This window comes from Hyperolius riggenbachi, chromosome 9 (genome assembly GCF_040937935.1).
Source record: "Hyperolius riggenbachi isolate aHypRig1 chromosome 9, aHypRig1.pri, whole genome shotgun sequence".
In the NCBI taxonomy this organism is placed as follows: Eukaryota; Metazoa; Chordata; class Amphibia; order Anura; family Hyperoliidae; genus Hyperolius; species Hyperolius riggenbachi.
The window spans coordinates 38,606,238-38,719,883 of NC_090654.1; the positions used below are offsets into that span (position 1 = coordinate 38,606,238).

The following is a 113,646-nucleotide window of genomic DNA, read 5'->3' on the forward strand; positions in this document are numbered from 1 at the left end:
CTCAATGGGCTGCGGTAATTTACCGACCTCCAAGGGCAGCTGGGGAAATCTTTATGAATTAGCACACAGACCGGGAAAATACCGAGTGCGGTATTTTCCCGACAAGATTTTTGTTATCGCACTGCTGTTTATGAATCGAGGCCTATGTGTTGAACTGACCCAGAGATATAACTTCAGATATTTCATATCTCAAATGATGGGGGTGGAACTGGATCATGTGGCAGAGACTGCCCATCTCTGATTACCATCTCCACCCTCCAGGGGAGAAAGGGTTACATTGCTGGACACACAGGCTGTAGAGACTCCTTCCATTGCCTAGCCATATACCATCAAGGACCTGGGCTTTTATCTTTGGACTAGTACTCGCAGAACTTTCTAACTTCTGTTTGGACTTACAATTCCAAAGGACATGGTAATTTTAGACTTCAACTAGTTATCATTTTCACTTTTGATCACTATTATTTTACTATATCAATCTGTTCATTGTTACTCTTTTAACATGTTCTGTACTCACTTTATGCATTATTTTATTATAAAATAAACAATTAAAAATTGTTTGTCTAAATGCTTGTTCTAAATATCTCTGCTAAGACTTTTTTGAGAGAATGGTATCATAACCATTTTTATTGATTTTGTTATACTTTGCTATCTCTAGAAAGGTTGATGAAATAAACCTCTTTCCAACAGGACTAGTTAGAGTTAAGGTCCGTGCTCACGCCGGACTGCAGGCAACGACGGGTCCGTCGTCACCTCCCGCTGGGTGGGCGTTCCAGCGACAGTCCGGCGTGTGTACAGTCTGTCTGCAGACTGATACGGCTGTTTCTGAGCGATCCGCCCGGCGGACAGACTGTACACACGCCGGACTGTCGCTGGAACGCCCACCCAGCGGGAGGTGACGACGGACCCGTCGTTGCCTGCAGTCCGGCGTGTGTACGGACCTTTAGATTTGCGTATTCGCACGCTAATGAAAATTGGTGGCAGCTACCTGATCTCTAAAGATCGCAGATTATATCCATTGTACATACAATGGAAATTGTATTGTATGTGTACTCATCAACCAATCCAAAAGGTTACTTTGCTTGCAGTGCTGACTGCCTTCAGGATTCCCTCAGGGTCTGAGGCTGAATGATAAACTGCGGCAAAGGGAACAGGAATTGGAGGGTGACGTCACAGTACGTGCCTTTCAATTATGGTTGGCCAATCACTGACCAATTTTACCACCTCCATGTAGTATGAATGTTTCCCTACACCAGTGCGTTCCAAGTTCATCGGCATGGAGGCCCACATTTTTTTCAGACTAGATGGTGGAGGGCCGACTTCAGTAAATAGGGTTCCCGTGGTATCAATAGTGGGATAAAATACACAATTTAATAGCATTTCCCCCTAAAAAATACACATAATCTGGCAGCATTTCCCCCCAAAGTAAACATCATCTGGCAGTATTTTTACACAAAATAAATAATCTGGCAGCGTTTTCTTCACAAAATACACATAATCTGGCATTTTCCACAAAATACACATGATCTGGCAGCATTTAAATACCAATCAAACACACCAGGCAGCGTTTTACCCCTAAAAAGCACATTAGGCAGAGTTCCCCTTTAATAAGGAGAGTATTGCTGTGCCCCTCACCTGGGTGGTGACTCTTCTAGCACCGATCTCCACACTTCAGAGTCCTGGGTGATGCGTGCGCACGCCTGGTGCATCATCACACCAGTCACCATAAACGTCCTGCGCATGCGTGGTTCTCTAAAGACCCTTACAGCGACCAGTGTGATGACGCACCGGGTGTGCGCATGCATGACTTCAGCTGAAGTCGTCGGATTACCGGAGACGCCAGCGGGGCCACGGAAGGGACCAAGAGGATGCCAGGGGACCTCGTAGGTTACGGGGGGTTGGAGGAAGCCCCAGGTAAGTCCAGATTTCATTTTTTTTTGGCACTACTCAGGGTCCCTTTAATTGCTGTGCCTGGACAAGCATATATAGGAAAGGAAAAAGGGCAGTTAAATATGCCCATGTTATAAAAATAACAAAAAAAGAAGAAAAAGAAGTCTAATAATTGGTGACAGCATGGTATGCCTCACTCGCTCATGCACAGTGCTGGCTTTGAGGAACAGTTTTGGCAAAAGTACTTTGAGCCCTTCCTCCTCTTGTGTTTGGCACACACTGCATTTTCTCTGGGGTTCTAGTTTTACATCATTTGGGGGGATTAGGGCAGAAAAATGTTTCTTTTAACCAAATTGCGTTTTCAAAATGAATAGCATCCATTTGTTGTTCAGTTTGGACAATGTTAAAAATGAGGGACTTGAGGACTTCTTCCTGGAACTGCAAGTAGGTGTCCTGTTGGTGTGATTTGTAAATAATAAATGCATTATGTATTGTCATTTGGAACAGGTAAAACAATACCTTTTTATACCACACACTTTTTTTCCTCTTAACCACTTAACGACCGCCTAACGTCGATAGGCGTCGGCAGGTCGAAGTGGTGTTACCATGGAAATGTTCCACGTCAGTTCACAGAGGGTGTCTCAGTGAACAGCCTGCGAATCTCCGATCGTGGCTCGCAGGCTAAATGTAAAAACGTGGGGGAAGAAATCCCCGCTGTTTACATCATATGGCGCAGTGTTCTCCCCAGGATCAATCAAGTGGGCGGGCCGCCCGGGTAAAATCAATTACCGCCCGGCTGGCTGCGTTCCCAGCTGCCATCACCACGTGGCCAGCTATCGCACTGGGTTACTTAGCAAAAACCAGCGCTGCTCCCGAATCTGCACAGAGCAGCGCTGCAGAGTAGCAAAGTAGGTGTTACCCATAGCGTGTCCGTCCCTTTCCTGCACATACAGGCTCTATTAGAGTGTACGGCGGAAGCTTTCACTCACCGCTCCTCGCCGTTCGGGAATCCCTTGCTTGCCTGTCACCGGCTCATACCTATGATGCCCTCTAGTGGCGAGGCGCCACTGCATTGCGACATAGATGTGAGCCGGTGATAGGCAAAGCAGGGGAACCCGAACGGCGAGGAGCGGTGAGTGAAAACTTCTCTGCTAATAGAGCCTGTATGTGCAAGCGGGGGATGGACACGCTGCTGGTAAACGACCACTTTGCTACTCTGCTCTGCTAGGGGATGTTTGAAAACCCGGGGTGGGGGGTGGGGGAGGGTCGGGAGATTAACACATCAGCTCACTGAGCTGAGATTTTTGCAGCACGGAGAGCCGGTGACAGGCAAAGCAGGGGAACCCGAACGGCGAGGAGCGGTGAGTGAAAGCTTCCGCCTTACACTCTGCTAATAGAGCCTGTATGTGCAGGAGGGGGACGGACACGCTGCTGTTAGCCGACTACTCTGCTCTGCCGGGGATTGTTTAAAAACTCAGACGAGTAGAGGGGGCGGGACATAACACATCAGCTCACTGAGCTGAGATTCTGCAGCACGGATTCTGCCCGGCATTTGGCAGAGGGGGCAATCGGGGGTCAGGGTTACACTCGAAATATGGCTGGGTCACTGGGGGGAGGGGGGGGGAGGTCCAGGCTGCTATGGATCTCATGGCTGGAGCAGCAGATGAATCAGTGGAGCTGTGAGAATCTACATGCACAACTTGATGATACTGATGTGCTGTCGTAGCAATGTATTCAAAATAAGATGTCATCAATGTTGTGTGCATACCTGAACCACAGATATGCCAATGCAGTGTTCTCCCCAGGATCAAACAGGTGGGCGGCCCTGGTAAAATCAATTACCTCCCGGCTGGCTGCGTTAACAGCTGCCATCACAGTGTGGCCGGCTATCGTGCACGCTGCTCCCGAATCTGCACAGCTCTGTGCATGAGATCTCGCGCTTCCCGGTGAGCTTGTGCAGTAATTTGCTCAGCGGTAGTAAGAGGCGAGACCAGCGCCCAAGGCTAAGCCGACAGTCTGCAGAGGCATGCATAGAGGCTGTCATCGTGCACGGACACTACTGTCAAGCCTGTAAGTATCCGCATCCGCCATCCCCCTAATATGCAGTGTGCCCCCGCACATATACTTTATCTGTCCGTGTGCACCGCTAGCTCTGGGCTGCGTCCATCATCCATACACATGCCCCACGTGGTTGCCAGCGTACACATGGGCGCATGTATAGGACATAATTAGTGCATTTTTTATTTTCTACACCGCCAAAATTTCCCCATGCCACCCCACCCGGCAACTTTTTCATGCCACCCGGCTGGAACAAAATCCTGGGGAGAACACTGGGCGCTGTAAAGGAGATCGGCGATCCCTGGCCTCTGATTGGCCAGGGATCGCCGGCATCTGATAGGCTGAAGCCTATCCTAGGCGGCGCAGGACGGATCGCCGTCCTGTGCCGCCCGCAGCGCGAGGGAGGGAAGGAGAGGGAGGGCGGAAATCGATGCGGAGGGGGGCTTTGAGGAACCCCCCCGCTCGGCAACACAGAGCGGCGGCGATCAGAACCCCCCTAGTGGGAAAAAGGGGGGGGGGGGGGGGAAGTCTGGTCGCCCTGCAGCAAACCTGATCTGTGCTGTAGGCTGGAGAGCCCACGCAGCACAGATCAGGGAAAAAGAGCGTGGTCCTTAAGTGGTGAACCTGTAGTGAAAAAAAAGTGCCTATGGGGTACTTATCTTGGGAGGAGGAGGCCTCCCTTGTCCTCCCGTTCAGGCCCATTCCTGCACTGGGACCCCCTGTAAGTATGCTGACAAGGGCTTGTCGGCACGCAGGCGGAGACTACCATTCGGGCTCCTGAATCAGAACAAGCCTGTGACGTGTTTTGTGCAGGTGCACTAGCGGTGGAAATAGCCAAGCCTGATCGGGTTCCCTCTACTGCATAGGCCTGAGCCATCTGGGCCTGCGCAGTAGAGCAGACCAATTGGGCTCAGCTATTTCCTCCAGAGCCCAAGCTGCTAGTGCGCCTGCATGAGGCACATCACAGCTCACAGGCTTATTATGATTCTGAAGAGTTCGGGGATTCCCAGCGCAGAAACCGGGCTGAGCGGGAGAAAGAGGGAAGCCGCTTTAGGATCCAGAGGCTTCCCCCTTCCAAGGTACGTACACCCTTCGGGACACTTTTTTCCTTTTTCTTTAAGCAAATAAGGAGCCGGCGTCTGATCTGCAAAGTCCACTTCTCCGATCTTCTTATTATAGCCCACTATTGCCTCTGGCTTTTCAGTGGGTTCTCTTCTTGCGGGGACAAGAACTGCGGCCTCAGTGTGGATTGATGTCAAGATCGAGACCTCCCTCTTGTCCTGTTACTTGAGTGCAAGCAGTTCGTTGCATCTAGGCCGTATGACTTCCCTCTATTCAATCTTTTGTTACTAAAAGCCTCCGATTGGCTTAGAGAACACATTTTCCCTTTCACCAATCTCTGCACTGAAATTCCGGGCGTGAACGAGCAGCGGGAGCACGAGCACTCTCCACTGAACAGGAAGCGCTGGTACAGCCTGTTAGCAATAGCGGTGCTCAAACTGGATGCTAAAACCTTCAGCTTGAGACTAGGTACACAGCGGTCAGTTGCAGGACGCATGCAGTATGAGTGTGAACTGCAATGGAGACTGGACTTAGACATGAATACAAAGCCTGCATGCAGCGATTTAGAATAACGCGATCAGTTACAACGCAGTACCGTGCACAGCTATATATATATATATATATATATATATATATATATATATATATATATATACACACACACACTGTATATGAATGAGGGACAGTTGGTTATAAACACAAAGAATTTAATCTCAGTGACTAATGCTCCACATTGCCACAGGCTGAATAACCGGTTTTGCTGGTGGGAGCCAGTTTCCTGAGGACTAGAGATAACCAGATGCTAAGAATTCCAGCTTGCATGTTAATTGCATATTAAATTGGAATTCAGCCAATCTAAATTGCCAGGACTCGCAAATTTAATGCAATTTTTTTAAAGGCATACAAGCCAGAATTATTTGCATCTTATTGACCATCTCTACTCAGGACCTCCACAACTGTGAATGTCAGATAATATTGGACCATATGGTACTAATCTCAGGAAATAGTTATGACAAACACTACACTGTATCTGTATTTAGGCCTAGTGCACACCAGAGCGGTCCAGCAGAGTTTTCAGATCCGATTGCGGATGTGGAAACGCTTGAGTAATGTATTTCAATGGAGTGGTGCACACCAGAGCGGGAGGTGTTTTGCTGAAACGCATACTCCCGGGCTGCTGTAGATTTTGGATTGCGGAGGAGTTTCTGCCTCAATGTAAAGTATAAGAAAAACGCAAACCGCTCTGAAAAATGGCAGTTCAGAGCAGTTTTGCCGGCGTTTTTGTTACAGAAGCTGTTCAGTAACAGCTTTACTGTAACAATATCAGAAAGCTACTACACCAAAAATGCTTCCCAAAACCGTAAAATGCTAGGAGACCCGCTACAGAAAAATAAGAAAAAGCGTTTCAAAATCTGCTAGCATTTTGCGGATCTGCTAGCGGTGTTTGGTGTGCACCAGGCCTTAAAGCAAATCTGAAGTGAAATTAATGATAATATTTAAAAAAAACAAAACACATTGGTAGGTACAGTATACAAAATAGAACTAGTTTCTGCAATTGTCGTCACCACCTCCCCTTCACAGATAATTTGTGCTCCAAAAATCTGTGACTTCCCGGTTCAAGATGGCCCACGACCATAGAAAAACTTCCAGGATCATGGCTTTCCTGCTTTGTCACGCACACAGAATTCCCGAGCACGCCACCCTGCTGCAAGACTCAACTGTGCACAAAGCTTGGGCAGGCTGGGTGTGCGTGTGCATGCTTAGATCAATGCGCCATTTTGGGGGGGGGGGTTTGTTAATCCTCGATCTGCCGCTAGAAAGTGTATAATACAATTTGTAATGTATATGTGGAAAATGACACTTGGTGGAAAAAAAAAAAAAAATCAATTTCCGCTAACTTGTGACAAAAAAAATAAAATCTTCTATGAACTCACCGTACTCCTAACGGAACACCTTGGGGTGTCTTCTTTCTAAAATGGGGTCACTTGTGGGGTTCCTATACTGCCCTGGCATTTTAGGGGCCCTAAACCATGAGGAGAAGTCTAGAAACCGAATGCCTCAAAATGACCTGTAAAATCCTAAAGGTAGTCATAGGACTTTGGGCCTCTTAGCGCAGTTAGGGTGCAAAAAAGTGCCACACAAGTGGTACCGCCGTACTCAGGAGAAGTATTATGTGTTTTGGGGTGTATTTTTACACATACCCATGCTGGGTGGGAGAAATCTCTGTAAATGGACAATTGTGTGTAAAAAAAATAAATACAAAAATCTCATTTAGAGATATTTCTCCCACCCAGCATGGGTATGTGTAAAAATACACCCCAAAATACATTATACTACTTCTCCTGAGTACAGCAATACCACATGTGTGGCACTTTTTTGCAGCCTAACTGCGCTAAGGGGTCCAAAGTCCAATGAGCACCTTTAGGCTTTACAGGGGTGCTTACAATTAGGCACCCCCAAAATGCCAGGGCAGTAAACACACCCCACAAGTGACCCCATTTTGGAAAGTAGACACCCCAAAGTATTCAGAGAGGGGAATGGTGAGTCCGTGGCAGATTTCATTTTTTTTTGTCACAAGTTAGAAGAAATGGAAACTTTTTAATTTATTTTTTGTCACAAAGTGTCATTTTCCGCTAACTTGTGACAAAAAAATAAAATCTTCTATGAACTCACCATGTCTCTCAGTGACTACTTTGGGATGTCTTCTTTCCAAATTTGGGTCATTTGGGGGTATTTATACTATCTTGGAATTCTAGCACCTCATGAAACATGACAGGTGCTCAGGAAAGTCAGAGAAGCTTCAAACTGGGGAAATTCACTTTTTTGCACCATAGGTTGTAAACGCTATAACTTTTACCCAAACAAAAAAAAAAATCCAATAAGTGTCTATTTATTGATGAGACATGTAGCACAATAAATTTAGACAAAAATGTATATAGAAATGTTACTTTATTTGAAAAATGTCAGCACATGAATATAATAAAAACTAAAAATCACAGCAGCAATCAAATAGCACCAAAAGAAAGCTGTATTAGTGACAAGAAAAGGAGGTAAAATTCATTTAGATAGTAGGTTGTATGACCGAGCAATAAACCGTTAAAACTGCAGTGGTCTGAATGGAATAAAAGTATCTGGTCCTTAAAGAGAACCCGAGGTGGGGGTCTGACAATGCTATCGGCATACAGAGTCTGGGTCTGCCTATACTGCCCAACTCTGTTGCTATCCAGATCCCCCCTAAGCCCCCCTGCACTCTGCTATCCCCCATAAATCACAGCCACGCTGTCGACAGGCAGCGGGCTGTGTTTACCTATGTACTGTCAGTCTTGGCGCTCCCCCCCGCCTCCTGCATAGCTCCGGTCCCCGCACGCGTCCCTTCCCTCCCCGCTGATTGGAGGGAAGGGACACGGGCAGGGACCGGAGCTATGCAGGGGGGACCACCGAGACTGACACTACAGAGGTAAACAGATTTATGGGGGATAGCAGAGCGCAGGGAGGCTTGGGGGGGAGGGGGGATCTGGATAGCAACAGAGGCTGGACAGTATAGGCAGACCCAGCCTCTGTATGCAGATAGCATTGTCAGAACCCCACCTCGGGTTGTCTTTAAGAGGTTTTAAGGCTGCAGTTCTTAAGTGGTTAATGATCGACGCAAAATGGAAAAAATACACCTTTATTTCCAAATACAATATTGTCGCCTTACATTGTACTAGGGAAATATTTTAAAGAGACTCTGTAACAAATTGTTTATCTTTATTTCTTCTATGCTATAAGTTCCTATGCCTTTTCTAATGTGGTCTGGCTTACTGCAGCTTTTCCTAATTGCACAGTAGCTGTGTTATCTCTGTTATATGATCTAATCTTCTCTCTATAGTCGGCACAGTCAGGCTGAGGCAGTCAGACTGGAATGTGCAGGGCTGCTTGTGATTAGCTAGAAGCTGTACACACCCCCTGCAGGCTCTGTGTGACTAACACACTCTGCTTAGCTGAGCCTATTAGAAGCTGGTTAGTTTGTTTGTAAACACTGCCTAAAACTGGCAATTACAAGCCAGGTTTGCAGCAGAGAATGGCAGAAACAGCACAGAGGGGACCAGGAGCACATAATGAATAGAATGGTATGCTTTTTATTGTAAGAATTTCAGAGTACAGATTCTCTTTAAAGGTTGTAATAACCGGGACAAATTGGCAAATAAAATAGGTGGGTTTTAATTACAGCAGCATGCATTATTTTAAGACTAAGATGATTGTTTTTCCATTTTTTTCTTATTCCCTTTAAAATGCAAATAAAAGAATTCTTAGAAAAACATACCACCCAAAGAAAGCCTAATTGGTGGTGAAAAAACAAACAAACCAAGATGTAGATTAAAAGTACAGAGGGTGGTATGCAGTAACCCAAAAGGTAACCCAAGGTCAGGGTTGACACAGAAGCTGAGTGCTGTACATACAGTGCGATAAATACCCAGTGTGGTGGATTTATGTTGCGGTTTTGGACATTGATTGACAATAAAAGCTGTACTGTTTTATTTTAACCCTAAGCAGACTCACTGTCTGGTATGTTGTGACCCTTGATACTGCTGACCTACTCTACCAATGAGCTAAAACCCCCAGAATATCAAAACAGATACTGGTGCTGTACTGTATGTGTTACCCAGTCTATAACAGTCAATAGGGATTGACTGGTTGGATTGGTCAACTCTCCCTAAACAGATCAATCAGCTCTCCATGTGTCCCTGTTTATCAGAGCAGTATGGAAGAATAGATCACGCTGTGCCCATAAAACACGCCTCTATCACCCGTCTGGCCCACCTTGTATCCCATTTACCTCCTTCTCTGCCTCTCAGATCTCACACATGTGCGCCTGCGCCGCTTCACTACAGTCCTCAGCAGCGAGATCTTAGAGGCGGTAACAGGATAGGGCGTATCACCTGGCATATAAGACGACCCCTGACTTTTCAGAAGATTTTCAAGAGTTAAAAAGTAGTCTTATATGCCGGAATATACAGTAATTGAAAGGACCAATCAAAATGAAAACTACTAACCGCAAATAGATATCACAATCGCTGCCAAAAAGCTTACACTTGTTAAAAGTTTTTACAATGGACAAACACTGACTAAGGAAAAAAATGCATAAATGAGTATAAAAAAAAAAAAAAAAAAGCAATTTTATTAATTACGTTATTTTGACTTTAGTTCCTCTTCAAAGGAATACAATATACATGAAGCCTACAGTCAAATATTTTTAATTCATGCCTTACACTTTGGTGATAGAATACACAGAGGATTCTGGTTGGTGTCCCGTAGAGACATTTCATAGAAGCTGGACAACAATGCTGTGGTGGAGTTTCTGCAGGGAGGACATAGGGGGATCCTTCCGTCAATCCTGGAGAGTGTGGACCAATGGCAGATCGGATCTTACCCCACTCTCTGGTATTATTCAGCAGGGTCATAGGTGACTGGGAGTTGAGACCGATGTCTGGCCATTGCCTCAATGTTGTTCATCCAGGCGCACTATCATTGGACAGAAAGGGGGAAAATCTCAGACAACGTGGTCCAGGTTAACATCCACACACATTACCATCACTTTTCAAACTAATTTTCTGGGTCAGAGTTCCCTGAAGGATGGGGCTAGATTCTTAGTGCAATACTGCAGGGAATGACTGCTATAGGCATGTGTACTGCCCAAAAGCCACACCAAGTCGTGCTTCATTGCTAATGCACGGCCTGGCGCACTCCCATCCCTGGGAGTGTTCTGCACATGTGCAGTAGTACTGCGCAAGCCCAGAACGCCCCCAGCCGCGGGAGCGCGCCTGGCCAGGCATACGCAACAAAGTGCAACTCGGCCAAACTTTCAGGAACTACTGTGGGTGACAGAAGCCATCTGGGGAGGTGGCAAGAGACGAGCCTCAAGGAAGCCCCAGGTATAAGCCCCCAGGTAAGTATGGTTCCTTGAGATGCTTTTCGCCTCAGGTACACTTTGTGTTAGTGAGACACAAACTGGACGTTTGAGTTAACTAGCTAATCAGTGTGGCTAACAGTACAACACTCTATTGCCAACACAATCAGGACGCACCGGTACATCCTGTCAATCATGCCGCCTGTTCATGGTGGGACTTACACTTTGGATATTGGTGAACAGGAACATGTGTTCCCTGAGCCAATTGAAGTCCCTGTATATGAATGAACATGACTCAAATCAGAAGCCATGTTCATTTATAATAATAAAAGGATTGAACACTTCCTTTTTTCGCTTCAGTGTCTCTTTAAAATAAAAATACATATAAAATGATATTTAACCTCCCTGGCAGTAAGCCCGACCTACGTTCAGGCTAGCCGCCGGAGGGGATCGCATGGCCCCTGGAGTTTTTTAAAATAAAATTTGTTTTAAAAAGGTTAAGCTAGCACTTCGCTAGCTAAATATCCATCCCAAGTGCCTCCGGTCCCCCGTGATCGCCCCCGATCACCGCCGGTATACTTACCCCCCAGGGATCCCGCGATGGCGCAGCCTCCCAATCCTTCACTATCGGGAGGATTGGGACTGTGCATGACATCATGACCCGCTCGTCGCCATAGTGACGAGTGACGCTGATTGCTGAAGATGCGGCTCTCCCGGGATCGCGGACGGGTAAATATTACCGGCGGCGATCAGAGGGGAGCCGGGGGGCTTGGGGGGAATATTTAGCTAGCGAAGTGCTAGCTTAGGGGTTAAAAAAAATATATCCTCCCGCGGACGCAGCATCGGAAACTGCACACCGCCAGGGAGGTTAATATAGTTATTACCTCCTTCTAAAATGAATGGAAGGTGCGCAGAAAGGTGAAAAGGGCTCTTAGCGGTAAGGTAAAATAGCCTGTGGGATTAAGTGGTTAAAGTCAAAGGAGGTGATCCAACAGTAGTGATTACAATTACTCAAATTTGCAATCACAATGCCTACAGCATTTTTGGAGCGTTTACACAACCAAGTATAGGATCGCTGCAAAATCGCTTTTCAATGGAGGGAATTTGGTGCACTTTTACCACCCCCAAAAATCACAAATCGTTATACAAAACCCTTCAAAATCGCCAGAAGATACTACAAAAACGCTTATGCAATTACAATTTATAGTGGGCCCCAGTTGGCCCTATCCTGTTTACACCTTTCTGGTACCTAGAGTGCTATCCAGAGATAGAAAGATAGGCAGGGTGAGGCCGAGAGAACAATCCTCATACACGAACGCTGTAATTACAGCGCAGGAGATGTGGGCGCAGCCAACGCCACCATAGACCATATATAGGAATTACAGCTATAGCAGCGCACAGTGAGTAACTTCTGCGCTGTCAGAAGACAGAGCTGAAGTTACTTTTAAAACACTAATTCGGCCGCCAGCAATTGCTGGAAGCCAAATTACATCATTCCCCCACTATCCATGGCGACCTAGAGGGAATAGTAATTAACGCCGCCAGGAACTTGTGCAGCAGCAGGATAAGCCATATCAGCTGTATCCTGCGCCCAAGTCTCCTGGCGGCGAATTCATATGTATACATCATACAGCACAAAACAAACAGCAGTCAGATTAGAGCAGGGGACAGGAACCTTTTTGGCAGAGAGAGCCATAAACGCAACATATTTTAAAATGTAATTCCATGAGAGCCATTCAATATGTTGCAAATTGGGACATGCGCAGCAGAGGGCTCACGTCCCTGTTGCCATGGTGATGTGTTTACAGTTGATCCGCAGCAGAAGTGTCAGATAAGTCTTCAGCTTCTCTTGGGTTTCAGCAACATCAGCAATTTCTCCGAGAGCCAGACAGGAGAAATAACGACTAACAGCTTGTACAATTAGCTAGCTGACTTGCGGGTCGATTCACTTTGTAGGACGAGATCCCCGCACTTTGGCCCAATAGGCTGCCTGTCAAGTGACAGGCAGCCTATTGGGCCAAAGTGCAGGGATTTCATCCTACAAAGTCACCAGACCTGACAGGATCCAGAGTGGACAATTTGAGTAGCTGTTCATTTTGGGGGGAGCGTGAGTAAGTTAGTGTATGCTACAGCAGTAGGGTGCCAGTTTTGAAAGTTTTACTTGCACTACCACACTAAGCTGCGTTGCTTGAGCAGTGTAGCTTAGTGAATCAACCCCTACTGATTTGTCTGTGTGCCAGATGTAGTCATCAAAAGAGCCACATCTGGCTCCCGAGCCGTGGTTTCCCAACCCCTGGATTAGAGGAAGGAATCTGCAAGCCTCTCTGCCAAACCCCTATTCTGTAGGCAGTTTGTGGGGAAAGGGGGGGGGGGGAGAGATAGCTCTAATGGGATCACCACCGTAGGATTACATTAAAGGGAACCTGAAGTGAGAAGAATATGGAGGCTGCCATATTTATTTCCTGTTTAAAGTGAACCAGAGACGAAGCACCCTCATGTATTTGACCATATACTGTATATCAGAGGGAACATTGGATAAAACACCTACCCTGCTCTCCATTTCATTCTGCACTGCTCAGCTTGCTTCTTATCAGCCCTGATAAAATCCCTGACTGCGCATTCAGTCTAGCTTTGCTCAGGAATCATTATAGCTAAGTCTGTCTTCTGCGATGTCTTTTCAAGCCCAAGCCTGCCCCCTTCTGGCTCAGCTCAGGAATCATTATAGCTGAGTCATAGCACAGCCAGACTGAATGCTCAGTCGGGGATTTTATCAGGGCCGATTAGAAGCAGGCTGAACAGTGAAGAATGAAACAGAGAGCAGGGTAGGTGTTTTCTCTAATGTTCCCACTGATATATATATATATATATATATATATATATATATATATATATATATGGTAAAATACATGAGGGTGCTTCGTCACTGGTTCCCTTTAACAATACCAGTTGCCTGGCAGCCCTGCAGATCTATTTGGCTGCAGTAGTGTCTGAATCACACCAAACACAAGCATGCAGTTAATCTTGTCAGATCTGACAAAAATGTCAGAAACGTCTGATCCGCTGCATGCTTGTTCAGGGGCTATGGCTAATAGTATTAGAGGCAGTGGAGCCAGGCAACTGGTATTGTATAAATGGAAATACATATGGCAGTCTCCACATCTCTCTCACTTCAGGTCTCCTTTAACCTACCAAATTATTTCCAGATTTTAGGGTCTAAAAGAGGTACTTTTTTTTTAAATTAGATTTTAGACCCTAACATTTTTTTTTTTTTACAGAATAACACAGCAGAGTTCTGCAGCAGCTCTGCACATTACTCACCTTCCCAGGATCCAGCGCTGCAATTTTCCCTCTTGCCCCCCAGGTGGTGCTCCACCCCTATGGTGAGATCACCGTCTGTCATCACGTGCAAAGCAGCAATCTCAGCCGAGAGCCTTCGACGCCCAGTAGAAGATGGGCTGTAAGCACCTGGATTCCGTGGGGAGAGGAGTTCTAACTGTCCCCATACTTCTTTGCCGGCTACCCCGAGCCAGGCTTGGGATTACCGCTTCTGGCTTTTTTCCACCCCGAGCCTCGGTTACTGCCAAGGAGGTTAAAGGGACCTCTCATGGGTATGCCTTTAAAGAGACTCCGACCAGTACTGCAAAGTACTTAAAGGGACACTGAAGTGAAAAAAAAATTATGATATGATTTGTATATGTAGTACAGATAAGAAATAAAACATTAAGATCAGATACATCAGTCTAATTGTTTCCAGTACAGGAAGAGTTAAGAAACTCCAGTTGTTATCTCTATGCAAAAAAAGCCATTAAGCTCTACGGCTTTCAAAGTCGTGGAGAGGGCTGTTATCTGACTTTTATTATCTCAACTGTTAGTGAACAAATTTCTTTTTCTCTGCCAGAGGAGAGGTCATTAGTTCGCAGACTGCTCTGAAAGAATCATTTTGAATGCTCAGTGTTGTGTAATCTGCACATATTATAGAATGATGCAATGTTAGAAAAAAAACACTATATACCTGAAAATAAAAATATGAGAATATATTCTTTGCTGCTAATCTTCTAGTAATTATCCGTACTACACAACCAATTCATTATATCATATATTTTTTTTCGCTTCAGGGTCTCTTTAAATATACATACCTTGCTGTAGCTTGTGCTCTCATCTTTCATTTTATGCCTGAATCACCGTTCTACACCAAATAGTTTTCATTCGATTTCAATTTAAAAATCACGGCTGCCATCTTGGCTATGTTATAACTTCTGGGTCACCCCTGTCTTCTCTGTTAGAGAAGTGCATCACTGAATGAAGCAGGAAGAGGAAGGGACACGCATGGCCATTGCAAGAGGCTCCTTCAGAGAGGTCATAGCACGACTTCGTTGGAAGTCGCCTGGCTTAAAGGCATACCCATAAAAGGTGCTCTGAGTCCCTTTAATAAAGAACTTTTGGAATCCCCAACAAATCGCAGTCAATGAGAAAAATGCTGAAAAGTACTTGTAGTAGTGTGACTCAGTCCTTACTGTAGTTGTTGTGCTCTGTAACTTACCAATACTTTGGTGACCTCAAACACAGATTTCTGATATTCTGCCAGCCCCTGGACATTGTGGTTCAGTCTGCCCAGCTCAGAGCTCAGCTCCTCCATGGCTGCTTCGAACTCTACATAAACAAAAAAGAAAGTCAATCTATAAGCAGTCACTTGACCAGCATAACCATCAACCCATCCATCAGTCACATGACCAGCTAACCTCAATCCTCAGCAGTTACCACAACCTCCCATGCCATGCTCCCCAGTTACCACAACATCCCACGCCGTGCTCCCAGTTACCACAACATCCCACGCCGTGCTCCCAGTTACCACATCCTCCCACGCCGTGCTCCCCAGTTACCACAACATCCCACGCCGTGCTCCCAGTTACCACAACATCCCACGCCGTGCTCCCAGTTACCACAACATCCCACGCCGTGCTCCCAGTTACCACAACATCCCACGCCGTGCTCCCAGTTACCACATCCTCCCACGCCGTGCTCCCCAGTTACCCCAACATCCCGCGCCGTGCTCCCCAGTTACCACAACATCCCGCGCCGTGCTCCCAGTTACCACATCCTCCCACGCCGTGCTCCCCAGTTACCCCAACATCCCACGCCGTGCTCCCCAGTTACCCCAACATCCCACGCCGTGCTCCCAGTTACCACATCCTCCCACGCCGTGCTCCCCAGTTACCACATCCTCCCACGCCGTGCTCCCCAGTTACCCCAACATCCCACGCCATGCTCCCAGTTACCACATCCTCCCACGCCGTGCTCCCAGTTACCACAACCTCCCACGCCATGCTCCCAGTTACCACAACCTCCCACGCCGTGCTCCCAGTTACCACATCCTCCCACGCCGTGCTCCCAGTTACCACATCCTCCCACGCCGTGCTCCCAGTTACCACATCCTCCCACGCCGTGCTCCCCAGTTACCACATCCTCCCACGCCGTGCTCCCCAGTTACCACATCCTCCCACGCCGTGCTCCCCAGTTACCACATCCTCCCACGCCGTGCTCCCCAGTTACCACATCCTCCCACGCCGTGCTCCCAGTTACCACATCCTCCCACGCCGTGCTCCCAGTTACCACATCCTCCCACGCCGTGCTCCCAGTTACCACATCCTCCCACGCCGTGCTCCCAGTTACCACATCCTCCCACGCCGTGCACCAAGTTACCACATCCTCCCACGCCGTGCTCCCAGTTACCACATCCTCCCACGCCGTGCTCCCAGTTACCACATCCTCCCACGCCGTGCTCCCAGTTACCACATCCTCCCACGCCGTGCTCCCCAGTTACCACATCCTCCCACGCCGTGCTCCCCAGTTACCACATCCTCCCACGCCGTGCTCCCCAGTTACCACATCCTCCCACGCCGTGCTCCCGTTACCACATCCTCCCACGCCGTGCTCCCCAGTTACCACATCCTCCCACGCCGTGCTCCCAGTTACCACATCCTCCCACGCCGTGCTCCCCAGTTACCACATCCTCCCACGCCGTGCTCCCCAGTTACCACATCGTCCCATGCCGTGCTCCCCAGTTACCACATCCTCCCACGCCCTGCTCCCCGTTACCACAACCTCCCACGCCGTGCTCCCAGTTACCACAACATCCCACGCCATGCTCCCAGTTACCACAACATCCCACGCCGTGCTCCCAGTTACCACAACCTCCCACGCCATGCTCCCAGTTACCACATCCTCCCAAGCTGTGCTCCCATTTACTTCAAATTCCCACACTGCACTCCTTAATTACCATAACCTACCATGCCGTGCTGCCAAGTTACCACAACGTCCCACGCTGTGCTCCCCAGCCAGCGCTAGTCTAGTTTAGGGGACCGAGCAGGCAACCTCATAGTGGCATTACATTAACGTGATTGAGTGGACAGCACCCTTTTGAAGGCCTCTTGCACACTGCATGCATTTCCGCTTTTTAATCGGTTTTTACATCCGATTCAGATTTTCAATCTTTACTGCATACTGCGTTTTGAATGTATTCAGGGAAAATTGGAATTTAAGATCGGAAACGGAAATCAGAAACGCAAAAAGGGATTTGCAGTGTGCAGGGAGCCGAACTGCTAGGCTTCAGATAGGTTGTATCAAACTTCACCCACACTATTTGGTCAATCACATAGCTTCATGTTGAAGAGAGTGCTGTGATTGGGGGACTGTTCCCCATGAGGTTTTCTGCTTGGTTCCCTAAACTAGACTAGTGCCTCACAACCTCCCATGCCATACACCCAGTACTGCAACCTCTCACGTTGTTCTGCCCACTTTCTGCAACCTCCCACACCATGCTGCCCAGTTACCACAACCTCTCATGTCATACACTTGGTACTGCAACCTCTCAGTTACAACCTCCCACGTTGTTCTGCACACTTTCCACAACCTCCCATGCCGTGCTACCCAGTTACAACAACATCCCATGCCATACACCTGGTACTGCAACCTCTCATGTTGTTCTGCTCACGTTCCGCAATCTCCCATGCTATGCTTCCCAGTTACCGTAACCTCCCATGCCATGCTCCCCAGTTACCGTAACCTCCCATGCTATGCTCCCCAGTTACCACAACCTCTCATGCCATGCTACCCAGTTACCACAACCTCCCATGCCATACACCCAGTACTGCAAACCTCTCATGTTGTTCTGCTCACTTTCCGCAACCTCCCATGCTATGCCGTAACCTCCCATGCCATGCTCCCCAGTTACCACAACCTCTCATGCCATGCTTCCCAATTACCCCCCACGCCATGCTCCCCAGTTACCATAACTTCCCACACCATGTCACCAAGTTACCACAACCTGCAACGCCCCACACCATGACCCCCAGTTACCACAACCCACCATGCCCCCCAGTTACCAGAACCTCCCACACCAAACTCCCCAGTTACTGCAACCTCCCACACTGTGTTCCTGTATAACCTCCCAGGCTGTGCATAGGTGTCACTACTGCTAAACATTCCTCAAACTTGTGCACACTAAGGATGGACAATGTGGGGGTACAAATAATTCCAAGCTGATGCATAAATAACTAATAATGGATTATGAAAGTGTATGCAGCTTGACAATATGACTAACCAGATCCTGCCAAGGTGGCATGCATACATTTGCATAATTGCATGGGATTGACCATCACTAGCACACACCAGTCCGAGGATCTTGTTTCCGCCTTCTAGTCCTGGCCCCGCCTCCCGCACACCTGAGCCGCATCTCTTCTTCTAATCCCCCAATACCCGCACCTCGCAAAGCTCTGCTAGAATCCATCGTGAATATTTTCCCGCCTGAAACCGACCAATCAGCAGAGCGAGGTATGTAATGAGCGCTTCAGCCATTTATGGTGAGAGGGCGTGGCTACTGGCGCAGCGGCAGCCATCTTTAGTGAGGGCGCAGTTAGCGGAGCAGCAATTAGCCATCATTAGCAAGGGCGTGGCTAGTGGCACAAAGGGAGCCCTCATATGTGAAGGCGTGGCTAGCGGGAGCCATCATTACTGAGGGTGTGGCGCAGTGAGGGCCGTCATCATTCAGGGCGTGGCTGGTGACGCATCGGGAGCCATCTTTAGTGAAGGCGCAGCTAATGGATATGCCAATATGACGTGAGGTCTCGGACGCTCTGTCCCTCCTATATTACAAATGAGACCACCGTGCACCTCCATATATTCAATCGTTGGGGTGATCCTGCTGGTGTCCCTTTGGGCGCCCTGATGCATCTGTATCATGATAGTTCATCTGTGAGGTCACTTCGTATCCCTAAGGGTACGTTTCCACTTGTCCGTTGCGTGTCCGACGCGAAAATCGTAGCAACGAATGCGGGTGCGGATTCCTTCGTGTTTCCATGCGGATTTTCACTCGGAATCGATCGCGGGTTGCGCGATGCTATTTTAACCATGTCAATGCCGGTAAGCATTGACATGGGTTTTTATGCAACGACGCACGTGAAAACGCATGGAAAACCGCAAGACAAACGCTTGCGGTTTTCCTATTAAATTACATTACCGGCGATTCGCGTGCGTGTGTGCGGCATGCAAATTCTGACGGTATGCCGGTATGGAAAACAGCCCATCCACTTGTATTGGTTATGCGAATTTGCATGCGTTAGTGGAAACGTACCCTAAATCTAGATTTTCTACCAGAAGGATAAGCTATGCTCCAGCATGCAGGGCTGGGAATCGCCTGATTTTTCTGTACCCCAATTATCTGGGGGTGTGCCTAGTCTCTGTTAACTCAGTATTAACTAGGAAAAGCCTGCTGCTTGTGTACCTTTCAGTAACTGGAATCACTGACCCCTCACTACCTCTGCATGCCTTGACTGGTGTTCACCCTAATGTACTATCATTTAATATTCCATCACTAGTTACACCCAGTGCCACACTATTGTATACTTGACATCACCCAATTACTCCTGCACTGTGATAGTGGCTGCAGCGTGCTTTGAGTCCGCCAGGACAAAAGCGCAATGTGTCTTGTCTAATGTGATACTCCATAGCTGGAGATACCCTTAGGGCCCCTTTCCACTTGTGCCGCACGCGTCAGCGAGACGCGCGGCGGCACTGCCGGGTATGCAGACGAATCCCATCACCCGTACCATGCACGGCTATGGAATTTGCACCATTTCGAATGGAGATGCCAGCAGGGCTGTGGAGTCGGAGTCGTGGAGTCGGGGAATTTTGGGTGCCTGGAGTCGGAGTCAGGAAAAAATGCACCGACTCCGACTCCTAATGAATTTGTAACTGTAATTAAAATAGAAAATATGATAAAATGTTCTATTTCTCAGATAATAGTCATGAAAAATAATGTATATATACACAGTATATATACAGTAATAGCTGTGCTTAGTCCACAAAAATGAAATAAACCAATCAAAATTAGTTACTTGTGCTGCTTCAAAAAAAGCAGTCCCCGTATTTTTAAGGTCGGATATACATATCTGATTGTGACTGTATATATGATGTGTACACAGGAACCTCTTATATATAGTAAATAACATCTATGCTGTAAGAATAAAGCCTGATGTGTAGCTGTGTCACTAATAGAGATGGTCAACGAGATGGAAATAATTCTGCATTGATGCTGATTTATGCAAATGTATGCACTCCCTTTGCTGATGAAATCAAATAATTTGATATGTTATTAAAATTTTGGTTTGGTGACTACAAATTAAAGGGTAACTGAGACGGATGAAAAGTAAAGTTTTATACATACCTGGGGCTTCCTCCAGCCCCCTTCAGGCTAATCAGTCCCTCACTGTCCTCCACCACCCGGATCTTCTGCTATGAGTCCTGGTAATTCAGCGAGTCAGCGCTGTCCGGCCGCATGCCGCTCCCACGGCCAGGAACATTCTGCACCTGCGCAATACTGCTGCACAGGTGTAGTATGCTCCTGGCGGCGGAGTGTGTGCATGCGCACTACGCCTGACTGGCTCAAGTACCTGGACTCATAGCAGAAGATCCAGGTGGTGGAGGAGGACAACGAGGGACTGATTATCCTGAAGGCGGCTGGAGGAAGCCCCAGGTATGTATAAAACTTTAATTTCATCTGTCTCAGGTTTACTTTGTTACACAGTAGTACTATACTCTACATATGCACTCCCCACAGAGCTGCAGGGAATCCACTGAGAATGCTGTGCACATTGAACACAGAGGTGTTGTCTGTTTACAATCTCCTCATTCCCCTGCAGAGTACCTGCACATCATTCTTACATGTACCCACACTTACATTGCCTAGGGCCTGATAGATGTTCTTTGTTCCGGTTTGTACCTTTTACAAGTACTCTTGCCAAGGACTAGTTTTAGTCTAAAGGGAATAAATATAGTAGTCTACATATCCTAATCACTTCAGTTGTCTTGTAAAATTCCTAAGCGTTGGCAGTTAAGAGACGAATTTCATGTTACATACTTTTAATCAACAAAATTGTAATATGCAAATTAGAGGAGTCGGAGTCGTGGAGTCGGAGGAATCCTAAACTGAGGAGTCGGAGTCGGTGGATTTTTGGACCGACTCCACAGCCCTGGATGCCAGCCAAATCGCTAGCGCAAGCATTTCGGCCGGCGGCGCTATTCATCCTTATGGCAGAGTTTCCCTGCGCGATTTGCCTGCGGGGAAACTGCGGATTCGGTGTGGGCCCTAAAAGACACTGAAGCGAAAAAAAAATTATGATCTAATGATTTGTATGTGTAGTACAGCTTAAGAAATAAAACATTAGGAGCAGAGACATAGTCTAATATTGTTTCCAGTACAGGAAGAGTTAAGACACTCCAGTTATCTATGTAAAAGAGCCATTGAGCTCCACCACTTTCAAAGTCGCAGAGAGCTCTGTCTTCTGAAGCTTGTTATATCAACTGTCAGTCTGTAACGATCTTACCTTTCAGCGGCAGGTCCTGCGAGACTTCCGCTCCGTCGTCTTCTGATGGCATCCTCGGCATCCCTCCGGCGGTGGCACGCGTGTGCAGACCCTCCAGTCGGACGCGCGTGGAGCAGAGCAGCCTTTATAGGCTGAGGAGGCGTGTGTCTGACGGAGGGGCTGTCATCCTGGGGGCGGGATCCTGCTCTAACTTGTGGGTATATTAGGCCAAGTGAGTCAGTTGCTCACTGGCCTTGATAGTAATCAGTTCGCTGGTTCTTGGCCTTCGCTAGTGTCAGTTTAAGAGCTACATTAACCCTCCTGGCGGTTCATTTTTTTTCTGCCAAATAGGCAGAAATCCATTTATTTTTGTTTGTTTGTTTGTTTCATGTAAAGCTACCAGAGTGGTAGCTACATGAAACACCACTAGAGGGCGCATGTATCCCTCTAGTGCGATCGTCGCCGGCATCCATAGCAAACAGGGGAACGCGTATATAACGCGTTCCCCTGTTTGGCTTCTCCTGTTGCCATGGCATGCCATGGCGATGATCGGAATGACGTCATAGACGTCAGCTGACGTCAGACATCTCCGATCCAGCCCATAGCGCTGCCTGGAACTCATTGGTCCGGGCAGCGCAGGGCTCTGGCGGAGGGGGGGCCTCTTCCGCCACTGTGTGCGGGCGATCGCCGCAGAGTGGCGGCGATCAAGCTGTGCGCGCGGCTAGCAAAGTGCTAGCTGCGCGTACAGCACTTTAAATGGGGTGAATCGCCCCACCAGGGGCTGAGATATCCTCCTGCGCGCCATAGCCCGAGCTCAGCTCGGGCTTACCGCCAGGAAGGTTAATATATTGCTCATCTGCGTGATATATATGTAATCTAGTCAGTCAGTATTATATATTTTAATATCGTAATATTATCTATTGTAAAATTGTAATAAAGTAATATTGTATATTATTTGTATATTGTATATAATTTGTGTACCGACCTTTGCCTGCCTCTTAACTAACTGCCTGCCTGTTTGTACTATAGCCTTCTGATCTCTGTGTTCGACTTCGGCCTGTTCTGACTACGCTTTCTCGCTAATTTGTGACCTACACACATACGCTAGTACTCTGCACGCACCAGCGTGATAAAGTCACTGTATCTTCTTTGTCTCTCCAGAGAACAGGTCAATAGTTCACTGGCCTGCTCTGTAAAATCATTTAGAATGCTGAGTAGTATCTAAACTAACATATTAGAGAATGATGCAATGTTATAAAAAACACTATATAACTGAAAATATGAGAATATTTTCTTTGCTACTAATGTTCTAGTAATTACTTGTACTGCATAACCAATTCATTATATCTTTTTTTTTTTTTTGCTTCAGTGTCTCTTTAAACTGCGCTGTATCTCCCTTATGTCATTGGTAAGTGTTCTACTACTTATCTATGGGTATGGGTGTACCTGCTTCAGGATTTCCTGTGTATGAAGCAGAGCAGTGGAGTCGGAGCAATTTTTGAGTACCTGGAGTCAGTCTGTGGTTTCATAAATGTCGGAGATGGAGTCGGATTTGGTGGTGGTAATTATTATTATTATTTATTGTATTTATAAAGCGCCAGCATATTACGCAGCGCTGAACATTAATTTAGGTTACAGACAATATTTAGGGGTGACATACAGCAATATAATAATACAGGAATACAAGAAAACCAGATCACACAGCACAATTATTATTATTATTTAGTATTTATATAGCGCCGACATATTACGCAGCGCTGTACAATGTATATATATATATCTTGTCACTAACTGTCCCTCAAAGGAGCTCACAATCTAATCCCTACCATTGCCAAATGTCTATATTATGTAGTGTAAGTACTGTAATCTAGGGCCAATTTTAGGGGGAGCCAATTAACTTATCCATATGTTTTTGGAATGTGGGAGGAAACCGGAGTGCCCTGAGGAAACCCACGCAGACACGGAGAGAACATACAAACTCTTTGCAGATAGTGCCCCGGCTGGGATTCGAACCAGGGACCCAGCGCTGCAAGGCGAGAGAGCTAACCACTACGCCGCCGTGCTGCCCCCAAATGGCGAGATTTGGTGGATGGACCAGATTGGTAGTTTCAGTAGGGGGATTTAGCAACAGACAGACGGATTGGTTGACGTTAGCTGCAAGGGGTATGTTAGTGTTAGGTAGGTGGGTGTTGTGTTAAGCTTTGCTGAAGGGGGGCGGGGTGTTAATGTGAGAGTCAGGTTCCCATAGGCAATAGTAGGTTATTGGTAACATTATATTCATCTATCAGTATATTAGCATGCCAAAATTTCCAAGTGCTGTTGTTACGGTTGCCACTCCTACGCCCCCTATCATTGTGGCCACCTTAACCATTGTACCCCTACATTCCATCATTGGGGTTATTCCAGGGGCATAACTACAAATCATGGCACCCCCAGCAAAGTGTTGATGGGGCATCCCTAATGTCCACCCCCTTGCCTACCCTTGGTGACCCTCACAGCCTGGGGGCTCTTTCACCCGAGGATCTGATCCATGCGTTTTGTCCGATCGCTCCTAGGATGCGGTTAGAAAGGTAACATGAAAGTCTATTTGACTTTTATGTTACCTTTCACATTAGACAAAGCGTGTTCCGTGATAACGCATCTGGGAGCTTTGAATTGTCCAGCCGCTGCGTTTTCCCATCGTGGGAATTAGAACTTCCGCCGCTAATCGGCGTCGCACTGCAGGTTCCTGACGTCGCGCCGCAGGCCATAACGATTGCAGGAAATCGGGTTCATGCACGCATTATGTAATGTGAAAGCACCCTTGCGCCCATCTTGTAAGAGTCATGAAAAAGTGTGGCCAGGATAATATTTACAACCAGAACTGGTGTAGCCACAAAAACACCCGATCTGGAGGATGGACCCCTTTATTGGAGGAAGGGTAGGTTAGCAGTTGGGGCCCCTTACACCCCTCCCCCCCCCCCCCCCCCGTGTGGTCTCTGGGGCTGGTCCCCTGTAGTTAAGCCCCTGGGTTATTCTGACACCCCCATACTTTGTATGGGATCTCCCTAACACTCCTGTACCCCAGATATTCCATGACTTGGCTCACTTGCCAGGCGATTCCCACAATGGCCATAACTGGGCTCACGAACACCAATATTCCATAGCTGGAAATACCTATTACATTCGCCATATGATGTGCAATTAGTGTAAAGGGGCCCATACATTGGTCAATTTTAGCCATCGATAGATTCTATAGAATCTATCGATCAGAAGTCGATTCTTTCAAATCAATCTATGCATTTGTGACCGATTTTGATGGATTTGATCTATCTGACAGGATGGAAGATCTAGGTCGATCTGCTGCTGGCAGCAGATCCATGGCCCTTAAGGCCATACACTTTATTATTATTATTTAGTATTTATATAGCGCCGACATCTTCGCAGCGCTGTACATAGTATAGTCACTAACTGTCCCTCAAAGGAGCTCACAATCTAATCCCTACCAGAGTCCTATGTCTATGTATGTATCGTGTAGTGTGTGTATTGTAGTCTAGGGTCAATTTTAGGGGGGAGCCAATTAACTTAGATGTTGGGAGAACAGGTAGGCACTCGGGGTTCACTGTGTTGGTATATGCTGTGCTTCACCATCCAGGTATAATGACTATGTGCTCAAGACTATAGCAATGCGTTACATCAATGTCCATGGAAGAAGAAGAAAATCTGGCACTATAGTTTATATTAGCAAATTAAAAATGCAGAGGTTTGTACAAAACGTTGCTGTGCAAAAATACAATGTACAATGCAAACTGCCGTGCAGTGCTTTTAGACATGCATTGAAAGAATCAAGGAAAACAAGATCCAATTGCTGTACCTGGGTGGTAGGAGGTGGCAGCTGTGGGCGCCGCTGGTGCACGGCCTTACGACCGTTTCGCTAGGCTGAACGCCAAGCTTCTTCTGAGGTGGAGTGTGCACATTGTGGCTAGAACGGCGGCGAGTTTAAATGCAGAATTGTGGCTGCACTTCCGGGTCGCCGTGAAAGAGAGACGCCCTTCCTAAATGATTGGCCCAAAGTATCAAGCCCTGTAATGGGGGTGGAGAGGGGCGCGGCCAGCCAGGGCAGTCATCCGAGCGCGTCATCAATGACGCTGCGATCAGATGATCCCCGGCTGGGCTTCCGCCCTCAACACCTTTGTAGTAGGTTCTTTTGTAGGGTTCCCATGGCAACCCAAGGAAGCTCTGTGCTGCGGAGTCATCGCGCACGCACAGAGCAAAGAGAACCTTTTAAACGTGGAGATATTCTCTCACGTATTGGCGTATTCGCCTATAGTTAACGTATTAATGATACGGGGGCAATGGCACAAGAAAGGGAAGGGCGAGGGGGAGGTGTTAGAGTCACCCAAGTGAGAGAAAAAGAAAAAAGGGGTGGAGCAAGAATGGCAAGAAAAGTGAACAAGCCAAAGAAAAAGAGAATAGAGATGGATGCACTAACCAAGAAATTGCGGAAAAGAAAAGTGGATAAAGTCTGAGAGGAGAACTTACACCATATCAAAAGAGAGGTGTTGGAAGAAAAATATATTCTATCTGGTTATCCTTATGGCAGGAGTAAAAACGTCTTAAACAGACGTAAAAATGATAGTTATGTAGTAACTTTATTAGGAAAATATACATAAAAATGGTTCCTGGAGAAAGAAACTTGTCTCCTAAGGAAAGAAAGAGGCCTTAATAAAGGACAAAAAAATCCTGCCAAGGTGAGGACCAGAAACAGAGGGGCAACAACCGGTAGCCATAGGGAGAGAGAAGAAAGAAACCGGGAGTCATTAAGGGTCTAAGAAACAAGCAAGATCGATATAATCGTTAAGACCCAAAGCGCCCATCGCATTGGTGCGTAAAATCCAGTGTGCTTCCTGTCTGAGTAGGAGTTTCTTTCTGTCACCCCCACGTCGGGGGGTGTTGCAGATATCTATGCATGCAAATGAGAACAGGTTGGGATCACTTTGATGGACTGTAGACATGTGCTCGACTAACCGTGGGCATCCTTTGCCCTTGGGTAGCAGTCGTACATGCTCAAGGATACGTTCTTTAATCATTCTTGTCGTCTTACCGATGTAGAATCTTTGGCAGGGGCACCAGAGCGCGTACACAACGTACTTAGTTCTGCAAGTCGCAAAAAACGCTGTGTTACGCGATATGGGGCCAAGTTTTCATTAGATGACAGGCCTTGCAAAAGCCACAGCGATGATTGCCAGTAGAGGCAAACTCGTTCAACCAAGTACGCTGTGGACTTTCGCGAAAATCACTGTGTACTAAGGAGTCACCAATAGTGGGTGCTCTTTTAAACGCCACTAGTGGTTGAGCTGGTAAACTGCTCTTGAGGACTGGGTCCTCAAGTAATAATGACCAATTCTTACTAAAGGTCCATTTTATTTGTTTGGCCATAGGTGAAAAGTCAAACGTAAAAACGCCTGATCCTTTGGTGGATTGTTGATATTCCCTTCTCTTGACCAATGCTGACCTATCTTTTGTCATAGCTTTCTTGATCGCCTGGTCCAGGACACTCCCGCTGTACCCTCGAACCAGGAGTCTTTGTTTAAGATCCTCCGCCTGTGACAGAAAGTCTCCCAGATTAGTATTGTTTCTGCGTAAACGCAGAAACTGACCAAAAGGGAGAGATTCTGTGACATGTTTGGGGTGATAACTATTGGAATGCAAAATAGTGTTGGAAGCTGTGGGTTTACGATAACCTCTCGTGAGGATTCTTTCTTGTGAAACAAACAACTCAAGGTCCAGAAAGTAAATCCTTTCTGTTGACCATTCCATCGTAAAGTGCATGTTAACATTATTACAATTCAAATAGTTCAGAAAACAATTAAGAAGTGGCAAGCCACCTGACCAAAATGTCAGGACGTCGTCCACATATCTAGACCACATCCTCAGAGCCGAACGGTAGGGATTGTTGGGCGAGTGTATGTATATTTCTTCCCAAGCACCCAAAAAAAGGTTGGCGTAGGTACATGCGACCGGGGTCCCCATCGCAGTACCCGAGACCTGCTGGTACCAAGTATCCCCAAAAAGGAAGGCATTATGCGTGAGAACAAACTCCAGACATTCACACACATAATCATTGTAAAGTGCATCCTTCCTGTTTCTATCGAGATACATTCTTACAGCACTTAGGCCGTCAGCACGTGGAATCCTGCTGTAAAGACTAGTGACATCAATGGTCACCAACAGGTCTCCCCTGCACCACGACGAGGACCCCAAGCCTTCAAGAACGTCTATGGTGTCACCAAGGTGGGAGGGGATACGGGACAGCAAGGGTCGAAGGATGTGGTCCAGATACCTGGAGAGTCTCTCCGTTACCGACCCCAAACCCGACACAATGGGCCGGCCTGGAGTGTCGGCCACAGATTTGTGGATTTTTGGTAAGCAGTACCAGACAGGTTTGACTGGAAAAGAGGGCAGCAGATTATTCGCCAAGACAGGTGAAAGAAAACCATTTTCTACCCCTCTTCTGAGGAGTGACCTCAGGGCAGATTGATATCCCACCGTGGGGTCTCCCCTGAGGGGTTTATAGTTGGTGATATCTGGTAGTTGTCTTAGAGCCTCGGCTTAGTACTTCACAGTGGAGAGTAGAACAACTGAGCCGCCCTTGTCTGCTTTGCGTATTGTTAGATCTGGGCGATTTTTAAGCCAGGCGAGGGCCCTGCTCTCAACTGGTGTTAAATTAGGGGGTTCGGTGGGATAGACTAGGGCCTTAATCTCACTGTCCACTTGTTTTTCAAAAAGATCAATGCAGGAACCCGCTGTAGTGGGGAAGGGCACAGTAGAGCTACATGGTTTGAACCTAACAGGTTCTTGCGATGGTTCTTCAACCAGGGCTGAGTCTGCTAAAAGTTCATTTCAAGGCGGAAATCTCCCCAAGTTCCTTGTCATTCCAAGACCCAGTCGGGCAAAAGCCCAATTGGCCTATGAATGTTTGCTCGGTGGTCTGGGGGCCCATTAAAGATGCAGTTTTCTCCTTCTTCATTTTCCCGAAATGATGTTGTATGTTTAACCACCTTAGCGGTATGGACGAGCTCAGCTCGTCCATTACCGCCAGAGGGTGCCGCTCAGGCCCTGCTGGGCCGATTTACATGAAATAAAGAGCAGCACACGCAGCCGGCACTTTGCCAGCCGCGTGTGCTGCCCGATCGCCGCCGCTCTGCGGCGATCCGCCGCGAGCAGCGGCGAAAGAGGGTCCCCCCAGCCGCCTGAGCCCTGCGCAGCCGGAACAAATAGTTCCGGCCAGCGCTAAGGGCTGGATCGGAGGCGGCAGACGTCAGGACGTCGGCTGACGTCCATGACGTCACTCCGCTCGTCGCTATGGCGACGATCTAAGCAAAACAAGGAAGGCCGCTCATTGCGGCCTTCCTTGTTTATTCCGGGCGCCGGAGGCGATCAGAAGAACGCCTCCGGAGCGCCATCTAGTGGGCTTTCATGCAGCCAACTTTCAGTTGGCTGCATGAAATTTTTTTTTTTTTATTTAAAAAAAACCCTCATGCAGCTGCCCTGGCGATCTTAATAGAACGCCAGGGTGGTTAACTTCCTAATTCCTTTGTACAGATCTACTTTAAATTGTGAATAATTAAACTGTTGGGTTAAAGAGAAGTTCAGTCCCTTATTAAGAAGGCTCTCTACTCCCTCCGGTAGCTCCACTGTGGTTAAGTTCACCAAATTGGTTGTGATGTTAGAAGGCATCTTAGTCAACGAATTATCTTCCTCTTTTTGCCTTTCCCACGTGGCTTGTCCTCCCAGGTTACTCTTCTGTCTTTTCCCTCTCCCTCTCCCCCGCCTGATGCGCCGCCTAAAGGGGCGTCAGCTGGATTGGAGGTTGGTTTCTTTGGGTTTCGCTTAGGGTGGGGTTTCGGAGTGTCTTCGCTACTAGATTCTAAGTCAGTGGTCCAATAGCCTCTAGGTTTTCTAGGGATGTTAGGTTTACCTCTAGGTTTAATCCCAGGAGTCTGTACCCAGGAAAAAATTCTACCAAATTTATAATCTTCCCTGTCGCGGAGGAATTTGTGCAGTTTACGAGCTTTAATGTTGTCCTGTACGGATGTCAGTTTCTTATCGATTTTCTTGGTGGCAATCTTAAATTGTTCCTCAGTGACAAGTTTTTTGTATTCAGCTTTATTTTCAGTAATCGCAGTGGTAAGTAAGTCCAATTCTATTTTACTACTATTAAGCACAATGTCCTGTAGACGGGCTGAATGTTCTAGGAATTCCTGTTTCCAGGTTTCCAAGAATTTGGGGTCCTGCCTGTACTCGGACGGCTCCTGGTATCTTCTGAAACCCCTGGCCACCAGCTGCTCTCCCCTATACCTCTCCAAAGTGGTGACGGTCCAAAAGACTCCCACTTCTCTTTCCCACAATCTCCCCAGGTTTTGTTCTAGCACTTTGGCGCCCACAGAGCTGTTAGAACTGCCAGATCCTCCAGTATTAGTAAAGAAACTGGTAAGGTCAGACCTCCCTGCGGTGACGTGATCACCATGCACATTAGTAAACTGATCAGTGATGTCCAATTCTTCAGGAGGACTATCCTCTCCAGAGTTAGACATATCCGGTGCTCAATACCAAAGCAAACAAGCAGATGGATAGATGTTGGGAGAACAGGTAGGCACTCGGGGTTCACTGTGTTGGTATATGCTGTGCTTCACCATCCAGGTATAATGACTATGTGCTCAAGACTATAGCAATGCGTTACATCAATGTCCATGGAAGAAGAAGAAAGTCTGGCACTATAGTTTATATTAGCAAATTAAAAATGCAGAGGTTTGTACAAAACGTTGCTGTGCAAAAATACAATGTACAATGCGAACTGCCGTGCAGTGCTTTTAGACATGCATTGAAAGAATCAAGGAAAACAAGATCCAATTGCTGTACCTGGGTGGTAGGAGGTGGCAGCTGTGGGCGCCGCTGGTGCACGGCCTTACGACCGTTTCGCTAGGCTGAACGCCAAGCTTCTTCTGAGGTGGAGTGTGCACATTGTGGCTAGAACGGCGGCGAGTTTAAATGCAGAATTGTGGCTGCACTTCCGGGTCGCCGTGAAAGAGAGACGCCCTTCCTAAATGATTGGCCCAAAGTATCAAGCCCTGTAATGGGGGTGGAGAGGGGCGCGGCCAGCCAGGGCAGTCATCCGAGCGCCCTCAACACCTACGTAGTAGGTTCTATTGTAGGGTTCCCATAGCAACCCAAGGAAGCTCTGTGCTGCGGAGTCATCGCGCACGCACAGAGCAAAGAGAACCTTTTAAACGTGGAGATATTCTCTCACGTATTGGCGTATTCGCCTATAGTTAACGTATTAATGATACGGGGGCAATGGCACAAGAAAGGGAAGGGCGAGGGGGAGGTGTTAGTGTCACCCAAGTTAGGGAAGAGGGGAGAAAAAGAAAAAAGGGGTGGAGCAACAATGGCAAGAAAAGTGAACAAGCCAAAGAAAAAGAGAATAGAGATGGATGCACTAACCAAGAAATTGCGGAAAAGAAAAGTTGCTATGGGAACCCTACAATAGAACCTACTACGTAGGTGTTGAGGGCGCTCGGATGACTGCCCTGGCTGGCCGCGCCCCTCTCCACCCCCATTACAGGGCTTGATACTTTGGGCCAATCATTTAGGAAGGGCGTCTCTCTTTCACGGTGACCCGGAAGTGCAGCCACAATTCTGCATTTAAACTCGCCGCCGTTCTAGCCACAATGTGCACACTCCACCTCAGAAGAAGCTTGGCGTTCAGCCTAGCGAAACGGTCGTAAGGCCGTGCACCAGCGGCGCCCACAGCTGCCACCTCCTACCACCCAGGTACAGCAATTGGATCTTGTTTTCCTTGATTCTTTCAATGCATGTCTAAAAGCACTGCACGGCAGTTCGCATTGTACATTGTATTTTTGCACAGCAACGTTTTGTACAAACCTCTGCATTTTTAATTTGCTAATATAAACTATAGTGCCAGACTTTCTTCTTCTTCCATGGACATTGAGCCAATTAACTTACCTGTGTGTTTTTGGGATGTGGCAGGAAACCGGAGTACCCGGAGGAAACCCACGCAGACATGGGGAGAACATACAAACTCCTTGCAGATGTTGACACTTATAGATTTACAGCAGCTTCGACCATTAGATAGATTTCTGTCAGATGCCTGTCAAGTCTAATCTGACAGGAATCTGATGTGTGCCACACACTAAAGGGGCCCATACACTTGCTCGATTTCCCGCCACTGTGATCGAATCTGCTGTGAAATCGATCCCGTCGATCTGTCCACGCTGAAAATTTCGCTTAATCGCCGGCAGGTCGGGAGTGCGTCGATAGCGGCGTTCGAATGTCCGGCGACCGACGCTAGCGGCAATACATTACCTGTACCGCCAGCGCATGTCCCCGCGGTCCCTTCTCTGCGCTGGGCTCCGACTGGCTTCACTTACTTCCTGTCGGGGGAAGTTTAAACAGTAGAGTGCCGTTTACTGTTTAAACTTCCCCCGACAGGAAGTAAAGTGAAACTGAAGCCCAGAGCGGAAAAGAGACAGCGGAGACTGGGGGACTTGCGCTGGCCGGATCAGGTAATGTATGCAGGGAGGGGGCGGCGGCGGCTCCACAGATTGTGAATCGATTTCACAGTGAAATCGATTCAAAATCTGTTTGCAGTGTAGGCAGCCAATAGATCCCTCTTTGATCAGATTCAATCACAGAGGGATCTATCTGCTGGTCGATCTGGTGGCAATCGACCAGTGTATGGCTGCCTTTAGAACAGATTTCCAATAGATTTCAGAATGAAATTTATTGGAAATCTCTTGAAAATCGATCTAAATGCATTATTGGACCATTAGATGCAATGCAACTCTATGGGCCATCGATCTGCTGCCAGCAGTAGATCGACCTAGATCTTCTATCCTGTCAGATCAAATCGATCGAAATCGTCCATAGATTGATCGACTAATCGATTTCAAATCAATCAATTCGATCGAATCGATCATTCAATCAAAGGCTGAAATTGACCAGTGTATGGGCCCCTATAGAGTTGCATTGGATCTAATGGTCCAATAATGCATTTAGATAGATCTCCAATAGATTTTATGTTATTAAAGTGCTTGTTTCAGGTCTGGGATTTAAAGCGGACCCAAACCAAACATTTTTTTTAATTCAAAATATTTAGTTGCACCACTCTGACACATACAAATATAAATAAACACTCCTTCAAGCCTATGAGCATTTCAGTGCATGCTTTTCACCCTTCTCTTTTCATTACTAGGGTTATACAGGTGGCAGCCATTAGCAATTCCTCCTTTGCTGGACACCATCTAACCCACCAGTTTGCCGGATTCTGTCCCGGCAATATGAAAGGAAGGGAGGGGTTTCTCCAATAAATGTAAAATAATTTATATTTGTCATCATGCAGCTGAAAAAAAGCTGCTATTTATTATTATAAGTTAGAAAATATATTTTATTTCTGAAATTTTGTATTTTTAGTTTGGGTCCACTTTAAGGAGCCCAGTAGCGGTACAGTATTTTTTTGGGATGCAAGCATTTAATCAGATTTTTACGATCGAACCAAGCAGTATGTGTAGAAAATCGATGTGAAATGATTCTTTGGTTGATTGGAATACAGAATTTTGTCGATTGGAATGTTGGATTTTATGAATGTATCTGAAGACAAACTGTGCCCTAATTTTCTGGTTTATGGGAACAATTGATAATTACCTTCCGATTACTTACAGTTCCTTAACTCTGATCGCATCTGAGGAAAATATTATAATGTTAATGGCCACCTTTAGTTACTACTGACCAGAAAGATCAGCAGGATGCCAGGCAACTGGTATTCTTTAAAGTGAGTGTTTACCATTTAAAAAATAAAAAAGTCGGATACTCACCTAAGGAGAGGGAAGGCTCGGTCCTAATGAGCCTTCCTTCTCCTCTCCCGGTGCCCGGTCCCGCGCAGGATCCCTCGTGGCAGTATTCGACCAGTTCGATCAAATACTGCCACTTCCGCACGCCGAAGGGAGCTTTCGGAAGCCTTCGGGAGCACTCAGGCTCCCGAAGACGGGCCGCTCCATACTACACATGCGCGAGCGCCCTCTATGACGCACTCGCGCGTGCGTAGTATGGAGCGGCCCGTCTTCGGAAGCCTGAGTGCTCCCGAAGACCTCCGAAGTCCCTGCGGCGGCGGACGTGAACGGGGGAGCCAGCGCAGCACTGAGGGCACCGGGAGAGGAGAGGGAAGGCTCATTAGGACCGAGCCTTCCCTCTCCTTAGGTGAGTATCTGACTTTTTTATTGTTAATGTGATACCCATTAGGATTAGCCATACTATGCCAGGGAAAAAAACACATATATAAGTAGATAAATACCTGATCTACTTACATAACACATGTATTGTACTGTCCATGGTTTGATTTCAGTGAATTTTATATAGTAAATGGAGATAATTCTGTTCCTTTTGGGAACCATGTCTTTTGCCCACAGTTTGAGGCTAAATCCTGATGTCATTTCTGCCCTTTACTTTTTTTACTTTTCTCCTCCAATCGCTGAGTCACCTCAGCCTTGCTTGTGAACACAAGTGAGCAGGGGATCATATTTCAGCTAGGCAGGGAAATAAAGGCAAGAGGAGGAATATATTATAGATAAAAAGAATCCCCAGCATGCAACTGTTTGGCAATGACTACTAAAGGGCCAGTGCTCCTTAAGTATGTGATAACTCCAAATCATAACAGCAGAAAAAGTTTTGAATGCAGGATTAGCATCTTTATCACTTAATACACTCAGACCAGTTGCTGTTGATATTTGATTTTTATGGTGACAATCCCACTTTGAAGAGAATTATAAAAAAAAGTGCCCCTAGGGCAGTGATGGCGAACCTTTTAGAGGCCAAGTTCCCAAAATGTGACCCAGAATCCACTTACTTATCACAGAGTGCCAACATGGCAATTTATATGGAAAACTGCAGTTTTAATTAAGAAAAAAACAACTCGTACATTTAAAATGCAGCAATATCCCTACATATGAAATGCAGAAATTACCAATCACTGAAGCGCGCCTCTGTCTCTTCCCAGCAGGAACTATAAGTTAATTGTCAGGAGGGGAACGGGGAGGTATCAATGCGCAGTGAATCGGCAGGTTAAAATATTGTCCTCTTTCACCTGCCTGCCTCTGCACTGTACTAGACTAGATGGATTTGGAGGGTATGTAAGGGGGAGGGGGGGGGGGGGGTAGAAATACTTATTTTAATAATGAAAAAAACCAACAACTGTACAATATAGCGGCGGTGGCGACCAGCAGTGCGTGCGCCCACAGAGAGGGCTTGGAGTGCAATCTCTGGCACCAGGCCTGTATTTACCCCACAGGAGTCTATAGGCACATATCTCCTGGCACTCTATACTACGGCCTCCATGTACCTACAAACCCCCGATGAACTGCACTGCAAGTGTGCTGGCTGTCCCAGCTGACACTTCTCCCTTACTTCCCTTGCCCGCCATAGATAGCTACAGGTGCCCCTTAGTATTAGGTAGCCAGAGGTACCCTCAGTATTAAGTAGCTAGAAGTGCCCCCAAGTATTAGGTAGCTAGAGGAACCTCAGTAGTAAGTAGCTAGAGGTGCCCCTGACTGAAGGGAGATCTCATTAGTTGAATGCTGAGAGCCAGGTGAGCAAACTCATTTACACTCTCATCAGGACTCTGCATAAAGAACGAGAGAGGGAGCTGCCTTTCCATCATTAGGCGCCTGTAGGCACGTGCCTACAGTGCCTTATGGTAAATCCAGCCCTGTCTGGCACGTGTGCCATAGGTTTGCTGCCGCTGCCCTAAGGGAACTTACCTCGGGATCCCAATGATGCTTCCCCCGTCCTACTCTGTTCCAGCGCTGTCAGCCGAAGATCCATCGTGGCTCCTGGATCATAATAATCCTGTGCTTGTAGCGTAGTGATTTTCCCTCGGGTTCAGGTGGAAATAGCCGAGCCCGTTCGGATCCACTCTGCTGCGCACGTGCAGATACCGCATGCCTGCGCAGTAGAGCGGATCTGACTCGGCTATTTCTGCCTGAGCCCGAAGGAAAACTGCTCCTGCGCGAGGCTCACACAGGATTGTTTTGATCCTTGAGCCATGGTGGTTCTTCGGCGGCCTGCAGCGATTTTTCCTGTGATTTTAATGAAAGTGAGTGGTAGCGATTTTTAAAAAGCGCTAATCAATCACAAGCGCTCAGAAAAAGCGCTTATAGTGTGGATCCAGGCTTAGGGCTTGTTCACACTATGAGCGGTTTCTTTTTTTAAGCGCTTGCGATTATGTAAATCGCTCTAAAAGTGCTTGTGCAATGTGCTTGTGCTATGTGCAATGATTTCCTATGGGAGTGTTCACACATAAGCGTTCCACTTTCTATTGAATCGCAAATGCGGCTCCTGTACCATTTTCTGAGTGTTTGTGTTCAATAGAAAGTATAGTATTCCCAGAGGCATCCCAGCCACCAGGCAAGGACAAATGGTGGCCTGGAGCGCCGGGTGGGGGAGGAGCGCCGCCGCGCGGGGGGGGGGGAACGACGACGGACTGCCACCTTCCCCCGCCAGACTGTGAGACCCCTGTGGTGAACTGGCCGCGGTGTCTAATAAACGCCACGCCAGTTCATCCCCGCAGCTCACTGCTCCAGCTCTTCCGGCAGGCAGAGCAGGGCTACGGCAAGATGGCGCCCAAAGCCCTGCACTATAGACTATTTGTGTCTCCAGTACAGGGCTTCAGGCTCCATCTTCCTGTAGCCCTGCTCTTCCTGGCAGGACTTTCGGAGGCTGGCTGCGCTGCTGCAGGAAGATCGTCGGGGGGGGGGGGGGGGTGCTGCGCCCAGGGAGAGGAGTCTTCTGCAGGTGGGTAAATGCTTTTCTTTTTATAGATAATTATACATTTTTAGTGAAACGCTGGCCACATTAGGATAATTTCCTGGTGAATGCTGGCCACATTACGATTATTTCCTGGTGAACGCTGGCCACATTACGATTATTTTCTGGTGAATCATTGCTGCGTTATAATTATTTTATGGGGGGGGGGGGGGGGGTTGCGCCACAGGTTTTCTCGCCTGGAGTGGCAAAATGGCTAGAGACTCCCCTGCAATTTCCTGAGTGCTTTAATGAATAAATACATTGTATTTATGCATTTCCAGGTACAAGAGTTCACTGAAGTGTCAATTAATGGCTCAGCAAAAGCACTTCTCTAAGTGCAAAGCGCAGGGAAAACACTCCACAAATCGCTCAGCGCTTGCGATTACTTCAATATCTTTTTTTTTTTTTTTTTTTATTGAAAAAGTTATCTCTGGACTTGCTGAATGAGGGTAGCCTGGTTCTAGGTTTCTTGGATACAGAGGTGGTCTGGTTCACATAGCTGACCCCCCGCCCCCACTTCATAATTATCCCATAGGTGGAAATAGCCTGATGATCCAGCTGTATGAAGACAGTCATGTCATTAGAAGAACCTGAATGTTTTTTTTTGTTTCATAGTTGTGTTTTTCTGTCACCACATGGTGGTGCTGCAGGGTCAGGCTAGGTACTACTACTGGTCCAGCATTGTAGTGTACTTGTACCTTTGCACCTTATCAGCTGCTGAGCACAATGCTGGCTGCTTCCTACTGAGAGTGTTTTCAGAGGCATTCATCAATCATACAGTCTAGCACTCCATGCCTTCCAGACGTTTTTACACTGCTTTTCTCCTGTCTGCTTCTGATGCTATGTTATGGTGTATCAGTGTTGTGCCTCTTGTAGTATTTCTCTGTCTTCCCCATACTGTTTAGCTGCTGCTCCTCCTGAGGTAGTATTACCTCCTCCTGTGCTTCTCCTCACATGGAGCACTGATCCTGCTGTTCCCGTGATTTTTCTCCCCTCCCATCTTCTGCTTTTGTGATTGCCTTTGGTTCCCTAGCATCCTCCTGCGTGTATCTGGCAGCATCTCTGTTATCCTTTCTCCTCCCTCCTTGTCATTGCTCGCCTGGATGCCCCCTCCCTTCTTCCTTTCACAAGAGCTCTTTTCTCTTGCTTACCTCTTGTCAGTCTTCATTTCTCCTCCCTCCCGTCAGCTCACCTGGGTGTGAGCTGCAGCTCCCTTGGCTCTGCTGCTACGCGATGTCATGGAGATAATGAGCTTATTTGATGCTCTTCGCAGTGGAGGGCAGAGCCGGTCGGTGAAGGACGTCAGGCCGGAGCCCTCGTACTGACTGGAATATGGGGACTCCGATGAGGACTTCTGACTGAACACCATGGATGCTCGGAATGGGCAACACTCCCAGGCCAGCCGTGTGATGGTGGATGGAGAGGCTAGCATGGCCAGAGAAGAGGTGGCAGTGGTGTCCGGCATTCAGAGCCCCGGAACGGCTCAGCAAACTACATCGTCCATTCTGGCACAGAAGATTCCCACTGCAACAGTTGCTCAGTGTCCGGCAACTTTTACTCAGTGTCCTTTCACAACCGGACTGACCCAAAAAGCTCCGGGCACTGGATCACCTACCATCCCCTCTCCAGCAGTGCAGCAGCAGATCCTGACTTCAGTCCAAGCTTCATCTGCTTCCTCACCTAGCATGCTTACCCCTGACAGTCATACCTTTCCCGAAACAAACCACACTTCAGCTCCAGGATCAAGCCAGACATTTTCTCTAGAATCGACCAAACAAGCTGGTACCACAGTGTATGGTAAGACTGCTTCTACTACAGGTAATGTGGCTCCTGCCCCTACGGCCGTCCCACTTCCTACTTCTGGACTTGGGCAACCTCGTCTACTGGGAACAATGCAGTCCTCTACCAGACCACCGTTACAGCCTTCTGTCCCAGGATCTCTGCAGTCTCCCTCTCCAAGACCCAGCCAACCTCCAGAACCAGTGCCAGCCTTCACCCCTGCACTCACACAGCCAAATTCCCTGAAACCTGTGCAGCCTTTGATCCCTGCAGGCATGCACCCTGGCACTACAGGACCCACACAGCCTGTTGCTTTGGGATCCACATCTACTCCATCATCAGGACCAACTCTGACTTCAGCCTTTGAACCCACACAGCCTACAGCACAAGGTACCTTTCAGCCTTTGTTGACAAATCTCATACAGCCCCCAATGACAGCAACAGATCAGGCACAATTTCTTGCTACGGCATCGATGCCAGTTCCTAGACAGACTTCCATTCCCAGGCCGAACCATGCTTTAACCTTCAACAAGACTGCACCAGGACTTCAGCAGCTACCTGCTTTAAGACTTGGACAGTCTGTTGTTGCAGGAGCAGTTCAGCCTCCTGTATCGCCTGTGGTCCCTATATCAGCAGCACCTAGTCAGCCTTTAAGTACAGGTCCTTGCCGCTCTCCTACCCCAACCAATGTGTCTAATCAGCCTTCAGCACTCACACAGAACCAGCTTCCTCCTACAGGGACCAACCAGACATCTGTTTCCACATCCAACCAGCCTTCTTTTACTGGACCAAATCAGACCTCTACCCTTTCACCCAACCAGTCTCCTGCCAGTCTGACCAACCAAACTGCCAATACAGGGGGTACTCTCCCTGCATCTACAGGATCCAGCCAAATACCCGCTGTTGCACCTGGACAAGCTGTTGCAAAAAGATCCAGCCAGACACCTTCCCCTTTACCAAATCAAGCATTTTCCCCTTCTGCCAACCAACCATTTTTCAATGGATCCAATCAGTCACTTTCCTCTTCAACCAATCAAACTGTTGTATCCTCTCGTAACCAGCCACCAGGTACAGGTCCAAACCCTACTCAGACCTCAGGAAGTGGTCAGCAGCCAGGCCCCTGCCAGCCCCCCAATCCTGATTCCAGTCAGACTCCGGCCACAGGGCCTAGTCAGCCTTCTGTGGGCCTCAGTCAGACCTCCTCTGGACTAAACCAAATGCCGGGTCTTGTGGAAAGTCAGTCTCCGGGTTCAGGTCTGAGCCAGTCCTCGGCACCCGGGTTCAGCAACCCTCTTCCTAAATCTGAGGCCCCGGAGCAGATAGAGTCGGAGGCGTCAAGCACCTTCATGCAGCGCCAGTTCGGAGCCTTCTTGCAACCGGCCGTCAACAAGTTTTCCCTGCGGATGTTCGGTAGTCACAAGGCGGTGGAAATTGAACAGCAGAGGGTTAAGTCTGCCGGCTTCTGGATCATCCATCCCTACAGTGACTTCAGGTTAGTACAACAAAATTTTGTCTCTATTTCACCTCATTCCTGCTGGAATAATTGCACTAGAAATAGTCTTGTTTCAAAAAATATTTTACTGCATGAATGCTAGTTAGCTAGATTGTTAAAAATCGCATCCTGGTGGCTTACCATAATCCCTTCCAGCCTGGTGATTAACCTTAACATCACCATTCCTCCCCAGCCCCCTCCTGGTGCCTAACGTAACTCCTCCTTCCTAACCTTTACCACTTTCTGCCTATTGCCTAACCCTAACCTGCCAGGTCTGGTAACTAAAATTAACATGTTAGCTTGATCCCTTATCCTAATTACAAACTTACCTGCACAGAACCTGCCCCCTAAAACTGCCATACATACAATGATTTTCTGGGCCCAATAATCGTCCAATTCGATAATTTTATCGAATCAGGTAAAATTGGCGCTTTGAGTCCGCCAGGAGAAAAGCGCAATATAAATGTTATTTGTCTTGTCTAAATGGCGCGACATGACTGCTCGATAGATGAGATATGCTGGAAAATCTCGGTCAAAAGTGCTTGATTGGTTTCCGTGATGGTAATGGCGTTTGATACCGCGGTTTATGCGAGTGACCCCCGGCCGCGGTCCCCCTGAAGTATAAAATCTTGCCCAGTGCCCGTGTGCAGTGTTTTTTTAAATTCTCATTTGACCTCTAGTGCGACTCCTCTGCCGTCACCGCCGTGTCCACAAGGCTTATGTGATGTCACACGCGCCTTTGTGGTGATGGAGGAGGAGACTGGGAGTCACACCAGCGTGACAAGTGAGAATTTACAGAGCATGGGCACCTGGGGGGACATTTTCATACATGGGGGGGGGGGGGGGGTGGCAAGGCAGGTGACAAAGGCGGCACTAGGCTGATTTCGGATAGATTTCATGTTAAAATCTATCGGAAATTGGTCTGCGGTGTATGCAGAGGTGGATAAAGATGTAATGGGGGCCTAGGCAAGTTAGTAGATTTGGGCCCCCTTGTGGTATTTTTGGTAAGCTAAAGTGGAGAGAGGTCAGAGAAGGTGGCTGGTAGGCCCCTTGACACTTACTAGGCCATAGGCACCTGCCTAGATTGCTTGGTGGATGATCCAGCTCTGGGTGTATGGGCAGGAAACAGATCCTGTTCTAATCGGATTTGATCAGAGAGAACTGGTTGATCTGCCCAGAATACATCGCATGATGTATGGGCACCTTAGGTAAGTGTCTGACTAGGTGAAACACTAGGACAGGGAGATTCTTTTGTCAGAAGACAGAGTACACATGCAACAGTCTGCTTCAGCATACAATCTCACCAACGTCTGTGTAACAGGAAGGCTTCACCTGAAGACCCTGAGTCTCTTTATTCCTCCTCTGCTACACGGGGGCTGGTGAGATTGCTCATGTGTGACCTCCATATTTGTTTTTAGTTTAGCAGTGAGTAATATCAAGTAATCCTGTGTGTATCGCAGCGCTGTGCTGTGACCCCAGTGTCAGCCTGTAAGAGTATAATGATCAGAGTAAGATTAGAGTGTGAGGATCTGACTATAATAGAGTACATATACAGTGCTGTGCTGTGACCCCAGTGCCGGCCTGTAAGAGTATAATGATCAGAGTAAGATTAGAGTGTGAGGATCTGACTATAATAGAGTACATATACAGTGCTGTGCTGTGACCCCAGTGCCAGCCTGTAAGAGTATAATGATCAGAGTAAGATTAGAGTGTGAGGATCTGACTATAATAGAGTACATATACAGCGCTGTGCTGTGACCCCAGTGCCGGCCTGTAAGAGTATAATGATCAGAGTAAGATTAGAGTGTGAGGATACGGCTATAATAGAGTACATATACAGCGCTGTGCTGTGACCCCAGTGTCAGCCTGTAAGAGTATAATGATCAGAGTAAGAATAGAGTGTGAGGATCTGACTATAATAGAGTACATATACAGTGCTGTGCTGTGACCCCAGTGCCAGCCTGTAAGAGTATAATGATCAGAGTAAGATTAGAGTGTGAGGATCTGACTATAATAGAGTACATATACAGTGCTGTGCTGTGACCCCAGTGACGGCCTGTAAGAGTATAATGATCAGAGTAAGATTAGAGTGTGAGGATCTGACTATAATAGAGTACATATACAGTGCTGTGCTGTGACCCCAGTGCCAGCCTGTAAGAGTATAATGATCAGAGTAAGATTAGAGTGTGAGGATCTGACTATAATAGAGTACATATACAGCGCTGTGCTGTGACCCCAGTGCCAGCCTGTAAGAGTATAATGATCAGAGTAAGATTAGAGTGTGAGGATCTGACTATAATAGAGTACATATACAGCGCTGTGCTGTGACCCCAGTGCCAGCCTGTAAGAGTACAATGATCAGAGTAAGATTAGAGTGTGAGGATCTGACTATTATAGAGTACATATACAGTGCTGTGCTGTGACCCCAGTGACGGCCTGTAAGAGTATAATGATCAGAGTAAGATTAGAGTGTGAGGATCTGACTATAATAGAGTACATATACAGTGCTGTGCTGTGACCCCAGTGCCGGCCTGTAAGAGTATAATGATCAGAGTAAGAATAGAGTGTGAGGATCTGACTATAATAGAGTACATATACAGTGCTGTGCTGTGACCCCAGTGCCAGCCTGTAAGAGTATAATGATCAGAGTAAGATTAGAGTGTGAGGATCTGACTATAATAGAGTACATATACAGCGCTGTGCTGTGACCCCAGTGCCAGCCTGTAAGAGTATAATGATCAGAGTAAGAGAAGAGTGTGAGGATACTGCTATTATAGAGTACATATACAGCGCTGTGCTGTGACCCCAGTGCCAGCCTGTAAGAGTATAATGATCAGAGTAAGATTAGAGTGTGAGGATCTGACTATAATAGAGTACATATACAGCGCTGTGCTGTGACCCCAGTGCCAGCCTGTAATGGCCCGTACTCACGGGCTGCAAATGTTGCCTGTCGCCAGCACACGTGAGCGTGTGGGCGACAGGCCGGCGACAGCTCCTCGCCAGGTCCCTCCGCGTACACACGCGGAAGAGGGACCAGCGGCGAGGCGGAAGCTGTCGCCGACGTTCCTCCTCCCTCCGCCGGAAGCTCCATATACTTTAATGGAGGTTGCTGTCGCTAGTCCGCGACAGTTGCGGTGGAGGTGCGGCGGCGACTGTCGCCATGCGATTGAAACTTTCAATCGCATGGCGACATGAGCGAGGGGCGACAGTTCGGGGTGCGCGCGCGTGCAACGGCCCATACTCACGGGCGACCTGTCGCCGCAACACGCGCGCGCCGCGTGTTGAGGCGACAAAAGTCCCTCGTGAGTATGGGCCATAAGAGTATAATGATCAGAGTAAGATAAGAGTGTGAGGATACAGCTATTATAGAGTACTTATACAGCGCTGTGCTGTGACCCCAGTGCCGGCCTGTTAAGGTGACCACTAATGGTCCAATTTCTAGCGAAAAATCGTTTTAGCGATCAGAAATTCTGATTGGAAGAAAAATCGTTCACTACACCATCAACGAACCAATCTTTACTTCCTATCTACCACAACCAATCAAGAAAATCCAAATTTTGGTTTGACAAAAATCCAATCTGACGACTATTTTTTTTATAATCGTTCATAATCGATTGTGCCCATCAACTGAGATTATTTTCAACCAATCTGATCAGATTTTCTGATCGCTTAAATGATTTTTCGCTAGAAATTGCATCGTTAGTGGCCACCTTAAAGGAGTTATCAGGGAAATTCTACAAAATGAGCTTTACTCACCTGAGCTTTTCACCAGCCCCTTGCAGCTGACTGTCCCACGCCAACCGCTCCGCTTTCCGCCACGGTCCCGGTCTCCGTGCACGATGTGGAGGCCGAACCCGAGGCCGTCCTCACTGCGCCTGCGCGAACCGCCGCTGTCAATCAAGCCCGCGTTGTACGCAGCTTACTGCGCAGGCACAGTAGTTCTGTGCCTGCGCATTAAGCTGCTTACAACGTGGGCTTGATTGACAGCGGTGGTTCGCACCTCGGGGTCGGCCTCCCCACCGTGCATGGAGACCGGGACGGCAGCTGCGGAGAGCGGAGCGGTTGGCGTGGGACAGTCAGCTTCAAGGGGCTGGAGAAAGCCCCAGGTGAGTAAAGCTCATTTTGTATAATTTCCCTGATAACTCCTTTAACAGTATAATGATCAGACTAAGACTAGTGTGAGGGCATATGGCTATAATAGAGCACATACTGTATATTCTGGCGTATAAGACTACTTTTTAACCCAGGAAAATGTTATCAAAAGTCGGGTCATCTCATACGCCAGATGTCGTCTTATAGGGCCGGTGCTGAAACTTTTGAGCTGGACTGGAGAATCTGCGGTTGCCACATACAGTAGGGGGAGCTCAAAAACATCCGCATCCCCACCATATGCGGCGACTGTATGAAAGCAGCAAGGGCGGTGCTGTACAAGTATGGTAGATGATCCACTCACCAGGATTCCTGGAAAGAAGTGACTTAACGCGGTCCTGATGACGAGGTGAGGGGGTGCAGCTTATAGAATTGGAGGGGCTGCTACACATTGAGGGCTGCACATGTAAAGGGGTGTATCTTATTGAATGGGAGGGGCTGCTACACATGAAATAAGAACCTGTATATAGAATAAGAAGGGCTTCTACACATAGAGGGCTGCACATGGAAAGGGGTGCAGTTTATAGAATGGGAGGGGTTGCTACATATTGGGGGCTGCACATGGAAACAGGTGCCGCTTATGGACTGGGAGGGGCTGCTACACATTGGCGGCTGCACATGGAAAGAGGGGCAGATTTTAGAATGGGAGGGGCTGCTACACATGGAATAAGAGTCTGTATATAGAAAGGGATGGGCTCCTACACATAGAGGACTGCATAAGGAAAGGGGTGCAGCTTATAAAATGGATGGGGCTGCTACACATTGAGGGCTGTACATGGAAAGGGGTGCAGCTTATAGGATGGGAGGGGCTGCTACACATTGGGGGCTGCTCATGGAAAGGGGTGCAGCTTACAGAATGGGAGGGACTGCTACATATTGGGGGCTAGACAAGACAAGACAAATAACATTTATATTGCGCTTTTCTCCTTGCGGACTCAAAGCGCCAGAGCAGAGCAGCAGCCACTAGGGCGCACTCTATTGGCAGTAGCAGTGTAAGGGAGACTTGCCAAAGGTCTCCTACTGAATTAGTGCTGGCTTACTGAACAGGCAGAGCCGAGATTCGAACCCTGGTCTCCTGTGTCAGAGGCAGAGCCCTTAACCATTACACCATCAGCCAACTGCTACACATGGAAAAGGGTGCATCTTAGAATGAGAGGGGGCTGCTACACATTGGGGCTGCACTCCAAGGGGTGCAGCTTATAGAATGAGAGGAGAGGGGCTGCTACACATGCAGGGTTTACCATGGGGAGGCTGCTGCATATGGCAGGGGCTACACATGGAAGGAGGGACACAGGAAAGGTAACCCAGGCAGGCAGAAAGTATAATTTCTGTGGAAATAGCGGAGCTGCTGGTGACATGCCCAGCTGTGCTGAGTGCAGAGTCTGTACATGGAATGTATGCCACACGAGGTGCCCAGCTGTGCTGAGTGCAGAGTCTGTACATGGAATGTATGCCACACGAGGTGCCCAGCTGTGCTGAGTGCAGAGTCTGTACATGGAATGTATGCCACACGAGGTGCCCAGCTGTGCTGAGTGCAGAGTCTGTACATGGAACGTATGCCACACGAGGTGCCCAGCTGTGCTGAGTGCAGAGTCTGTACATGGAACGTATGCCACACGAGGTGCCCAGCTGTGCTGAGTGCAGAGTCTGTACATGGAACGTATGCCACACGAGGTGCCCAGCTGTGCTGAGTGCAGAGTCTGTACATGAAACATATGTCACACAAGCTGCTGGGACATCGATTTACATGAGTAACCGCGTTAACTGCCTGCTGTGTGCATCAGTGATGTGCGTATATATCCATGCGTAGCATCACTGTCCATCCTCTGCTGACCTCCTGTTCAGGCCACAGTCTCCGCATTCCTCAGGGGAACAGGAACTGCTCTTTCATTGGGCAGAACCGCCACTACTGTCAATTATATTATATCTGAAGAGCACTCCTGACACTGTATACGTTGTGTCTACAGAGCAGAGAGGTCATTTCTATAAGACACAACTTACATCTGGGAACAGTGATGTCACTTCTATTAAATATAACTTACATCTGGAGAACAGTGATGTTATTTCTATAAAATATAACTTACATCTGGAGAACAGTGATGTCACTTCTGTAAAATATAACTTACATCTGGAGAACAGTGATGTCACTTCTGTAAAATATAACTTACATCTGGAGAACAGTGATGTCACTTCTATAAAATATAACTTACATCTGGAGAACAGTGATGTCACTTCTATAAAATATAACTTACATTTGGAGAACAGTGATGTCACTTCTATAAAATATAACTTACATCTGGAGAACAGTGATGTCACTTCTATAAAATATAACTTGCATCTGGAGAACAGTGATGCCACTTCTATAAAATATAACTTACATCTGGAGAACCAGTGGCGGACACAGGCAGCAGTGGTCCCCTGTGCAAAATATCAATTGTGGGCCCCCCTGACCTGCGGCGCGCGAAGCGCGCCGCGCCCAAAAATGGGTGCAGCTATAACCTGCGGCGCGCGAAGGGCGTGGATAGAACCTGCGGCGCGTAGCGCCGCGGCAAAAAAATGGGCGTGGCAATGACCGGATAAGGGCGGAGCTAACTGTAATTTAAAGTGATCCCGGGGTGAGAGTGATATGGAGGCTGCCATATTTATTTCCTTTTAAACAATACTAGTTGCCTGGCGGCCCTGCTGATCTATTTGGCTGCAGTAATAAACTGAATTACACCAGCAACAAGCATGCAGCTTAATCTTCTCAGTTCTGACAATATTGTCAGAAACCCCTGACCTGCTACATGCTTGTTCAGGGTCTATGGTTGAAAGAATAAGAGGCAGAGGACCAGAACGGCAACCAGGCAACTGGTATTGCTTAAAAGGAGAGAAATATGGCAGCCTCAATATTATTCTCACCTCAGGTTCCCTTGAAAAGTGCAACGCAAAGACAGTGGGCCCAAGTTTTGGTGACCCTTTCCCCAGAAAATTCACATAATTGTGCAGGTTTTCTCAAGAAAATACACATAATGTGAGCAGATTTGCCCAGAAAATACATTCAATCATGTCGGCAGATTTGCCCAGAAAATACGTGCAATGATGTCGGCAGATATGCCCAGAAAATACGTGCAATCATGTCGGCAGATATGCCCAGAAAATACGTGCAATCATGTCGGCAGATATGCCCAGAAAATACGTGCAATCATGTCGGCAGATATGCCCAGAAAATACGTGCAATCATGTCGGCAGATATGCCCAGAAAATACGTGCAATCATGTCGGCAGATATGCCCAGAAAATACGTGCAATCATGTCGGCAGATATGCCCAGAAAATACGTGCAATCATGTCGGCAGATATGCCCAGAAAATACGTGCAATCATGTCGGCAGATATGCCCAGAAAATACGTGCAATCATGTCGGCAGATATGCCCAGAAAATACCTGCAATCATGTCGGCAGATATGCCCAGAAAATACGTGCAATCATGTCGGCAGATTTGCCCAGAAAACACATGCAATCATGTAGCAAATTTGCCCAGAACATACATGCAATCATGTGGCAGACCTGCCCAGAACATACACGCAATCATGTGGCAGACCTGCCCAGAACATACACGCAATCATGTGGCAGACCTGCCCAGAACATACACCTGCTAAAATAAATAATAAAAAAAAAACATTTACTCACCTGCAGCAGCAGACCTCCTGTCCCAGCCTCCATCCGGCGCGCAGCTCCCATGGGTGGTTGGGTGGATAGGTAGCCTGGTGGGTAGGTAGGCAGCCGGGTGGGTAGGTAGGTAGCCCTTAGCCGGGTGGGTAAGTAGCCTGGTGGGTGGCTGGGTAGCCGGGTGGGTAGCCTGGTGGGTGGCTGGGTAGGCGGGTGGGTAGGTAGCCTGGTGGGTGGGTAGGTGGGTGGTTAGGTAGCTGGGTGGGTGGGTAGGTAGCCTGGTGGGTTGGTAGGTAGCCTGGTGGGTAGGTAGGTAGCCGGGTGGGTGTGTAGGTAGCCGGGTGGGTGGTTAGGTAGCCGGGTGGGTGGTTAGGTAGCCGGGTGGGTGGGTAGGTAGCCGGGTGGGTAGGTAGGTATCCGGGTGGGTAGGTAGCCGGGTGGGTGGGTAGGTAGCCGGGTGGGTAGGTAGCCAGGTAGATAGCCGGCAGGGTGGTTAGGTAGCCGGGTGGGTAGGTAGCCAGGTAGATAGCCGGCAGGGTGGTTAGGTAGCCGGGTGGGTAGCTAGGTAGCCGGGTGGGTAGGTAGCCGGGTGGGTAGGTAGCCAGGTAGATAGCCGGCAGGGTGGTTAGGTAGCCGGGTGGGTAGGTAGCCGGGTGGGTGGGTAGGTAGCCGGGTGGGTAGGTAGGTATCCGGGTGGGTAGGTAGCCGGGTGGGTGGGTAGGTAGCCGGGTGGGTGGGTAGGTAGCCGGGTGGGTAGGTAGCCAGCAGGGTGGGTAGGTAGCCGGGTGGGTAGGTAGCCAGGTAGATAGCCGGCAGGGTGGTTAGGTAGCCGGGTGGGTAGCTAGGTAGCCGGGTGGGTAGGTAGCCAGGTAGATAGCCGGCAGGGTGGTTAGGTAGCCGGGTGGGTAGCTAGGTAGCCGGGTGGGTAGGTAGCCGGCAGGGTGGTTAGGTAGCCGGGTGGGTAGCTAGGTAGCCGGGTGGGTAGGTAGCCGGGTGGGTAGGTAGCCAGGTAGATAGCCGGCAGGGTGGTTAGGTAGCCGGGTGGGTAGCTAGGTAGCCGGGTGGGTAGGTAGCCAGGTAGATAGCCGGCAGGGTGGTCAGGTAGCCGGGTGGGTAGCTAGGTAGCCGGGTGGGTAGGTAGCCAGGTAGGTAGCCGGCAGGGTGGTTAGGTAGCTAGGTAGCCGGGTGGGTAGGTAGCCGGGTGGGTAGGTAGCCAGGTAGATAGCCGGCAGGGTGGTTAGGTAGCCGGGTGGGTAGGTAGCCAGGTAGATAGCCGGCAGGGTGGTTAGGTAGCCGGGTGGGTAGCTAGGTAGCCGGGTGGGTGGGTAGGTAGCCTGGTTAGGTAGCCGGGTAGGTAGCCGGGTGGATGGTTAGGTAGCGGGGTAGGTAGCCGGGTGGGTGGGTAAGGTAGCCGGGTGGGTAGCTATCCGGGTGGGGGGCCCGACTCCTATCCTCCCTCACTCACCTCGGGGCCCCCCTCCCGGTATGCGCTGCAGCCGGCGGGAGAGCAGAAAATACAGGAAGTCTCCGGCCGGGGCTGCAGCAGACGCTAGAGGCAGCTGCTGCTTAGTTTCCGATATGTCTCCAAAGTTGGAGACCAAGCGGCAGCTGCCGCCCCGGCCGGAGACTTCTTGTATTTTCCGCTCTCCCGCCGCATGAGGGGGGGGGGGGGGGGCGAGGTGAGGGGGGAGGACAGGAGTTGGGCCCCCCAGGTTAAAAAAAAAAAAAAAAAAAAAAAAAAAATAAAAAAACCTGCAATACTTAATGGGCCCCTGAAGCAGCAGAACTTCAGGGGCCCTCGTGCGGCGGCACGGCCTGCACGGCCGTATGTCCGCCACTGTGGAGAACAGTGATGTCACTTCTATAAAATATAACTTACATCTGGAGAACAGTGATGTCATTCCTATAAGATATAACTTATATCTGGAGAACAGTGATGTCATTCCTATAAGATATAACTTATATCTGGAGAACTGTGATGTCACTTCTATAAAATATAACTTACATCTGGAGAACAGTGATGTCACTTATGTAAAATATAACTTACATCTGGAGAACAGTGATGTCACTTCTATAAAATCATGGACTGCTCTCTTCAGCGTTGTGTAGGCTTCTGCAGTCAGAAGCACTTGAGCTTCCAAAGACGGGATGCTCCATACTGCGCATGCGTGAGCGCCCTATGATTTAAAAGATAACTTACATCTGGAGAACAGTGATGCCACTTCTATAAAATATAACTTACATCTGGAGAACAGTGATGTCATTCCTATAAGATATAACTTATATCTGGAGAACAGTGATGTCACTTCTGTAAAATATAACTTACATCTGGAGAACAGTGATGTCACTTCTATAAAATATAACTTACATCTGGAGAACAGTGATGTCATTCCTATAAGATATAACTTATATCTGGAGAACAGTGATGTCATTCCTATAAGATATAACTTATATCTGGAGAACTGTGATGTCACTTCTATAAAATATAACTTACATCTGGAGAACAGTGATGTCACTTATGTAAAATATAACTTACATCTGGAGAACAGTGATGTCACGTCTGTAAAAGATAACTTACATCTGGAGAACAGTGATGTCACTTCTATAAAATCATGGACTGCTCTCTTCAGCGTTGTGTAGGCTTCTGCAGTCAGAAGCACTTGAGCTTCCAAAGACGGGATGCTCCATACTGCGCATGCGTGAGCGCCCTATGATTTAAAAGATAACTTACATCTGGAGAACAGTGATGCCACTTCTATAAAATATAACTTACATCTGGAGAACAGTGATGTCATTCCTATAAGATATAACTTATATCTGGAGAACAGTGATGTCACTTCTGTAAAATATAACTTACATCTGGAGAACAGTGATGTCACTTCTGTAAAATATAACTTACATCTGGAGAACAGTGATGTCACTTATGTAAAATATAACTTACATCTGGAGAACAGTGATGTCACTTCTGTAAAATATAACTTACATCTGGAGAACAGTGATGTCACTTCTGTAAAATATAACTTACATCTGGAGAACAGTGATGTCACTTCTATAAAATATAACTTACATCTGGAGAACAGTGATGTCACGTCTATAAAATATAACTTACATCTGGAGAACAGTGATGTCACTTCTATAAAATATAACTTACATCTGGAGAACAGTGATGCCACTTCTATAAAATATAACTTACATCTGGAGAACAGTGATGTCACTTCTATAAAATATAACTTACATCTGGCGAACAGTGATGCCACCTCTATAGAATATAACTTACATCTGGAGAACAGTAATGTTACTTCTATAAAATATAACTTACATCTGGAGAACAGTGATGTCACTTCTATAGAATATAACTTACATCTAGAGAACAGTGATGCCACTTCTATAAAATCATGGACTGCTCTCTTCAGCGTTGTGTAGGCTTCTGCAGTCAGAAGCACTTGAGCTTCCAAAGACGGGATGCTCCATACTGCGCATGCGCGAGCGCCCTCTCTCATGCACTTACGCGTACAGAGCTGCCGGTCTTCGGGAGCCAGAGTGCTTCTGAAGACTGCACAATTCTCCTGCGGCGTGAAAGATTCAAATCGGAGAAGCATGCAAGGAATGAAGATACCGTGAGGAGAATGGGAAGACTCTATAGGACCCAGAGCCTTCCCTGCTTAGGTGAATATCTGTTTTTTTATTTTTAAATGTGCTTCAGACTTGCTTTAACCACGTCAGCCTACAGTGTCGAAAATCATATGCATCCGAGCAACGTTCACCTCCCATTCATTCGCCAATAAGTTTATCGCTACTTATCACAATTAATTGATCTATATCTTGTTTTTTCCACCACTAATTAGGCTTTCTTTGGGTGGTATATTTTGCTAAGAATTATTTTTTTCTAAATCCATTTTAACAGCAAGATTAAGAAAAAAAATGGAAAACATTCATTATTTCTCAGTTTTTGGCTATTATAGTTGAAAATTAATACATGCTACCGTAATTAAAACTCATGTATTTTATTTGCTCATTTGTCCCAGTTATTATTACACCGTTTAAATTATGTCCCTTTAACAATTTATGGCGCCGATATTTTATTTAAAAATAAAGGAGCATTTTTTCAATTTGTATCCATCACTATTTACAAGCTTATAATTTAAAAAAATATAATTAGATACTCTCTTGACATGTATTTTTAAAAAGTTCAGACCCTTAGGTAACTATTTTGTTTTTTGTTTTTTTTATTGTAATTTTTTCTTATTTTATTTTTTTGTATTTGGGTAATTTTTGGTGTGGGAGGGAAACAGATAATTTTAAATGTAAAATAATGTAATGCTTTAAAGAGACCCTGTAACATGAAAAACGTCCCCTGGGGGGTACTCACCTCGGGGTGGGGGAAGCCTCCGGATCCTAATGAGGCTTCCCCCGTCCTCCTCTTTCCCATGGGGGTCTCGCTGCAGCCCTTCAAAGCCGGCCCGACAGATCTGACAGCCTGTTCAATATTTACCTTTCCAGGCTCCAGCGGGGGCGCTGTTGAGGCTCTTCTGATGGAGTCTGCAGGCGCAGACGGAGATCGGCTATTTCCGCCTATCTCCGTGGGAAGAGCGGATACTGCGCCTGCGCTGGAGCCAAAAGGTAAATATTTACATCGCCGCCGCTCTGGGAGGATTTTCGCCACCACCGTGGGACCGAGGAGGACGGGGGAAGCCTTAATAGGATCCGGAGGCTTCCCCCACCCGAGGTGAGTACCCCCCAGGGGATGTTTTTTCGTTACAGATTTTCTTTAATAAAAAATGTATGTGGGTGTAGTTTACTATTTGGCCACAAGATGGCCACAGTCAAAGTCCTGGAAGCGTACGATCACGCTTCCAGGAACTACAAAACGGAAGCGAAACTTTATTTTGCAGAAATACCGCGGTCTCTGATAAGAGACTGTTGTTTTTTCTGCTTGGGACTTAGGCTGCGGGAGCAGCACAGTCTATCTGGACGGATATATCTGTCTGTCCAGATAGACTGAAGAGGTTAAAGAGCAAAATAATACGTGATCTGGGGGGCTAAGCGGATCAGGTAGCCTTCATGGCCCACTTTCACTTTCGTGACCTCTGGGTCACGACGCTGGAATGAGATATATTCATTCTCTCATTCACAGCATGCTGGGAGGCGGGGGATCGGCAGGGGCATGGCAAGGGAGAGACAGCTGCCCAATGGCAGCTCTGGAAACCCTCAGGAAAGCCCTGGTGGCAGGGGCGTAGGAATAGACCCTGCAGCCCCTGCAGTTGCAGGGGGGCCCCTAGCAAGTCAGGGGCCCGGAGGAGGAAAGGCTGTCACCACCGGCGTACCTACCGGGGATGCGACTCTCTCAGCCGCAGGGGGGCCCGGCCGCCCGGGGCTGCTCTGGGGCCCGCTCACTGTGCGTGGGGGGAGCGCTGCTCTGGACCCCCCAGCAAGGTGCTCAACTGGCCGCAGCGTCTAAATAGACGCTGCGCCAGTTCATTCCCCGCAGCCCCGCTCCACCAGCAGCCTGCATAGTCTCCGGCAGGCAGAGCAGGGCTACGGCAAGATGGCCGCCGAAGAAGCCCTACACTGGAGACTATTTGTGTCTCTAGTACAGGGCTTCGGCAGCCATCTTGCCGTAGCCCTGCACTCTGCCTGTCAGCGCGGGAGATGTGCTGCAGGAGGACTCGGGGAGCTGCGAGCCAGATGCTGGGAGAGGAGAAGACTTCTGTCAGGTAAGTGAATTGTTTTTTTTTCACAGGTGCATTTTTTTTTTCTAGTGTCTGCTGCCTACATTGTGATTTTCTGGTCACTGCTGCACACATTGTGATTTTCAGGTGTCTGCTGCCCACATTGTGATTTTCAGGTGTCTGCTGCCCACATTATGATTTTCTGGTCACTGCTGCCCACATTGTGATTTTCAGGTGTCTGCTGCCCACATTATGATTTTCTGGTGTCTGCTGCCCACATTATGATTTTCTGGTGTCTGCTGCCCACATTACGATTTTCTGGTCACTGCTGCCCACATTGCGATTTTCAGGTGTCTGCTGCCCACATTGCGATTTTCTGGTGTCTGCTGCCCACATTATGATTTTCTGGTGTCTGCTGCCCACATTACGATTTTCTGGTCACTGCTGCCCACATTGCGATTTTCAGGTGTCTGCTGCCCACATTGCGATTTTCTGGTGTCTGCTGCCCACATTATGATTTTCTGGTGTCTGCTGCCCACATTACGATTTTCTGGTCACTGCTGCCCACATTGCGATTTTCTGGTCACTGCTGCCCACATTGCGATTTTCTGGTGTCTGCTGCCCACATTGCGATTTTCTGGTGTCTGCTGCCCACATTACGATTTTCTGGTCACTGCTGCCCACATTGCGATTTTCTGGTCACTGCTGCCCACATTGCGATTTTCTGGTGTCTGCTGCCCACATTATGATTTTCTGGTGTCTGCTGCCCACATTACGATTTTCAGGTGTCTGCTGCCCACATTACGATTTTCAGGTGTCTGCTGCCCACATTACGATTTTCAGGTGTCTGCTGCCCACATTACGATTTTCAGGTGTCTGCTGCCCACATTACGATTTTCAGGTGTCTGCTGCCCACATTAGGATTTTCTGGTGTCTGCTGCCCACATTGCGATTTTCTGGTGTCTGCTGCCCACATTACGATATTCTGGTGACTGCTGCCCACATTAGGATTTTCTGGTGACTGATGCCCACATTGCAATTTTCTGGTGACTGCTGCCCACATGGCGATTTTCTGGTGACTGCTGCCCACATTGCGATTTTCTGGTGAACTCTGCCCACATTACGATTTTCTGGCCCACATTACGATCTTCTGGTGAACACTGCCCACGTTACGATTGTCTGGTGAATGCTGTCCACGTTACGATTTTCTGGTGAACGCTGCCCACATTACGATTTTCTGGCCCACATTACGATTTTCTGGTGAACACTGCCCAAGTTACGATTGTCTGGTGAATGCTGTCCATGTTACAATTTTCTGGTGAACTCTGCCCACATTACGATTTTCTGTCCCACATTACGATATTCTGGTGAACGCTGCCCACATTACGATTGTCTGGTGAATGCTGCCCACGTTACAATTTTCTGGTGACTGCTGCTCATGTTACTATTTTCTGGTGACTGGTGCCCACATTACGATTTTCTGGTGAACTCTGCCCACATTATGATTTTCTAAAGGCCCACATTACGATTTTCTGGTGAACTCTGCCCACATTACGATTTTCTGGCCCACATTACGATTGTCTGGTAAAATGCTGCCCACTTTACAATTAATTTACAGTGAAACGCTGCCCCATTACGATTATTTGGCACCTATGGGGGGGCCCCATCCAAATATTCGCAGGGGGGCCCAGTGATTTCTAGTTACGCCCCTGCCTGGTGGGCGTTTTGAACAGGGAATCCCTCTCCCTGTGTTTACCTCCGAGATAGCGACAAATATTGTCACTAATCTCGGGGGAGCTTTAGCGTGGCAGTAGGGGGGGGGGGCAGAGAGCGGCGGTTGGGGGACACAGAGGCATGTCATGAGGCAGAGAACATGCCTCTGTGTCCCATCTGCTCACCCTCCCAAAAGAACACATCGGTTTCTATTTAAAGTAGTTGGAACATATGTGCACTTTTTATTGTAGTCTATGCCCCCTTTGAAAACATTCCCCTTATGCTGTCGCTGGGCAGTCTGGTTGCTGCATCGTTTATTTAGTATGAGAGCACTTCTAAGGAACCTGATATTCTGTTCCGGCCTCGCCCTAAGCAGTATACTGTATGTGGTATGAGGAAGAATGAAAGTGATTAAGGATTCTTTCATACAAGAGGCTGAAGGTGATGATTTCACTGCCTGTCTACTGCTTTCCTGCTAGGCACATTCTATTGACCCGAGGAAGCAATCTGGTACAGCGAAACACGTTGTCTGTCTTTTTGTGCTTATATCCATTCAAAGCAGTCTTCTAAGAAGTAAGAGCAACACTTACCTTTCTTTAAGTGTTATTTTAAATATTTTATGCATCTTTAGGTTCCTCTAGTATCACTGTTGTAACAACACGCATGATATTGCAGCTGAGAGGCGCTAGTGGCCAAGAGGAGGCTGAACTACCTGACATGAGCACAGTTCAGCCTCCCGTGTGAAAGAGCCCTGAGGCAGACCGCAGTCAATCCAGTCCGTCTCTGGTTTAACCGCATACAAACCATCAGAAGCAGCATAGAATACAACATCTAGTCCTACAGGAAGGGCAGGCAAGCTTGCAAATCAGCGCACCAATGCTCAACCACGGAAGGCAAATCTATGTGTGACAGATTCATGTTTGACTGCCTGCTGGCCAGAGATCCATTTCAGCGGCACGTTATTCCTACTACAGTGATGTGTTGAGAGAGTGATTGGGTTACACAAGGTGCTACAAGGAGCCTGTGCTTAAAGGGACTCCGAGCAGTGCAGAAACTATGGAAAGATGCATATCATTTTAAAGCTCTCTTTCTCCTCTTTCCAATGATATATAAACCACCACCCTATGTCTTTTAGTTTTCGCTATTTTCGCGATTGAAATTGCCGCGGCCGCGATTTCGATCGCGAAAATAGAGAAAACTAAATGGTGTAGGGAAACGATTTAGGTGTCGTCAGAAAGAGAAGAAAGAGAGCTTTAAAATGATATCCATCAAGCCATAGTTATATTGTATTACACAGGACGACACTTTCCCCAGTGTCAGAAGCTCCATTCTGCTGAATGCAGCTGCTGACTTTGACAAAAAGTCGCCCTGTGTAATACAAATTAACTATGAAAAGATGGATATCATTTTAAAGCTCTCTTTCTCCTCTTTCTGACGACACCTAAATCGTTGCCCTACGCCTTTTAGTTTTCTCTATTTTCGCGATCTAAATCGCGGCCGCGGCAAATTCAATCGCGAAAATAGCGAAAACTAAAAGGCGTAGGGCAGCCGTTTATATATCATTGGAAAGAGGAGAAAGAGAGCTTTAAAATGATATGCATCTTTCCATAATTTCTGCACTGCTCGGAGTCCCTTTAAAGGGGCACTATGACATAAAACTGTAACATTTGTGTACACGTATACCTAAGATGTACATTTGTTCCAGAGTAAAATGCACTGTAAGAGCTTGTTCACACTAAGGGCGTTTTGCGGTTTTATTAAGCGCCGGCGATTTTCAAAATCGCCCTAAAATCGCTTGTGCAATGATTCCCTATGAGAGAGTTTACATCTGAGCGGTTCGTTTCCGATCCACTCAGCAAAAGGGCTTCGTGTACCATTTTGGGGGCTATTTCCCTATAATGACAGGTATAGGGAAATCGCAAAACGCTTGAAAAAGCGCTTGGTATAGCTATTTCCCGAGCGCTTTTAAGAATAGATACATTGTATTTTCCGGGTTAAAGAGTTCACTTCCTAACTGACGTCAGGAAGTGAAAAAACAAATCGCTCTGCAAAAGCGCTTAGAAAAGCGCTTTACAAAAAATCGAAGCACACAGGTAAGTGACGGGACACGGAAAAAAAAATCACTCACAAAATCGAAAAAAAATCGCTGGCGTCAGCGATTTCGATTTTAGATGAGAACAAAGCCTAAATGACTTTTTTTTCAAGGTAGCTGTCACTTACAGAGAGTGTTAGTTCTGACCTGTTAGCAACAGGTTTTGCACTAGTCTATCTCCTCATGGGGGATTCTCAGAATATTCCTTATTTTCAAAAGCAGGAACGGCAGTTTCTCAGGCTTACTGCAAGAATATGCGAGTGTGGGGGATGGGCTGGGTGACTACTTGGTTGTGATCCTTAAAAGTACCTGAAGGGGAAAAAGGGCCCCTAGGGGGTACTTACCTTGGGAGGGAAACGCCTCTGGTTCCTCGAGAGGCTTCCCCCATCCTCTTCAGCAGAGGGGATCCAGCACTGGGACCTCTGAAGTTCCACTTGTGAGGAGCCTCGCGCAGACGCAGTATCAGCTTCACCACAGGCTCTGGTGGAAATAGCCGAGCCCTATCGGGCCTGCGCAATAGAGTGGACCTGATCCGGCTCGCTCTTTCCCCCGGAGCCCGAGGGGAAAGCCGGTACTGCGTATGCGTGGAGAGTTGTAGCTCATTGTTATTCTTTTCTTTTTGGGGGGCTGCCAGCGCTGGGACGAGGGGTGGAGCGTGAAGCCTCATTAGTATCCAGAGGCAGCCATACTCATTTCCTTTTAAACAATACTAGTTGCCTGGCTGTTCTGCTGATCCTCTGCCTCTTAATACTTTTAGCCATAGACCCTGAACAAGCATGCAGCAGATCAGGTGTTTCTGACGTTATTGTCAGATCTGACAAGATTAGCTGCATGCTTGTTTCTGGTGTGATTCAGCCACTACTGCAGCCAAATAGACCAGCAGGACTGTCAGGCAACTGGCATTGCTTAAAAGGAAATAAATATGGCACCCCCGATATCCCTCTTGTGACAGTTGTCCTTTAATTGTAAAACATTTTCCTGTGCCCCAAGTCCAAAAGCACATAAGTTTAAGAATAGAGGATATGTAATCACTACAGTCAACAGAGAAGAACTGGTTCAAAACCTGTCGGTCGCAGGTAAGAACCATCAGATTATAAATACTTACTGTAAAAGTTGTGGAAAGCTACATAGAAATAAAGTCATTTACAGGACATTATACCCTGGAACAAATGTAGATATTATATGTATGTATATTAACCACGCCCCCCAGCAGCACACATGCATGCGGGTCCTGAAGCATTGCTGCACAGTGAATATTTATAAAACGTCTGATTTGCACTAAGTGGTTACATTGTACAGTTTTCGTCATGGTGCCCCGTAATGCAATAATCCATCCTTCTTGGCTAAAAATAGCTGCCTATATTCCAACCTGTGGACTGCATCACAACAGAGCTATTTATGCCCGCTCTGCACATAACGTTTATTACTGTGACTCAGCGCCTTGCCGAAAAATGTGTGCAGCCTCATTAGGATCCAGAGATTTTCCTCTCCTTAGGTGCATGTCTCTTTAAACTGGACCTAAACTCTTGCACAGGGCAGAAGGGAAACAGACTAAACTCTCTAAATACATACAGGGTGCATTTCTCTGTCTAATTCCCCCTCATCTGTGACTAAGCACAAGTTGTAATTTGATCTATCAGCCGCCTATCACGGCAGAAATCTATTTGTTAAACACAGGATGTTAAAGCGTTCTTGAACTCAGAACTTCCTCTCTGCTCTAAAAGATATGCAACAGCATAATAACCTTTAAAGAAAAACATTTTTTGTTACAGCTGATACAAATCCTGCAATAAATCTGCAGTGTGTCTACGTCCTGCTTTCATGGAAGCAGACATGTTGTTAACAACTTGTGCTTTCACATGAGCTTATCTGCCATCTCTGCCATGACAGTCAGCTGACACAGGGGAGAAATCAAATTCTAAATTGTGAATATTCAGATGAGGGGGACTTGGACAGGCTAAACTCTAAATACATACAGGGTGCATTTCTCTCTGTTTTCTTCTGTCCTGTGGAAGAGTTCAGGTCCACTTGAAAGTGGAACTGAAGATTACTATAAAAACCAAACAGTTTCACTTACCTGGAGCTTCCCCAAGCCCCCTGCAGCTGTCCTGTCCCACGCCGGTCCTCTATGATGCTCCGTTCTCCCGCCGTGGCGCAGTTTCATTACTGCCGACTTCTAAGTTGACAGCAACTGCTTCTGCACACCCCGGGCCAAGTGTATCTTTTTTCGTGTTACAGCCCTGCAGTAGACGGTAACGCGAAGAAGGATATGTGCTTTAACGTGATTTAAAGCGGATCCGAGATGAAAAACTATCTATAACAAGTAACTTGTCTATTTATCTTATCTAAAGTTTACATAGTTTACACAGTAAATGTAGCTGCAAACAGATTTAATAGAATATGATTATTTCTTCCTGTGATACAATGACAGCAGTCATGTTGTTTGTAAACATTACACACAGGCAGGCTGATCTGTATCTTGAGCCATCAGCCTAATCCCCCCTCCTCCTCCCCTCTGCCTCTGAAATCTCTGGCTAGTAACACCTCCTCCTCCTCCTGCCCAGACTGAGCTCCCATGAGCCCTTGCCACTGCCAAGGCTCTCTTAAAACCTGTGGGTGAGGCTTTTTTAGTTTATAGGGAATTAGAGTATTAAAACAAAAAAGTATTTGGCTTAAGGAATGCCCTATAAACAATAGGAAAGGAACACAATTATGCAATGTGTAAAACTTCACCTCGGATCCACTTTAATATGTCTGCTTCCATGAAAGCAGGAAGTAGACACACAGAAGATTTATTGCAGGAGTTATATCAGCTGTAACAAGGAAATGTTTTTCTCTAAAGGCTATCATGCTGCTGTTTATCTTTTAAAGCAGAGAGGAAGTTCTGAGTTCAGGTCCGCTTTAAAAAAAATGGATCGTATGTTACAAATGCCGGCGGTATTCAGTTCACCCATGACACACTTTCCTCCGCCGAACTGGTCCCTTCCCTACCCCAGAGCAATCAGCACAGCAAGCAGACATCTCATGCATCAAACTTAATTGGGAGCAAATTGGGGTCCTGAACCTTTTCTAGAGGGAATGCACGCATCACGCGTCCAAGCAGCTCTTCCAGGAAACAATCAACTCTCAAACCCACAGCAGCATTCTGAGATAAATGAGCTGCAATGGCAGGAGGACGAGAGCCACACGGCTTCATAACACTGTCCCAGGAATAGAACCAGGGATGGCATATCTCTTAAAGCAGTATTGTCACCATAAAAATCAAATTTCACAGCAACTGGTCTGAGTGTATTAAGTGATAAAGATGCTAATCCTGCACTCAAAACTTGCAAACAATTTTCTGCTGTTATGATTTGGAGTTATCACATACTTAAGGAGCACTGGCCCTTTAATAGTCAGTGCCAAACATTTGAATGCTGGGAGTTATTTTTATCTATAATATATTCCTCTTCTTCCATTTATTTCCCTGCCTAGCTGCTTATCAGAAACACCCTCTGATTACTTATGTTTACAAACAAGGCTGAGGTGACTCAGTGATTGGATGTGTAAATAAAAAAAAGACAGTGCAGTTGTTAGTATACACCTCAGTGGGAGTTTCTGAAGACTCTGGGAGGAGGGCAGCTAATGAATACACAATGAGCAAGAGAAAGGAGGGGGAAAACAAGAGTCAGGGACAGGGAGGATATGATGTCAGTGTTAGCTTAGGAAGATGGCCACTGCCTAGAATTGGATTTTCTGCTTTTCCTTTATAAAATTCACAGGAATCATTACGTGGATAGCGCAATACATCTGTTATGTACCGTAAGTAGAAGTAGTATTTATCTACTTGTATATGTGTTTTTTATTTCTATGTTAGCATGGGTGTCGCTTGTTCTTTAAACCAAAGGTGCTCACTAATGATTCAGGGCTCGTTTCCACTACTGTCGCGATTCAGTCGCGAAAAACGCGAATGAATCTGCATGCGATTGTGGATTCGTTTGTGTTTGTATGCGGATTTTAACGTGGATTCGCTCGCGGTTTGCACTATGCGATTATAACCATGTCAATGCCGGTAAGCATTGACATGGGTTTTCATGCGAAAACGCACGGAAAACCACAAGACTAAAACGCTTGCATTTTTCCTATTAATTACATTACTGACGAATCACGTGCGTGTGTGAGGCATGCAAATTCTGATGGGTCTGCCGTGCAGATTTTTTCTGCACGACAAACCGCACAGAATTCCGGACAAGTGGAAACCGTCCCATCCACTTGTGCTGCAGATAAGAAGACAGAGGGATGACTGGCACTCATTGCTCACTGGATGTTCAGCAATTGGATTTTAAAACCGATTAGACTGTGCTCACCACCCAGGAGAAAATCCATCCAATATACGAGAAAGAAAGTAGGTCTGGCACCAGTCTGCTGCTTCAGTGAAAAATGTAATCCAATAGGTACAGTAAGGTTTGCATCAAAAAGTACCTCTGAGGAAGCGGGGAGACCTGCGAAACGGCTGCCAGGCCATCCACTTGTATTGCTTATGCCAATCTGCATGCAGAAAACGCATGCCGCTTCGCTGTCGTGGAAACGGGCCCACAATCATATGCCTGGTACACACCATGCAAATTACTGTCAGATGGGTAGAATAGATTATTTTCGACTGTCCCGATTTCCGATCGATTTTCTGAAGAATCTATCAAAAATCAGATTGGACTTGTCGAAAATAATCGATTCAACCCGTCTATCTGATGGGAAATTGCATGGTGTGTACCAGGCATTACCACTTCTATGTAAAATAAGGGACCACCTTAAAGAGGAACTGTAGTGAAAATAAGAGAATGAATAAAAATGCTTATTTTTTACAATATGCATTTATACATTTAGTCAGCGTTTGGCCATTGTAAAATCTTTCCTCTCCGATTTACCTTCTGACGTTTATCCCTGGTGGTGACATCTTTAGTTCTGCCAGGTGATCTGTATGGAATGTTTGTTACTGAGAGTTCTATGCAAAGAGGAAGATGCTGCTTGCTTGGCAGTGGAAAAAGCCGTTATTTCCCACAATGCAATGAGGTTCACAGTCAGCAAACTGTCAGGACCATAGTCGTGATATCACACCATGGTAGGGGTTTCTCCACAATATCAGCAATGCAGACCCCCCCCTGATGATCTATTCCAGAAAAGGGACAGATTTCTCATGGGAAAGGGGGTATCAGCTGCTAATTGGGATGAAGTTCAATCCTGGGTTAAAGTTCCCCTTTAAGAAACCATTTAAAGTCTATTCACTCTGTTTACTCTTCTAGTAGGCCCAGTGCACACCGGGCGGATCCACCGGCCGAATCTGCCTGAAAATCCGCATGGCTAATGTATCTCTATGGGCTGGTGCACACCGGCGGTTTGAGGTTTTTAGCAAGCCGCAAACGTGCCTCTTGCTGCACGTTTACGGTTTGCTTAAAACCTCAAACCGCCGGTGTGCACCAGCCCATAGAGATACATTAACCACGCGGATGCGGCCGGCGGATCTCATACAGAATCCGCTCGGTGTGCACCCGGCAAATATCGGCTCTCTGCTCCCAAAACCGCTAACGTTTTGACGATCTGCTAGCGGTTTTGGTGTGCACTGGGCCTTACATAAATTTGGTAGGATTGTACAATCAAGATTATTTCATTTGAAGGCACCTTAAAGCTACGTACACACATATAACTGTCGGGAATTGGGAAGCGATCCCTCAGGCAACAAATCGGGAAACGATGTTGTATAGACACATCCCTAGCCTTGCATAACCGCAGGAGTCCAACGGTAACGCGTTATTGACATGGGGGTGGGGCGGTGGCCGATCGAGAACCTCGGCCGCAATGTGACACAGTAAGTGTGCTAGGCCCCATTGTCGTGCATTGTCATTGTGTTACACTGCGGCAAAACCGGGTAATGCAACACACACTTGTAAGGCAAGTGCAAAAGGGCCTTAAAGTCCTTGGATGATGAGGTCCGTATTATTTGCATATCTCCACCTATTACATTGGTCCACTCTTTGCTTATTACCTAATATAGCAGCATTATGCATAATATAGTCTAGAACCTAGGTTCTCAACGTGTGGTACGCGTACCCCAGGGGGTACTTCTGATGGTTCCAGGGGGTACTCGGGCTTGATATACTTAACCAAGAATAACAAATTTAGAGTTTTAGAAAATGATAATTTTTATTTTAACAACACAAAATTAGTGATTTCGCTAATTAAAAGTAATAGTTACTGTTTGGAAATTGTTTAGAACCAATTATCATGTACTATGATTAAATATATATTTGTCAAGCGGTACTTGTGATAATGTTTACTATGCTAGGGGGTACTTGGTGAGTACAGGGTTTTAAAAGGGTACATACCAATAAAATGTTGAGAAACACTGGTCTAGAACATACTGTACATGTCAAACTCCGGCCCTCAGAGCCATTAAATTTGGCCCCCAAGTGGTCTCCCCACTTTGCATTATGTTTGGCCCACTCTAGACCACCAGGGAAGCTATATTAGAGGTGAAGCCCTAGAACACTAGGGAAGTCATGGGGGAGGTAGAGTGAAAGCACTAAACACTAGGGAACTATATAGAGGAGGGTGGAGGCCTCCAGACAGCAGGGAACTGTATAGGGATGCGATGGGGGGCCACTAGACAGCAGGGAACTGTATATGGGAGGGATGGGGTCCACTAGACACCAGGAAACTATATTGGGGAGGGAGGGGGCCTCCAGACAGCAGGGAACTGTATTGGGGAGGGAGAGGGTCCACTAGACACCAGGAAACTATATTGGGGAGGGAGGGGGCCTCCAGACAGCAGGGAACTGTATAGGGGAGGGAGGGGGTCCACTAGACACCGGGCAACTGTTCAGGGGAGGGAGGGGGTCCACTAGACACCGGGCAACTGTATATGGGAGGGATGGGGTCCACTAGACACCAGGGAACTATATTGGGGAGGGATGGGGTCCACTAGACACCAGGGAACTATATTGGGGAGGGAGGGGGTCCACCAGACACCAGGCAACTGTATAGGGGAGGGAGGGGGTCCACTAGACACCAGGCAACTGTATTCGGGGAGGGAGGGGGTCCACTAGACACCAGGCAACTGTATAGGGAGGGAGGGGGTCCACTAGACACCAGGCAACTGTATAGGGGAGGGAGGGGGTCCACTAGACACCAGGCAACTGTATAGGGGAGGGAGGGGGTCCACTAGACACCAGGCAACTGTATAGGGGAGGGGGTCCACTAGACACCTGGGAACTGTATAGGGGAGGGGGGAGGTAGACACCAGGCAACTGTATAGGGGAGGGAGGGGGTCCACTAGACAACAGGCAACTGTATAGGGGAGGGAGGGGGTCCACTAGACACCAGGCAACTGTATAGGGGAGGGGGTCCACTAGACACCTGGGAACTGTATAGAAGAAGGGGGGAGGTAGACACCAGGCAACTGTATAGGGGAGGGAGGGGGTCCACTAGACACCTGGGAACTGTATAGGGGAGGGGGCCAGTAGACACCTGGGAACTGTATAGGGGAGGGGGCCAGCAGACATTGAGGTTGGATCGCTACTTGGTCCCAGTGTATAATTTCGGCCCACTTTGTATTTGAGTTTGACTCCCCTGGTCTAGAAGGATTTTTTCTTTTAGCCTTTGAACAATGGTACTTCCCGATGAGTGAGTCACATAGTTGCAGTGTATCCTCTTTCTGTTTGCTTGTCAATAAGGTGCTGTTTGTCATCTGTATCCTGTTACCACCATAACCTAATCCTTGGATACGCTGACATGTATCGGCTATGTATACCTTACCATCCTGTTCTCATAAACGTAGGCCCATTCATTCTGCTGTAATATATGGGTGACAGTATAAAGAGATCATTTATGAGGGTTTTTCATGATGAGCTTGAACCACAGGTTTCACTATAATAGATGCAATAAAAAATATACATTTTTTGTGTGCACTGTGAGTAACTTTGGGCCCCATTGCAAGTTTTATGCTATTTATAGACTCTAGATTAACCACTTTGGGACCACTCTGGTCCCTTAAAGGACTCCTGAAGCAAGTAGCATAGGGAGGCTGCCATATTTATTTACTTTTAAACAGTACCTGTTGCCTGGCAGCCCTGCTGATCTATTTGGCTGCAGCAATGAGTGAATCGGACCAGAAACAAGCATGCAGCTAAACTTGTCAGATCTGACAATAATGTCAGAAACACCTGATCTGCTGCATGCTTGTTCAGAGTCTATGGCTAAAAGTATTAAGCCTCATCTACACGGTACAATTTTCCATCAGAGAGACAGATCTATTAGATAGATCTAATAAAAATTGCATCATGTGTAGACATCCAAATTGTTTCAGATCAATTTTGCGATAGATTTCGCTTTGACAAGTACCCAAAATCTATTGTAAAATCTGCAATCCGATTGGACCGGTTGGAAATTATCTAATAGAGCTGTCTAAAGGTGGCCACTAACGGTCCAATTTCTAGCAAAAAATCGTTCGAGCGATCAGAAATTCTGATCGGATTGGTTGTAAATAATCTCCATTGGTGGACACAATCGATTATGAACGAGTGAAAAAAATGTCGTCCGAATGAATTTTCGTCGAACCAAAATTTGGATTTTCTTGTTGGTTGTGATAGATAGGAAGCAAAGATTGGTTCGTTGATGGTGTAGTGAGCGATTTATTACAATATTTCACTTCTGATCAGAATTTCTGATCGCTCGAACAATTTTTTGCTAGAAATTGGACCGTTAGTGGCCAGCTTAATAGATCCGATCTGACATAAAATTGTACTGTGTAGATGAGGCTTTATGCTGGGCGTACACGGCTCGATTTTTGCCGATCGATTCCGCAGGCGATTCTCTTCCGCTCGTTTTTCTTATTTTTTCCATTGTGTTCAATGAAGAATAGAGTGGCAAAACGATCAGGCGGGAGATCGGACATGTTGGACATTATCTATTGATGGCTCAGAATTGAGCCGTGTATTCCCAGCATTGGAGGTAGAGGATCAGCAGGACTGCCTGGTAACTGGTATTGCTTTAAAGGAAATAAATACGGCAGCCTCCATATACCTCTCACTTCAGGTGTCCGTTAAGGACCAGAGCCTTCCTTTCCCTTTATAAACCATGATCACTGCGATTGACTCACAGTAATTACGAGGTCAGGAGTCAATGAAATTGCCTGCTGACTGAGATATGAGCTCTTCTTTTATGGTGACAACCAAGCGAGCAGGCTGTAGTGTCACAGTATCGGCGCCAACAACAGGAACAGCGGATTGTAGAATTTGAAATCTATGTCCTGGCAGGCTAATGCTGGATACACACCATGCGTTTTCGCATTCGATGCGGCTGTCGATTCGCGTCGATTCGATTATTTCCGACATGTTAGATTCAAGCTTCGATGGATCGTTAGGTCGATTTGCCATACTTTACATGGCATTCGACCTAAAAATAATTGAAATTCGTTCGGAAATGTTCGGAAATAATCGAATCGACGCGAATCGACGGCCGCATCGAACGTGAAAACGCATGGTGTGTATCCAGCATAAGGCGGACGTAAATGGGTAGTCATAGTTGTCCATTACCCCCCCCCTCCCCAGCTAAATCCCTGATCTGAGTCTGAGGGTGAGCCAATGTTTTCAGGAGGCAGGTACGGTGTGCGGGAGCCAATTGTGGGGCCTCAAAATCCGATGGCTGGGACATCCGGCGATCCACCTGGGACATATTTGTGGCTGGTACGGGCATTCCGAATTTTGGAACATGTTCCATGTAAACTGGGTCGTCTGATCACTGTAGTGAAAAGGGCCTCATGCTTGTATTATTGTACAGTACATATAATGCATTGATTTTCCAGACCAAACTAGACTGAAAGTATCATTTTTACGGCTTTATACCTGTGGATCCTCCATATATTCCATTTCTGTGCACAAAATGCCTCTGGCAAGTCTGCTATCAGAAAAGACCAGGAAAAAATGTGGCCCCCGGGGTCATCGCTGTGGGAATTAAAAAAACAAGACGAGGCCTGAAACTTGAATGGCGACACGTGTTCTGCTCATGTCTGCTGTGTTTTTTGCTGACTAACGAGCGCCGTCTGTTTCCTGCTGCTCTGCACGTCTCGCTCAGCCATCTCTTCTGTCACATATCTGATCTGCCTCCTGTTTAATGATGTGCCTCCTGCCTCTCATCACTAACTCCGAGGTTCTCAGCGATTGGTGCAGGCAGCCATGTTTATTCTGCAGCTCAGTACTAATCTGTATATGATCTGACGCAGTGTCAGATCATATACAGATTAGTACTAAGCTGCAGCTCAGGGCCCTGTACATAAGCGTGTGACTGGCTCAGTGATTATGTGAGCAGCCATGTTTATTCTTCAGCTGTCATGTTATAAACACACTGCCTGCAGCTGAGGGCTCTCTACATAATGGTGTGACTGGCTCAGTGAGTATGTGAGCAGCCATGTCTATTTTCCAGCTATGCATTGTCCTGTATGTTGTCACACACTGCCTGCACCTTAGGACTCTGGCTCAGTGAGTATGTGAGCAGCCATGTTTAGTCTCCAGCTCTGCACTGTCCTGCATGTTATCACACACTGCCTGGAGCTGAGGGCTCTGTACACAATGGTGTGACTGGCTTAGGGCTGGTGCACACCAAAACCCGCTAGCAGATCCGCAAAATGCTAGCAGATTTTTAAACGCTTTTTTTTATTTTTATGAGGCGTTTTGCTAGCGTTTTGCGGATTGCTGCTGCGGTTTTCAGCATAGTAGATTTCATATATTGTTACAGTAAAGCTGTTACTGAACAGCTTCTGTAACAAAAAGGCCTGCAAAACCGCTCTGAACAGGCGTTTTTCAGAGCGGTTTGCGTTTTTCCTATACTTAACATTGAGGCAGAAACGCATCCGAAATCCAAAAAATGCCTCACCCAGGCATTTTTCGTTTCTGCAAAACGCCTGCCGCTCTGGTGTGCACCACCCCATTGAGATACATTGACCAAGCAGATCCGCAGCCGCAAGCGGATCTGAAAACGCCCAAAAAGCCGCTCGGTGTGCACCAGCCCTCAGTGAGTATGTGAGCAGCCATGTTTATTCTTCAGCTGTCATGTACTGTATGTTATCACACACAGACTGTAGCTAAGGGCTCTCTACATAATGGTGTGACTGGCTCCGTGATTATGTGAGCAGCCATATTTATTCTCCAGCTCAGTGCTGTCCTGTATGTTATCACACACTACCTGCAGCTGAGGACTCTCTATAGAATGGTGTGACTGACTTAGTAATTATGCGAGCAGCCATGTTTTATTCTCCAGCTCTGCACTGTCCTGTATATTATTGCACACCGTCTGCAGCTTAGAGCCCTGTACATAATGGTGTGACTGGCTCGGTGATTATGTGAGCAGCCGTGTTTATTCTCCATCTCAGCACTGTCCTGTATGTTATCGCATACTGCCTGGAGCCGAGGGCTCTGTACGTAATGGTGTTACTGGCTCAGTATGTGAGCAGCCATGTCTATTTTCCAGCTATGCATTGTCCTGTATGTTGTCACACACTGCCTGCACCTTAGGACTCTGGCTCAGTGAGTATGTGAGCAGCCATGTTTAGTCTCCAGCTCTGCACTGTCCTGCATGTTATCACACACTGCCTGGAGCTGAGGGCTCTGTACACAATGGTGTGACTGGCTCAGTGAGTATGTGAGCAGCCATGTTTATTCTTCAGCTGTCATGTACTATATGTTATCACACACAGACTGTAGCTAAGGGCTCTCTACATAATGGTGTGACTGGCTCCGTGATTATGTGAGCAGCCATATTTATTCTCCAGCTCAGTGCTGTCCTGTATGTTATCACACACTACCTGCAGCTGAGGACTCTCTATAGAATGGTGTTACTGACTCAGTGATTATGCGAGCAGCCATGTTTTATTCTCCAGCTCTGCACTGTCCTGTATATTATTGCACACCGTCTGCAGCTTAGAGCCCTGTACATAATGGTGTGACTGGCTCGGTGATTATGTGAGCAGCCGTGTTTATTCTCCATCTCAGCACTGTCCTGTATGTTATCGCATACTGCCTGGAGCCGAGGGCTCTGTACGTAATGGTGTTACTGGCTCAGTATGTGAGCAGCCATGTTGATTCTGCAGTTGTCGTGTATATATTATCACACACTGCCTCCAGCTGAGTGGTCTGTACATAATGGCATGGCTTGCTCAGTGAATATGTTAACAGGTATTTTTATTCTGCAGCTGTCATGTTGTCAGCTGAGGGGTCTGTACATAATGATGTGATTGGCTCAGTGAGTATGTGAGCAGCCATGTTTAGTCTCCAGCTCTGTACTGTCCTGTATGTTATAACACTTGGGGCCTGATTCACAAAGCGGTGCAAACACTTTGCACGCCTGTGAAAAGCCCTTTATCACGCCTAAACTTAGTTTAGGTGTGATCTGAAGTAACTCGTGCGAAGCTCCCGCGCGCAAAGTTTTGCGTGCGCAATCACGCAGGCGTGCGCGCAGCGCACCGCGCTTCACGCGCTTTAAGCCCTATGGGACTTTGCGCACGCAAGACCTTGCGCGCGAGTTACAGCACAAAGCGGTGATAACTTTGCTAGTGCAAAGGTTATCACGCCTAAAGTCTTTTAGGCGTGATAACTGAGTTATCACCGCTTTGTGAATCAGGCCCACTGCCTGGAGCTGAGGGCTCTGCACATAATTATGTGACTGGCTCAGTGATTATGTGAGCAGTCATGTTTCTTCTCCAGCTCTGCACTGTCCTGTATATTATCACACACTGCCTGGAGCTGAGGGCTCTGTACATAATGATGTGACTGGCTCAGTGATCATGTAAGCAGCCATATCTATTATCCAGTTCTGCCCTGTCCTTTATGTTATCACACACTGCCAGTAGCTGAGGGCTCTGTACATAATGGTGTGACTTACTCAGTGATTATGTGAGCAGCCATGTTTATTCTTCAGCTGTCATGTATGTTATTGCACACTCTCTGCAGCTCAGGGCTCTCTATATAATGGTGCGACTGGCTCAGTGATTCTAGCAGAAAAGCATTTGAGCGAGATTCCGAGCTGCTGGTTGATATGCCCGTCGCCTGTCTAAACCAGCCTTTAGAGTGTAAAAAGCTGGGCAGGGATTACTGTGTAGTATAGACTGAGTTACAGATTTCCTAGCAAGCTTCAGGTGCACCAGAACTCCCAGGCTGTAAGGGGCTAAAAAGGACCAAAGAGGCGTACATTTGAATACGGCGCTGGTAGACTTGGGCGCAGGATCCAGCTGTTAAATGGCTGGTCCTGCTTCTGCACAAGTCCGGGGCGTTTTAATTACTATTCCCCCTCCAGGCCGACATGGATAGTGGGGGAATGAAATAATTCGGCTTCCAGCGATTGCTGGAGGCCGAATTATTGTGTTTTTTAAGCAACTTCGGCTCCGTCTTCTGACGGAGCCGACCTTCCTCACTGAGCGCCGCTATAGACTGATTCCCATTACAGTCTATGGCGGCGCTGGCTGCGCCCAAATCTAGCAGCGCTGAAAAGCACTGCTCCGCCAAAGAGCCCCCTTACTAAAACGCTATGCAAAACAGAAGTGTGCCTTCTTAAAACAGAAGGTATTAGGAAATATTCAGGCAGAATTGAGCATATGATGTCTTCCACAATGCATCACTGCTGAATATGCAAATCATCCCTTTGTTGTCCCTGAAAGCCAAACACAACTCCAGAGCTACTGGAATGCATGATGTGTCAGCTTGTTAATATACTGTAGACTGAGTGAGACTTATAGTATGGTGAAGGACAGACGGACATCACTGTGTAGTATAAAATGAAAGTAAAAAAGATGCTTAGGGTTTATTGTATAGCAAGGCCGGATTTACCATAAGGCACTGTAGGCATGTGTCTATAGGCGCTTGATGATGGAAAGGCGGCTTACTTCCCTTCCTGCTTCCCTGTGCAGAGTCTTCATGAGAGTGTAAATGAGAGGTTAATCCCCCAGCTCTCGGCATTCCACTGATGAGATCTCCCTTCAGTCAGGGGCAACTCTAGCTACTTAATACAGAGGGTTCCTTTGCTTCCTAATGCTAAGCAGGGCCGGGCCGAGGCATAGGCTGGAGAGGCTCCAGCCTCAGGGCGCAGTGTAGGAGGGGGCGCACAATTCATTCAGCTGTCATTCCTAATTGTGTTTGAAGCAGAAAGAAATAAGAAAAGGGGATACATGGCAGTGACTGCAAGCCAGATAACTAGATATTAAGGTGTTGGGGAGGGAAACAGTAAATTCGGGCGCCTGAGGCTAGTGGACAAATCGGGCGCCGCCATTCACTCCTATAATAAATATCGTTTAATGGGCGCCCGATAGGAAAAAAGGGCGCCGGAGAAAACTAACGTTTTAAAAGCGGCGCCCGGAGACTTAATGTTTTATTACTGTTTCTCATGATTACACATTATTTAATGATTTATACATTTTTAAATATTATTTTTAAACGAAAAACAGTACAATATTTTTTCCCAAACATTATTTTTAAACGAAAAACAGTTTTTTTTTTTTTTTTTTTTTTACATTATTTTTAAACGAAAAAACCAACAGGGGGGTCTTAGGTTTAGGCACCAACAGGGGGGTCTTAGGTTTAGGCACCAACAGGGGGTTTTAGGTTTAGGCACCAACAGGGGGGTCTTAGGTTTAGGCACCAACAGGGGGGTCTTAGGTTTAGGCACCAACAGGGGGGTCTTAGGTTTAGGCACCAACAGGGGGGTCTTAGGTTTAGGCACCAACAGGGGGGTCTTAGGTTTAGGCACCAACAGGGGGGTCTTAGGTTTAGGCACTAACAGGGGGGTCTAGGGGTTAGGGGTAGGTACAGGGAGGGTTACTTAGTAAATTTTTTTTTAAACGTTATTATACGTTTCACTATTTAAACGAAAGATTAACGTTTTTACAATTGCCGATTTAATGCACATTATTTAATGATTTATAACTTTAAAAAACATTAATTTTAAACAAAATACAGTACAATACAATTTTAAACGTTATCCATGCTTATCGTTAAAAACCCGGCGCCCTTTTTTCCCAGCGCCCCTTTTTAACGTACGCGTTGGGGAGATTGTGGGCCCTGTGGCCCTCTTAGTCTAATAGCAATCAGTGTGTGACAGCTGGGGTGGGAGGGCTGGAGGGGCGCACTTTGGTGTCTCTGCCTTGGGTGCTGGATGACCTTGTCCCAACTCTGATGCAAGTTTTGGATGCCAGGACATTTGTGCCTATAGGCTCCTGTGATGTAAATCTGGGCCTGATTGTATAGCATGTTTCAGAGTGAGAACAATGAGCAAGGGGTCATTATATATTATAGCACACACTGACCAAAGTGAGAATAGAGGATCCTGGGAGTGAAGGATAACTGACAGGTACAGGTTTTGCCAACACTTGTCTCTATATAACACCCAGAAATGTACCTGCCTCCTATATCCATGGCTGCCGCCTGCCCTCGCCTGCGTCCCCTGCACGCTCTAATCAGCAGCATCAGCCATAAGCTGCGTGCGGAGATTGAAAGTCATCCTGCTGCTGGAGGGCAAGTGACTAATCTCCAAACAATATCTTCATTAAGAGCCAGGATTTAGCTGCAGCGGGAGCCTCTGCCAGTCGTCCCATCTGACCTGGAGGCACCCCTGACATCACAAGCAAGAGATGGCCTCAGTGTCAGGAGTGTGCCATTATCACTCGCGTACGAGTCCATTACCCGACCGTGTGACGTCCAGACTGCTGATCTTCAGAGACTCGTCATTTCTGCTTTATAATCTCGTCTTCATGGCGTGCGCTCGTCTTTTTCAGCCATAAATTGTTGCAACGGTAACATTTAGGAAAGTTTGACCGCAAATTACATTTATGGCAGCAGGACAGAAACCGCTTCATGTTTCTGACAGAAGGAGTTTATGGGAGAGAAGGCAGCTGTGATGGGTCAACAGGTTTGTCCTGCCATGTTAAAGGATACCTTACCGCAAAAACTGGAGGAGCAGGCATGTGTAGTGAGCTCTCCTTATGCCCACTGCTCCCCCACGTACCGATGCCCCGAACTTAGTTCCTGGTCCAAGTGGTTGTGGCTGACTGCGCAGGCGCTGTCTGGTGATGCACATGCTTGCTCCCGCGGCCAGGTCACTCTGCGTAGGAACACTACCTCACAACTACAAATTGTGCCTATGTAAAATGCTTGCGAGCAAGGATGCACGTTGCTGGGCAGTGCCTGTGCAGTCAGCTGCAACCACTTCAAACAGGAGATAAGGTTGGGGGATCAGTATGCAATAACGGAAAGGAACAGAGAACGGGCAGGGGGGAAGGGAGCAGTGGGCATGAGGAGAACCCACTACACATGCCTGCTTCCCCTGTTTTTAAATAGTTTTTGCACGGGGGTATCCTTTAATGGACACCTGAAGTGAGAGGGATATTGAGGCGGCCATATTTATTTCCTTTTAAACAATACCAGTTGCCTGGCAGTCCTGCTGGTCTGTTTGGCTGAAGTAGTGTCTAAATAACACCAGAAACAAGCATGCGGCTAATCTTGTCAGATCTGATAATGATGTTAGAAACAACTGATCTGCTGCATGCTTGTTCAGGGGCTAGGGCTAAAAGCATAAGAGGCAGAGGATCAGCAGGATAGCCAGGCAACTTAAAAGGAAATAAATTGCTTAAAAGGAAATAAATATGGCAGCCGCCATATCCCCCTCGCTTCAGTTGTCCTTTAACCTCCTTAGTGGTAACCACGAGCTAGACTTGGGATGGAAAACCGCAGCTCAGAGTAGTAACCCCAAGCTACACTCAACTGTCGGGAGGTCCATGCAGAGCATTGTGCACAGTGGGCGATTTCACTCACCTCTCGAGCGATCCAAATGCTGGCTGCCATTACTCTTTCTGTCCACAGCGGCTCTGCATCCCTCTGGTGAGATCGCCGACTATCATCATGACGACCACTGGCAATCTCACTATAGGGTTACAGTGCCACCCAGAGGATGGAGGGAGAACTGCAGCGCTGGATCCCAGGGAGGTGCATAAGTGCAGGGGTTGCTCCAGGCTCGCTCGTGGTATGATTTGTTTCTTCCTTTTAGGGTCTAAAAGCACATGAAAAAATTGTACCACTTTTAGACCCTAAAATCAGGAAGGAATCAAACCCCCAGGAGTATGGGGGAGTTTAAACGTGTTACACTATTTCAATTATGATTGGCCAATCACTGGCCGTGTTTACCACCTCCATGTAGTATGGGGCTTTACCTACACAACCTGCTTGTAATTAGGGATGGCCCTGTCTAGGAGAACTCATGGAGAAGCATGTGATCAGTTTAATCAGCTGATAGATTTGTATGGTTCTGATTTGCTGGTCATGATCATGTGTTAAACCAGGAAGTCATCACAGCAAATCAGAACCTTACAAATCTATCAGCTGACCAAACTGATCACATGCTTCTCCATGAGTTCTCCTTGGCAGGGCCATCCCTACTTGTAATATTCAATATCTGTTCACCCTCATACTACATGGAGGTGGTGTAATTGGTTGGTGATTGAACAATCATGATTGAAAGTGTATACCAGAGTTTTGATTGACCAACGATTGGCCAAATTGCCACACTTTCATGTGGTATGAGAACTTACGTACTCAGGTTTTACTCTTCATACCAGACGATCAGCAATGATTGAAAAAGTGATCGAATATATATAAATTCTTATTTGACAGGAACTGGAAATGTGTGTTGGTGCATCTAAAAATGTATAGGTAAATAGATTAGTTAATTGCTTGTCAACTGTGATCAGCAGCCAGATAATGGGATCAACAATTGTCAACGCACATTTTCTGGTTCCTGTTGCATGCTTGATTAAGTTGTAGCACGTCGCTGCAGAGGAATATGAGATAGGAGCCATGATAGATCAGCAGCTGCATCCTCCTGTAGGATGATGTTAGGGCTGCATAGCACCGCCTGCATGTTTCCAGTAATGGAGTACACCAGGAAGTAAGGAAGATGCACAGAGCTCTGGAATTCAGGGTGTGTGTACAGCAAAGCAGGGCGGCTTTGGACCAGGAAAGTTTTACTTTGACATGTGGCTTGTTATTTCTCCCCAAGTCCTGCAGCCCTTCCTTCTGCTTTTTCAGCTCCCAAGGCCATGGCCTTTGTGGCAGCCATGATGGATCTGCAGCTTTATCCTTCTGCAGGATAATGATTTGGACTACTTACCACCTGCATCATGTTTCCAGTAGCAGAGGATTTTGAGATAGAAAGAAGAGGTGGCAGCCGCCCGTGATAGATCAGCAGGTTTATGTTGTTGTAGGATAATGATAGGTCCACATGGCACCAGCTTCATGTTTCCAGTAGCAGAGGATTATGGGTAGAAAGAAGAGGTAGCAACAGCCATAATAGATCAGGAGGTTTATCCTGTTGTAGGATAATAATAGGTCCACATAGCATCAGCCCCACATCTCCAGTAATTGATAATTATGGGCAGAAAGTAAAGGTAGCAGGCATGATAGATTAGCAGCTTTATTCTCCTGCAGGATAATTATAGAATCTCATAGTACCAGCTTCATGTGTCCAGTAACAGAGGATTATGGGATAGAATACAGAAGTGGCAGGCCTGATGGACCTGCAAGATTGTTCTCCTACAGGATAGTTATATGACTAGTCTGTATGGCCGGTGCTAGTAGAGATAAAACGCACACACGTACACCGGGAGCCTGCTTTGACGTAATTTAGCCAGGTAATGGACAGAAGAATGTATGTAGAAGATATATACTCACAAGTGTGGGTTGCTCCAAGAGGCAACCACTCCTATGGGCTTGTGGGGAAGTAACGTCCTCACTCGGCCTTTGGGAAGAATATACTGGTCTCAGCTGCCAAAACAGAGGTCCATGCCACAGCCAGGTTGAGGGGTGAGTCCCCTTCCGAAGTAGTGTAACTGAGATAAACCGAACAGACAAACAGGTAGTGCCCAAAAGCGGAAGCTACTGCAGAAAAATAATAATTTATATATCTGGACTGAGCCTATCTCGGGCACCCGAGATTCATTTCTTCTATCCAACAGGCACGCTAATTGCCCTGAGGAAGCGGCTTCTGCCCTGAAACACGTTGTCCTAAGTGCCGAATAAAAGTTTGAACCTTTTTTTATTATGTATTTTGAGCCTCCTTCTTGAGATAGGATCAGTCTTTTTTACACTCTTTTATGATTTATAATTTTTTTCTGCACTGAACATTGCAGTACCTTACACTTTTGCGCACCTCCTGTTGGTCTATCTAGTCTGTATGGCCTTTATTAACCACACACAGTACATGCACAGCACTGAAAGTTGTCCCTGGACCTACATTCACCTGGGTGATTAGATTATCATTGGCAAATATCCAACATTTCTGAATCCATGACCTATTGGTGGAATATATCACAGTCTTTTCATGACCTTTTTTTCTCTATGTTGGTTTTACGTCACATAACTCTAGAGGCTGTTCTTGTATTAATGTGTCCTTTTCTTCTTCTCTTTCTTCCTCTCTACTTTTCTTATCTGTTGTCTGTACCCTGGGGTGCTTTTACTGTTTATATTTTGTCTGGGTTTATCTCTGTAAATGCAATCCCTGTTGTCCTGTTACCGTCATCCTGATCACACTATGCTTTGAATGTCCTCCTTATATTCCATGTGCCATAACTGCCATTCTGGTTCTTGTTGTCTTATAATCGTTATTCTACTCTTTGCTATCTTGTTACGGTTATCGCATTACTCACTGTTGCTATTATTGTCATCCTGATCCTCACATTTGCTCTCTTTATTATGTGCATATATGCAAAATCTTACTCACTGTGGGATGATTTTGGCTTTCTTTCATGTGGACTATACTGTATCTGTGTTACTTCCATCAATAACTTTGGCCATGCTGCTATTCTATTCCTATGTCTCTACTTCCTTGAGTCTGTTTTTTCTCTTTCCTGACACTTCCTTGCTTCATCTGTCTCTTCCCACTTCCTGTTTCTTCTTCCTCACCCCGCCTACCTCTTTCCCCTTTCTGTTTCTTCTTCCCCTCCCCGTCTTCCTGTTTCTTCTTCCTCGCCCTCCCTACCTCTTTCCCCTTTCTGTTTCTTCTTCTCTGCCCCGCCTACCTCTCTCCCCTTTTTGTTTCTTCTTCCTCGCCCCGCCTACCTCTTTCCCCTTTCTGTTTCTTCTTCTTCGCCCAACCTACCTCTTTTCCCTTTCTCTTTCTTTTTGCTTGCACCGCCTACCTCTGTCCCCTTTCTGTTTCTTTTTGCTTGCACCGCCTACCTCTGTCCCCTTTCTGTTTCTTTTTCCTCGCACCGCCTACCTCTTTCCCCTTTCTGTTTCTTCTTCCTTACCCCGCCTACCTCTTTTCCCTTTCTGTTTCTTCTTCCTCGCCATGCTTACCTCTTTCTCCTTTTTATTTATTCTTCCTCGCCCCGCCTACCTCTTTCTCCTTTCTCTTTCTTCTTGCTCATACTGCCTACCTCTTTCTCCTTTCTGTTTCTTCTTTCTCCACCTATCTCTTTTCCCTGTCTATTTTCTCTATTTCTTCTTCCCCTACTGTCTCTCTCCCACCAATGGTCGATTCTTTTCCTTGTTTTCCTACCGTCTTGCTGTTATCTCTTTCTCTTTACTCTCATTCCCTATCTTCTACCTGTTTGTCTCTTCTTCCTCCCCACCTGTTTCTTCCACTTCGGCTTCTTTTCCATCTCTACCTGTCTTTTTGTCCTCCTATCAAGCTGCTCTTCCTCCCCACATGTTTCTTCCTCATCTGTCTCTTTTTCATCTTCACCTGTCACTTCCTCTTTCTATATGTTTCCTCTCCCTTCCCACCTGTCTTTTTCTCTCCCCATCTATCTCTTCCTCCTCCCCTTCATTCAGGTTCTATTGGGACCTCATCATGCTCCTCCTCATGGTGGGGAATCTCATTATCCTGCCGGTGGGGATCACCTTCTTCAAAGATGAGAACACACCACCCTGGATTGTCTTCAATGTTCTTTCAGACACATTCTTCCTGGCGGACCTGGTCCTGAACTTCCGCACAGGCATTGTAGTGGAGGACAATACAGAGATCATTCTGGACCCACACACAATCAAGATGAAGTATTTGAAGAGCTGGTTTCTGGTGGACTTTGTATCCTCTATCCCTGTAGACTACATCTTTCTCATTGTGGACCTGGAGACGCGTGTGGACTCTGAAGTCTACAAGACGGCCAGGGCTTTGCGAATTGTGAGATTCACGAAAATCCTCAGCCTTCTGCGGCTGCTTCGACTCTCACGACTCATCCGATATATCCATCAGTGGGAGGAGGTGAGACAGTAGCACACACAAAAATATATAGACATCCTACAAAGTATACCCACTGGACTCAATGGGGAATTCTTAATGCCATTTGAGTATAGATAGATAACATTTTGTTTCTGTAAAAATTATGTATACACCATACTGTGCTGTACCTTCAGTTCCTTATGGAAGCCATCAACATCTAAACAATCAACTACCAGCTTTCAAATAAGACAGGTGCTATAATATGTTATCAGGTGTGTCAAACCGAAATACAAAGTGGGACGAAAGTGGCGGGCAAACTTTAATGTCTTGTGTCCAACTCTCTCCCTTTTAAAGTTCCCTGTGGTCTAATGGCCCCCTTCCCTCCCCTATACAGTTCCCTGGTGTCTAGTGCTTTTCCCTTTCCCCATATGGCTTCCCTGGAGATCTAGGACTTGAGCTCCATCCAGTTAAGCTTCCCTGGTGGTCTGGAGTTGGCCCAACATAATGCAAAGTGGGAAAATCACTTATGGGATAAATCTTATGGCTCTGCAGGCCAGATTCGGCCCACAGGCCAGAGTTTGATATGTATGTGTTAAATTCTTTCACGAGCCTGAGTCTACTCTTTGAAAATATCTGAAATAAGAACAGTCAGTGTTGCACTACAGCTGCTAACCAGATGCACTGTGAAATAACAGATTTCGAGTCTTTGCATCTGATTGGTTTCTATGGGTAATTCATGCAGTAGTTAGTGGCCTTCAAAGAAGAAGAAGAAAATATATAGATAAAACTATCCCCAAGTTATATTTGTTATTGTTATTAAGCTTTACATACCTTTTGTTCTTTTCCATGTAAATGGATTTGAGATATTGCTCACGTCCCGGCAGGCTGGTTATAGACTTCTTGTCGCCTGAAGCAATACATTGTGAGGACGCCCCCCCCTCCAAGCATCTCCTCCCTGCTGGCCCGCAACATCTGGTCCCCAGGATGCCGGGTATGTGCTGCACTGGAGCCACATCACTCACCCGCTCTCAGCAGATGAGCGATGGGATCACCAGCCACATGTGAAGTCCTGCTTCCTCTCTGACTACAGAGGTGCCTCATGTGACCCGGCAGCATGTAACAGGTTACATGAGGCACCGCTGTAGCCATAGATACAGGATGCTGGACGGTTGGATGGAGATCCCATCGCTGGGAGGCTGAGATCTTGTGAGTGAAGTGGCGCCGTGCATCTAGAGAGGAGGAGATGGAGTGCGAAGAGGAGGACATTTAGGTTGGGGAACCACCTCTTGCCGCCCGGCGCCCTTTAATTGTTGCTGCCCTGAAGCACGTGATTCACATTGCTTCACAGAAGAACCGTCACTGCGTCTCGGGCCATGTTATGCTGAAGGGGGACCGTATTCAGACTGACGTATGAGCTGTACCATTGGCAGGGTTTGTTGCATGGTCTGCTGTCATTTTGAATTGGAGGCATGCCAAATGAATGGCAATGCAAACCACTGCATGCAGGAAAGAGTTGTTTCACAACTGACAGCAACAGATTCAAACAGAATTTGTTGTTATTATTATTATTATTATTATTAGTATTTATATAGAGAACTTTACAGAGTATATAGTCTTGTCACTAACTCCCTCAAAGGAACCTATAATACAATCCCTACCATAGTCATGTGTCCATTGTAACTAAGTAGAAAAGCTGGCCCTTTAACCTGCTGAGCGGTCTGGACGAGCTCAGCTCGTCCAACACCGCCAGAGGCTGCCGCTCAGGCCCTGCTGGGCCGATTTTGATGAAATAAAAAGCAGCACACGCAGCCGGCACTTTGCCAGCCGCGTGTGCTGCCTGATCGCCGCCGCTCTGCGGCGATCCGCCGCGAGCAGCGGCGAAAGAGGGTCCCCCCAGCCGCCTGAGCCCAGCGTAGCCGGAACAAAAAGTTCCGGCCAGCGCTAAGGGCTGGATCGGAGGCGGCTGACGTCAGGACGTCGGCTGACGTCGATGACGTCACTCCGCTCGTCGCTATGGCGACGATGTAAGCAAAACAAGGAAGGCCGCTCATTGCGGCCTTCCTTGTTTATTCTGGGCGCCGGAGGCGATCGGAAGATCGCCTCCGGAGCGCCCTCTAGTGGGCTTTCATGCAGCCAACTTTCAGTTGGCTGCATGAAATAGTTTTTTTTTTATTTAAAAAAAACCCTCCCGCAGCCACCCTGGCGATTTAATCAGAACGCCAGGGTGGTTATTAAGAACCGCACAGGACAAATTGAGTCTAATCAAAAATAGCCTTTATTTGCATACCATATGAAAAGATTGAAAACATCTAAAAATAAAAACAACTGGATGGCAACAGCCCAATTGACCAAAATGATTGCATAATATATTGCAGATAATGGAGCATAACACATGCACAAACTCCTAACCTGGGGTGCACAGAGAGAAATTGTAGGTGAACATACAAAGGCAGGAAGTGGTGCTAGAAGAGCAGGTGCAATGCACAAGAAAAGGAAGGAAAGAGGGGTGGAAAGGTGCAAGCCATGGGAGGATAATGGTGTGCAAAGGAGAGAGGTCAGAGACCGATGGTGGCCAGGAAAGTGCCTGTCCAAACCATAAAGGCAGAAGAAAGAACCACAAGTGCCAGTCAGGGCGGTAATGCCGCCGGTCAGTCAGGGCCAGAGCTACCATAGGAAAAAATGGGCAATTCCTAGAGGGCCCCAAAGCCTGTAGGGGCCCCCAAGGTGTCCCTCCCCATCTTAACTGTTGCTCCCCAGGGACTCTGCAGAGTCTGTTAAGTTGGGAGGTGATTGGGGGAGGGTCAGCAGCCAGCTCAGGGGCCCAGGAGGGAAATTTGGCTGCAATAAAGGGCCTCTACTGATGCTTTTTGGTCTGGGTTGTGTCTTTTGGGGGGCACCCAGGCTAATTTTGCCCAAGGGGCCAATTATTACTTGAACTGGTCCTGCGGTCAGTGTAAGTGCGCGCTTACCAGTGAGGAGAATAGAGGAGCAAGGACCACCAGCGTGGACACCGTCGCGATTCTTCCGGGCATGCGACTACCCGGCTGTGACGACAATAAATAGAGTCGCAGCGCACAATGGAGGGTGGGCCGGGGCGTGCCCAAAACAGTTGCTGGGTGTGCGTGGCCACGCATGTGTCCATTGTAGTCTATGGTCAATTTTACAGGGAAGCCAATTAACTTATCTGTATGTTTTTGGGATGTGGGAGGAAACGGGAATGCCCGGAGAAAACTCACACAGACACAGGGAGAACATACAAACTCTATGCAGATAGTGCTCTAGCTGGGATTCAAACCTGGCTGGGAAACGGAATGTCTTAGGTTAGAGTATTAGTAAATATGAAAGACTCTGCTACATAAGGGTACATTTGGGTCATGTTTAATGTTGTTCCAATGTACAGCCCACTGAAATAATTTACAATCCTTTGTCTCTCAAAAATGTGTTCTAGAAATTTGCCCCAATCAAATCATTGCTACATGGTAGTTGTGTTTCCGTGTATTGTGTGTCCCTGTATTGTGTGTCACTGTAGTGTATGTTCATTTTGTTTCATTCTATGACTACGAAGATTACTGTAGATTGTGATTGAATGAGTGGTTGTTTCCTTTCAAGTACAGTACTAGGAGTTTTAGTAAACTTGTTGTAGTTTTGGATAGTATGAAAAGGAATAAGAACCATAGAGCAAGTATAGCGGAGGCAATTGCCTGACACTTTTATCATTTAGTATTTATACAATGCCAACATCTTTTGCAGTGCTTTACAGAGTACATAGTCCTGTCACTGACTGTCCCTCATAGGAGCTCACAATCTAATCCCTACCATAGCCATAGACTAATGTCCTATCATATTATCATTATAATATTATTATGTATTTATATAGCAGTGACATCAAGGTTTTAACATGAAACCTAGTAGCAGTTTTTAACTATGGATCCTAATAATTCTTATTCCTAATAGTTCTGGATTGATGCAAATTTGATGCTAATATTATGCAAATGTATGCAGATTTGAGGTGAAGCAAAGAAGGCCACATACCAAAATTGGAGCAGAAGCAATAAAGGTTTTATCAGAAGACTTTAAAACAACACGTTTTCACGTTACTCTGATTATTTTTAGGTACAAAATAGGCCTGAGGAGGTGTGAGGAATACCCATAAAATGTGTTGTCTGAAAATGTTATAATAAAATTGTATTGCGTTTCTCGGCTTTGGTATGTGGTCTTCCTTGGGAGTTAAAATATACCTGATGTGAGGCAAAGCTACCTAAGGGAAATATAGAGGTTCATGCTGGATCCAAATACAGAAAATTCCCTAATATCCAGCACAGGTGAGTATTGCCTGATGCCGGATACCTGTGCTTGTCGATTGCTTGAGCAAGCTGCCAAAAATAGCACTAACCTCCCCCCGTGCAGCAGAAACTACTTACCAATCCTCTAGGCGTCTTCTTCTACTCATCCTGCAGCTCCTAGCAGCTTTCCGATATCCGCTGTATATTGGGTCAGGTGACATGCCAGTTGCCATGCATGGACGCCGGAAAGCTGATGGGAACTGCAGGATGCGTAGAAGACAGTGCCCGGGGGATCGGTAAGTAGTTTATGACGTGAAAACCCCCAAAAGTTCTGTCCCTGTTATCCCCCTCAGGCATGGTGGTTAGATGAGACTTTCGGTTGCCTGAGTTCTGAATAATGGGGACTTTGCTGTACCTCTGTGTGTTGTCTTCTCCTTTCTTCAGTCCCTCCAGTCTCTCTCTCTAATCAATCCTTGAAAAGTATGACTTTTGGCTAAAGTCATATTTTCAGACAGGAAGCGGCAGGCTTGCCACAATGAGAGTGAATGGGAAGAGGAGGGAATGGGAGGGGGATAGGCAGGAACATCACAGCAGGCCCGCCTCTTCCTGTCTGAATATTTGACTTAAAGAGAAACCGTAACCAAGAATTGAACTTCATCCCAATCAGTAGCTGATACCCCCTTTTACATGAGAAATCTGTTCCTTTTCACAAACGGATCATCAGGGGGCTCTGTATGGCTGATGTTGTGGTGAAATCCCTCCCACAAGAAACTCTGAGGACCATGGTCCTGGCAGTTTCCTGTATGTGAACCTCATTGCATTGTGGGAAATAGCCGTTTACAGCTGTTTCCAACTGCCAAAAAAAGCAAGCAGCATCACCTTCCAGTGACATCATCAGCCCTGGGGGGGGGACTCGTGTCCCCCCAGAGTCGTTCGTCGCAATAAAACAAGCAGGATTCCCTGCCGCGACAAACGACTCTGGGGGGACACGCATGTCGTGTCCCCCCCCCCCCAGGGCTCTATACGAGAGATGGCAAGGGGGGAGGAGAGCGAGACACGAAGCAAGTCGGCGGCTTGATCTGTCACATTGCCGCCGGCTTATTTGTCATTTAATTAACTCTCTTCTTTAATATACATATTGTTACCACCTACGGCGTTTACATTCAGTTAGCCGGGCGCATTACATACAGTTTAGCCGGGCGCATCCGGCGTTTACATTCACAGTTTTGTGATTGAAATTAGCTACAACAGCGCCACCTGCCGGATGCGCCCGGCTAACGGATAAGTACCAAAAAAATAATAAAAGAAATATTTATTTAAAAAGAAATAAACACGGGGGGGGGGGGGGGGGGGAGCGATCAGACCCCACCAACAGAGAGCTCCATTGGTGGGGAGAAAAGAGAATCACTTGTGTGCTGAGTTGTGCAGCCCTGCAGCTTAGCTTTAAAGCTGCAGTGGCCAATTTCAACAAAAATGGCCTGGTCTTTAGGGGGTTTAACACTGCGGTCCTCAAGTGGTTAAGGCAATAGTCACATTTTTCAAAGGCATGATGACGAGGACTGGACGATGCACAGAGGTGTGTGGATTCAGCACGATCATACCGCTATGCATTCAGTAGCAGGGCCGGATTTGTACACTTTACTGCTCAAGGCCACCAACCGCCCCCCTTCAGTATAGGAAGCGAGAAGGCCCCTCCTCCTTCCCTCCAGCATAGGTAATTTGATGACTCCCTTAATCCCTCCTTTTCCCACTCCCCCTCTTTCAGTACAGCTCGCCTCCACACCTGCAGCAGCCATCAGTGTCACTCACTACTGTGCTCATCTCCAATGCAGAAGCTTCCTCTTCCCCTTTGTCTCCAATGCTACCCAAGTCCATAGCCACCCGCCACAATGCCATTGTGCAAAGAGAGCAAGGTGGCTGCTGCACAGGTGGCTGGCAGCAGGGAGATCAGGCCCTCACCTGATCTTCCTGCATTGCAGCATTTTCAAGCTTGCAAATACTGCACCAGTTTAGTCTGCTGCATTGGTGCCCCTGCTCATGTGGTGACCTAAGCCATAGCCTAGGCGGCCTAGGCCTAAATCCGGCCCTGCTCAGTAGGTAGCTTTGGGTTGGGCCAGGTATACTTTAAGTGATATCTTGCCATCTTAATTTAAACAATTGTACTGTATACCTCTCCTTCTGGGTGCTGGTTGAATGTACAGTAGGTGATCATTCAAAGAGTGATGAGCGTGGCCAGAGGAAGGCGTTTGAATTAGAGATGTGATAATACTGATGTCATGCAGAAATGTCTAATAGAGGTCTAACGAATGTAATCTGTTGGTCAGATCTTCCACATGACCTATGACCTGGCCAGCGCTGTGGTTCGGATCTTCAACCTGATTGGGATGATGTTGCTGTTGTGTCACTGGGACGGTTGCCTGCAGTTCCTGGTTCCGATGCTCCAGGACTTCCCGGAGGACTGCTGGGTCTACATTAACAAGATGGTGGTGAGTGATATGCCTTATCTCAGGCGGCGTGTGCTTGCAACATCTCATGTAAAGAGTTAATATCCTCGGCCAAGGCAACAAACGGTGAAAAACAATGATTTGGCGCACTCCCCGGCGCTCCTCTCGGCTCCAGCAAGCTTGCTGGTGATTATGTTTGGCCAGATGTCTCCCTCGACGTTTCTGGCTCAGCACTTGGCGAGCTGTTTCGACACACAGTGTTCCTGACGCTCAGCAATGCCATCCCTGACTGCTGACTATCCCGGGGGGGGGGGGCTGTAAACGTCAAACACAGCAGCAATCAGCTCTCACCTGCAAGTCTTCTTCTCCGGCTTGTAGGTACTGTGAGAGTGTGAAGGAGCTCGGCCAGGCTGAGGAACTAGAGTTCCAGCATGTCCTGCCACTGTTGAACCTTGGTGATGTCGTAGATGGTAGAAGGTACAGCTGTCTGCAAATAACCTGTCATCTCCAGAGAGGAAATTTCATGTCACATCGTTATTACATATAATTACATATAACATATGAGACCCATTAATGAGTGTTGCTCATCTGCAGGTGACTGAATCACTGGAATCTGCCACTGCTGCCGTTACATCATTCTATGCATCAGATCAGGCTATCGGTACTGACTCTGCATAAACAGTATTCTCACACAGGTGCATCAAAGCATATATGCCAAAGGCTTCTGACCATTAATTTGAGCTACCCTGCTATACAGTAGTGAAGATACAGGACACCAGAGGTGGCCATGGTTGACACAGGAGACTGGAAGTTGACCATATTTGACACAAGACCAAGGTGGACAAGGAGGGGATTGACTGTAGTTGACATAAGAGACAGTAGGAGGGCCAAAGTTGACATATGAGACTGGAGAGTGGCTATGGGTTGCATCGAAGAGTAAAGGATGACTGTGTGTGATACATGAATGCAGAGCATGGGTATGAGTTACATAGGAGGCTGAAGGGTTACCATGGTTGACAAAGGAGACCATAGAAATTGATCCTGGTTGACACAGGAGCCTGGACGGTGACCATGGTTCATGTAGGAAACTGGAGGGTGACTGTGGGTAACACAAAGGACCAGAGGATGACAGTGGGTCACACAGGAGACCTAAGGAAGACAATGAGTCACACAGGAGACCAAACGATGACTGTGGGTAATACTGGAGACAAGAAACTTACCTTGGGCCACACAGGAGACAAGAAGATGACCATACATAACACCAGAGGAGGACAGCAGGAAACACAGGAGACCAGAGGATGATCATGGGAAACACAGAAGACCAGGGGATGACTTTGGGTAACACAGTAGACCAGAGGAAGGCCATAAGTCACACAGGAGACTGGAGGGTGTCCAGGGGTGACATAGGAAACCTGAGTATGACTGCAGGTAACACAGGAAACCAGAGGATGACTATGGGTAGCAAAGGAGACTAGTGGAATACTGCATGTAGCACAAGATACCAGAGGAAGACTGCGGGTAACACAGGAAATCAGAAGAATACTGCATGAAGCACAGGATACCAGAGGAAGACTGCGGGTAACACAGGAGACCAGAGGATGACCTTGGGCCACACAGGAGACCAGGGATGACCGTGGGCCACACAGGAGACCGGGGTGACCATGGGCCACACAGGAGACTAGGGGATGACTGTGGGCCACACAGGAGACCCGGGGGATGACTGTGGGCCACACTGGAGACCGGGGGATGACTGTGGGCCACACAGGAGACCTGGGGATGACTGTGGGCCACACAGGAGACCTGGGGATGACCGTGGGCCACACAGGAGATTGATGGTTGACTGTGAAAGTGATGGAGGGGGGGGGGGGGGGGCAAAGGTGTCCTGATCTTTTCCAGCGTTATCTTACATAAACCCCTGTTCTGCACCCATTCTTACAGCTTGTCATGTTACTTCACACAAGCCTCTGAATGAATTACAATAATTTCTCTTTCTGTACTTTTTGTTTCTTTAGAGTTCTTCGTGTATTTTATACTTTAGCCTTTCATGTCTGTGAATTGTGATTCATGTCTGTGCATTCAGATTCAATTTAAAACGGTGGTTCTTCAGTATATGACTAGGTAGCCTATTTTTACATGGAAGGACGATTTTGTAGATTTAACTATCCTTTTATGATGTGTAATTCCTATGGCAAGCTCACATTGACAAAATAGCTCATCTTGTCAGAACAGTCTTTATATATAGATCAGAGATGGGGGGTGCTACATATGCTTGACTGGTAAACCTCCCTTCCCCCTATATGCCTAACACTTAGCTGTGCAAAGATCACCCCTCACCCTCCCCCATATTTAACACTGCCTCCCCTCTCTCCTCACAGTTCAGCTCATTTACTGCTGCTACAGCTCCTAAGCAATGTAATGCTACAGACACCTGACCTCACTAAAAATGCTGCCGTCACCTTACTATACTGGCTGTGCTAAAGACACCTGGCCTCACTAATAATGCTGCCGTCACCTTACTATACTGGCTGTGCTACTGACACCTGACCTCACTAAAAATGCTGCCGTCACCTTAGTATACTGGCTGTGCTACAGTCACCTGACCTCACTAATAATGCTGCCATCACCTTACTATACTGGCAGTGCTTCAGACACCTGACCTCACTAAAAATGCTGCCGTCACCTTACTATACTGGCTGTGCTAAAGACACCTGACCTCACTAATAATGCTGCCGTCACCCTACTATACTGGCTGTGCTACAGACACCTGCCCTCAGTAATAATGCTGCCGTCACCCTACTATACTGGCTGTGCTACAGACACCTGACCTCACTAATGATGCTGCCGTCACCTTACTATACTGGCAGTGCTACATACACCTGATCACACTAATAATGCTGCCGTCACCTTACTATACTGGCTGTGCTACAGACACCTGACCTCACTAATAATGCTGCCATCACCTTACTATACTGGCATTGCTACAGACACCTGACCTCACTAATAATGCTGCCGTCACCCTACTATACTGGCAGTGCTACAGTCACCTGATCACACTAATAATGCTGCTGTCACCTTACTATTCGGCTGTGCTACAGCCACCTGACCTCACTAATAATGCTGCCGTCACCTTCCTATACTGGCTGTGCTACAGACACCTGTCCTCACTAATAATGCTGCCGTCACCTTACTATACTGGCTGTGCTACAGACACCTGACCTCACTAAAAAATGCTGCCGTCACCTTACTATACTGGCTGTGCTACAGACACCTGCCCTCACTAATAATGCTGCCGTCACCTTACTATACTGGCTGTGCTACAGACACCTGCCCTCACTAATAATGCTGCCGTCACCTTACTATACTGGCTGTTCTACAGACACCTGACCTCACTAATAATGCTGCCGTCACCTTACTATACAGGCTGTGCTACAGAGACCTGACCTCACTAATAATGCTGCCATCACCTTACTATACTGGCAGTGCTACAGACACCTGTCCTCACTAAAAATGCTGCCGTCACCTTACTATACTGGCAGTGCTACAGACACCTGACCTCACTAATAATGCTGCCGTCACCTTACTATACTGGCAGTGCTATAGACACCGACCGTATCACACTAATAATGCTGCTGTCACCTTACTATACTGGCAGCGCTACAGCCACCTGCCCTCACTAAAAATGCTGCAGTCACCTTACTATACTGGCAGCGCTACAGACACCTGACCTCACTAATAATGCTGCCGTCACCTTACTATACTGGCAGTGCTACAGACACCTGACCTCACTAATAATGCTGCCCTCACCTTACTATACTGGCTGTGCTACAGACACCTGACCTCACTAATAATGCTGCCGTCACCTTACTATACTGGCTGTGCTACTGACACCTGACCTCACTAATAATGCTGCCGTCACCTTACTATACAGGCAGTGCTACAGACACCTGACCTCACTAATAATGCTGCCATCACCTTACTATACTGGCATTGCTACAGACACCTGACCTCACTAATAATGCTGCCGTCACCCTACTATACTGGCAGTGCTACAGAGACCTGACCTCACTAATAATGCTGCCATCACCTTACTATACTGGCAGTGCTACAGCCACCTGCCCTCACTAATAATGCCGCCGTCACCTTATTATACAGGCAGTGCTACAGACATCCGGCCTCACTAATAATGCTGCTGTCACCTTACTATACTGGCTGTGCTACAGACACCTGACCTCACTAATAATGCTGCCGTCACCCTACTATACTGGCAGTGCTACAGACACCTGACCTCACTAATAATGCTGCCGTCACATTACTATACTGGCTGTGCTACAGACACCTGACCTCACTAATAATGCTGCCATCACCTTACTATACTGGCAGTGCTACAGACACCTGACCTCACTAATAATGCTGCCGTCACCTTACTATACTGACAGTGCTACAGACACCTGACCTCACTAATAATGCTGCCGTCACCTTACTATACGGGCAGTGCTACAGACACCTGACCTCACTAATAATGCTGCCGTCACCTTACTATACTGGCTGTGCTACAGACACCTGACCTCACTAATTATGCTGCCATCACCTTACTATACTGGCTGTGCTACAGACACCTGACCTCACTAATAATGCTGCTGTCACCTTACTATACTGGCAGTGCTACAGACACCTGACCTCACTAATAATGCTGCTGTCACCTTACTATACTGGCAGTGCTACAGACACCTGACCTCACTAATAATGCTGCCATCACCTTACTATACTGGCATTGCTACAGACACCTGACCTCACTAATAATGCTGCCGTCACCCTACTATACTGGCAGTGCTACAGACACCTGATCACACTAATAATGCTGCCGTCACCTTACTATACTGGCTGTTCTACAGATACCTGACATCAGTAATTATGCTGCTGTCACCTTACTATACTGGCAGTGCTACAGACACCCGACCTCACTAATAATGCTGCTGTCACCTTACTATACTGGCAGTGCTACAGACACCTGACCTCACTAATAATGTTGCTGTCACCTTACTATACTGGCTGTTCTACAGATACCTGACATCAGTAATTATGCTGCTGTCACCTGCCAGTACTAAATAACAGGGATGCTCAACTTCGAATTTGAATGAAACCCGGATAGTTGTTATCCGGATTTCACCCTCCTAATTACAATCACCTGTGCGGGCTGGAGGGGGTCCAATCTTACCTAGCTGACGTATTCTTCGGTCCGTCCCTCGGCGCCTCCCACGATACGGTCCACGCGGCGGTCACGTGAGTACAAACACTTCCTCCTTCCGAAGGAGAAGCACAGGTGATTGTAATTAGGAGGGTGAAATCCGGATAACAACTATTCAGGGTTTCACTCGAATTCGAAGTTGAGCATCCCTGCTAAATAATGATGTAGTCACCTGACCATGCTACACTGAGATCTGACCTCACTAATAACACTGCAGTCAGCTGACCACAATGAAAATGCTGCAGTCAGCTGACCACAATGAAAATGCTGCAGTCAGCTGACCACAATGAAAATGCTGCAGTCAGCTGACCACAATGAAAATGCTGCAGTCAGCTGACCACAATGAAAATGCTGCAGTCAGCTGACCACACTTATAATGCTGCGTAATGCTGCAGTCAGCTGACCACACTTATGATGCTGCAGTCAGCTGACCACACTGATAATTCTGCAGTCAGCTGACCACACTGATAATGCTGCAGTCAGCTGACCACACTGATAATGCTGCAGTCAGCTGACCACACTGATAATGCTGCAGTCAGCTGACCACACTGATAATGCTGCAGTCAGCTGACCACACTGATAATGCTGCAGTCACCTGAACACACTGATAATGCTGCAGTCACCTGGCCAGTCTGCTGATAATGCTGCAGTCACCTGACCATACTACTGATAATATTGCAGTCAGCTGACCACACTGATTATGCTGCAGTCACCTGACTACACTGATTATGCTGCAGTCAGCTGACCACACTGATATTGCTTCTGGTTTTGTTGGGCGTCTCCAGAATAGATTGATGGGGCAGTTTGCAGTTTTGGGGTCCTGAGCGAGGGTAAATGTCACACACGGGGCAGGACACGTCATGAACACAGATGGTAAATGAAATGTAAATAATTCTGGCTTGCACAGTTACTCAATGCAAATTGTATTCAACTTGGAAATGAGCCAAGCAGATGTAATTCCTGATGATTTTGACTGTCCCAATTGCAAGTTGCGTGCAAGTTGGAATTATTGCCACCTTATTGGGCGTCTCTAGTGTTATACACGCAATAAGTGCTTGCACAAGTGATGCACAAACAGATGATTAATGGATGCATTCTTCTGCTGTCCAGATGTTTTCTCATTTCATGTCACTGTAGGTATGGTTGTCTCCTTCCTCTCTGCAAGGGTCCCATGTGCAGGATCATGCGTGCTGCATGTAGTGCATCCAGGATCATGCATGCTACATGCAGTGTGTCCAAAAGCATGCCTGCTGCATATCACGTCTGCTGCATGTGGTGTGTTCAGGATCATGCCAGTGGCATGTAGTGTGTTCAGGACCACGCTAGTAGCATGTACTGTGTTTAGGCTCATGCCTGCTGCGTGTGCTGTGTTCAGGATCACGCCAGTAGCATGTACTGTGTTTAGGCTCATGCCTGCTGCGTGTGCTGTGTTCAGGATCACGCCAGTGGCATGTAGTGTGTTTAGGCTCACGCCTGCTGCGTGTGGTGTGTTTTGGAGCGCACTTGCTGCATGCTCTGTATGTAGTAAAATGCCGCATGTGCATGTGGGAGAATAAAGGACCACTACTGCGTAAAATTGTAAAATTGAAAACACACGTGTGCACATACTTCTAAGCCGTACATTTCTTTCAGAGTAAGGGCTGGTTCACACAAACGTTGCTAAAAGAGGAACGCCAGTGAAAATAATGTAATAAAAAAGTGCTTCATTTTTACAATAATTATGTATCAATGATTCAGTCCGTGTTTCCACATTGTAAAATCTTTCCTCTCCCTCATTTACATTCTGACATTTATCACATGGTGACCTTTTTACTGCTGGCAGGTGATGTCAGTGGAAGGAGATGCTGCTTGCTTTTTTGGCAGTTGGAAACAGCTGTAAACAGCTTTTATTTCCCACAATGCAACAAGGCTCCCACAGTGCGATGTCAGAACCATGGTCCTGACATCACACTGTGGGAGGGGTTTCCCCACAATATCAGCCATACAGAGCCCCCTGATGATCCGTTTGAGAAAAGGAATAGATTTCTCATGGGAAAGGGGGTATCAGCTACTGATTGGGATGAAGTTAAATTCTTGGTTACAGTTTCTCTTTAACGCTGTCCATTCAGATGGACAGCCATCGGTACTAACGTTTACCGTTGTTTGTACAACTGTTGCGTTTCAAACCCCGTATTTTTGCTGTCGTCTGCCCGGCGCTTAGCAAAGCAACATGCTGCTTCCAGGATGGTTTACCACCATGCTTCCGTGTCCCCCTGCGAGGATGAAAAATGCTGCATGCCAGGAAGCACCGGCAAAAGCTGACAAATGTCTGCAAGCTTGCAGAAAAGCATTTAGAATGAGATGTTGCACTGCCGCCGGCAGCTGGTTCTGACATCCCTTTGAACCAGCCCTAAATTGCTATAAACAGCTTTTTTTCCCCTATGTTGCTTTTACAATGGGTATCAAAAATCTCACCGATCTGACAGGCTTTGGACTAGTCCATCTCCTCATGAGAGATTATCAGCATTTCCTTTATTCTTTACAAAGGAGTGCCTTAAAAGGATCTATACAAAGATGCCGACCAGCCTCCCTACTCGATCGCGCACTCTTCTGGCAGTTCAGTGCTTTTGAAAAGAAAGAAAATCCTTAAAGGGGAACTGAAGTAAGAGGTATACGGAGGCTGCCATATTTATTTCCTTTTAATCAATACCAGTTTCCTGGCAGCCCTGCTGGTCTATTTCTCTGCAGTAGTATCTGAATAACACCAGAAACAAGCATGCAGTTAGTCTTGTCAGATCTGACTTTAAAGTCTGAAACCCCTGATCTGCTGCATGCTTGTTCAGGGGCTATGGCTAATAGTATTAGAGGCAGAGGATCAGCAGGGCTGCCAGGCAACTGGTATTGCTTAAAAGGAAATAAACATGGCAGCCTCCATATACCTCTCTTCAGTTGCCCTTTAAGAGAAAACCCCATGAGGAGATGGACTGATCCAAAACCTGTCAGATGACATTTTTACAACCTACTGTAAGTGACAGTGACATAGGAAAAAGAGTAATTTATAGTGCATTTTACTTGTACTTTTTATACATATGCATTAACATTAACATTAATTTTAAATGTTACAATTTTAGCAATAGTGGTCCTTTAGCCTTTCGCACATTGTGTACATGGGTAAAATCCTATTTGAATTCACTAAGGTGTTATAGAATTATCAAATGTTTTATCGATAAAACATTTGATAAACATGTAACACCTTAAGTGAATTCAAAATGAGATTTTACCCATGAGGTAACTTATCAAGCGTTTGATAAAGTGTTTGATAAAGCTCCATGAATTGAGGCCATCATAGGATGTGAATGAAGAATGAAGACTTGCATGCTTTACGTACAGTATGTAGTATATTGCAGGACACATCTTGCTGTATGTATAAAGTGGACCTAAACTCAGAACTTCCTCTCTGCTCTAAAATATTAGTCACAGCACGATAAACTTCACGGGAAAAAAAAAATTCTTCATTTAAAATTCACGTTTGCAGATGGCACTGAGGGAGTTAAAGAGACACTGAAGTGAAAAAAAATATATGATATAATGAATTGGTTGTGTAGTACGGATAATTACTAGAACATTAGTAGCAAAGAAAATATTCTCAGATTTTCATTTTCAGTTACATAGTGTTTTTTTAATAACATTGCATCATTCTCTAATATTTGCAGTTTACACACTACTCAGCATTCTAAATGATTTTACAGAGCAGGCTAGTGAACTATTGACCTGTCCTCTGGAGAGAAAAAGAAGATACAGACCCATATGCAATTCACTTTTTCTCCTGAGTTTTCTCCTAGGAGATAATTTCACACCTTATCATAAAATGGCTTTAAAGCCACCCGAAAAGCACAAAAATACTCAAAATAATTTTAATAGTACTTTTTCACCCCCTTTGGGTTCTTTTTACAATTGTAAAATGCTGAAAAGTTAATTTAAAGAGAAGATGAAAATTATCTCCTAGGAGAAAACTCAGGTGAAAAAGTGAATTGCATATGGGCCACAGTGACTGACAGTTGAGATAACACGCTTCAGAAGACAGAGCTCTCTGCGACTTTGAAAGTCGTGGAGCTCAATGGCTCTTTTGCATAGATAACAACTGGAGTTTCTTAACTCTTCCTGTACTGGAAACAATATTAAACATGTCTCTGCTCCTAATGCTTTATTTCTAAGCTGTACTACACATACCAATCATTATATCATAATTTTTTTTTCCGCTTCAGTGTCTCTTTAAGCCACTGTGTTACAGGGGTGTAAAACTCACTCACGTAAGGGGCCAAAATCTAGAACATTGTCTGTGCCAAAATGTTGATTAAGATTTAACATTACGGTACTGAATAGTCTCAAACTATAGTGACCATGGGGGCCCCTTCCCCTTCTGCCGAGCTGTACAGTGAAGCAGTTTAATATTTATCTGCTTCAGTGCAGCTTCAAGTCTCCTCTGGTCTTCCTGACAGCCTCATGCTCTATGCAGCCATTCTCTGGCCCATGAGGCATATCATGTGATCAGGAGCTGGATGTGTGGAAGTATAGAGCGTGCAGCTGCCAGGAAGAACAGAAGAGGCCCGACACAGCGATGGAGTAGGTACTGTAAATATTACTCCGCTCTGCCACTCTGCTATGTGGAGAGATTGGGGGGGGGGGGGGGGGGGAGGTGTGTAGATGTGTGTGTGTGTGTGTGTGTGTGTTTTATCAGCCACATGGGTTGTTGCTGCACCCCAGCTTAAAGTGACATTGTTTCAACTACAGATACTGTGACTGGTGTGCTCCTTTGGATGGGAAGGCAGTCTGTCCCTGGATTTGAGTTTGACACCTGTGGTTTACTATATGGAGAGCTGCCTAGGCAGAGCTCTCCTGCAGTCTATTCACAGCTGCTGGTAAGAACATATTAGCCATGTTAATATTTCCAAACAAACACAGAGAAGTGAATTTCTTCAGAAACTTTTTGTGGAATAAAGACTTTTCATTGTGTGCTGTGCAAGAGTTCAGGTCCGCTTGAACAAGTAAGAGAGATTAGTTTGAGGATGTTGTGGATGACGACAACTTTTTGGTAGTATTTTAGCAACATATGAAAAGCATGGCATGTAAACGTTTTCTTCGTACTCAGGTCTTGCCCGTACTTAGTATGATTTCAACCTTACTACTCATATGTTTGAAGAAGAGCCGCTTACAGTACAGTCATTTATGAATAACTTTCTTCATAAGGCTGTAACTTCAGAACTGACACTTTCACCTCCTGCATCCGGGAATGACTGCCCTTTCCTCTTCCATCATGGCTTTTCCCGTTACTGACTCTTTGTCTCTCCTCCACTAGAACGAGTCCTGGGGTAAGCAATACTCCCATGCGATCTTCAAGGCCATGAGCCACATGCTGTGCATCGGCTACGGTCAGCAGGCTCCAGAGGGGATGACCGATGTCTGGCTCACCATGCTGAGCATGATTGTGGGAGCCACCTGCTATGCCATGTTTATTGGCCATGCTACAGCCCTCATCCAGTCCCTGGACTCCTCTCGCAGACAGTATCAGGAGAAGGTAGGTGGGATAATGGGAATGATAAGGGTGGAGTGGAGTTTGGCCAATAATCTCTACAGCCATGTCTATTCCATGTATTTCACAGTACAAGCAAGTGGAGCAATACATGTCCTTCCATAAATTGCCTCCGGATACACGGCAAAGAATTCATGAATACTACGAGCACCGTTACCAGGGCAAGATGTTTGATGAGGAGAACATCCTTGGGGAGCTTAGTGAACCTCTCAAAGAAGTAAGTACTGACTTGCCAAATAAAAGGTCTCATCTTCATAATGAACAGTTTCCATACTTGAATAATTGAAACTGCGTGTGGCTATTGCAAACTGTGGCAAGCATGTTTCTGTTACTTCTTCTTCTTAGTTGTGTGCTCAGGGTCCCTCACAATCACTTGCCTGACATTTCTAATCTGGACCTGGTTTTGATATTAATGCTTAAAGCACAGGGGCAGTTCTTCCATGAAGCAATGTGAACCACGTGCTTCATGCCGGCAACAACTAGATGCACGGCGCCGCTTCACTCACTTGCTATCAGCATTCCAGCGATGGGATCTACATCAGCCCGCCAGCAACCTGTATCCATGGCTACAGCGGTGCCTCATGTGACCTGTTATGTGCTTCTGGGTCACATGAGGCGCCGCTGTAGTCAGGAGGAAACAGGACTTCATATGTGGCTGGTGATCCCATCGCTAATCTGCTGACAGTGGGTGAGTGATGCGGCGCTGGTGCAACACAATACCAGGCATCCTGGGAAATGACATGTAGGAGATGCTGTCTTGGAGGAAGCAAAGGGAGGTAAGCGTAGTGCCAGTGCCTACAATGCACAGCCCTATGTGTTTATCTTCTCCGGTCCAGCTTTGCACACACACTTTACGCCCTGTTAAAGTGGACCTGAACTCTTGCACAGAAGAGGAGGAGAACACAGAGAAATCCACCCTGCGTGTGTTTATAGAGAACCGCCTGTCCAATTCTCCCTTATCTGCAAGTAATGTGCCAGTGTAATTTGAGCTGTCAGCTCTCTGCCGAAGTAACCACACTGCAGCATCTCTGTGGAAGTTCTGTAAGTTGTAACAAAGAAAGGTTATAATGCTGTTAAAGCCAATGGGTACCCCTTTAAAAATAAAAAAGTCAGATACTCACCTAAGGAGAGGGAAGGCTCAGTCCTAATGAGCCTTCCCTCTCCCGGGTCCCCTCGGTGCTGCGCTGGCTCCCCCGTTCGCGTCCGCCGCCGCAGGGACTTTGGAGGTCTTCGGGAGCACTCGAGCTTCCGAAGACAGGCCTCCCCATTCTACGCACGCACGAGTGCGTCATAGAGGGCGTTCGCGCATGCGTAGTATGGAGCGGCTCGTCTTCGGGAGCCCGAGTGCTCCCGAAGGCTTCTGAAACCTCCCTTCGGTGGTGGAAGTGGCAGTATTTGACCGAACTGGTCCAATACTGCTACGAGGGATCCTGCGCGGGGCCGGGCATCGGGAGAGGAGAGGGAAGGCTCATTAGGACAGAGCCTTCCCTCTCCTTAGGTGAGTATCTGACTTTTTTATTTTTAAAGTGCTACACATTCACTTTAAGTAACGTTTAGACCAGAGAAGAAGTTGTGAGTTCAGGTCCATTTTAAGGAAAACTAATAGTAAATTGTTGTCATAAAAACTTATAGCTGGAGCTCTGAGGAGAGTCACATGCTTAGCTAAGGCCAGGCCTGTCCAACACCAGTCCTCAAGGGCTGAGGTCCTCCCACATTTTTGGCACAGGTTAAAATTAATTGATCGGAGTGAATCAGGAAAGGTGTGGTTCATGAAGTACAACACATTTCTCCATTTCTCAGTCCACCCTAACCACTGCCATGGATAGGGCCTTCAAGGACGGAAGTTGGACAGCCCGGCCTGAATCAGACACTGAAAACGCTGCAGAATGAAGTTATGGGACCTTGAAAATTAGGGTTCAGTATTAGGTTGGTTTGCCATTTCAGGAATGACATGATGAACAAATTACTTATGTAAAAAATTATATTTCATTGCCAAAAGTATTGGAATGCCCCTCTAATTGAATGTAGGTGAACAAAATCAAGTGACTAGGCATGCAAACTACAGCAAAGTCCCTAGTTTCTGGCATCGGCGGGGACTGCCTAATGCCCGATACATTTGCTTGCCGGTTGCTTGAGCATCCTGCACAAATCTCCTCCCTAAAATGCTCACCGAGCCTCCAGTGACATCCTGTAGCTCCTAGCATAGCGGGCTTCTGGCGGCTTTCCAGCATCCTCCATGTTTGGTTCCTGGTGTGTCACCTGACCGGCGTCAGGTCATGTGACACAACCGAAATCTGTGCACAGATGCTGGAAAGCCGCTGGGAGTTATAGAACGTCGCTGGAGGCTCGGTGAGTATTTTGTGACCAGCAAACCCGCTCCCATTCTCCCCCAACCCCCTCCCCCAAACAACAGTCACCGTTATCCACTTGGGCATGGCGGTTAGTTGAGACTTACGGATGCCCGAGTTCCTGATAATGGGGACTTTGGTGTACTTTGAAATTTCATGAAATTTCTTCACCACTAAATATTTCACAGTCCGCTATTAGTGGTATTATAACCAGGGGTGGGCCGACGCAAAGGTGTGAGAGGCTCCAGCCTCACGGCGCAGTGTAGAAGAGGGAGTACAACTCACTCAGCTATAATTCCCTGATTGTATTCGAAGCAGAGAGAAATAAAAAAGGGGGATACATGGCAGGGACTGCAAGTCAAATAACTACAGATTAAGATGTTGGGGAGGGGGGGGGGGGGTTGGGGGCCCTGGGGCACCTCTTACTCTAATAGCAATCAGTGTGTGGGTGGGATGGAGGGGCGCACTTTGGTGTTGCAGCCTTGTGTGCTGGAGGACCTTGTCCCGGCGATTATAACAAAGTGGAGGCAATAGGGAACAAAAACAACTCAGCCACGAAGTGGTAATCCATGTAACAACCACAGAGCTATATCACTGCATAGTGAGCTGTAGTGTGCAGAAGTCGCTAACTTTCTGCAGAGTCTGCAGCTACAGATCTCCAAAACATTGTATGGCCTTGAGATTAGCGCAAGAACAGTGCATTCAAGCATCACAGAATGGTTTACCTACCATGGTCGAGCAATTGCATGCAAGCTTTACATCACCATGTGCAATACAGTGTTCGGAGGCATTGGTGTAATGCACATCGCCACTAGACCTTATAGCAGTAGTGACGCCTTCTCTGCAATGGCGAATCACAGTTCTCTGTCTGGCAATCCAATGGAAAAGTCTAGGTTTGGCATATGCCTGGAGAACAGTACTTGCCTGCCTACATTGTGCCAACTGTAAAGTTTGGTGGAGTAGAATTATTTTGTGTGTGTTTTTTAAGGGGTTGGGGTAGGAGTAGTTCTAGTGAAAGAGACTCTATAACCTTCAGGATACCAAGACATTTAGGACAATTCATTGCTCCTAACTTGTGGGAACAGTTTGGGAATGGCCCTTTCTGTTCCAACGAGACCAGTACCAAAAGCTGGTTCCATAAAGACATGGATGGGCGAGTATGTTGTGGAGTAACTTGACTACACAGAGCCCTGACCTAAACCCAAAAGAACTTCTTTAGAATGAATTAGAGTGGAGCTGAACTTGTGCAAATGGTGGGCCAACTTCACATTCAAGCCTATTGGGAAAGAATGGGATCATTGACGTTCAGGTGTTTGTAAAGGCAGACATCCAATACTTTTGACAATATAGTGTATCTGGGTAGTAGCAGCTGACATTAAGTTATTAATAACCTCTATGATCTAGAGTAACCATATCAATGTGTACAGCAAGGGTTGGTGTATTTCGGTGTAAGAAGTGGCAGGCTCCCTTTAATCCACCTGTTTTACTGACTACCTTCTTTCTCTGTTATAAAGGAGATTGTCAACTTCAACTGCCGAAACCTTGTTGCCAATATGCCACTATTCGCTAACGCTGATCCCAACTTTGTTACGGCCATGTTAACCAAGCTCCGCTTTGAGGTGTTCCAGCCTGCCGACTACATCATCCGTGAGGGCACTGTGGGGAAGAAGATGTATTTTATCCAGCATGGAGTGGTCAGCATCCTTACCAGGGGTAGCAAGGAGACCAAGCTTTCTGATGGCTCCTACTTTGGAGGTACGTTGCAAGGTGGACAGAGTAGGTATAGAGAAGCTTTTAGTTCTCCTACTCCTAGCTTCCCATCTTACTTTAATTCTTCAGTTCAGAATCCGATTGGCTGATTTGCTTTATTTTTTAGACACTTCTTGACAGTGATGCCCATTTTGGGCCATATTGTTCCATTATATTTTACTGCTTTATATTTTAAAGCGGACCCAAACCAAACATTTTTTTAATTCAAAATATTTAGTTGCACCACTCTGACACATACAAAGATAAATAAACACTCCTTCAAGCCTATGAGCATTTCAGTGCATGCTTTTCACCCTTCTCTTTGCATAACTAGGGTTATACAGGTGGCAGCCATTAGCAATTCCTCCTTTGCTGGACACCATCTACTCCACCAGTTTGCCGGATTATTTCCCGGCAATATGAAAGGAAGGGAGGGGTTTCTCCAATAAATGTAAAATATTTTATATTTGTCATCATGCAGCTGAAAAAAGGCTGCTATTTATTATTATAATTTAGAAAATAGATTTTATTTCTGAAATCTTGTATTTTTAATTTGGGTCTACTTTAAGTTCCGAGAGCTGCCATAACACTCACTTTGTACACCATGATAGCTAGAGGGTTACTGTAGAACATTTAAGTGTACAAGATGGAGTCCTGTCTGGTTTAATTTACTTAGAATGTGGGCAGAGGAAGCTTGCCCAGACACGGAATTACTAATTGAGCTTAGTTTCTTGCCTGTTTCTTGAAACTGGCCATCCGATCCTGTGGTAGTATAGATAATATACAGTAAATAGTATTTTACATTTACTAGATAAAAATATAAGTATTCAACCCCACTGTGCTTACTCTTGATGTGACCAAGCAGCTAAAGCCAGTTTCTTTCTTGTAGAGATCTGCCTACTGACGCGTGGTCGCCGGACAGCTAGTGTACGTGCTGACACCTACTGCCGCCTCTACTCACTGTCTGTGGACAACTTCAACGAGGTCCTGGAAGAATATCCAATGATGAGGCGGGCGTTTGAGACAGTGGCCATGGATCGCCTGGACAGGATTGGTGGGTGTCAGAGGCAGAGAAATTTATTGGATCTGTCCACTCATGGCAGAGTCCATGAGACACCATAACTAATACATAGAAACTAGGGTGCACCGTGCAAGTCTCTGGTATCCTGAGTTTGTGTAGCCAACACTTCCCCATCATCTTTGACATTCACAACTTACCCCTAACCCTCAGCCTTCATACTCGCTGCTTTCACCCTAACCTCCATGTTCACCATTTACCTCAACTTTCTGGGTGTCCTCCACACTTGTCAAATAAGTCTCTTTCTCCATACTTACCTCCCATCACCCTCAACATTCAGCACTATGCCATCATCATTCAGGGTCATTCTTTGCTCCACATCCTCTACTCTCATAGCTTTACTGTTATCCTACACAATTATTTGCTTCGTCCTCCACATACACCACTTGACCTCTTCCTCCTAAAACGCCGCTTAGACATTCTCCATAGCTGCTTCCACCCCATTAGCATCAATACCGATATGGGGTTCTCTGCATTCGCTGCTTATCCGTCATCCTCCACACACAGGTTGCTATTGACTCTGTCGCTCATGTGATATGCCCTCATTTATCATCCTCCACAACCACAACTTTCCCATCATGCTCCACAGGCACCGTTTAAACTTGTTCCACATTCATTGCTTTACCGTCAGCCTTATTCCCAGCATCCTTCACACTTGTTGCTTTCCCATTATCTTCCAAAATCAATGCTTTGCCATCATCATCCACACTGTCTGCTTACCTCTCATCTTCCACAATCTTGTCTTCTTTCTCATCTCTCATAGTCAACTCTTATTCCTTATCATCCACACTCAACTTTTACCCCTCATCTCTTCATACTCACCACTTATCCAACATCTTTTACCCCCACCACTTTTTAATTTCCTTTACACCACTTACCTATCCCATTACCCCTCATAGACACAACTTTGACATCAACCTCCACACCCTGGCTGAAGAATGGGACTCAAGGACATAGGGCGTGACTCATTAAGCTGCACTTGGTAACAATTTATTATTCATGATTCATTAAGCTGCACTGATGACAATTAACATATTAATTGACATAGTAGCAGCCGCTAGTGAAGTATCACGAATCGTTCAGAAACAGCCTTATCAGTCCGCCGACAGACTGTACACACGCTCTACTGTCAGCAGAAAGCCCGCCCGTCATTCCGTACAGTAGTGCATGTGTACGCACCTCTAGCCTCAAATGAATATTCCTCCTAAATATGAAACAGAACTCCAACAAAAATGCTAGCTACACGGGGAGGCAATTATCAGTTACCTGCCAAATAGTAGTAATCCTGCAACACTGTATAGCCAATTTATGAAAAACAGTGCAAGGAGAATTGGAGGAAATGTGGTGCAAACTGGTGCAGAGGTGGACCGTTTTTGCACCAGTACTGCTCCAGTTTTCCTTGCACTGGTTTCGATAGATATAGCCTAGTGTTTCCACTATTAAAGGTTGCAGATATGTCCTTCCTGACTGTAGTTTGCCTATGACCCATTCCACAGGTGAGAGTAAGGGTGACCATGCATAACTCGATATTGCGGCCCAATCGACCTCTCCACAACAACTGAGATACCTTCCACGCTCTGGGTTTTAAAGTCTCTCTTCTCTGCCGGCACAACTCCTGGGTCCTCCAGTGTGTGCCGTCACCACAGGCGCCTGTACCACGTGACAGTGGCACATGTGACGTCACAACATGTGCCAAGTCACACAGTACCAGCCCTCAAGGTGACGGTGGAGAAGTGAGACTTTAAAACACTGAGCATGGCCACGGGGAGGGGGTGGAGTGGGGGAAGGAGGGGCATTTTAGCCTGGCAGGGAGTAGCAGCAGGATAATTCCCAGTAGATTTCATGCTGGAATCTAGGATGTCCCAAGGTCAGTAATTGAGGGTAAATATTCCACCTGGAGACACAGAAGCCTAAAAGGTTTTATAAGCTCGTTCTACTCTATCCAAAAATATTTTTTAATGGCTTTAATGCAGAGCTAACTTTCCCTGAATATATGTAAAACAATGAAAAAGGACAATCGAGAGCCCCCTATAGTGTATTATTGATGATAACAATAGAGATGATAATAGTAGCAAGTTTATACTCACAAGTGTGGGTTGCCGAAACCAGGCAACCACTAATTGCGCATGAGGGGAAATTAGACCTGGAGTTCTGATTCATTCTGGACCTTCTGATTCTTATTTTCTCCTCAATTTCTGCTAGTTTTTGTCATTCATGTTAAGGTTCTTCTGATTTCCCTTTTATTCTGTTTATGTCCTGATGCCGTCTGCATTGTTCAGCTTCTTTCTTGCTCCATCATCTATGTTGTCCATCTAATACCTCTTCTCCTGTGCTCCATCCTTTGATGTATTGTCCACCCACCCTTGCCACCCCCTGAACATCATGTTCCTCTCCTTGTGTCCGTCTCCTCCCCAGGTAAGAAGAACTCCATCCTTCTTCGTAAACGGGCAGAAAACAGCACAGGCTCGGTGAACAATGAGATCATTCAGCAGATTGTGAAACATGATCGGGACATGGCGCATAACATTCAGGATTTGCAGGCACTGGGGACCATGCGGGATCCTAGTCACAATAAGACTCTCATCTGGGAGCCCCTTGTTCATGCACCTTTACAGACTGCTGCAGCCACCACCAATGTGGCCATCGCTCTCACTCATCAGCAGAATCTTCACTCCCATGTCTTCCTACCACCATCATCCCTACCAGAGACAGCCTTTGCGAGCCGGCAAGCGCGTAGGTCTCAGCCCAATATTGGTGTGTCTCGACTATCTTCTGCAAGTTCTCCTTCTGGTGCACAGTCCCATCTGCAGACTCCAGTTGGCATCTCCCCATCTTCTCCAAGTTGCCTCCAGAAGCAGGGTGTTGCCGTTCCTCCCTTGCGGCTAAGCCAGATACAAAGAGTGGAGCCTTCTTCGTTGGCAAAACCAGTAATGACTTCACAAGTGCAACTATCCCGCTCTCGAGGGACTTCAGCCTCCACCTCTGTCTTGCAGCAGGCAATGGGGCATGCAAGCTCTCAACCAGCTGTGGGACCTCTTTCTGGCAGAACTCTGCACTATAGTCTGTCCAGAGCAAGTGGCTCTCATATTTCTCTGCTCATGCAGCAAGCAGCCAGCTCTCCCCAGCAGTTGGTCAAGTACAGGAGTATACAAGGACTGCCCATACGGAGACTGTCACAGGATGTTCGTCTCCTATCTGCCTCTCAGCCTTCACTGCCTAACAAAGCACAGCAGCAGGAAAGTGCAGCCTCTCCACAAGCCTCTGACTCTCCTGATTCCCTTAGTAATAAATCCTCACCTTCAGTATCTATAACACTTGTAAAACCACCCACATCATCATCTTACACACAGCCGGTGCCTTCAGAGCCCCCCGCCTTGTCAGGACCTTCAGTTAGTGGTTCTGTCACTCCACAATCTCCTGTGTCCACAGCCCGAGCACCAGGACCATCTCGGAAGGGATCAGTAGCCTTTAGCCCTGAGTTAGACATTGCTAAACCAAAACTCCCATCAAACATGTAATGAGTTTCCCCGACAAAGGGATGACTATTCCTAGGGACCAATGTAAAGGCCAAACATCTTTTAAACCATACAGTTTATGGGCAAGAGGAATCTAAGGGAAACAAAAACTGTAGTTTGTTGTGTTTGCTTCTACCAGGTAGATAATACACTTTATTAGGGTCCATCACGCTTAATAGCTGTGACCTGGCCAAAGCACATGTCCAAGTCTGGCATTGTTGTTAAAAACCAGACCTGAGGCTGTTCTCGTGGATTGGATGTTACCATGCCTTACTCATCCAGCATAGCTTTATAATCAAGAAAGGAAAATAAACTCAGAATCTTTGGCTGGTCACTGAGAAGGTCGGCTGGATCTGGGACCAGCAGGTCTGTCTTGTAACCTTATCAGTGGTTCATCCTAAATAAGTGGAACTTTTAGTAAAAAGTGTGTCCTACTCCTCAGTATATCACCACCTTTCAAATAACAGAGACTCTGAGGTCCAATAATCCTGTTTGAGAATGTGCCAAGATGTATATGTGTGACTAAGGAAGTACCCAAGATGGAGTCAGTGTTGACTAGGCATAGAGTTCCCCACTAACATTTTCTGTGACTGCCTTGAGTTTTTCATATTGCCTCCAGTGTTAAGCCCTCATTGCAAACCTTTTGTGTCACCCCAAGGTAAAAAATTCTCCTGACTCTTTAGGATATTCAGTTTTCCTGTGTCTCCTACAGTTTGTGAGCCCATCTAACTTTCTAGGCACCCAACTTCTCTACGTTTCCAAATTCTCCCATGATTCTAGTAGGAGCTTCAGTTATCCTAGGCCTCTTTAAGGTTCCTCTATGTTCTTGTGTTCCTCCAACACATTATCCCGTGTAGCCTCCTGGGTCTCTAGTTCTCCCTAATCCCTCCTAGGTTCCACAATATTTCCCTCCTGGAATTTTCTTAGTACTTGAGTTTGTTTACAGTTTCTTTTCAATCATTTTGCAATTTTATCATGCTTATGATTTTTGCACTGCGATGCATTGATGCTAATATTACTGCCTTTGCATTCATATTAGGGGCCTGCCTGAAAAAAATAACAGGACTATAGGTCCCTATTATGTACTGCAAAAATTGATTGGGTTCTGTTTTATCAACATTCTACACTGCATAAGTGCACACGTGAATCTGAAATATCTTTATCCTTTAGAATGGTTAATCTAACAGGTTTTGGTCTTGATCTCCTGACCCTCATGAATTATCTTGTCAATTCTTCCAAAGAGGTCTTTCACAGAATTGTGGAAGTCCAAAATGTCCTCTTAGATTTTCTTAGATTATGTAGAGCACATGTGTCGTCGAACTCCAGGCCTGGAGGGCCAGATCCATGTCAGTGTTTAGGATGGACTGAGAAAGAGAGGAATGTGTTCTACCTGATGGACCACGCCTTTCCTGATTCAGACCCATCAATTCATTAGAGCTGTATCAAAAATGTGTCAGGATCTCGGCCCTCATAGGACCGGTTTGACGTACCTGATGTAGAGTATGTATCTTTATGCCCATTTTCTTTCAGACTTCAATGATTTTACAAACATTTCACCTATTTTGTAAAAATATTGTTACATACCTGAAAAGGATCAAATTTAATAACATTCCGTCTAATCCCCAAAAAGTGGCTCCAACTGTAGAATGTTGACCTGGGAGAGTATCTGGAATACTTTGGTATACGAAATGAGTTCAAAATGAGTCACTATGCTAGAAGTCAATACTTTTTAAAACCTTCCAATCCGATCTCCTTCCTAAATTATCAATGTTGGGTCTGTTTTCCTTAGTATGATTTCCAGTCAATGGCCTCAATTCACTAAGATCATGCTGGAGATAATAAGGCAAGAGAAAACTTACCTCCACACAGTGAGAGGGTTATCTTATCTCTTCATTCCTTACAATACCTCCTCTGTAGTTAATTTACCTCCTCTGTAGTTAAGTTACCTCCTCTGTAGTTAAGTTACCTCCTCTGTAGTTAATTTACCTCCTCTGTAGTTATTTTCACATGCAGTTAATTAACAGCCTGTCTTTAACTCTGGAGTTATTTTAAGGATTGGAGAGTTAACTTAAAGACAGAAGAGTTAACTTTAGGTTTGCCTGAGGTAAAATGTTTCCTGAATACTACATGCCTTATCACCATGGTAACAACTCTAGAAGAGTTATTAAAGACATCTTAGTGAATTGAGGCCTTTATCTGCTGATCTGCTCTGTAGCTCCTGGTCTACTTTGATGGCTATCAGATCAAGTCAGACCACTGCCTACTAAGTGTTGTGATTGCATGATGATCACAACAGGTTTTATTATTATTTAGTATTTATATGTTGCCGACTTCTTCCACAGTGCTGTACAGAGTATGGCAATTTCACTAACTGTCCCTCAGAGGAGCCTACAATCTAATCCCTACAATAGTCATATCTATTAGGGGGAAGCAAATTAACGTATCTGTATGTTTTAGGGATGTGGGAGTAAACCAGAGTGCCTGGAGGAACACCAAACAGACACGGGGAGAACATACAAACTCTGCCGGTACCCTGGCTGGGATTTGAACTGGGGACCCAGCACTGCAAGGCAAGAGTGCTATCCATTAAGCCAACCTCTGCTCTAGCTCCTGTGACCTCCTGACCACATCTATGGCCACACCTCTGTGGCATATTTTCAACTTCACTGTAAGCCACAGTTCTTTTATTGGACTTCGGTCAACTCTGAGTTCCACTCAGTGTCATCCTTCCCTCTTCTTTTTACCCATCCCTCTCTCTTAGAAACTCCCTGTCATTATTTGAATTGGGCAATGCCAAAAATGACCATATTCTTGCTTTGGGATTTGATAATGTATGCTGGCTCAGAATTTTTACCTTGCCCTGTGCTATTTCACCTTTGCAGGTCACAAAGTTTCCAGCTCATGACATGACGAATGATCCAAATATACTCATCATGCATTGTGATATATTTTTCAGTTTACAGTGAAGTCAGGTTGTAAAAGGAGTAACAAGTTAACAACTTCATGTTCTTTCCGTATACTTTGCACCATGCTCAGACATTCAGCCAGCCTAAATGGCGTTTAAGAGGCATTTTTGCAGCAAATTCAATAAACTCAGAAATGTAGAAGACAGAGACTCAGTCTAGCATTGACAATCTCCAGCCATGCTTCTCTGCACAATCACAAAACCCACCACCCATCGATGGTCATCCATTGTTAAGCTGTATGTTCCCACGATGTTCCTCGGTGGTTGATAACCCGCTTATGCCTCTTCAAACATGGTTTTTTTTTGGGACAGCTTCATGGATGAAGTTCTTCAGGTATGACTGGGCTAATGCAGTGCTGGCCAAGCATCACGCAACGTGTTTAGTATCCTATAAACCGGACGCTATCTATTTCATGAGAACCTGTTGGTAACTTCTTAGCACTTTATGACGATAGCAAAAATTACCTTGTGATTCTCCTAAGTCAATTTTTATAGAAATTCATGAATAGTCCTCTTTCACTCGGTTTAGACCTTCAGAGCAAGTCATGGCTTGTCTGCTGCTGTGACGTGATGGACCTCCAACATCATTATGCTGTGTAGTCTTAGTTGTGACCTCATCATTTTTAGCTTATGGTGAAATAGGAGGCATCTCAGTCTATAAAACAATTGTGACAGTGTTGGACAGAATGGGATCCATTGTTGAGACATCTTTGGGAAAGCTGATGAAAGTGGGTAGACGGAGCAACTCTGTTGGCTTAGAGCCATATACTTTGCAGTTTTTTATGAATTAGAGAAGGGATGGAATTATCTTTTACTGCCAGTCTTGGTGACACTCATGGTCCTGCTGTATGGTCCCTGGTTGACAATGGATAGGAAGTGGTGGTAGTGGGTAGCTCAGCTTGTGGGGGGGGGGGGTCTACAGGGTGTGAGTGATCTACAGGTTCCACTGCACCCTCTGCATAGGGGATGGAGGTCTCTGGAACCCTACACTGAATGGGAAGGGGACTCACTTCATTACTACCTATACTGGGGGAGGGGGGGGGAGCACTCTCTGGCTTACTGCTCTGGGATTGGTGGGGAGGGCTCTCTGGCTACCTATAACAGCTACCTATGAAAGGTGGGGGCATTCTCTGCCTACCTATATTTTGGGGACCTCTTTGCCTATCTATACTGGGGGAAGGGAAGGGGGCACTTTCTGGCTACTTGTACTGGGGTTCACTCTCTGCTTAAAGTCGAGGGCTCTCTGGCTGCCGATACTTAGCGGTATGATTCTTTCCACAGGGAACATTGTACCACTTTTAGAAACTAAAAGCTGGAAAGAATCAGACCACTAAGGCCGTTAAATTTACCATTGACTAACTAAACCCAGCACAGATTTGATGGTTGACCCCTGACCTATTGCCACAGTTTTTATGTGTGTGTTTTATTTTTTTAACATTTTTGGGGAACATCCATTCACAAAACATTATTTTCGGGGCAGGCCTTGGGGGAGCGGTGTTAATTATTAATTAGGGGGTGGGTTACTTTTTTTTTCCCCTTGTTGTGTATTACGTTTATCCCAACCCTATCCCTTATATTGACTTCCGTATTGGGTTAAGTGATTATAATAGCAAATATGCTTTATTAGTGCATTTGGAACTAGAATAGCAGTGAGTTAAGGGGAAGCGGACGACATCAGAGGATGCAAAACAATGATTATTGGTTTGGCCAATAAACCGCCAGCTTGTGTACATAGCATTAGATGTGGTATGGTTGTTAATGTAACTCAGATCTTTACAGGTAAGTAAACAGGCAGTACATGGTCAGACATCAAGTACTGGCCATTTGGTTATATTCCACATCAAGGCAAGTTTTTCTTGAACGTTGAGATATTCAATAGTTATTGGTTCCTGCACTGATGCAACAAGCACATTTCTAAGCCTAGGTTAAAATATTGGGCATCTGTTTGAACTCTCGAAGGGTGAAAAGATGAATATGAAGCCGCCTCTAGTCTGAACTCTGTTTGGGCTGCTGGGAAGGAGGTTTAACGTTGTGGAGACTCAAGACTAGAAAGTCACACGATTCTGGGGAAATCTTGAAGATCCTTGCAGGTTGTCCACATTCCACTTGGAGGACGAGGCTTCTTCTCATTTCTAGGATACTTTTCACCTAATACATGGTTAGTATGTCTATGGACATTTTCATCTATGGGACATTGGGCAGATTGGGGGGGGGAACCCATTCTACATCACTGTAGAAAAATATTTTAACTAGCACATCTGACAATTTGTTTTCTTATTTTATTTTTTTGCTGTACATATGTTTGTTTTGGAAATAAGTTCTGTAAATAAATTAAAAAGTAAAACAAAAAGATTCTTGTTTTTCTTATCTCACCTCCAGTGTGGTGGCTTCCCTCCAAAGTGCACCATTCCCCTTCTGGCTGCTGGAAACCAGGTCAGGCAGCCCGTGATGAAATGGAAGGAGAAGTGGGTTAAACTATTCTGTCCTCAGGTGAAATGTCCCAGCACATTACATGATAGATGATGTGTGCTGAGCACAAACGCTGCAAGGCCTGAATCCTGAGCACAGAAAGTATAAAGTGCAGCACAGGTCATCTCTCCCTGAACACAAGCCACTGGATGACAAATTACTGTATATATTGAGGATCGGTAAGCAAATCAGGTTAGGCTGTAGCCACACGAAGCTCTTTTCTGAGCACTTTCTGGTCATAAGGGCTTAAAAAAAATGCTCCCATTCACTTGCATTAAAACCTTATGCAATCACGGCAAATTTAGAAAGTGCATATGACCAGAAAGTACTCAAAAGTGCTTATAGTGTGTCTACAGCCTTAAGGTGCGTATACACGAGACTATAGTCGTTTGAAACGATCGTTCCGATCATTTCAAGCGACAATAGCTTAAAGAAAAAAAAAAGCCAACGACCATTAAGTCTAACAACGGACAAGCTAGATCGTTAAAACAAATGATCGAGCTTGGCGGATTTTTTTCCAACGATGAACAATAGTTTGCAAAAGTAGTCGTTCATACTAAGCTTGACATGCACATTGCGCTATTTCTTCATGGAACTTTTCATTTTTATGCGCAAGCGGAATAGTTGCTTTACGTGATGTAACACCTTTAAAAGCAAACTTTACTTAGGTCATTCTTTCGTCAATAAAAAGTTTGTTCGTCGTTCACAACGAACGATCGTTGTCATGTGTGTACGTAGCTTTATGCTTGTACTCTGAATTTTAAGTAACATTAAGGGCCCTTATGCATTGCGTTTCGGTAAAAAAAATAAGTTGCAGCACAACAAAGTCCCAAAAAGTTGCATGTGTTACAACATACAGCTGATCAATTTTTAGTGGCAATTTTCCCCTCTACAATATGTACACATCCTTAAGGGCTCATTTACACTGCTGGCTTTTTCTCAATTTTTTTTTTCCTCCCGTGTGCACTTTTTAAATACACCCAACAACCCCCCCCTCCCAACGCTTGTGCAACGAATGTCTGTCTAGGAGAAGGTTCATATCAGTGCAGGTCATGTGCTGGGTGGGCAGCAAAGCAGTGCGTGGACCATTTTTGAGGCAATTCTGCCTCAATGGAGCAGAGATTGCGTTCACGTTTTTAAGAATACATACATTGCATTTATTATTTCCCGGGTCAAAGAGTTCCACTTCCTGACTTACGTCAGGGAGTGAATTAAATAACCGCTCGGGGGAAACTTAAAAAAAAAACCCAAAACTGCATAGCATACAAATTGCCCACCCAATCGCCGGGAATTGAGAGAACAAACACTTGCTTTGCGGCAGATTTAATGCATTTGGCGTGTTAGGGCCCTTAGAGACACCCGAAGTGAGAGAGATATGGAAGCTGCCATATTTATTTCCTTTTACACAATACCAGTTGCCTGGCAGCCCTGATCTATTTGGCTGCAGTAGTGTCTAAATCACACACAAGCATGCAGCTAATCTTGTCAGATCAAACATCAGAAACGCCTGATCTGCTGCATGCTTGTTCAGGGGCTATGGCTAAAAGTATTCGAGGCAGAGGATCAGCCAGACAACTGGTATTGTTTAAAAGGAAATGTCAGGATCCCTCACTTCAGGTGTGCTTAAAAGGAAACCAGAGCTGAGGGATCCTAAAGATTATACACTCACCCAGAGCTTCCTCCAGCTCCATAAGCACGAGTCCCTCACCGTCCTATCTACATAAGGAGGCAAATACCGCCTCCTTATGTAGATCGAGAAATAAGCCCATTTGCAATTAATGTTTTTAATTCTAGATTATATTTTCAAATCTTAGAAATACAATGCCTTTTAGACAAGAAGCAAGTAACAAAATACTCAGAATTGACCACTTTTCACCTACTTTTTGGTACTTTTAAAAAAAATACCCTTTACAGCACTTCACAATTAGGAGAACATGAGAAATCATCTTCTAGGACACAGGGGCACTGAGCAATACCACACGGCATCTAGTGTGCTTTGTACTTGGTCTTCACTAACTTGTGTCTACACTAACCGCAGATGATTCCCAGCAACTGTGCGGTGTGTGTTCTAAACACACCCCAGTGGTCAGTTAAGCATATGTAGAAACGCAGGCATTGTGCAGTTTTTGTTTGTTTTTTTTAAAGGTCATGTGGAATGGCAGATATCTCCTAAAAATGCAGAAGCTCCACAAGACAATCATTGCAGCATTTTCACAGTATGGCAAAATGCTGCAGTTTGAACCCTGCCTTATGCCAGGTACCCGATACAATTTTCTGGCCGATTTACTTGCCAGATTGACTATTTCCAACATACATCACTTTTCATAGAAGTGAACAGAAAAACAATTGGATATGTTGGAAACGGTCAATGTGACAGGTACACAATACAATTTTCTGGCTGATTTACCTAGCATTACATACCACTTCTAATAGATCCACCAGCTAAATCCAGAAAAACCAGCAGTAAGCTGTAGTGCAGAGGCAAGCACATATGGCCAAGATAAACCCTGGTACACACCATGCAATTCCCCATCAGATAGATGTCAATAGTTAGTTGACCGATCTATGCAAATCAATCGGAAATCAGATCTGTCAGAAATCATCAACCCATGTGATGGGAAATTGCATGGTGTGTACCAGATATAACAGGTACTCTGTCCTCTGCATTGCTTCTATAGACTGTTTATCTCATGCAGGCTGTGGATATCAGGAACAGCCACCATCATTTGCCATGTATTGAAGCACAAAGTTACACACAGACCAGCAATGTTGACAGAGGCGCTCTACCCGGTTTATGACCTGACCTTTTGCACCCTCCAAAAAGTTTGCCTGAAGAAGCGGGACTGTTACTTGTGAAACGCATTGCACTTGGAGTTGCTAATAAATATTACTTTAGACTAACCTGTCCATTGTCCAGCCTTTTTCAGAAGCAAGGCCACCCACTTCCCCCTTTAACAATTTTATTCTGCTTGGCGCCTGTTATATTATCTAGTCTGCCCTTGGTGGAGGGGTGTATCCCCATTTTCTCCTATCTACAGAGCAACTTTTTAAACCCGAGCAGGGTCAGGTTACAATTCTCCCCGCCGGCCTGTCCAGTGGTTGCCTTTGTGGCAACCCACCCTTGAGTATAATCATCTCATTTATTCATAACAGATCTCTCCATATTAACATACTGCACCATATTGCGCTCTCGGTTTCTACCCCATTTTCCAGCAATGTTTGTTGGCCCAAACCAACTGCCCATTACTAGATTAGGGCTATAGCTGATGTTTGGCCTGGCATTCCCCCAACATCCTAATCTAAAGGTGGCCATACATGGTACAATTTTCTTCATCCAATCTTACCAATTCTATGGAGGTATAAGGGAACTGCCTAAATTATCCTCAGTATATTCACTTAGTTTACCCTTCTACTACATAGAAATGTAAGATTGTATGAAAAAAAAAAATTGTACCATGTATGGCCACCATAACCCAGAGCTAGGGAAAGGCCCGTGCATCAAAGCTGTGTTCCCCAACCCTGTCCTCAAGGCCCACCAACAGTGCAGGTTTTGTATAAAGCCAAAGGTAGTTAATCAGCTCTGCTGAGACACTAATTACCTCACC

General features: G+C 46.4%; 1 protein-coding gene across 1 annotated transcript; it reads left to right on the top strand.

Moving 5' to 3' along the window:
- The first annotated feature begins 37,629 nt into the window (after window positions 1-37,629).
- On the top strand, window positions 37,630-108,466 carry HCN3 (hyperpolarization activated cyclic nucleotide gated potassium channel 3). Its single transcript, XM_068252553.1, has 8 exons — window positions 37,630-39,880; window positions 77,989-78,418; window positions 84,984-85,145; window positions 95,684-95,902; window positions 95,988-96,134; window positions 99,780-100,020; window positions 100,904-101,068; window positions 103,508-108,466. The coding sequence occupies exons 1-8, from the start codon at window positions 37,977-37,979 to the stop codon at window positions 104,608-104,610; spliced, it is 4,371 nt and encodes a 1,456-aa protein (XP_068108654.1). The 5' UTR covers window positions 37,630-37,976; the 3' UTR covers window positions 104,611-108,466.
- Window positions 108,467-113,646: the final 5,180 nt, after the last annotated feature.

Coding starts and splice junctions, on each gene's coding strand:
- HCN3 (XM_068252553.1), top strand. CDS start 37,977: ATGGATGCTCGGAATGGGCAACACTCCCAGGCCAGCCGTGTGATGGTG. Junction 78,419..84,983: donor ATATCCATCAGTGGGAGGAG/GTGAGACAGTAG, acceptor TCTGTTGGTCAG/ATCTTCCACATGACCTATGA. Junction 100,021..100,903: donor TGATGGCTCCTACTTTGGAG/GTACGTTGCAAG, acceptor TCTTTCTTGTAG/AGATCTGCCTACTGACGCGT.